The 144,179-nt window shown below is 40.2% G+C and overlaps 3 protein-coding genes and 5 pseudogenes across 3 annotated transcripts; 7 read left to right on the top strand and 1 right to left on the bottom strand.

Annotated features, from left to right (window-relative positions):
* Positions 1-50,878: 50,878 nt before the first annotated feature.
* LOC124968565 (olfactory receptor 7A10-like) lies at positions 50,879-51,808 on the top strand. Its single transcript, XM_047531152.1, has one exon. It carries the CDS (start codon positions 50,879-50,881, stop codon positions 51,806-51,808), a length of 930 nt encoding a protein of 309 aa, XP_047387108.1.
* A 7,875-nt stretch (positions 51,809-59,683) lies between these two features.
* LOC124968629 (olfactory receptor 7A17-like) lies at positions 59,684-60,616 on the top strand (annotated as a pseudogene).
* Positions 60,617-67,428: 6,812 nt separating this feature from the next.
* Positions 67,429-68,506, top strand: LOC124968129 (olfactory receptor 7A10-like; annotated as a pseudogene).
* An 8,940-nt stretch (positions 68,507-77,446) lies between these two features.
* LOC124969212 (olfactory receptor 7A10-like) lies at positions 77,447-78,376 on the top strand. The gene has a single exon (XM_047532062.1). It carries the CDS (start codon positions 77,447-77,449, stop codon positions 78,374-78,376), a length of 930 nt encoding a protein of 309 aa, XP_047388018.1.
* An 11,109-nt stretch (positions 78,377-89,485) lies between these two features.
* LOC124968128 (olfactory receptor 7A5-like) lies at positions 89,486-90,427 on the top strand. The gene has a single exon (XM_047530465.1). It carries the CDS (start codon positions 89,486-89,488, stop codon positions 90,425-90,427), a length of 942 nt encoding a protein of 313 aa, XP_047386421.1.
* A 10,335-nt stretch (positions 90,428-100,762) lies between these two features.
* On the bottom strand, positions 100,763-101,539 carry LOC124968127 (olfactory receptor 7A10-like; annotated as a pseudogene).
* A 22,345-nt stretch (positions 101,540-123,884) lies between these two features.
* LOC124968126 (olfactory receptor 7A10-like) lies at positions 123,885-124,816 on the top strand (annotated as a pseudogene).
* An 8,873-nt stretch (positions 124,817-133,689) lies between these two features.
* On the top strand, positions 133,690-134,693 carry LOC124968124 (olfactory receptor 7A17-like; annotated as a pseudogene).
* Positions 134,694-144,179: the final 9,486 nt, after the last annotated feature.

Genomic DNA, 144,179 nt, shown 5'->3' with positions numbered 1-144,179 from the left:
GATGAGATGGTGGATGGTGAATCTCCTTTTCTTTCCTTCTTGGAGTCTTCAGCCCTTGATATCCACCTGTCTGAACTTCCAGACTTCTTTATTAGGCTTTGTGCTCTGATATCCACCAGGTTTTTGCTTTGTAGTTGTCTGATTCTCCACAGATATTCCAAATATTGTAATAGAAACGTTTGGAAATTACCACTTATGTCACAGACCATCAAGGATATTTTAAGAATAATTACTTCTTCCATGGCATATTTTATTGAGTGATATTTCTTTCATTTTACTGTAAAAATAGTCATGAGTTTTACCATGCCCAGGGAAGAACAGCAGATTTGACAACTGAGGGAATTCATGCAATGTGTAGTTAAGGTAAATGTGAGGTCGGTTTTTCTCTTTTGCATCTATCCTTCCTTTGAACATCATGACATTGACTCCTCTTCTTGATAATGTAGAATTTATCATCCTAGTGATTTTTAAGAACTGGTCACAGGCTTGAGCTGGGGATCAGTGGTAGAGAACTTTCCCTGCAAGTGTGAAACCCATGGTTGGATCATTAGTACCACATTAAAAAAAAAAAATCCAAAACAAAAATCTGGTCATTATGTTTTACAAGAATAATTCATAATGTTTGATTGACACAATACTTTACATATTTATGAGCTGCATATTTGTGCATTATATTTTTTAGTGCATTATAGTTATACATAATATTGAGGATCGTTTTAGTATAATCCTACAGGCATGGGATATAATTTCCTCTACTTTGGTCCCTAGTATTTTCCCTGTCGCTTTCCTCTTTCTTCCTCTGTTCCCCTGGAGGAAATTCTACCGATTATTATTCTATTTATGTATAGACATTTAAAAATTAGCTTAATATGGAATTGACCAAACTATGCTATGTGCTTGTATGAATACACCACAGTGAATTTCACCTTTATGTATATCTATAGCACAATGTGTTTTGATCCATGTATACATGAGGCAAGGATTCACTCAGGAGAGTTGCTATATTCATTGCTTTAAACACCAATCATTTCTTTATGGTGAGTACATTCCAAATCCTCTCCTAAGAATTCTTACTATAATAATACTATGCATTATTCATAGTTGCATTCTCCCCAATGTGCCATAGAACTAGAGAATGTTCCACTCCTGCCCAGCTTCGACATTGCTCTTATATGTAGGGTCCTGCTTCTATGTCAGCTCATTGTCCATGACACCGAGCAAAGTCCTGGGCTAGAAAGGCCCCCAGAGATGTCCGCTCACCATTGTTTCTGCACAGAAAATTTTATACTCTAGATAACAGATTAGAAGTGATAACAATGTCAAAAACATAAATAGATTTTGGTTCTTGGGTTTCAGGCCCCAGGAAAGGAGTAGTGGACTTGCCTGTTAAAGGGTGATACTAGGGATTGTGGGTGATGGAACCACTGTGTATTTTGATGTTATTAGTGTTAATATCATGGTTGTGTTAAATTATTCTACATTTGTGAGATGCTACAATTAGGAAAGTGTGTGTGAGTTTCTCTGTGTCATTTCTTGCATATGCATGCTCATCTGCAATTATCCCTAAGCAAAAGTTTAAAAATGTAAATGAAAAAAACAACAATACAAAAACAAGATTTCCTCTAGGAGAAGGAATTTGAACATCTTTCCTTTAACTCCTTGAGCTCATATTTCTTTCCTAATTCCACCCACATATTTTCCCCCAATCTCATGCTATCATGTGTCTGGAGCTTAAAACTCACCTTAATATATATTCTTACAATAAAGCCATATGAATTAAAAAACAAGTCTTATCCTTCTTGTATGCCATGTCTTTGTCATTCTAGACAATGTGGACCTGTGGGTGTACAGGATCCTGTGATGAAGACTGTTTTTCACATAGTGTAAAGCTGTTGGATAAAGAAATAAACAGCATTGGGACTAAGAGTATTTGACACCTCATACTCTGCCATCATTGCCTTGCCTACTGGTTGGGGGTGAAGGACAATGTGGTGCATGTGGAAACTGGCAGGTAGGTTGCACAGTAAGGGAAGATCTTGGAGCCTCAGTTCAGATGAGACTTCTTTGGAAATTCTCTCATTTTCATCTCTATCAAGACTAAATCTTAGCCCTAGTTGAGTTATTTTATAGCATTAGATAATTTTATCTCCATATGATGTTGACAGAACACTTCCACTATTTTTTATTTTAAAAGTTCTAGAGTTATATTTTATGTTTTTAATAGTGCATTATATTTAAACATAATATTGGGGTCCATTTTGACATAATCATCCAAGAAAAGAATATCCATTGCTTCACTTCAGTCCCTAAAACTTCCCCTTCCCCTACATTCTCCTTCCACTTTACTGGTTTTCCACATTTCTTTATCTATGTCTCTATCTATCTATCTATCTATCTACATTTTAAATGATGTTTTAACTGCTATGCACACCATTGGCACATCATGTTCACTCTTAAAATTTACCAAGTCACATTATGCTATCAATTTGGTGACATTCTGACTTACCATAGGAATTCTTAGGAGCAAGTCATATACACACACTAAAACCTGCACACAATACCACTTAGGCTTCATAACTCTGTGTCTGCCAGATTGTGATGGTTTGATAACATTCAGTTGCTCCTCTCTGGGCTGAAGTCTGCATGGGGGATGATCTAACGCTAACTGTGATAACTATGGAAGTATACCATCTGCAGAGGCCAGACTTAGAGATCATCCAGTGCAAAACCATCATAAGTGAGTCAGAATGAAAGAATTGCTAGGTTTCGTCCTGTTCCTCAGGAGATCTGGCTTCAGTCAGGCCTCTGAAACATCTCCTAGAGTGAGTAATTTCTCATTCTTACAGACATTGAGTAGGAAGTGAAGAGCAACCATCAGATGTGGCAGAAGGTATGGTTGCTTTGGAGTTCAGGCAAGCACTACATGGTGATCCTCAAACCTATGCATGCATCAGAATCTGGGAGGAATTGTGAAAGCACAGATTGCTGGCACCATTCCCAGAGTGCTTGATTCAATAGCTCCCCATAGGTTTGAAAATATGTGTTTCTATTAAATTCCCAGGGGATGCTAATGTTGCTGTACCAGGGAACCATTTTTGAGAACCACTGACCTAGGGACAAGTTTTCTCAATAATGATGGTACTCACGACATGCAGCAAAGAGACGATTACCTAAAGTGAATGAGTTCACCAACTTCCTGGGCTTAGATGAAGCATGAAAATTATACTATAGTGGGGAAAGCATGCTAGGATTGAATTATGTGTTTCTTCCTCCTTCTGGGCAAGTCTAGCAGCCTCGTGGAAATGGGAAGCCAAGTAGGAATGAGAAACTTGCTCTTTCTGGGATTTTCAGAGGATCCAGACAAGCACATCCCCTGTGTTGGGTCCTCTTTGCCCAGGTACCTGGAAACATGCACTGGCACCTGCTCATCATCCTGGCCACCAGCTGGGACTCCCCACTCTGCACACCCAATGGGACCTGTTGGTGCATTGCCAGGTGTTGAGCAGCATCCCTAGCCTCATCCACTGGGTATGGGTTACACTTCACTACATGTGTCATTTTAAGTTTTTAAGACAACTCCAAATGTGTTTTGAGGCAAAATCTTTTCTGGTTGAGGACCACAGGACTATCACATAAGGACTATAAAATCTCAATGGGATTCCACTCAAAACCCATGCATTACCCAAGTTATAAGTCTGGGTAGATCAGTTAAACCTTGAGTTCCATTTTTGCCACTTTAGAATCAGGTTCCTAATAGTACTGACAGATGAATGGACTTTTATAAACATTACATAAGAGAGTCCTTAGGTTTCAGTCAGTGTTTTCACCACTGTGACCAAAAGACCTGACAAGAACCATTTAGGAGCAAAGGTTTATTTTGGGGCTCATGGTTTCAGAGATCTCAGTCTATCAGTTGTCAAACCAATTGTCTGGGTCCTTAGGTGAGGCAGGACATCATGGCAGGAGAGTGTGGTGGAAGACAGTGGCTCAGGCATGATGATCTGGAGGGCAGGATGATGAGGAAGCAGGAGAGAGAGAGAGAGGGAGAAAGAGAGAGCACTGCACTTGACAAAGAAAAAATACATATCCCAAAGGCACACTCCCAAGGACTGACCTCCTCCTGCCTATAGTCACCTCCCAGTTATTCTCTACCAGAGGATAAATTCACTGATTTGGTCAAAACCCCACTGATTTCACCTCTAAAACTTCTTACATTGTTTCACATGTGTACTTTTGGGGACACCTTCTGTCTAATAAGTAACACCTTATAGATCATTAATCTTGGGGAAAGGTGCATAAAAAGAGTTGAATATAACCCTTATAATCAGCAAATATTTTATAAGTGAAGAATTAAATGGCAGCTCGGAACTTGTCTTAGTCTTACAAACATTAAACTCTTAATTGTTTTGTCAAAAGCACCATGAAGCCAAGGAAGGTCATACCCACAGTCTCATTCAAAACAATACAGTTGTTGAAGAGGGAGATTCCAATTTTCTGAGGATATCAGAGACTGTGTCCTTAAAGTGAGTCAGTGCTTTGATGATTTAAGAGACAGTGAAGACAGAATCTTTAGCTTCATAATTTGGAGAAATCCGCAACCTAGGATTGGGAGAATGTCAGACCTCTGGAAACCAACAGTTCTTTGAGAAAGAGTAAGGGACCCTGGTTTCACTTGATCTCTTGAGAACACATAATCTGCAAAAAAAAAACCCATAAAACAAAACAAAAAAATTCTTGGTATACAGAACAGAGTCCCACAGGGATGGAATGTGCTCAGGGACTGAATAACAATAGGGGGACATGCCAGGCATACACCTAAGGAGCTATGAATATCTCCCCCGACTGTTTTCCAGCAGGTGCGACCTTCAGCTGGTCAAGGTTACCCCCAGAAACATTTTGGAGAACTAAGTCTGGCTCAGGGACTGATGCTTCACTCCTTCCTGCTGTCCTGTTTTGAAACACAGCTACCGTCTCCATCATCAACCTTCCAGGGGAGATTCTGTGTTTCCAGAGCCCTTCCTTCCAGAGATGCCATCCAGGTGAGTCCAAAGACTTGATCAGTGTTGCAGGAAGTTCCAGAGATAATAAAAGCTGAAAAAGTTTCCCTGAGAGCAATTCAACCTGATGCAGGGTGTAGTGAAAGTAGGGAAGGCTTGCTTGATTTTTAGGGTGCTTACTTACAGTGCTAAAATAGTAGTAACAGCTGAACTCAGCAATGCAGGGGTATCACTGACATTGAAGTGATTGTGATAGTGATTCCCTCCTAATTAAAGGAGGGAATGGTAGGCATAACATGGTTCCTGTAAAAGTAGAATGTATATCCAAATATTTTTTGAAATTGTTGTGTATTAACTGTGGATATTTCTTGTTTAAGATGGGGTACAATTAAATATGTTTGCATATCCACAAGAAAAGGCCAGATCAATGCAGTGCTGGCAAATCCTACCTTGCAATAGTGTCTCATGAGGCATATGTCTTGCAATTATCTTCCCTCATGCAAGGTAGTCAGATGAAAAAGTAAAAATGAAGCATATCAGCAAGCTTATATCCTTATTCCTGAGTGTGAATAAGCTTTTATTGTGAATTGTGCAAATTCTTTGAGATTGTAGAGTGGGGTTGGAGTGTTCCAATTCCCATTTTTTGTTGTATAGTTTCAAATATAAGAATTGGAGTTTTTATCACATTTGCTATTTAGTTCTTGTATGTATGTGTAGATGTGTTGGGGGGAATTATAAAACTATATGTATTTTGTGTGATCAAGTCTGTGGTTTTATTGTGCTTACCTCATTGCTTTTTAAATGTACAAAGTGCATCTGCATGATATGAAGAAATAAAGAGCCTTTCGTGCATATTTCCAACTTGTTTTCACAAACCTGTGATTTTTCACTATGACTTTAGTCTGTTTTGATAGATCTTTCCACAAGCCACGTTCACGTTGGACATTGTTTGTAAGTCATTATCATTTAATTAAGATTACCTTTATAATTCATATTATGTGTGTGTGTGTGTGTGTGTGTGTGTGTGTGTGTGTGTGACTACTCAGTTGTATTCTCTTATGTCTAGGTCTTTGAATATTCAATTATTAATCCATGTTGAAATCCCTTAAATCACTGCCATTTTGTATCCTGTTTCAGTACATTATCAATATACCTTCTCATTCTGTTGTTTGGAAAACACTCAATTTCACTTGGTTTTAACCCCCTGCCTTCTAAATTTTTAGTTTTCTTTAAATTTGTTTCTATATAATGTACATGTTTTCACATTTTTGTGAAAATAAGAAGATGAACAAAGCCGATGAATTCTCTGTCTTTGGATGTTGAACTATGATGGTGAAGACAGAGAATGAAGAATGTGTATATATGATATAAGGCCCTGAGGGATTAATTATAGGAAGGATGTTTTCAGCATAAACAGGATTGCTGTGGTGCCATGGATGGGATTTTATGCAGTAACATGGAAACCTTTGCATGTTGACAATGATCAGATTGAATATACCCATGGGACTCAAAAATAAATCAAAATATCAGAGCCCCAGAACTAAAATAACAAAGAAGAAGATGCCTCCCTGAGAAAAGGGAGAGAGGGACTTTCCTGATTCACTGTCAGACCACATGAAAGTCAGTGGGTCCAACAGATGTGGACCAGCAGAGGAAATCACACTTTCATTGTTTCAAATGAAATGTTTCAGTTTAGTAGCTCTTTGTCTTTATCTCTTTGGGACTGTTGGTTTATACCCTTTTCTCCTTTCCCTGTTGGGGTGTTCAATCTGCATGTCTCTTGATACTGAAAAGATAGGCTTTTATATCACAGGTAAACTTATTTTTGTTTTTTATTGCTTTTGCTGAGTTTTGAGGGGATATAACAGGAGCTGGACTGTACCTGTAGCTAAGGAGTTTATTTATGATTCCTTGTCTCTCAGGAATAACCTGAGTTCATTAGATCTTTTCTTTCTTTCCATGTTAACCACATGGGCCTGCTTAATTCTGCCCTCAGTGCTCACTGTAAAGATTTTTTATTGTTTGAAGTAAGTTTCTTTAGGTCACCCAGAACTTCTTGACTGATTGACTGTAGTGCTTGGGATGAACTCAGGTCTTGCACATGTTAGGCAAGGACTCTACCACTGAGGCATGACCCCAGGCATTCTGCTTTTACATTTAAGGAGGTTCCACTAAGTGGCCCATGCTGGCCTCAGACTTGCAGTCCTCCTGCCTCAGCCTCCATGGATGTGGGCTGCCATACCAGGCTCATTCACCACCTCTGACACGGTTTCTCTTCATTCACTTGCTCACTCTGCTCACCACACTGGCTTCCTTGTTAGTCTTGAGGAACTGAAACAAGCGTCTTCCTCAGGGACTTTGCCTTGGCTGTTCCTCCTCAGGTGCACCCAGTCCCAGATACCTCCTGGTTCCCGTGTTGTCTTCCTTGAGGTCTCTGTTCAAATATCGACTTGTCTGCTAGTCTTCCCTGAACATGCAGTAAAATAATGTCCCCATCCACTCTCTCCTTTCTTTCTTTTTTTTATTATTATTGTAAACAAATGGGATACATGTTTTTTCTCTGTACATGGCGTAAAGGCATACCATTTGTGTAATCATAAATTTACATAGGGTAATGTTGTTTGATTCATTCTGTTATTTTTTTCCCTTCCCCCCACCCCTCCCACCCCTCTTTTCCCTCTATACAGTCCTTCCTTCCTCCATTCCTGCCCCCCTCCCTAAACCTAACTCTAACCCTAACACTAACCCCTCCCACCCCCCATTATGTGTCATCATCCACTTATTAGTGATATCATTCTTCCTTTGTTTTTTTGAGATTGGCTTATCTCACTTAGCATGATATTCTCTAGTTTCATCCATTTGCCTGCAAATGCCATAATTTTATCATTCTTTATGGCTGAGTAATATTCCATTGTATATATATACCAAATTTTCTTTATTCATTCATCAATTGAAGGACATCTAGGTTGGTTCCACAATCTGGCTATTGTGAACTGAACAGCTATGAACATTGATGTGGCTGTATCTCTGTAATATGCTGCTTTTAAGTCCTTTGGGTATAGGCCAAGAAGTGGGATAGCTGGGTCAAATGGTGGTTCCATTCCAAGTTTTCTAAGGAGTCTCCACACTGCTTTCCAGAGTGGCTGCACTAATTTGCAGCCCCATCAGCAATGTATGAGTGTACCTTTCTCCACACATCCTCGCCAACACCTGTTGTTGCTTGTATTCTTGATAATTGCCATTCTAATTGTGGTGAGATGGAATCTTAGGGTGGTTTTGAATTGCATTTCTCTTATTACTAGAGATGTTGAACATTTTTCCATATGTTTGTTGATTGCTTGTAGATCTTCTTCTGTGAAGTGTCTATTCATTTCCTTAGCCCATTTGTCGATTGGATTATTTGCATTCTTGGTGAAGAGGTTTTGAGTTCTTTATAGATTCTGAAGATTAGTACTCTATCTGAAGTATGATTGGCAAAGATTTTCTCCCACTCTGTATGCACTTTCTTCGCATTGCTGATAGTTTCCTTCGCTGAGAGAAAGCTTTTTAGTTTGAATCTATCCCAGTTATTAATTCTTGCTTTTATTTCTTGTGCTATGGGAGTCCTATTGAGGAAGTCTGGTCCTAAGCCGACAAGTTGAAGTTCTGTACCTACTTTTTCTTCTATAAGATGCAAGGTCTCTGGTCTGATTCCAAGGTCATTAATCCATTTTGAGTTTAGTTTCGTGCATGGTGAGAGATATGGGTTTAGTTTCATTCTGTTGCATATGGATTTCCAATTCTCCCAGCACCATTTGTTGAAGAGGCTATCTTTTCTCCATTGCATATTTTTGGCCCCTTTGTCTAGTATGAGAAAATTGTATTTATTTGGGTTTGTGTCCGTGTCCTCTATTCTGTACCATTGATCCATCTTTCTATTTTGGTACCAATACCATGCCGTTTTTGTTACTATTGCTTTGTAGTAGAGTTGAAGATCTGGTATTGTAATACCCCCTGCTTCGCTCTTGCTACTGAGGATTGCTTTAGCTATTCTGGGTTTTTTATTCTTCCAGATGAATTTCATGATTGCTTGCTCTATTTCTGCAAGGTACATCATTGGGATTTTAATTGGAATTGCATTGAATCTGTATAGCACTTTAGGTAGTATACCCATTTTGACAATATTAATTCTTCCTATCCAAGAACATGGGAGATCTTTCCATCTTCTAAGGTTTAATTTAATTTTTTTCTTTAGTGTTCTGTAGTTCTCATTGTAGAGTTCTTTCACCTCTTTTGTGAGATTGATTCCCAAGTATTTTATTTTTTTCGAAGCTATTGTTAATGGGGTAGTTTTCCTAATTTCTCTTTCTGAAGATTCATCGCTTATGTATAAAAATGCCTTAGATTTATGTGCATTGATCTTATATCCCGCTACTTTACTGAATTCACTTATGAGATCTAAAAGATTTCTGGTGGAATTTCCTGGTTCCTCTAAGTATATAATCATATCATCAGCAAATAGGGATAGTTTGAGTTCTTCTTTTCCTATTCGTATCCCTTTAATTTCTCTGGTCTGTCTAATTGCTCTGGCTAGAGTTTCAAGAATGATATTGAACAGAAGTGGTGAAAGAGGGCATCCCTGCATTGTTCCAGTTTTTAGAGGGAATGCTTTCAGTTTTTCACCATTTAGAATGATATTAGCCATGGGCTTAGCGTAGATGGCCTTTATAATGTTAAGGAATGTTCCCACTATCCCAATTTTTTCTAGTGTTCTGAGCATGAAGCGGTGCTGTATTTTATCAAATGCTTTTTCTGCATCTATCGAAATAATCATGTGATTCTTGACTCTATGTCTATGATATGGTGAATTACATTATTGATTTCCTGATGATGAACCAACCTTGCATCACTGGATGAAACCCACTTGATCATGGTGCACTATCTTTTTAATATATTTTTGTATGCGATTTGCCAAAATTTTGTTGAGAATTTTTGCGTTGATATTCATTAAGGATATTGGTTTGAAATTTTCTTTCCTCGATGTGTCTCCATCTGGTTTAGGTATCAGGGTAACATTGGCTTCATAGAATGAGTTTGGGAGGGTTCCCTCCTCTTCTATTTCATGGAATACTTTGAGGAGGATTGGAATGAGCTCTTCTTTAAAAGTTTTGTAGAACTTGGCTGAGAACCCATTTGGTCCTGGGCTTTTCTTTGTTGGTAGGCTTTTGATGACTTCTTCTATTTCATTACTTGAAATTGGTCTATTTAAATTGTGTATGTCCTCCTCGTTCAGTTTAGGCAATTCATATGTCTCTAGAAATTTGTTGATATCTTCGAAATTTTCTATTTTGTTGGAGTATAGATTTTCAAAATAGCTTCTAATTATGTTTTGTATTTCAGTCGTGTCTGTTGTGATATTTCCTTGTTCAGTCCGAATTTTAGTGATTTGGCTTTTCTCTCGTCTTCTCTTTGTTAGTGTGGCTAAAGGTGTATCAATTTTGTTTATTTCTTCAAAGAACCAACTATTTATTTTGTCAAGTTTTCCAATTGTTTCTTTTGTTTCAATTTCGTTGATTTCAGCTCTGAGTTTAACTATTTCCTGTCTTCTACTACTTTTGTTGTTGGTCTGTCCTTCTTTTTCTAGGGCTTTGAGCTGTAGTGTTAGGTCGTTTATTTTTTGAGTTTTACTTCTTTTATTAAATGCGCTCCATGAAATAAATTTTCCTCTAAGTACTGCTTTCATAGTGTCCCAGAGATTTTGATATGATGTTTCTTTGTTCTCATTTACCTCTAAGAATTTTTTAATTTCCTTCCTAATATCTTCTGTTATCCATTCATCATATAATAGCATATTGTTTAATCTCCAGGTGTTGGAGTAGTTTCTGTTTTTTACTCATTCATTTATTTCTGACTTCAATCCATTATGATCTGATAGAATACAAGGTAGTGTCTCTATCTTCTTGTATTTGCTAACATTAGCTTTGTGGCATAATATATGGTCTATTTTATAGAAGGATCCATGTGCTGGTGAGAAGAAAGTGTATTCGCTCTTGGTTGGATGGTATATTCTATAAATGTGTGTTAAGTCTAAATTATTGATTGTGTTATTGAGATCTATGGTTTCTTTGTTCAATTTTTGTTTGGAAGATCTGTCCAGTGGTGAGAGAGGTGTGTTAAAATCACCTAGTATTATTTTGTTATGGTCTATTTTGTTTCTGAACTTGAGAAGGATTTGTTTGACATACATGGATGAGCCACTGTTTGGGGCATAGATGTTTATGATTGTTATATCTTGCTGATTTATTCTTCCCTTAAGCAGTATGAAATGTCCTTCTTTATCCCTTCTGACTAACATTGGCTTGAAGTCCACATTATCTGAAATGAGGATGGATACTCCAGCTTTTTTGCTGAGTCCATGTGCATGGTATGTTTTTCCCCATTCTTTCACCTTTAGTCTATGGGTATCTTTCTATGAGGTGAGACTCTTGCAGGCAACATATTGTTGGATCTTTCTTTTTAATCCAATCTGCCAGTCTATGTCTTCTGATTGATGAATTCAGGCCATTAACATTCAGGGTTATTATTGAGATATGATTTGTATTCCTGGTCATTTGGTTCATATTTAAAATTTTATTTATTCATTTTTGACACATCTTGGTTCCTCCTTTATTTGACAGTTCCTTTTGGATAATTCCTCCCTTTTCTGATTTGCTTCTTTGTTTTTTATCTCTTCCTCATGAAATATTTTGCTGAGAATGTTCTGTAATGCTGGCTTTCTTTTTGTAAATTCTTTTGGCTTTTGTTTATCATGAAATGATTTTATTTCATCGTCAAATTTGAAGGTAAGTTTTGCTGGGTATAAGATTCTTGGTTGGCATCCATTTTCTTTCAGAGCTTGAAAAATGTTGTTCCAGGCCCTTCTAGCTTTTAGGGTCTGGATTGAAAAATCTGTTGATATCCGTATCGGCTTCCCCCTGAATGTAATTTGGTTCTTTTCTCTCACAGCCTTTAAAATTCTGTCTTTATTTTGTATGTTAGGTATTTTCATTATAATGTGCCTTGGTGTGGGTCTGTTGTAATTTTGTGTATTTGGAGTCCTATAAACCTCTTGGACTTGATTTTCCATTTCATTCTTCAGATTTGGGAAATTTTCTGATATTATTTCATTGAATAGATTGTTCATTCCTTTGGTTTGTTTCTCTAAGACTTCCTCAATTCCAATAATTCTCAAATTTGACCTTTTCATGATATCCCATAGTTCTTGCAGATTCTGTTCATGATTTCTTACCATCTTCGCTGTTTGTTCAACTTTGTTTTCGAGGTTAAATATTTTGTCTTCAATGTCTGAGGCTCTGTCTTCCAGGTGTTCTATCCTATTGGTTATGCTTTCTATGGAGTTCTTAATTTGGTTTATTGTTTCCTTCATTTCAAGGATTTCTGTTTGGTTTTATTTCAATATCTCTAACTCTTTATTGAAATGATCTTTTGCTTCCTGAATTTGCTCTGTTAACTGTCGATTGGTGCGATCATTCAATTCCTTCATTTGCTCTTTCATCTCATCGTTTGGTTCCCTGATCATTTTAATTATGTACATTCTGAACTCCCTTTCTGTCATTTCTTCTGCCATGCTGTCTTTGGATTTTATTGATGTAACATCTAGATTTGTTTGGGACATTTTCTTCCCTTGTTTTCTCATATTGTTCGGGAATCAGTGGGTCATTAAGAAATTGCAGATTTCCTCTATCACCTTATAATGTCCCTGAAGATTGCTAGTATATCCCCTCTTATCCTTCAGTAGCCTGAAGTCTTGGAGGAAGTTGATAATGCGGAGCTCCACGAAGACGCTGCCTCTCTAGGGGTGGTGAACCTCAGGTGGTGTATATTCCCTGCTAGTGGGCAGAGGTGCCTCCTCTTGTTGACCAATGATCATCCAAAGGGGAACTAGGCTGCGGGCTGAGGCAAGGCCTGTTTGTGCCTGTGTCTCTGGTTTTACCGTCCCTGTGGGAAAACCTCACCTGGCAGGGAAGACTCACCCGGTGGGGAGGTCTCGCTGGTCAGTTCCCCTCCTAGAGGTTCCCCTCAGTCTACAACTACCTCCTGGGCTGTGCTGTCTTCCTCTGCAACGTTCCCAGTGGCCCGGACCTACCTCCTGGACCTGGGAGCCTCACCCTTCGCAGGCGAGTCTCCCTAGGCTGCCTCTCCTCAGAGAATCTGCCCACAGTCCTGGAAACTTCGCTCCGCCCCTAGGCGTGTCTCTGTGCAGCACTTCCAGCAAGAAGTCGCCTAGCTCCTGGGACCCTGCTCTGCACCTAATTGCCTGGCTATGCGGCCCCTCCTCTGAGCCACCACCTGGAGCCCCGTACAATAGCTCCAAGACCAGAGACCCACCACACACCTCTTCCTCCGGACAGCCGCCTGGTGTTCTGACACAGTCACTAGGAGTCCAAGCAACTCACTTCGTGTCTCCTCCTCCCGCCAACCGCCCATAGCCCTAGGCAGTCACTCCAAGTCCAAGTGACCCGCCCTGTTCCTCCTCCTCCTCAGGGTAGCCCCCCGGGTGTTCAGTAGCGGTGGCTCCAAGACCAAGTGACCCACCGTGCTCCTCCTCCAGGCAGGCCACCTGTGTTCAGGAGCGGTCACTTTTAGTCCAATCAACTCACCACTGGCCTCCTCCTCTGGCAACCACCTGTGGCTCTGATGCAGTCATTCCTAGACCAAGCGACCAGCTGCACTTCTCCTCTTCCTCCAGGCAACCCCCCGATGTTCAGAAGGAGTTGTTCTGAGTTCAAACAGCTCACCACGCAGCTCCTCCTGTGGCACCCACCTGTGGCTCTGATGCAGTCACTCCTTAGACCAAGCGACCCACCGGGCTCCTCCTCCAGGCAGGCCACCAGTGTTCTGGAGCGGTCGTTCTGAGTTCAAACAGCTCGCCATGCAGCTCCTCCTCAGGCAGTCTCCTGTAAGGTCTGATGCAGTCACTCCTAGACCAAGCGACCCTCCGCGCTTCTCCCCTTTCTCCACGCAGTCCCCCGGTGTTCAGAAGCGATCGTTCTGAGTCCAAACAGCTCGCCACGCAGCTCCTCCTCAGGCAGCCGCCCAGAGCCCCAGTGGTTGCTCCGAGTCCAAGCGCTGTGCTGAGCCACCTCCTCTACGATGATCCCAGTTGTCCATGTTTACCGCTCCACTGCGGGAAGGGGCGTCTCACCGAGCAACTCTACTTCACAAAGTTCCCTGCGTTCCGGGGCTACCGCTCCATGCGGGAAGCCTCCCCAATGGGAGAGACTCACCCGGCAGCTTTGAGTTGGTCCCAAGTCTCTCACTATCTCCTCTTTTGAATCTTGCGTCCTGGAGCAACATGAAATGCAGCCGCCCTCTAGTCCACCATCTTGAAACTCCCACTCTCTCCTTTCTATCTTCTTATTGCACCTGTTGTAGTTTGCATCTTGAATGTTCTCCAAATGCCCAAGTGTTAAAGAGTTGGTCTTCAGAGAGGTGCTTTAAGAGGTGCACCTAGGGGAAATAGGGGAGAATTCCATGAAAATAGAAGAGAGATCAGAGAAGCAGAGGAAGGGGATTGAAGGAGAGGGAGGGGGTTGGGAAAAGGGAGGAATGGTGGAATAAAGCTGACCAAATTATGCTATCACATGAATGCTATGTACATGAATACACCACTGTGAATTTCAGCTTCGTGTATATCTAAAGAGCACTAATTTTAAAATCTATAAGTAAATAGGCGGAAGACCAGTGAAGTTAAGACAACCAGGAGGGAGAAAGGAAGGCAGAAGGAAGTGCTGGGAATTGCATTGGAGCAATTTGTATTCTATTCATGTATGACTATGTCACAGTGAACCACAATGTTATGTATAACTATAATGCACTAATATTATGTATAACTACAATGCACTAATAAAAACTTTAAATACTTCTTGAATACATGATCTTTGAGTAGATGCTGAACATGAGACACAAATTTCTAATCAAACATAAGACAATTAGTACCATAAAGGGGACAAGATTCATGCACAAAAGGCAGATGTTAATTACTTTACTGTAGAAGATTGAGGGTGCTGCATAGCTCAGAGGTACAGCTCTTGCCTAACAGGAGTTTGATGTCCAGCATGTGCATGTACACACACACAGACAAAATAAGTAGCATTGTGACAGGTGTGTAATGCTTTCTTGCGTCCTGTTCTTGTTCTCTATTTTGGTAGTCATATCAGACACATGGAACCAAAAAATGAAACACAACTTTCAGAATTTCTTCTGGGATTTTCAGAGCAAGCAGGAATACAGCCCCTTATCTTTGGGCTAATTCTGTCCATATACCTGGTCACTGTGCTGGGGAACATGCTCATCATCCTGGCCACCATCTCAGACACCCACCTGCATATGCCCATGCACTTCTTCCTCTCCAACCTTTCCTTTGTGGACATCTGCTCCACCTCCACCACCATCCCAAAGATGCTGCTGAACATCCAGACACAGAGCAAGGCCATTACCTATGCAGGCTGCATCACCCAGATGTCCTTCTTATTTCTGTTTTCAGGACTGGATAGCTTTCTGCTGACTGTGATAACCTATGACAGATATGTGACCATCTGTCACCCCCTGCACTATGTGGTCATCATGAACCACCAGCTCTGCAGACTGTTGGTTCTACCATGCTGGATCATGAGCGTCCTGATTTCCTTGTTGCATAATTTCATGGTATTACAATTGTCCTTCTGCACAGAATTGGAAGTCCCTCACTTCTTCTGTGAGCTAAATCTGGTGGTCCACCATGCCTGCTCTGATACCTTTATTAATGACATGATGACATATATCATATCTCTGCTGCTGCTAGGAGGTGGCCCCCTCACCTGCATCCTTTAATCCTACTCCAAGATAGTGTCCTCTATCTGGAAAATATCATCAGCTCAGGGCAGGTACAAACCCTTCTCCACCTGTGCTTCTCACCTCTCCGTGGTCTCCTTATTTTATTGCACAGTCCTCAGAGTTTATCTTTAGATAAGGTGCAATCATGACTTTGTATTCTACTCCCTGATATTTTACTTCCAAGTCTCCAACAGTTTAGTTTTATATTTAATTGCTAGTCACCTGATTTGATCATTACACAATGCATTTTTATATAAAAGCATCACAATATACCCCATAAACCGACACAATTATCACGTGTCCAAAAAATGCAACTTATAAAAAGTTTAAAAACCCAAACACAAGAAGAACCTTGAATTGATTGCACATACACTAAATAATGAAACAATGGTAAGGTAAGTGTTTAAGGAGACAGAAGTGCTAATTGCCCTGATTTGATCATTGCATGTCACATACTTATATTGAATTATCACCTATATAATCAATAAAGAGGCTCAAATATTCTGTGTGAATTGTAAAACATTGAGAAAGAAGCCTGCCTTATGTGCTACCAAACCAGGTAAAAGCCAATAATTCAGGTGAAGTGGAGCAGAAACAGGGAAAGCAGATCTGCTATTTCATATTAAAATTCTCAGCTTTGCAGCATGGGATTTAGATATCTTTTGTTGTGAATTGTTAATTTTTAACCCTCAGAGATATTTTTCTTTTCACATGGATGATCTGTCAGCTGCCTTGACATCAGGAAGGAAAACAGTGGGAGGGAGGAGAGGAGGGAAAGAAGAAGTACTGGAGACCCAAGTGGATCAATTTACTTTCCGTGGCTGTGTGACTGTGTCAAAATGACTGCAATGTTATGTATCACTTCAATGCACCAATGAAAACATTTAACAAGTAACTTAAATAAAGCAAGGTCGCTACTTTGGTCTTGGCCAAATTTGTTTTTGCTGTTTTATGGGTGTTTCCTGCATACCTAGGGAGTGTAAATGTGTTTTGAAATCTGCTGGAACCAAGGAAGTCTTCCTTACTGGAGAAGCAACCAGTGCCTGGGCCTGCTAGGTCCTGTTCCCATCAGCTCCAGCCAGCACCTGGGTCTGCTAGGTCCTGTTCCCCTGAGATCCAGCCAGTGCCTGGGCCTGCTAGGTCCTGTTCCCCTCAGCTCCAGCCAGCTCTCTCTCTGGCTCTACCCTCAGCTCTTCATTTTCTGTCCACCTCGTTGGCCTTCTCTTGCTTATTCTCTCACTTCTCCAATCCTTCTCTGTTTCTCTTTCTCCTGTTTTCTGTACAGCTTCCTCTACTTTTTCTTAAGTACAGGGAAGATGGACCAGGCTGAAGTGGAGCTCTGTTCATTTGTTCATGGAAAGTTCATCAAGCAGAATCTCTAGTTACCATGCCCACATTCTTAAGGGAAAAGCTGATCTCAGCTTGGATTGTCGGCACTTATAGCCTTGTCAGTGTGATTGGGGCTGAGAGGTCTTGGTAGAAATAAGACCACGAGACTGTTGTGTGTATCTATTTATGAGTGTGTGTGTTCCTATTTGTGTGTGTGTGTGTGTGTTTCAGTGTGTGTGTGCATGTGCCTGGTGGAGTGCTCAGAGAAAGGGTACTCGGGCTTATATATTTCAGTGTGACTTTTAGTAGCAAGAGCTTGGAACTTAACCCTCAGGAGGTAGTGAGGAGGGAATCCTTTGCAATTCACAAAATGTCTTTGCAGCAAATTTAAGTGCAAGAGGCCCAGGGTATGGATGAAGGCCTTTGTACCTTATACCTTCAGAGCAATGAGGCCAACTCATTCCTCAACATTCTCTGACACCATTTCTCATCACTCTTATTCCTTCTCTTCACCAACGACTTTCTTTTAAGCTTGGTTTTCTGCAAAAGGCACATTCCTCAGGACCTTTGCATTGACCTTTCCCCAATGAGCACTGAACTGTTGAGGACAAGTTGTCGTTCCTAACCTGTCTTCCTTGTGATCTCAGTTTAGATGGCAGTTTTCTTGCTGATCTTCCATGAATTGTTATAAAAGTAGAATAAGCTATCTACTCTTGTTTTCTTCTGAGACCCATTGCACTATTGAGTCAATTAATAATTTTTGCTTCTGTTCTTTCTGGGTAAGATGAACTATTGTTTTGTGCCTTATACATATTACTGATACAGTGCCTGGAATAGTTGAACTTACAGCTTTATAGGTATAACTTTATGTTTCCATATATGTATAAATTGTGTGATCATTGAATAAAGGTAATTAGCTTAATTACCTATAATATTTCTCATTTCTGTGTGGTGAAACATTCAAAATCCTCCCCTCTGGCTATTTTAAAATATGTAACATGTACTTGTTAACTATAATACCCTACTGTGCAGTACAACACCAGATGTCATTCCTCTTCTCTAATTGTAACTTGCTCCCCTTGAGAAGCTCCTCCTCTTCCCTTTGGCCCCATAATGCTTCTCAGCTGTGATGAACTTCATGCTATGCTGAGTTTCCCTAAGAGCAGGTTTTGCAGAATCTGCATAGGAATGATACCACACAGCTTTAGTGTGCTGTGCCTGGCTTATTTCACTTCACATAATGTTCCCCAGGTTAACCTATGTTGTCCAATGACAAGAGTCCTCATTTTTTTTAATTTATTTATTTTTTTAAATTATTGTATACAAATGGAATACATGTTCTTTCTCTATTTGTACATAGAGTCAAGGCATACCATTTGTGTTACCATATGGTTACATAGGGCAATGATGTTTGATTTTTTTTCCTTCCCCCTCACCCCTCCCACCCCTCTTTTCCCTCTATACAATCCTTCTTTCCTTCATTCTTACTGCTCTCCTTATCCCTAACCCTAAACCTAACCCTAAACCTAATGCTAACCCCTCCCACCCCCCATTATATGTCCTCATCCGCTTATCAGCGAGATCATTCGTCCTTTAGTTTTTTGAGATTGGCTTATCTCACTTAGCATGATATTCTCCAATTTCATCCACTTGCCTGTAAATGCCATAATTTTATCATTCTTCATTGTGGAGTAATATTCCATTGTATATATATATGCCACAGTTTCTTTATCCATTCATCAACTGAAGGGCATCTAGGTTGGTTCCATAATCTGGCTATGGTGAATTGAGCAGCAATGAACATTGATGTGGCTGTATCTCTGTAGTATGCTGATTTTAAGTGCTTTGGGTATAGGCCAAGGAGTGGGATAGCTGGGTCAAATGGTGTTTCCATTCCAAGCATTCTGCAGAATCTCCACACTGCTTTCCAGAGTGGCTGAACTAATTTGCAACCCCACCAGCAATGTATGAGTGTTCCTATTTCACCACATCCTCGCCAACACCTATTGTTGTTTGTATTCTTGATAATCGCCATTCTAATTGGGGTGAGATGAAATCTTAGGGTAGTTTTGATTTGCATTTCCCTTATTACTAGGGATGTTGAACATTTTTTCATATATCTGTTGATTACTTGTACATCTTCTTCTGTGAAGTGTCTGTTCATTTCCTTAGCCCATTTGTTGATGTGACTATTTGTATTCTTCGTGTAGAGTTTTTGAGTTCTTTATAGATTCTGGAAATTAGCACTCTATGTGAAGTATGGTTGGCAAAGATATTCTCCCACTCTGTAGGCCCTCTCTTCACATTGCTGATAGTTTCCTTTACTGAGAGAAAGCTTTTTAGTTTGAATCTATCCCAGTTGTTGATTCTTGCTTTTATTTCTTGTGCTATGGGAGTCCTGTTAAGGAACTCTGATCCTAAGCCAACAAGTTGAAGATTTGCACCTACTTTTTCTTCTATAAGATGCAGGGTCTCTGGTCTAATTCCGAGGTCCTTGATCCATTTTGAGTTGAGTTTTGTGTAGGGTGAGAGATAGGGGTTTAATTTCATTCTATTGCATATGGTTTTCCAGTTTTCTCAGCACCATATGTTGAAGAGGCTATCTTTTCTCCATTGCATATTTTTGGCCCCTTTGTCTAGTATGAGAAAATTGTATTTATTTGGGTTTGTGTCCATGTCCTCTATTCTGTACCATTGATCTACCTGTCTATTTTGGTACCAATACCATACCGTTTTTGTTACTATTGCTTTGTAGTAGAGTTGAAGATCTGGTATTGCAATACCCCCTGCTTCGCTCTTGCTACTGAGCATTGCTTTAGCTATTCTAGGTTTTTTATTCTTCCAGATGAATTTCATAATTGCTTGCTCTATTTAGCAAGGTACATCATTGGGATTTTAATTGGAATTGCATTGAATATGTATAGCACTTTAGGTAGTATACCCATTTTGACAATATTAATTCTTCCTATCCAAGAACATGGGAGATCTTTCCATCTTCTAAGGTTTAATTTAATTTCTTTCTTTAGTGTTCTGTAGTTCTCATTGTAGAGGTCTTTCACCTCTTTTGTGAGATTGATTCCCAAGTATTTTATTATTTTCGATACTATTGTGAATGGGGTTGTTTTCCTAATTTCTCTTTCTGAAGATTCATCACTTATGTATAAAAATGCATTGGATTTATGAGCATTGATCTTGTAAACTGCTACTTTACTGAATTCACTTATGAGTTCTAAAAGTTTTCTGGTGGAATTTCCAGGTTCCTCTAAATATATAATCATGTCATCAGCAAATAGGGATAGTTTGAGTTCTTCTTTTCCAATTCGTATCCCTTTAATTTTTTTGGTTTGTCTAATTGCTCTGGCTAGAGTCTCAAGGACGATGTTGAATAGAAGTGGTGAAAGAGGGCATCCCTGCCTTGTTCCAGTTTTTAGGGGGAACACTTTCAGTTTTTCACCATTTAGAATGATATTAGCCATGGGCTTAGCGTAGATGGCCTTTATAATGTCAAGGAATGTTCCCACTACCTCAGTTTTTTCTAGTGTTTTGAGCTGAATGGATGCTGTATTTTATCGAATGCTTTTTCTGCATCTATTGAAATAATCATGTGATTCTTAACGTTAAGTCTGTTGATATGGTGAATGACATTTATTGATTTCCGAATGTTGAACCAACCTTGCATCCCTGGGATAAAACCCACTTGATCGTGGTGCACTATCTTTTTAATATATATTTGTATGCGATTTGCTAAAATTTTGTTGAGAATTTTTGCATCGATGTTCATTAAGGATATTGGTTTGAAATTTTCTTTCCTCGATGTGTCTCTGTCTGGTTTAGGTATCAGGGTGATATTGGCTTCATAGAACGAGTTTGGGAGGGTTCCCTCCTCTTCTATTTCATGTAATAGTTTGAGGAGTATTGGAATGAGCTCTTCTTTAAAGGTTTTGTAGAACTCGGCTGAGAACCCATCTGGTCCTGGACTTTTCTTTGTTGGTAGGTTTTTGATGACCTCTTCTATTTCATTGCTTGAAATTGGTTTATTTAAGTTGTGTATGTCCTCCTCGTTCAGTTTAGGTAATTCATATGTCTCTAGAAACTTGTTGATGTCTTCGAAATTTTCTATTTTGTTGGAGTATAGATTTTCGAAATAGCTTCTAATTATGTTTTGTATTTCACTCGTGTCTGTTGTGATGTTTCCTTGTTCATTCCGAATTTTAGTAATTTGAGTTTTCTCCCTCTTTCTCTTTGTTAGTGTGGCTAAGGGTTTATCAATTTTATTCATTTTTTTCAAAGAACCAACCATTTATTTTTTTAATTTTTCCAATTGTTTCTTTTGTTTGGATTTCATTGATTTCGGCTCTGATTTTAACTATTTCCTGTCTTCTACTACTTTTGGTATTGGTCTGCTCTTCTTTTTCTAGCGCTTTGAGCTCTAGTGTTAAGTCATTTATTTGATGATTTCTACTTCTTTTTTGGAATGCGACCCATGAAATAAATCTTCCTCTAAGTACTGCTTTCATAGTGTCCCAGAGATTTTGATATGATGTGTCTTTGTTCTCGTTTACTTCTAAGGATTTTTTTATTTCCCTCCTGATGTCTTCTGTTATCCATTCATCATATAATAGTGTATTATTTAATATCCTGGTATTGGAGATGTTTCTGTTTTTTATTCTGTCATTTATTTCTAATTTCAATCCATTATGATCTGATAGACTACAAGGTAGTATCTCTGTCTTCTTGTATTTGCTAACAGTAGGTTTGTGGCATAAAATATTGTCTATTTTAGAGAAGAATCCATGTGCTGCTGAGAAGAAAGTGTATTTGTTCTTTGTTGGATGGTATATTCTATATATGTCCGTTAAGTCTAAATTGTTGATTGTATTGTTGAGATCTATAGTTTCTTTATTCAATTTTTGTTTGGAAGGTCTATCCAGTGGTGAGAGAGTTGTGTTAAAATCGCCTAGTATTATTGTGTTGTGGTCTATTTGATTTCTGGAATTGAGAAGGATTTGTTTGACATACGTGGATGAGCATAATGTTCTGGGCATAGATATTTATGATTGTTATGTCTTGCTGATTTATGCTTCCCTTAAGCAGCATGTAATGTCCTTCTTTATCCCTTCTGACTAACATTGGCTTGAAGTCCACATTATCTGAAATGAGGATGGATACTCCAGCTTTTTTGCTGTGTCCATGTGCATGGTATGTTTTTCCCCATTCTTTCACCTTTAGTCTATGGGTATCTCTTTCTATGAGATGAGTCTCTTGCAGGCAGCATATTGTTGGATTTTTCTTTTTAATCCAATCTGCCAGTCTCTGTCTTTGGATTGATGAGTTCAGGCCATTAACATTCAGGGTTATTACTGTGATATGATTTGTATTCCCAATCAATTGACTCATATTTGTTTTTGACATGATTTAGTTTCTCCTTTATTTGGCTATTCCTTTAGGCTATCGCCTCCTGTTGCTGATTTACATCATTGTTTTTCATCTCTTCCTCATGGAATATTTTGCTGAGAATGTTCTGTAATGCTGGCTTTCTTTTCGTAAATTCCTTTAGCTTTTGTTTATCATGGAAGGATCTTATTTCATTGTCAAATTTGAAGATAAGTTTTGCTGGGTATAAGATTCTTGGTTGGCATCCGTTTTCTTTCAGGGCTTGGTATATCTTGTTCCAGGCCCTTCTAGCTTTTAGGATCTGGATTGAAAAATCTGCTGATATTTTTTTGGTTTCCCTCTGAATGTAATTTGATTCTTTTCTCTCACGGCCTTTAAAATTCTGTCTTTATTTTGTATGTTAGGTATTTTCATAATAATGTGCCTTGGTATGGTTCTGTTGTAATTTTGTATGTTTGGAGTTCTATAAACCTCTTGTACTTGGTTTTCCATTTCATTCTTCATATTTGGTAAATTTTCTGATATAATTTCATTGAATAGATTGTTCATTCCTTTGGTTTGTTTCTCTAAGCCTTCCTCAATCCCAATAATTCTTAAATTTGGCCTTTTCATGATATCCCATAATTCTTGTAGATTCTGTTCATGATTTCTTACCATCTTCTGTGTTTGGCCAACTTTGTTTTCAAGATTAAATAATTTGTCTTCAATGTCTGAGGTTCTGTCTTTCAGGTGTTCTATCCTATTGGTTATGCTTTCTATGGAGTTTTTAACTTGGGTTATTGTTTCCTTCATTTCAAGGATTTCTGTTTTTTTTTTTTTTCAGTATTTGTAACTCTTTATTGAAATGATCTCTTGCTTCCCGTATTTTGTCTTTTAACTGTTGATTGGTGTGATCATTTAATGCCTGCATTTGCTCTTTCATCTCCTACTTCAATGCCTGCATTTGCTCTTTCATCTCCACCTTCAATGCCTGCATTTCCTCTTTCAACTCCTCATTTGCTTCCCTGATTGTTTTAATTATGTACAATCTGAACTCCCTTTGTGACCTTTCTTCTGCTGTGCTGTCATTGGGTTTTATTGATGTGGTATCTAGGTTTGTTTGGGACATTTTCTTCCCTTGTTTTCTCAAATTGGTCAGCTGTCAGTGGGACCCTGAGATATGGCAGATTTCCTCTATTGGCTTATAGTGTCCTGGTAGATTTCCAGTGTTTCACCTCCCAGCCTTCTGTAGCCTGAAGTCTTGGAGGAATGTGATAATGGAGTGCTTCCGAAGAAAAGCTGCCCCTAGCCCCCTACTGGTTCCAGGGCTTGGAGCTGGCTCTATTCAGAAAGGCTATCACTGGGGGCCTGCACCGTGCAGCTGCCCTGTGTGGGAGGGGCCCACCACCGGAGTGCACAGGGCTGCCTGTGGAAGACTCTAGCTGCCCTGCCCTGCTCCAATAAGCCACCTCTATCTGGGCCTGCCACCCAGGCCGAACTTTACCCAGTGGGCAGACTCACCCATGGCTCTATTTTAGTCCGAGTCTCTCAATGCCTCCCCTTCTTCACTCCTGGGTTCTGGAGCGACTGGGGATGCAGTCACCCTCTAGACCGCCATCTTGTATTGCCCCCTGAGTTCTTTATATATTCTGGAAATCATTGCTTTATCTGAAGTATGAGAGGAAAAGATTCTCTTCCACTATGTAGGTTCTCTCTTGACATTGCTGATAGTTTCCTTTGCTGGGAGAAAGTTTTTTAGTTTGAATCTATCCCAGTTGTTGATTCTTGCTTTTATTTCTTAAGCTATGGGAGTCCTGTTAATGAAGTCTGATCCTAAGCCAACAAATTGAACATTTGGACCTACTTTTTCTTCTATAAGATGCAGGGTCTCTGGTCTGATTCCGAGGTCCTTGATCCTTTAGAGTTGAGTTTTGTGCAGGTTGAGAGATAGGGTTTTATTTTCATTCTGTTACATATGGATTTCCAGTTTTCCCAGCACCATTTGTTGAAGAGGCTATTTTTTCTCCATTGCATATTTTGGCCCCTTTGACTAGTATGAGAAAATTGTATTTATTTGGGTTTGTGTCCATGTCCTCTATTCTGTACTATTGATCCACCTGTCTATTTTGGTACCAATACCATGCCGTTTTTGCTACTATTGCTTTGTATGTATAGTTGGAGTTCTGGTATTGCGATACCCCCTGTTTTTCTCTTCTTGTTAAGATTTCCTTTAGTTATTCTGGGTTTCTTATTCTTCCAGATGAATAACAGGATTGCTTGCTCTATTTATGTAAGGTACGCCACTGGGATTTTATTTGGAATTGCATAGAATCTGTATAGCACTTTTGGTAGTATGGCCATTTTGAAAATATTAATTCTGCCTATCCAAGAACATGGGAGTTCTTTCCATCTTCTAAGGTCTTCCTCAATTTCTTTCTTCAATGTTTTGTAGTTTTCATTGTAGGATCTTTTACCTCTTTGGTTAGATTGATTTCCAAGTATTTTAGTTTTTTTGAGGCTATTGCAAATGGAGTTGTTTTCCTCATTTCCCTTTCAGATGTTTCATCGCTTGTGTATAAAAATGCTTGAGATTTATGCATGTTGATTTTATAGTCTGCTATTTTGCTGAATTCATTGATGAGATCTAGATGTTTCTGGAGGAGTTTTTGGTTCCTCTAAATATAGAATCATGTCATCAGCAAATAGTGACACCTTAAGTTCCTCTTTTCCTATTCATATCCCTTTAATTTCTTTAGTCTGCCTAATTGCTCTGGCTTGCATTTCACGGACAATGTTGAATAGAAGTGGTGAAAGAGGACATCCCTGTCTTGCTCCCATTTTTAAAGGGAATGGTTTCATTTTTTCTCCCTTAAGAATGACGTTGGTCATGGGCATAGCATAAATAGCCTTTACAATATTCAGGTATGTTCCTACTATCCCGATTTTTTCTAGTGCTTTGAGCAAGAGGGGATGTTGTATTTTGTCAAATGCTTTTTCTGCATCAATTGAAATAACCATATGATTCTTATCCTTAAGTCTATTGACATGATGGATTACATTTATTGATTTACGGATGTTAAACCATCCTTGCATTCCAGGGATGAATCCCACTTGATCGTGGTGCACAGTTTTCTTAATATGCTTTTGCATACGATTTGCAAATATTTTGTTAAGGATCTTTGCATTTATATTCATCAAGGATATTAGTCTAAAATTTTCTTTCCTTGATATGTCTTTGCCTGGTTTGGATATAAGGGTGATATTAACCTCATAGAATGAGTTTGGTAGGGTATCCTCCTTTTCTATTTCCTGGAATACTTTGAGAAGTATTGGAATGTGTTCTTCTTTGAAAGTATTGTAGAACGTGGCTGAGAATTCGTGTAGTCCTGGGCTTTTCTTGGATGGTAGATTTTTAATGGCTTCTTCTTTTTCATTTATTGATATTGATCTCTTTAAATTCTGTATGTCCTCGTGGTTCAGTTTGAGAGGAGCATATGTCTCTAGAAATTTGTCAATGTCTTCAGTAGTTTCTATTTTGTTGGAACACAGATTTTCAAAGTAGTTTCTCATTATGTTCTGTATCTCAGTGTTGTCTTTCATGAAATTTCCTTTTTCGTCAAGAATTTTAGTAATTTGAGTTTTCTCTTTCCTTCTCTTTGTTAGTGTGGCTAAGGGTTTGTCTATTTTGTTTACTTTTTCAAAGAACCAACTTTTGTTTTGTCAATTTTTGGATTTGTTTCTTTTGTTTCAATTTCATTGATTAGCTCTGATTTTAATTATTTCCTGTCTTCTATTACTTTTGCTGTTATTCGGTTCTTCTTTTTCTAGGGCTTTGAGATGTAATGTTAGGTCATTTAGTTGTTGACTTTTCATTCTTTTCTTGAATGCGCTCCATGCAATGAATTTTCCTCTTAGTAGCACTTTCATAGTGTCCCAGAGATTTTGATATTGATGTATCTTCATTCTTTTTGACGTCTAAGAATGTTTTTATCTCCTCCCTGATGTTTTTTTGTTATCACGTTTCATTCAATAGCATAGTATTTAGTCTCCAGATGTTGGAGTAATTTCTATTTTTTATTTTCTCATTGATTTCTACTCTCAGTCCATTATGATCTCATAGAACACACGGCAGTATCTCTACTTTTTTGCATTTCCTAAGGAATGCTTTGTGGCATAACATATGGTCTATTTTCGAGAAGGTCCCATGTGCTGCTGAGAAGAAAGAGAATTCTCTCATTGATGGATGTAATATTCTATATATGTCAATTACGTCTAGGTTATTGATTCTGTTATTGAGTTCTATGGTTTCTTTGATTGGTTTTTGTTTAGAAGATCTATCTAGTGATGACAGTGGTGTGTTAAAGTCACCCAGACCACTGTGTAGTGGTCTATTTTATTCATGAAATTGAGAAGGATTTGTTTGATGTACAGGGATGCACCATTGTTTGGGACATAAATATTTACTATTGTTATGTCTTCCTGATTTATGGTTCTCTTAAGCAGTATGAAATGTCCTTCTTTATCTCTTCTAACTAACTTTTTCTTGAAGTTCACTTTATCTTATATAAGGATGGAAACATCTGCTTATTTACTGAGACCATGTGCATGGTAGATATTTCCCCATCCTTTCACCTTTAGTCTGTGGATGTCTTTTTCTATGAGATGAATCTGTTGCAGGCATCATATTGTTGAGTCTTTCTTTTTAATCCATTCTGCCAGTCTATGTCTTTTGATTGATGAGTTAAGCCATTAACTTTCAGGGTTATTATTGAGATATGGTTTGTATTCCCAGTCATTTGGGCTTATTTTTGGATTTTAACTTGGTTTGGTTTCTCCTTTGAGTGGGTTTTTCTATAACGTAGTTCCTCCCTTTGCTGACCTACATTGTTGTTTTCCATTTTCTCCTCGTGGAATATTTTGTTGAGAACATTCTGTAGTGCAGGCTTTCTATTTGTAAATTCTTTTAACTTCTGTTTATCATGGAAGGCTTTTATTTCATCTTCAAATCTGAAGGTTAGTTTTCTGGGTATGGAATTCTTGGTTGGCAACCATGTTCTTTCAGACCTTGAAATATGTTGTTCCAGGCCGTCTAGCTTTTAGAGTCTAGGTTGAGAAGTCTGCTGCTATTCGTATTGGTTTCTCCCTATATGTAATCTGATGCTTTTCTCTTGCAGCCTTCAAAATCCTATTTTTATTATAATGTGCCTTGGTGTGGATCTGTTGTTATTTTGTGCATTTGGTGTTCTGTAAGCCACTTGTATTTGATTTTCCATTTCATTCTTAAGGTTCAGGAAATTTTCTGATATTATTTCATTGAATAGTTCGTTCATTCCTTTGGTTTGTATCTCTGTGCCTTCCTCAATCCCAATAATTCTTAAATTTGGTGTCTTCATGATATCCCATAGTACTTGAAGGTTCTGTTCATGATTTCTTACCATCTTCTCTGTTTGGTTAACTTCATTTTCAATATTAAATATTTTGTCTTCATTCTCTGAGGTTATGTCTTCCAAGTGGTCTAATCTGTTGGTGTTGCTTTCCATTGAGTTTTTTATTTGGTTTATTGTCTCCTTCATTTCAAGGATTTCCATTTGGGTTTTTTTTGAGAATCTCTATCTCTTTGTTGAAATGATCTTTTGCTTCCTGCAGTTGCTCTTTCAACTGTCTATTGGTATTATCATTCATTGCCTGCGTTTGCTCTCTTATCTCTTCCTTTGCTTCGTGAATCATCTTAATCATGCATAATCTGAAGTCGTTTTCTGACATTTCTTCTACCATACTGTCATTGGTGTCTATTAATACAGAATCTAGATTTGTTTGGATCATTTCCTTCCCTTGATTTTTCATGTTGTTCATGTATCTTCTCCACTAGCAGTGCAGATCTGGGGTATTGCAGATTCCCTCCTATAGGCTTATATTGGCCCTAGAGGTTTCCCAAACTTTTTCTTTAAGGGAGGATCAATATTAGCAGTGCCCAATTCAGACACTATGCAATCCTAGACCAAATAGCCCCTATGAGAACATTAACAATATTGTAATAATAAACAGAATGAGTTCAAATATTATCTTCAGTATAACAATCAGATTTGCAATAAGGTCTGCAGTTTCTATGAAGGACAAAGAGGATGCAGAGGGATGTAGGATGTAGCTGTTGATGGGATAAGAAAAGAATATACAGAAGTTCTAGATAATAGAAAGTGTGAGAGTGTAATCAAAAGAAATTGGATGTTAGCATGCAAAAAGTGAGAAAGAGTCTCTGAGGGAACAGGTATACAAAAGGAAAATAGAGCAAGAAAAGTAAAGATATAAAAACTTAAAATTGTTCAATAAGGAGGAAAAAGAAAATCTACACTATAGCAGTCATAAAGTATTCAACCTTACAGTCTTCAGTAACCTGATGCATGATAGGTACCCAACAATGAGCTTCAAGTCTCCATCTGGCATCTCAGGATGGGATTTGCCCCACCTAAAGATCAGAGCTACAGCTTCCAGGATTATCCAAGATGGCCGCTCTGGCTTCCGAATATGTTGGCAAATGGGGAGCTACAGCTCGGGGTGTGGATGTGGTCAGATGGAGGTCCTGGAGGCGGAGTGCAGTTGGTCAGGCAGGGGTACTGGAGGTCGGGTGTGTTTTGTGCGGTTGTGAGATCCTGGAGGCTAGGTGCAATCAGTCAGTCTGGGGTCCTGGTGATAGGGCGCAGTCAGTTGTTCTGGTGGTCCTTGCGGCAGGGAGCAGTCAGTCGATGTGAGGGCCCCGGAGGCAGGGAGTGATTAGTTGGGCTGAGGGATCCTGGAGATGGGACTCAGTCAGTATGGCCAGGGGTCCCACGGGGCCTGGCTGTTGTCTCAAAATGGCGGCAGCCATGTGTAATCAAAACTGCAGGTACTGTGACAGTGAAATTCCAGGTAGCAGCAGGCAGCTGGCACTCCATTGGCAGTTGTTGATCAGTTTGTTGACTCTCGTCGGACGATCAGGAGTTGAACTTTGTGCGGTGGGTGATTATATGTGTAAGACAGGCAATGGACAGGTAAGAGGCAAGCAAATGGCGGATGATAGGTGCCTGACAGTGAGCAATCTGCACTCAAAAAAGACATCGATATGCTGGCAGACTGCTGGTGATCACAGTATAAAAATGGGGTAAACAGCAGGGATCAATAAGCAGCAAAAAGTTCCTCACCAAGAAACAAATATCCTCTGCTTGAAACCGGAGTTACGGAGTGTGACAAGCAATGCAGCCTCCCTCTAGTCCGCCTTCTTGGATCTCCTCGGCTAAAATTTTGTTACAAATTTTTGCATCTGTGTTCATTATTGATACTGATCTGAAGTTTTCTTTCCATGATGTGTCTTTGATCTTGATATCAGGGTGATATTAGCTTCATAGAATAAGTTTGGAAGGGTTCAATCCTATTCTGTTTCATGGAATACTTTGAGGAGTATTGGAATGAGTTCAATGGAATTCCAATTAAAATCCCAATGATGTACCTCATAGAAAGAGAGAAAGCAATTCATTTGGAAGAATAAGATACCCAGAATAAGTAAAGCAATCCTTAGCAGGAAGAGCAAAGCAGATAGTATCACAATACCAGAACTTCAGTTGTACTACAGTGCAATAGTAATAAAAATGCCATGGTATTGGCCCCCAAATAGACAGGTATACCAACGGTACAGAATAGAGGACACAGAGATAACCCTTATACATACAGTTACCTCATACTAGACAAAGGTGCCAAAAACATACAATGGAAAAAAGAGCCTGTTCAATAAATGGTGCTGGGAAAACAGGAACTCCATATGCAGCAAAATGAAAATAAACTCCTATCTCTCACGCTGCACGAAACACAACTCAAAATGGGTCAAAGACATAGGAATTAGACCAGAGACCCTGCACCAAACAGAAGAAAAAGTAGATCCAAATCTTCATCATGTCAGCTTAGGGTCAGACTTCCTTAACTTGACTCCCAAAGCATAAGAAATAAAAGCAGGAATCAATAATTGGGATAGATTCAAACTAAAAACTTTTTCTCAACTAAAGAAACAATCAACAATGTGAAAAGACAGCCTACAGAGTCGGAGAAATTCTTTTCCCTACATACTTTGGATGGAAGCAATAATCTCTAGAGTTTCTATAGCATTCAAAAAACTTTACACCAAGAATACAAATAACCCAATCAATAAATGGGTTAAGACATAGAGCAGATACTTCACACAGAAGATCTACAAGCAATCAAAAGATGCATGAAAAACTGTTCAGCATCTCTAGTAATAAGGGAAATGCAAATCAAAACTACCCTAAGATTTCATCTCACCTCAATTAGAATGTCTATTATCAAGAACACAAGCAACAATAGGTATTGGCGAGGATGTGGAGCAAAAGGTACACTCATACATTGCTGGTGGGGTTGCAAATTAGTGCAGCCACTCTGGAAAGCATTGTGGAGATTCCTTAGAAAACTTGAAATGGAGCCTCCATTTGACCCAGCTATCCCACTCCTTGGTCTATACCCGAAGGCTTTAAATCAGCATACTACAGTGAAGCAGCTACATCAATGTTTATAGCAGTTAATTCACAATAGGTAGATTGTGGAACCAACCTAGATGCCCTCACCAGATGAATGGGTAAAGAAGCTGTGGTATACATACACAATGGAATATTACTCAGTCATAAAGAATAATAAAATTATGACATTTGTAGGTAAATGGATGAAGTTGGAGAATATCAGGCTAAGTGTAATAAGCCAATCCCAAAATGCCAAAGGCCAAATGATATCTCTAAGTGGATGATGATACATAATGTGGGGAGAGAGAGGGAGGCAAGAATGCAGGAAGGATGAATTGTACAGAGGAAAATGAGTGGGGGGAATTATAAAATAATAAAATGGGATAAACATCATTACTCTGCATACGGGTATGATTATGCAAATTGTGTGACTCTACTTTGTGTACCCCATTTGTGTACACTGGATAATAAATAATAATGGTATCCTGATGACATACCTTCACCATTACAGTTATATTCTGAAATCTTTTGAGTTTTAAGTGTGATGAGGTGTCTTGGAACTTTTCTGCATATTCTCATGAATGCTATAAATTATTCTAAGTGTCCACTTTGACCATATAATTTTAATTTATAACTCATATCTCTTTTGACCTCATTGTAGTGTTTTGAAATTTCAGATCCTTGCAAGATATGGAATTCTCCTATTTCTTCTTTCTTTCAACAAATAAACCTAGGGTTTTGTCCTGTAATGTGATCCTCATTCTCATCCTAAATTTCTCATGTTACATGTTTTGTTTATTCTTGTAAACATGCATTGTTCTCTCTTACATACTTTAGAAGGGATTTTTTAAAAGGTATCAATAAATTTATAATGGTTTATTATATATTTCAAAAATAATGTAGAATCCATCATTGTGTTCTGAAATAAATTTCAAACATTCTGTGTGGAACAAGAGTCTAAAGCATTTAAGTGCAAAATACACAACAAAATAAATGCAAATTAATACATGGATATAAATAATCTTTGAAAGTAGCTGTACTTTCTGTTTAAATTTTTTGGTATAAATAAAAGAAGAAACCTCAGTAATTAAAAGTATATTCTGAAAACACCTAAAGAAGAAAATATGATGTGCAGAAAATTAAAGTGCAAAAATAATCTATTTGGTTAACCAAAGATAAGAGATTTATTTATTTATTTATTTATACTCAGGGTTGAACCTGGGTTGCTTAACCACTGAGCCACATCACCAACCCCAAAGGAGGCACCTTGAGGGAATGAATGAACATGTGAGTAGAGTGTTATGGATAAAAGAAAAAAGGAGAATCTTTGGTAGAGGAGAGGCAAGGTGCTTGGGGTGACTTCAAAAAACCCCCAACATGGCTGGGTAAAAACTTGCGAGGACTGGGAGTTAAGAGGTGGACAATGTCAGGAGGAAGGTGAGAGATCCTCAGAACTGGGCTCCAGAAGAAAAGGAAACAGGAAGAAATGAAGCTGAGAGGGAGAGACACAGGAGCGGACTGCACTGACTGCTCTAAGGGAGGGGCCCTCCTCACCCCAGTGTCCCCACTGGGCCACCAAGGCTGGTCCTGTGAGCACTGTGCTGCCTCCTACCTGCTCCCACATCAGCAGCCCCTGGGGTGGTGAGCTCCTGCTCTTCCTTCCCAGGGTGATGAGGGTCAGCTCAGCTCTGATGAAGGGCAGGAGGTAATATCAGGCAAGAGTGGTCTCAAGGTCCATGTGCAGCTACTCATTCCTGGAAGAGCTGAGCTGTGTGAGAGGAACAAGGGGCATATTTGCTATTTCCAGGATCTCAGAGGGTGAATTCTCATGAGTGCTCATTAAATTATTTCTTTCCTTGTTGACGTATTCTCTGAGCAATTACATTCCCAAGAGGAAGGAAACCAAACAAGAAAGGTAATTGTGCCTGCAGCTAGTTTTGCATCCCTGGGACCATCTTGTTTGCCAGCTATGTCTGTCCTTCCCCTGGGGTTGTTGCCTCATGATGTCATTTTGTCTCTGGACGTGATATCTACTGATTATTGTACTTCTTCATGAGTATTTCCTCCACCTGAGAGGTGGAGTTCCTTGGTCTCTCCCAGGCATGTGCAGGCAGTATCCAAGCCCATGTGAGTCCTGCACCTTAAGTGGGAGCAGTGCACAGGACCACATCTAATTCTACATGCAGCTCTTCCAATGAACTTGCCCTTCCAATAACCTTGCAAAGCTTCCATGTTCACCTTTCCAAGTTCAGTGCAGAAGAAGTTCCAGGCATTTGTTTAGGGAAGTGCATTGAGGAGGGGGTTGACTTTACTGCAAGGAGTCTGTAGGCACCTAGAGCTTTACATTTCCAAACAAGTTGGCTGCATCTGTCCTCAGAATTCCAGTGCAGAGTATGGACCATCTTTAACAATTCACAAGACATTCACCTTTACATCCCAAATCAAGCATTTTTTTTCAGCATTGGAATATCTTATTTAAGAAAACACAATTACAACCATTGAACTACTTCTTAAAATTTTTTTTATCTTTTGCTCATTCCATGTATGCATGTTTTAAAATAGTATATGATGTATGATGTAAATAATACCCATACAATGCTCTGTCCTGGAATATGCACTTAAAATATAGCAATCATTTTCTTATATTTCTTTTCATTTTTTGGTGTACAAGTTTATTTTCTTTTATATATACTAGATCATCAGTGATTAGGGATTTCTGGAAATAACATGTGGATTTTAAGGAAAAATATGACACCGTTTTGAAGTTGTTAAGTTCATGTACATGGGCGTGTGCAGGTGGGAGTCTGAAATGGTGGCCAAGATGATGAGCAGGTTCCCCAGCACAGTGACCAGGTACATGGAGAGAAGCAGGCCAAAGAGGAGGGACTTCAGGTCAGGGTCATCTGAGAATTCCAGGAGGATGAAGTTTCCAGCTCCTGTTTGGTTTCCTCTTTTCATGCAGTTTCTGGGTTTACTGTGAAAGAGGGACAAGAGGAACTCAAAATTCACTCCCAATAGGCATTCTCTAGGATGGCCTATTGTCTTTTATGTGGACCCAGGAAATCAAGAAATTATGCATTTTGCCTAAGCATCACATTTCTTCGATGGGAAGCTGTAGTTAGCATTGCAATCTGCAACAAAATATAATAAAGAAAGTATAGGTCAGCAGACTCCAAATGGTCTCTCTGGAATTGAAGAACCACATCAGGCTTCATGGGAATTCTCCAGGTATGTGCATTTCCAGGTCTGAACCACCTGAATCTGATGCCCCAGGTGCAGAGCTGCAATCTGCATTTAACATGTCTCTCTGACTAGTGATGAGTTGGCTCTTTTGTGGACCTCAACTCCAGCGCATGCTGCAACCCTCAGCAGTCCTCCCTTCCCCAGCATCCTGGTCTGGTGTGTTCTGCCTAACCGTGTGGAAACATGAAGTCCCTAACTCTAGACAGATTCAGCGACTTTGGGAGACTCTTGGTTTACAACGCTGATTCCTGCAATGTCTGCTCTTCACATCCCCTGCACCATGGGTGCTCCTTGTGCTAAAAAAATATGGGGAAACACTGCTATTATTATTTTCTAGATTTCCTTGTAATTACTACTTTCTCTCTATAAATCCATCCAATGTGGAATTTCTAAATATAGAAATCCTAGAATTTCTAAAATGAAGCATGAATCTTATGAACATTTTGAATCATCAAACATTGCACTATTGGGAAATGGCTTTTAAAACATGCTTGTTTTGTATATTGGCTTTGTTAGTTTCCTTTTGACAAATTTAGTTTTGATTCATTTTCATTTTTAATTTTTCTCTTTTATGATCATTTGTAACTGGCATCTGTCAGTTTAAAATAGTCAGTTATTTACTTTATAACATTCATATAAATAAATGATTATAAAATACCACCTATGTTATAATGGTAAACCATCTCTCAGTTTCCTTTTAATTTTTTTCTTCCCACTTTATTTTTATTGGTGTCATTTAAACTAAAAAATCCCTCCTTATAATAGATTTGAAAGTTGAATAGAGACTCACCTAGTATGATTTCAGTCAAATTTTATTCCTGGTAACAGTCTGTTCTTGTTGATGAGATTTTAATGCATCAGCCATGTTGGAAGAACAGTATTATTGGATATTTACCAAAGATTTCATTAAAGTCATAAATTAATTTGGAAAAAAGTGTCATCTTTACTGTATTCAGATTCTCATTACAGTCACAAATGTTTCCCTCTGGATATTTTAATCATTTCTTGGAGCAACCTTTCCTGGAATTTAGAATATACATGTACAGGTTATAATTATTTCTTATTAAGAGTGTTTTTGTGTGAGAGGGGATTAATGTCATTAAGAATGATGTGCATGGACATTATCTCTCTGCTGTTATTATGGTATTATTAAAGCTTTGAATTTTTCTGTACTAAAGAGGTGCCCGTTTCCTAGGAATTCTTTTTATTTTAATGGTTTTTTAAAATATAACCACATTCTGCAAATGCTACTCTTCAAATAATAATAAATAATAGCAAATATTTCTTTTCTAGTTCTTATATTATTGGTGTGAAATCCCAAAATCTTGTTACAATTTATGGGATGATTTAAAATTTCTGATTTTCTTTCTTTCCTTTTAGAATAAAATCCTAAAAATGGTGGTAATGTGATGTTCATTGGCATATTAAAATTCATCATATCGAATGTATAAATATACAAATGACTACATTGTAAATTTCTGGGTGCTTTGTAGAGAATTTGTAAAGTTACTAAGAAGTGTTTAATGATTAATTTGTTGAAAAATAATGTTAAATCCATCTCCATAGACTCAAAAATTTTTGTATTCTCAAATAAATTCTAAACATTGGATGTGTAACAAGAGACTATACCAGCTATCTGAGGAAACGTAAGTGTATAAGATGAACTTGTCCATGGAGACACCTAACTTTTGAAGTGTTACTTTCTAATCATGAGGCCTATTGTAGATGTTCTATAATCTAAAGATTGTGAATGAGAAAATATGATGCAGAATACTTTAGATACAAGAATAATTTATGGGATAGACCAAAGTTAATATATTTGATCTATAAAGTCTTAACTATAAATCTTGGAAAGATTCATGCTTTACTGAGAAAAGGCCTGACAGTATTTTAGATTTATAAAAGAAAATGTCAAAAGGGTGGTAAGTGCTTGAAATGTTTGATGAAAGAGAATGAAGGAAGTTGTGATGGTTCCAGATTACTGAGTTGGAAGGGTAGGGAACTCTTGACAGACAGTGGCAGTAAGAGAAAGTTGGTTTCTACAAGGAAGGGCAGAGTTCCTCAGAACCAGGCTCCAGCAGATAGAGGAAGCAAGCTGAGAGGGAGAGACGTCTGTCAAGAGGCGCAGGAGCTGGCTGCACAGAATGCTCTAAGTGAGGGGCTCTCTCACTGCAACGTCCCCACCTGGGACACCATGTCTGGTCCTGTGAGTGCTGTGCTGCCTCCTACCTGCACCCACATCAGCACCCCAGGGGTGGGGAGCTCCTGCTCTTCCTTCCCTGGGTGATGAAGGTTAGCTCAGCTCTGAAGAAGGGAGGAGGTGGCGTCAGGGAGGAGGGCTCCTCAAGGTCCAGATGAAGCCACTCATTCCTGCAGAGCTGGTTCAACAATATAGCTATTGTAAATTGAGCTGCTATAAACATGAATATGGCTGTGTTACTGTAGTATACTGATTTTAAGTACTTTGGGTATAAACCGAGGAGTGAGATATAAAATTATCGCTTAAAAATTAACACTTTTCACAAACTTTGATGCTGCCACTTAGTTCCTCTATGCATCTATGCATAGAAATGATTGTGTAAGTAAATGTGTGAAAACTTCTAAATTTTTTATCATCAAGCAAAAAACACATACTTAAAAAATGATATGAAATAACCTAATGTCACATTTCAAGAAACTGGAACAGACTAAAAATTGAAAGACATTATGTTGAATGAAATAAGTTAGGTCCAGAAAGAAAAAAAAATATGATTTCTCTTGTATGTGGAATCTAAATCAAAGTTGAATACACAGAACAAAGCAGGTTCATACGTGGTATGACCTCTTTTGGAGACCCAATATTTTTCCTTCTGCAAAGCCTTTTACAAAATTATGTCAGTTAATGTCACTATAAAACAATTGAAAACAAAATCTATGACATCCTTGAGAGCAATGACTGAAATTTTATTTCCAAGTTGCATGCAAAGATGATTCATGGTACATAAGACCTAAGACCATTCACGTTGCAGATTTTTTTCAATTTTGGGTGCTGGGGTTGGAATTCAGGGACTTGCACATGCTAGGTTAATGCTGAACTACTGAGCTGAACCCTAATTGAAACACAGGATGTAGGATTGCTATCCAGAGTGGCCTATGGACCTGGTCCTCTAACCCTAATACCACCAGGGATGATGTTAGGATGCTGAGCCACTGGACATATAGCAGAAGTATGACCTCAGAATTTACATTTGCACTTGAATCCCTCACAATTCTTATGCATGGTGAAATTGGTCTCAGACATATTTTTCCAATGTTGACATTTGGGGGCAGAATGATTATTTGTATTGGGACTTGTCATGTGCATTGTGAGGGTCAGTACCACTCTTCAGTAATTGCCTAATATTCCCAGGGGAAAAATATCTCTATTTGAGAACCATAGTTTGAGAACTGGAACCATTATTCCAGAATTCAAATCCAGGCCACATCCCTTACTTGACTGACAACATTTTTCTCCTCCATTTGGGCAGTGGAGAATGGAGTTTTTAATAGCCCAGCTATCTCGCACGATAGGATACAAAAAATCAAATTGTGCAACTGCTAGAGTGTGCTAATCTCAGGTTATAGTACTTGAAAAGAATGAAATGCATGTCTTATTAATAAGATGAGCACTTTTTAACTTTTGCAAAAATGATAAAAGTTATTAGGCTTGGGAATCAGACCAGGAAGGCAAGAAGTGTATTGCCCAAGCCTTTCAATCAGAGGACCACAATTCTCCTCCTTGATAAGACAGCATGAAAATTTCCAGGGGTATCTTCTGCTTTGTACCCACTACACATATCTGTGTAAAGGTTAATTGGGGTCTAGATATAAGGGTTTACAAGAGGACTAACAGAGAGGCAAGCACATGGGATTGTGACCAGCAAGAAGTGGCTTCCATGGGAAAGTCAGTTCAGTTTTATTATCTATCCAGGGTCATAGCAAGTTACATTAGTTTACATAGTGCAGTTAGCTTTGTGCATGTGCAGATCATATACCTTGCTTGCTTCTCAGAGTCCAGTGGTACCAAATGTTATAATACAACAATGTCTCCAGGCCTGAAGGACAGAGGGGTTGCAGAGCATTTTTAATTATTCAAATATAAGGCCTATTATTGTGCTGAGTAGTTTTCTTGACTTGAAGGACTTTCACTCCTCTTTACGTTGACTGACCTGAAATCTCTACATATCTGCTCCCAAGATTCATGAGATCTAATCAAGATGAACTCATTAGTGTCAGGCTTTGTGAGGAAGCTGGGCCTCTGGGAGGCAGGTGAATTCATGAGGAGTAATAAAAACTAGTTTTACTGGACTATAAATGGGTCTCTTGTGAACAGAGTATCTGAAGGAAGAAATTCCCATCTTTCCAGGGCAGTGTCCCTCAGGGGAACAAGAGGGAAATGAGTCTACTGAGAAGATATAGGGAGCTGTGACTTTCTGCTCTGACATCCTTCAGTGCACAGCCTTGTGCTGGATGGGACATGGTGGTGTCCTTTGAGGTCTTCAGTCTGCCTATGGACCTGACACTTGACTCCTTCCTGCTGTGTTTTCGGGGATAGAGCTTCAGTCACCATTAAGTCCACCCAGGCAGGACCTTGCATTTCTACAGAGGAACCTTCCTCTCAGTGCTGGTCTCCAGGTGAGTCTGAGAGCTCAGTGGACACGTCAGGAGAGCATCAGAGAGAATGGAACCCAGGACTCTTTAGCTGAGGTCAGTGGAGATCCAGGCCAAACTAGCACAGAGCAGGGCTGCTGTGGCTGCTCGCTGTCCTGATTGAGGATTTACTCACAAGGCTGCAGTGATTCATGACACTTGACTGAGAAGTGGATATTGCACTGATTAACACAGGGTTCACTGGTGAGCATGAACTGTAGCTAACAGAGGTTGAAGAGAAATTGGGAGGGAGGCGTCCAGTGCTCCCAGAGAAAGAGCAGAGGTCTGAGGAGCTTTGCAATTAAGGGAAATAGAGGAATAGGCATTAACTGTTAGAGGGACAATAAGTGAAATTAGGACTTTTTTGTGTTTGTGTTTAAGATGAGATAAAGTTGACCCACTTGATTATGTTTATGTATTGTGGACAAAGATACTGAAGAAGGATCTTGCAAACATTATCTTGCAGTAGAAGTTCAGGGGAACAGGAATTGAAATGTTTATTAAACATTATTTCTCGTGGGAACCCTCATATTAAAGAACATGATTTCATAGTTGAACAGAAATAGTCCCAAGATCCTTACTTTGTGGTGATTTGAATACCTTTGAGGCTGAATGTACCTGTGATTTCATAGCCAGTTACTGCTGTATGGCCAGGTGTCTAAGCAAGTCTTTCCTTTGTGTGCAGAGGTGGAAGATTTGTCCACCTCCCCACTGCCTTTTGCAATGTATTCTTGAAAACAAAGTATTAGATATTTTTTTCTTTCACATATTTCCCGTTTGCCACTTAGTTCTTTCATGCATGTGTTAGAGAGATTTGTGGGGAATGTGTGAGAATTTGTGAACCTTGTGTGGTCCATTCTGTCAATCATATTACATTTTGTGCATTGCTTTTTTCCTGAAAGAATTGAGGTCTTAATATAATATTCTTTACTTGTGGGTCCTTATCTTAAATAAAAAAGATCTTGAAGGTTCTTGTGCACTTTTAGTGCTAATATTTCCAACATCATTTCACATCTCTGTTACTGCTTATTGTGTTTTGAATGTTTCTGATTAGAAACCTTCCTTTGGCAAAAGGTTCAGCCTTCATTGGGAAGGTATTCATGCCTCTTCCTTATTTGATATAAGTTTTTTTCTGTCATTATTAAGTGTATTGAATACAAATATCTTTATATGAGACAAACTGAAACCCTTGGTACTTTTACTTCATGGATTTCAGGACCCTATCATTTCAATATCTAAGGCAATTTAATCTTGAATTAGTAACCCAGGTTGATATCATTAAATAATTCGTATTTTCTATCTTTTATTTCAGATGTTTTATACTTTGCTTTGATTTTGTTTCAGGGCATACTGCATGCAGGCATTGAAATATGACCCTGAACTTCAGTAATAGACACAGAGTTCATGCCAGTAAGTTGGAGAACACTTAAACATTATCATCGAGAGTAGAAGGACAGTCCTAGGAGTTGGGAAGGGAAGGGAAGGAGACAGGGAGGTTGAACAGGGGGTACCAGTACCTGGTTACATATGAGCAGTAAGTCCTGATAATGTGAAAACAGTAGGATAATTATGGTTGACAAACATTCATTACACATTATTATGTCCATAGTTTTTATCATAAAACATAAGATTACTTACTAGATGTCATCTGAGATTTTTAAAGGATTATTAAAATATTATTAATCATTGTTCTCCAGTATTTACAATAATGTAAATAATATACAGTTGGGTAACATTCTGATTCCTACAAAGTTATTTTCCTGGTTTGTATTGAAGAACAAGTAATGTGAATACTGAAAAGATTGAGCCAACATGCAAGAAATGAATTTGGGTAAAGAAAAACATTCAGGTCAATAATTTAGACTCTAGAAATTTCCTCACCCATTGATGTGAGAAGGTTGTAAATTTCCACCATCTCTAGCCATTTGATCAGTTTTTTGTTGTTGTTGTTTTTTCTGGTTTTTTTTTTTTTTTTTTTTTTGTACAGGGATTTGAACTCAGGGGCACTCATCCACTGAGTGGCATCCCCAGCCATAATTTGTATTTTATGTAGAGACAGAGTCTCACTGAGTTGCTTAGTGCCTCACTTTTGCTGAGGCTGAATTGGAACTGACAATTCTCCTGCCTCATTCTCCCAAGTTGCTGGGTTTATAGGCGTGTGCCACTGTGCCTGGCCTGATCAAGTTTTTATTGATTATTTTTATCAAGAATTAGAAGAGAGGATTTTGAAGTTTCTTAACTAAAAGAATTGATAAATGCTTAAGGAGGGGGGAATGATCATTGCCCTGCTTTGAGACTTGCATATTGTGCACATGTATTAAATTATCACTCTACTCCAGTCACACATACAGCTGTTATGTGTCCATTAAAAAAAGAACTGTGCTGAGAATACTTCAGTGGTAGAGTGATTGCTTAGCTAGTGCAAGGCCCTGGATTTGGTCCTCAGCACTGCAAAAGAAGACAAAATGCCAAAACAGAAACCAAACATAAAAAACTAATTAATATGAGGTATTAAATAGAATAAAGAAAATAAAATTCACTCACTCATTAAAGGAAAAAAAAAACCTGCTACTCTTACCTTATTTAATTAATGCTGTCCTCTGTTGTATTATTTGTTTGTTTAACAAATTTTCTTTCTATATTATGCATGCCTACATGCATATACGCCTTTTATACAAATGTCTGAATGAGATTCAATGCACATCATAAATGCTCTGCGTATTTAGTGCAGTTTTCTTTCTAAATTATCCCATCTTATTTTATCACTCAACAATGCCCATCAGCTTTCTGCAAATCATTGAACATGAGGCAAGTCAGACATTTCAAAGGATGCATAGTATTTCAGTATGAGGCTGTTGCTACTCATGTTTATGATGAATTTCCATATTCTTTCTCATTAATGTACTATTATATCAATGCTGCAAATATATGTTGCTATTGTTAAGTTTGAACAAATACTTCTCAACGAGGAGTGTTTCTTGTCCCCCTGGTGGGGCACTGAGCAAGGAACAGAGCCGTTTTTGGCTGTCATCCAAGGGAGAGGTCATGAGATGTCAGGGATGATGCTCACCATCCCACAATGCACAGGACAGCCCCCACCTCAAAGAATAACTTGTCCAGAATGTCGATATTGGAGAGGTGGAGAAACATTGAGTTAAAGATACTTGTACTTTTAATATTTATAGCTGTCTTCAGATTGTTCCCAATGCCTGGCATGAGGGCAAATTGCTGTCACTGAATTAGTGCTCCCTTTTCTTCTGTTTAGAAACCTCAGTCCCAATCAATGTAACAGATCTTCTGTGGAAAAAGGATGTGAAAACTTTTTTTCTTGTTTTCTTGAACTTTAATTGACTTTGAGCAATGTCTTACTACATGACATACTGCATTGATTAATGTTTCTTTTCCTTTATTGAAAACATAGTCAAGTCTCTACGGAAAACCTGCTCTTTCCAACTGAGGTAATTCTTGCAACTTTTAGTAGAATGTCATCTGAGGTCACAGTTTTGCATGATCGTTTGTCTATCGGTACTTGAGAAAGGAGGAATGGTGGAATAAAATTGATCGATTTATGCTATGTGCCTATATGAATAAACGACCATGAATTTCACCTTTATGTATATTATTAGACAACAATTAAAATCTATAAATAATAGGAGGAAAGGGAAATGGGAGAGAGAGGAGGGGAGGGATAAAGGAAAGTACCAGGGAATGTCGTGAGCGAATTCTATCCCATGCATGTGTTATTATCAGAATGATACCTGACATTATGTACAACTGTTGTGCCCTAATAAAAATACTGTGAGAAAGGAAAAAATTCTTCTTGATAATTTCTACTTAATATTTCTACTTTGAAACAGATCACTGGGGTTTGGAAAAATTGTTTTAAGTCACCATATTCAAAAGTTCTATGGATTAGGATCTGAACTTTTTTCAGAGACCATTATTCTGCCTACTGAAATGCCTTCTGCAGAATTTTACCAGTTGTCATTCAATCCCTTGTATAAAATTATTGGCTAGGCATGGTGGTGCACACCTCTAATTCCAGTTATTTGAATCTCAGGTTGAAGTCAGCGGATGGCAATTTTCAACCCAGAAAGGGAAAGTTAGCAAGACTTTCACTCAAAAAAATTTATAAAAGGTCAGGTCATGTGTCCTACTGTTAGGTCAATTTGAATGCAATCCATAGACCACAAGAGAATAATAATAATAGGAAAGACCAAACAGAAATTTCTAGAGTGATAGAATACACTTACACAAAATCCAACTTCGGGAGGAGAGGACGTAAATCTATCTACACCTGACTCTCACAGAGCATCACATCCTTGCTACTCAAAGCATGTTCCACAGACCAGGACTACCTGGATAATGTTAGGATGCAGAGTTCCTGAGACTAGAGTCTACCTATGGTCTCAGAATTTGCATTTGGGTTTTCATCCCTGATGATTCTTCTGCATAATGGAGTTGGTCTAGAATTGGTTTGGGTCACCTCCTCACTGCTGACATTTGGGGGCAGGGATCTGTTCTGTGTAAAGTAGTTGATTGGCACTCCTTACAGACATTGGCAAAGAAAAGTATCTCTATTTGAGAACCATAGGCTCGGAGCTTGAGAAATAGACATATCAAGTCAGAATTCAAATGAAGTTCCCATTTCTACTTTTTCAAAAACCATATGTGTCTTGATACAGGGTCTTCTTGAGTTCCTGAGGCTGGCATAGAAATCATAATCTTCCTGCCTCAGGCTGTCAAGTGGTTGGGATTACAGGTGTGTGCCTCCATGTCTGGCCACTCTCTGCTTGATGTCTAACATTTGTGAGCCCTGTGTCTGCAGTGGCAATGGAGTTCATAATCGTACTAACACATAAAATAGACTTCATAGAGTAGACTTCACTAAGAGTGAGAGTGCCCAGCTCCTTTCAGGTGTTAAACTTAGGCTATGGTGCATAAAAAAAGCCTTATCACCTCATCTTAGTAAATATTTCTAAATGAGAGATAATTGGGAGCACCTCACTAGTGTAAAAACTATAAATTTCTTGATATTGTTGGGATCATGAAGGTTAGAAGTGTAATACCCAAGGCTTTACAGCAGGGGGACACAATTCTCCCCATTGTTAAAGATGGCATGACTATTTTCTGGGGATATCAGGTGTTTTATCGCCAACACATATTAGTGCTCTTAAGATCCATGAGCTCAAATATAGATGAGCTCATCTGGATCAGACTTAGAAAACACTTTCAGTCAAAGGAAGGATGAAGTGTAGGAGGCTGGACTTCTGGAAGGCAGTTGAATTCATGGAGGAACAATGAAGACTAGGTTTACTGGACTACACATGGGTCTTTTGGGATCAGGGGATCAGCAGGAAGAACTTCTTTCCTTTCCAGGCCAGTGTTGCTCAGGGAAAGAAGAGGGAAATAAGCCTAATGAGAAGATATAGGGAGCTAAACTCTGTTCTGATGTGGTCCCTCAGTGCACAGTCTGGTGCTGGATGGGACATGGTGGTGTCCTTTGAGGTCTTCAGTCTGCCTATGGACCTGACACTTGACTCCTTCCTGCTGTGTTTTCGGGGATAGAGCTTCAGTCACCATCAAGTCCACCCAAGCAGGACCTTGCATTTCAACAGAGGGACCTTCCTCTCAGTGCTGGTCTCCAGGTGAGTCTGAGAGCTCAGTGGACACGTCAGGAGAGCATCAGAGAGAATGGAACCCAGGACTCTTTAGCTGAGGTCAGTGGAGAGCCAGGCCAACCTAGCACAGAGCAGGGCTGCTGTGGCTGCTCGCTGTCCTGATTGAGGATTTACTCACAAGGCTGCATTGATTCATCACACCTGACTGAGAAGTGAACATTGCATTGATTAACACAGGGTTCACTGGTGAGCATGAAATGGAGCTAACAGAGGCTGAAGAGAAGATGGGAAGGAGGCGTACAGTGCTCTCAGAGAAAGAACAGAAGTCCAAGGAGGTTTGCAGATTAAGGGAGTAGAGGAATAGGGATTAACTGTGGAGGGACAAGAAGTTAGAGAATTTTTAAATTGTATGTGTGCTCAAGAGGAGAAATAATTGATTATGTTTGTTTATTATTTACAACAATCCTAAGTAAGAATCTTGCAATTACTATCTTACGATAATAGTTCATGGGACACACATTTTTAAAGTATTGTTTGCTCTATAATAATGCTGAAAAATACGATTTCACAGGTGAGTAGAGTTATGCCTGGATCCTTACTGTGGAATGCTTTGCATACCTGCGAGACTGAATATGCCTACAGCTTTTTCAGGTATTTCCTGGTGTGTTGCAAAGGAATGTGCTGGGTTTTCCATGGCTTACTTGAGAGGAGTCCCTGCTGCACTGTTTTCCAATATAGTCTTCTTAAAACGTTTTTGGTATTTTTTTCTTCCATAGACTGTCTGCTTTCACATATATAGAGGTGCTTTGGTTGGGAATGTGTGAACATTTGTGAATTTTGTAAATTCCAGTCTATGAATTGATTGTACCTGTGCATTGCTTTTTCTGAAACTATTAGTGAATAATTTAGTATTGTTTGAGTTCTTGTTTTAAATTAAAAGGGATAGTGAGCATTCTCCTGCATTTCTAGTGCTACATCACCTTAGAGACCCATTTCCAACTGCTTTTCAGAACTCTGCTATTGCTTACTCTTGTGTTTTTGGTCTTTTTCTACTCAGATTGCATTGCTCAGAAAGGTTTCACCTTTAGGAATCATTGAAAGACATTCATACTTATTTCCCTTTCAATCCAAGTTCATTTTATCTTTGTTTAGCATATTTTAACATACACAATTTTCTATGGGAGATATCAAAACTTTACCTATTTTCACCATCCTGCTGTTTAGAGGACTTCCTTCATTTTGTCTTATTTGCAGGTGTTTGGCAATTGAGTCTCAAATTCATAACCCATGTTGATATCATTAACTAATTGCTATTTCACATCATTCCGTTGAATGTTTTAGACTTTTCATTCCATTTCATTTCAATCAATGCATGGTGAATGAATATATTGAAAAGTGACATGGAACGCTGTCAACATGTACGGGGCAATTTAATAGGAATGGGGCATTTAGCATTATAAAGAATAGGAAATTATTTAAGACTCAGTACAGTAGAATGTAAGCTGGTGGTCAGCAGAGGCTGGAAAGGGAGGGGAAAAACCAGGGAGACTGGATAACCACTACAACCCACAGTCACAGGGGAAGGTGCCGGTGTCCCACCACACAGTGGGAAGTTTTCAGTGAAGCCATTCCTTATAGAGTGTTATGTCCAAAAGTTTATAATCCTATGAAGCTAACATAATATTACTTCTAAAACACTATACTAGTTTTTTTTTTTTTACTCTTTCAAGGCACATTTAATTCAACATCAAGAGTGTAATACAAAAGGTCCAAATTCAACAAAGGAACACATTCCCCCATTACCACCAAGGACTTGTTGTTTTAACATGTGACTTTGAATGAGATGGGGTTTAATAAAGTTCACTACTGAAAAAAATAATGTGGTGAGTCTCATCACAGCCAATATCCTTACACAATCTAGTTGTGAAATGTGCGTTTACATTGCTTTAAACAGTTTGAACCTAAGTTCTGCACAACACCTTCATGTTTGTACAGTCCTCAGTTAAGATCAATTACAGTATTTGCAACCATTCAAAGAACAAACCATTGATGAAAACCAAATTGATTTAAGGCTCCGTTATGTGATGTAGATCCCTAAGCTAATGGTTAAATACATGCACGACTTGTACTGACATCTATTATTTGACTTTCTCATGACTATTAAATGTTGGTTCTCAGCAAAAAACAAAATAATACAAAACAAAACTCATTAAAAGCAAAATCACCTCATTTGAACCAGAGGTTCAACAACAATCATGAAGTCTACAGTCTTATTGGCAAAACGAATACAGAGTGTCTCTCAGTCATTAGGCTCAAGGTTAAGAGAGATGCATATTGTGTTTTGTTATTTTACCCGAATTTTACAAGTTCAATTCATGATTAAAAATTTCTAGGTTTTCAACTCTCCAACTGTCTGAAGACACAGTGTGCCATAGACTTAACACTTCTGTTTCTCACTCTATTTTCTGCAAATAGAAATATTTCTCAAGTGTCGGCCTGTTTGAGAAGGGGAATTTTCAGAGATGACCTCTTCTTCAGAATAGTCAGATGACATCAGGGCTCAGAAGTAAGGAGAAGAGGAAGAGAAAAAATTTGAAACACAAGGTTTGCCAGGTAAGTTTTACATAAATCATTACAAGTTGCAGAGTATGAGGATGTGACTTCTTGTCTCTTACCCTTCCTTCTTTCTTTCCTTCCTTTCTTCCTTCCTTTCTTCCTTCCTTCACTCACAATGTCTGAATCTGGGTGTGGAAATGAGCACTTGGGTGTCCCACCCCAGTTTACTCCTAGTGGGACTGTCAGGAAGTCTTGACTAGGGAGTATGATTTGATTAACTATCAGGTCTAAACTTCCAGGCACTAAGTACATTGTGAGTTTGTTCCAGTTTGTCTTTAGTTTGGCCCAGTTTTCCCACTTTCCTTTTTAGGAAAAACAAGTCACTCCCTGGGTCTCCCATTGTTGATCTTGGTGGGCAACCCTGGGCTGCTGACTTGCTTGGGGCACTGACTTTGAGAAGGACACTCTTGCCTCTCTTGTTCCTCCTGTTGCTTCACTCAGTCCAACCTTTTGGGAAGAGGTTCTTCATTGGTCAACTTGAATCCTCTCCAGACTGTGACTGCACAGGAGCTGCCAGTCACAAGGACCAAGGTCATGCTGCTGTCCTCCCACCGCAGCCCCAGAGCCTGCCTTCATACTAGTTTTTGATTACACGTTTTCCATAAAGAATAGGAAAAGTTAGAAATTTCTAACACAAAGAATTGATGAATGTTTAAGGAGAGACAAGTGCTAATGACCCTGATTGGAGCATGTTATATTGCACACACGTGTTCAATGATCACACTAGGCTCTGCTAGTGTGCACAGATATTATGTCTCAGTTAAAAAAATTCAGAGTGAGGCTGAGGTTCGGTCATAGAGCACTTGCTTATCAGGCAAAAGGTCCCAGGTTCACTTGTGGCCTTGCAAGAAGAACCCAAAACACAGCAAAGCAATACAAAATGAAGAAACAAACCAAAAACCACAAAACAAAGTGCAGCTGATACCTTTCTCAAAAGACTGAAATAAATTTTAATCAGTGTGACATATTGCATAAAATGGAAACAAAATGCATAAACTGATTGCTTTAGATGAAAATGATGGTTACACAGTAAACTTACTAACCCTGCCACTCTGTTTTCCTGTAAGTTCTTAGTTTATGTTTGAACTTTTCTTTCTATTCTGCATGCTGACAAGCTCATATGCTCTTCACACAAATGCAGGAATAGGCTCCTGTGCACATTGCACATGCCCTGTGTTTAGTGCTGTGGTCTGTTCTAGCTTGTCCCTTCTTTCCTTCTCTCTCAAAGATGCCTGCAGAATTCCTTCCAATCAACTAACAAAATGCACTTTAGATATTTCAACGGATGCAGGGTATTTCACAGTGAGGCTGTGCCAGCCATACTTTTGGTGGTCTTTCTTACTTTTGTAAACATTGCTTTACTATTATATCAAGGCTGCCAAAATATTCTGGTATTGTTAGTTTCAAAGTGGTTCTCAATGACGAGTGATATCTGTGTCTCCCAGGGGACATTGAGTAGTGTGCAGAGACTTTTCACATCAAGAGAGCTCAGGGATGCTGCTTAATGTACTACAAGGCACAGTACAGCCCAATCCCAAAGTGTAAGCTGACCGGAATGTTGTAGGTGAGAAGATCGAGAAGTTGGGTGAAAGAACATCTTCAGCTTTCCCTTTCATCCCTGTCCCAAGCCTGTCACCAAGACATGGCACCAAGTCCCTTGTCTTCCACCACCTCAGAGAGTTCCTCTTTTCTGTTTGAGAATTCCAATGCCATCAATTCAAGGGTTCCTTAGGGTGTTTTCCAAAGCAGAAGAATATGATGATATCTTGCTGTTTTCTTAACAGCTTGGAGCTAATCTTTGTTCTTATCACCACTGTTTTGATCTCCCTGTTATTGATATCCTCCTATTTTTCCAAAATTATCAGCATTTCAAGTGATGTCACAATTAGTGTTCCTCTACTGACTATTAGGGTGATATTTTGACTATTGAACAATATAAAATTGTATTTAGTGATCTGTGCTTATCTTCTTATTCTGAGTTTCTTGTCTTACAACGTAGTAGTTCACTGTAGATTTCATATATAATGTCTAGATATTCTTCTCAAATGTGTTTTGCATTTTTCCATTGAGGTCTTTAAACTGTTTGATTATTAGTAAATGTGTGAGCTAGGAGATCAACTTCATCTTCTCCCAGAGAGATGGCACTTTTATAAGGATGTATTCTACCATCTAATTTTTCCTATCAGTTGGATATCTTACTGTGTGTTATGTGAAATGTCAACCTACACTCGTAGTCTTCATTCCTGATTCATTCCTAAGAGATAACTGAGCATTCATCACCTGCCACAATGTCATAGGAACATTACCTGTATATGTGTGTACACAAAGACTTTGTGAAATTAATCATTTTTGGATGTTGACATATATATTTTTATTATTGTCCTGTTGATATTTTAACAAGCCGTATACCATTTTTTGGTTCTTTCAGGCTTTTTTGGTGTTCCTTTTTGTTTGGAAATACCACAAAAATAGCATCTCCAGGTCTCCGGGTGTTGGTCAGTGTAGAGTGTCCACAATCAGCCCTGAGTTCCACACTCAGCATGTGCACAAACACACACATTAAATACAACCTCTTATCTACTGTCTCCACTCAACCTGATTTTGTTTTTCTCATATCTGATTCATCATCAGCCATGTGACATGATTATTCTTTTTAAAACAGTTTTATTGAGTGGTAATGGATGTTCAAAGGACCACATGTATTTGATGTGCATAATTCAGTGAGTTCCCACATATGTCAATGCATGTGATATATCCTTAGCACAAAAACGTAATGGGTCTGTGATTTGACCCATGCACGTGTTCCTTGTCCACCATTGGGACGTAGGAGCTTTTGTGGTCAAGCCCTCGGCAGTGCCTGCAATTTGGCCAGCACGCTGCATGTGTTCCTCAGTGGTAAGAAAGAATTTCTCATTAAAAGTGTGCAATGGCTTCAGGTACAACCAGCAAAATGAGAAGTTATCCTCCACTTATATATGATGTGTCAAAATACATTCTACTGTCATGTATAAGTAATTAGAGCAAATAAAACATATTTAAGAAAGTGTACAGTGTGTGAACTGCAGAATAAAGTCTGCAGTTAGACAGAAATTCCTACTCAGTAATGGCATGAGTGATGCCCTAGGATGACCAGAACCAGAAAAAACAAAACAGAACAAAACAGAGGTCAGTTTCTTTCTTTTCTTATTTTTGTTGTTTTTGTTTTGCAAGCCATCCTAACGTTATTTTTACTCTTGTAATAGAGTGTAATGACTTTAATTAAAAAAAGCACAAGAACCATATTTTATAATATAATTACTCAGTGTAATTCGATATGAAGCAAAATGCTACACTCTTCTCAAGAGTCCACATACGGAAACTGGTTTATGATGGAAAGTATAAATTGTCTCATTTCTGTTGTTTGGTACTGGGAATTGAATCCAGGGTTGCATTTCCTCTGATCCACACTGCAGGCATTTTTATTTAGATACAGAGTCACAGGAAGTGACTTAAGGCCTTACTAAATGACTGAGGCCGGCCTTGAATTTGCAATGCACTACCTCAGCATCCACAGTCAATGGGGTACGGTAACGTGCCATCAGGTCCAACTGAATTTTCCCATTTCAACTAAAGCAGTGGTGACCATATATGTAAAGAGGAGTCATGATATTTTTCTTTTTATTTTGGTAGTCACATCCACCACATGGAACCAGGAAACAGCACAAGAGTTTCAGAGTTTCTTCTGCAGGGATTCTCGGAGGACCCAGAACTGCAGCCCCTCATCTTTGGGCTTTTCCTCTCCATGTACCTGGTCACTGTGCTGGGGAACCTGCTCATCATCCTGGCCACCATCTCAGACTCCCACCTGCACACGCCCATGTACTTCTTCCTCTCCAACCTGTCCTTTGTGGACATCTGCTTCACCTCCACCACCATCCCAAAGATGTTGGTGAACATCCAGACACAGAGGAAGACCATTACCTACACAAGCTGCATCACGCAGATGTGCTTTTTCTTCATTTTTGTAGAGTTGGACAATTTCCTCCTGGCTGTGATGGCCTATGACAGGTTTCTAGCCATCTGCCACCCCCTGCATTACATGGTCATCATGAATCCCTGGATCTGTGGTTTGCTGGTTCTGGTGTGCTGGATCCTGAGTGCCCTGCATGCCCTGCTACAAAGCTTAATGATGTTGCAACTGTCCTTCTGCAGAAACTTGGAAATCCCACACTTTTTCTGTGAACGTAACCAGGTGGTCCAACTTGCCTGTTCTGACACCTTCCTTAATGACATGGTGATGTATTTTGCATCTGTGTTGCTGGGAGGTGGCCCCCTTGCCGGCATCCTTTACTCCTACTGCAAGATAGTGTCCTCCATCCGTGCAATCTCATCAGCTCAGGGCAGGTACAAAGCCTTCTCCACCTGTGCTTCTCACCTGTCCATTGTCTCCTTATTTTATGGCACAGGACTTGGTGTGTACATTAGTTCTTCTGCAACCCGCAACTCACACTCCAGTGCCACAGCCTCGGTGATGTACACTGTGGTCACCCCCATGCTGAACCCCTTCATCTACAGTCTGAGGAATAATGATGTAAAGAGGGCCCTGAGAAGGCTCTTTGGTGGGCAACTGTAGCAGGTTCAGAAGCCCATGCCCCTGACTGCAGGCAGCAAGCCTCAGAGCCAGAGTTGGGATTCTAATGAGATTGGGCATGTGAAGCTTCCTCCTCCTATTGATTTCCTGCAATTTCACTCCTCTGAGTTCAACCTCTCTCTACTATTAACAACCCACTTCATTCAGTCTCCTGCTTTCTATGATGCTCAGTAGTTTTTTACTTTGAGTTTCTAAATTCTTTATAACGTTGAACCAATAAACCTTTGATAATTCCCATTCATGTCATGGGACAGAAAGGATGTCTCAGGAATCATTTCTTCCCTCTTGAAATACATCATATCAATGAATGTTTCTTTGGTTTTACTGAAAAAATATTCCTGAGTTTGGCTATGTGTATGCAGAAGCTGGGCACTGGGACCCTGAGGTGGATTTTGTAGTTTGTAGTAGAGGGAAATGTGTCACTGAAGTGCTTCTCCTTTGCTTTATCAATTCTGTGTATGTCTATACTTTAACTGCTCCTCTTGATAACTTGGACTTTAGTGTAATGGTGTTGATTGTTGTAGGTTACTGGGGTCACAAATTAAAAATTTAGGCCAAGATATTCAAAAGTTCTGTGGATTAGGATTGAGCTAATTGAGATATCCTTGAGAGATCATTATTCTGCCTACTACAAGTTCTTTTTAGCAGTGATACTAGTAGTGTTTCGAGAGCCCTTGTATGCAACTATTGACTGGACACAGTGGAGCACACCTTTAAACCAAGAGCTTGGAGGCTGAAGCTGGAGGATGGTCATTGTGAAGCCAGCCTTGCAAGTTAGGGAGACCCAAGCAAACAAACAAATAAATAAATAGGGCATTTAGCTCAGGGGTGGGCCACATCTGGGGTCAATCTGCAGTATGATGAAATGATAATAACAATAACACAGCAACAATAATACACAGAAATCATTACAATCTTTAGAGTGAGTGACCACACTTCCTTTCAAAAAATACACAAAAATAATAATATAAAGAGAATTTTGGCAGGAGAAGACCTAAAACTACCTACACCAGACTTTCACAGAACTTCACAGCCTTGCTCCTCAGAGAGAGGTCCACAGATCAGGACCTCCAGTAACAGGACCACCTTTGTCAAGGAAGAATGCAGAGGTCCTGCAACCACAGTAGACCTATGGTCTCAGCATTTGCATCACAACTTGCATCCTTGATGATTCTTCTGCATATTGAAGTTTGTGTAGAATTGGTTTTGATGAACTCTTCACTGCTGACATTTGGAAGCAGGGAAATTATTTGTGTTGGGAGCTGTTGTGGATGATGTAGATGTTTAGTACCAGCATTGAGACTTCATCATATATTTCCAGTGGAAAATATCTCAAGCTGAAAATATCAGGCTCAGATCTTAGGAACTGGAAATATTATACCAGCATTCAAATGAGAGTCTTTTCTCTACTTAAGTTAATAGCATTGGTCAGCCCAGTTTCTGTAGAGGATGGAGTTCATAATAGTATCAATACATAAGACAGACTTCATAGAAGAGACTTCCATAAAAATGAAGATGCCCATTACCTATCAGATATTAAGCTCAGGTTATGATGCATAAAAAGAACAAATCACATCTCTTCCTAGTAAGCATTTGGAAGTGAGGGACTGAGTGGGACCTCTTAATACATGTTAAAACTGTAATTTAATGACAGTTTGAGAAAGAACCTCAAAGGCAAGTGGTGTAATGCTCAAGGCTTTAGACAAAGGGAACACAGTGATCACTCTTGTTAATGAGGACATGGCACTTTTCAGGGGTATCGGTGCTTTTCTCCCAGCACAGGTTCAGGCTTTGAAGACACATAAGCTCCAGTCAAGATGAGCTCATCAGTGTCAGACTTAGAAAACACTTTCAGTCAAAGTGGGGATGAAGTGCCAGGATGCTGGACCTCTGGAAGGCAGGTGGATCCATGGAGAGATAATAAAACATAGGTGTACTGGACTATAAACGTGTCTCCTAGGAATAGAGAAACAGCAGGCAGAATTTCGTGTCTTTCCAGGCCAGCGTCCCTCCAGGGGACAAGGGGGAAATGAGCCTAATGAGCAGATATACGGAGCTGTGACTCTCTGCTCTGATGTGGTCCCTCAGTACACATCCTTGTGCTGGACGGGATGTGCTGGTGTCCTTTGAGGTCTTCAGTCTGCCTAGGAGCCCAGCACTTGACTCCTTCCTGCTGTGTTTTCTGGGGCCAGAGCTTCAGTCACCATCAAGCCCACCCAGGCAGGACATTGCACTTCCAGAGAGACCATCCTCTCAGAGCTGGTCTCCAGGAGAGTCTGACAGCTCAGTGGATGCTGCAGGAAAGCTTCAGAGAATGGACACCAGTACTCTTTAGCTGAGGTCAGTGGAGAGCCAGGCCAACCTAGCACAGAGCAGGGCTGCTGTGGCTGCTCGCTGTCCTGATTGAGGATTTACTCACAAGGCTGCATTGATTCATGACACTTGGCTGAGAAGTGAACATTGCACTGATTAACACAGGGTTCACTGCTGGCCATGAAATGGAGCTAATGGAGGCTGAAGAGAAGAAGGAGGGAGGTGTCCAGTGCTCCCAGAGAAAGAGCAGAGGTCCAAGGAGCTTTGCATTTAAGGGAGTAGAGGAATAGTAATTAACTGTGCAGGAACAAGAAGTTTGGTTAGTGCATTTTAAAATTGTGTATGTGCTCAATATGGGAAATAATTGATTATGCTTATTTATTATTTACAAAGATCCTGAGTATGAATCTTGCATGTTATCTTAGGTAAAAAGTTCATGGGACACACATTTTTAAAGTATTATTTTCTCTATAGTAACATTGAAAATATAATTTCATAGGTGAATAGAGTTATGCCTGGATCCTTACTGTGGAATGCTTTGCATACTTGTGAGACTTAATATACCTGTGTTTTTTCAGCTATTTCCTGGTGTGTTGCAAAGGGCTGTGCTGGTTTCTCTAAGTGATAGGAGTTCCCCCCACACTGTTTTCCAATATAGTCATTTTAAGATATTATTGGTATTTTTTCTACCACAGACTGTCTATTTTCATGTATATAGAAATGCATTAGTTGGGAATGTGTGAAAATTTGTGAATTTTGTAAATTCCAGTCTATGAATTGGTTGTATCCGCACATTACTTTTTCAGAAAATGTGAGTGATTAATTTAATATTCTTTGAATTCTTGCTTTAAATAAAAATAAAGATAGTTGACGGTCTTGTGCATTCCTAGTTCTATGTCACCATAGATACACATTTCCATCTGCTTTTTACACCTCTGCTATGACTTACTGTGTATTTGTGATTTTCTGCTCAGATGCATTGCTCAGAAAGGCATCCACTGTAGGCATCATTGAAAGGCATTCATGCTTATTTCCCTCTTGATCCAAGCTTATTTTATCCTTGTTTAACATATTTCAACATAAACAATTTTGTATGGAGATATCAAAACTTTACCTATTTTCACCATCCTGCTGTTTAGAGGACTTCCTTCATTTTGTCTTATTTGCAGGTGTTTGGCAATTGAGTCTCAAATTCATAACCCATGTTGATATCATTAACTAATTCCTATTTCACATCTTTCCATTGGATGTTTTAGATTTTTCATTTCATTTGTTTCAAACAGTGCATGGTGAATGAATTTATTGAAAAGTGACATGGAACCCTGTCAACAAGTACAGGGGGCATTTTTAATAAAGAATAGCAAAATATTTAAGATCAGTATAGTAGAATGTAAGCTGGTGGTCAGCAGAGGCTGGAAAGGGTGGGGAGGAGGCAGGGAGACTGTATAACCACTGCAACCCACAGTCACAGGGGAAGGGGTCCGTGTCCCACCACAGAGTGGGAAGTTTTCAGTGAAGCCATTCCTTATACAGTGTTATGTCCAAAAGTTTATAATCTTTTGATGCAAACATAATATTACTTCCAAAGCACTCTACTTGTTTTTCTTTCTTTTTTTTTTTACTATTTCAAGGCACATTTAATTCAACATCAAGAGTGTAATACAAAAGACGCAAATTCAACAAAGGATCACATTCCCCCATGCATGCATGACTTGTACTGACATCTATTATTTGACTTTCTCATGACTATTAAAGGTTCTTTCTCAGAAAAAAAACAAAAAACAAAAAATAACCCAAACAAAGAAACAAACAAAAACAATTAAATACAAAATCACCTCTTTGACCCAGAGATTCAACAACAATCATGAAGTCCACAGTCTTATTGGCAAAACTGATACACAGTGTCTTTAGGTCATTATGCTCAAGGTTAAGTGTGAAGCATTTTCCATTTCTTCATTTTACTGGAATTTTACATGTTCAAGTCTTGATTGAAAATCTCTGTTTGCAGCTCTCCAACCTGTCTCTAGACAGAGGGTGCCACAGACACTTCTGTTTTTCACACTATTTTCTGCAAACAGAAACATTGCTCAAGTGTCTGCATTTCCTAGAAGGGGAAGTTTTTGGAGATGGCCTCTTCTTCAGAATAATCTGACAGAATCGGGTCTCAGAAGCAAGGACAAAGGGAAGAGAAAAAAGCTGAAACACAAATTTCACCTGGTAAGTTTTACACAATTCATTACAAGCTGCACAGTGTAAGAATGTGGCTTTTTCTTTCTTTCTTGGCTCAAAAAGTCTGAGTATCAGTGTGGAAATGAGCACTTGGGTGTCCCACCCCAGCTTTCTCTTAATGGGACTGTCAGGAAGTCTTGTCTGGGGAGTATGATTTGTTTACCTATCAGGCCTAATCTTCCAGGCACTCAGTCCATTTTGGGCTAGATGCCAGTTAGTCTGACCCAGTTTTCCCACTTTCCTTTTTAGGAAAAACAAGTCACTCCCTGGGTCTCCCATTGTTGATCTTGGTGGGCAACCCTGGGCTGCTGACTTGCTTGGGGCACTGACTTTGAGAAGGACACTCTTGCCTCTCTTGTTCCTCTGTTGCTTCACTCAGTCCAGCCTTTTTGGGAAGAGGTTCTTCATTGGTCATCTTGAATCCTCTCTAGGCTGTGACTGCACAGGAGCTGCCAGTCACAAGGACCAAGGCCATGCTGCTGTCCTCCCACCGCAGCCCCAGAGCCTGCCTTCATACTAGTTTTTGATTACACGTTTTCCATAAAGAATAAGAAAAGTTAGAAATTTCTAACACAGAGAATTGATGAATGTTTAAGGAGAGACAAGTGCTAATGACCCTGATTGGAGCATGTTATATTGCACACACGTGTTCAATGATCACACTAGGCCCTGCTAGTGTGCACAGATATTATGTCTCAGTTAAAAAAATTCAGAGTGAGGCTGAGGTTCGGCCATAGAGCACTTGCTTATCAGGCAAAAGGTCCCAGGTTCACTTGTGGCCTTGCAAGAAGAACCCAAAACACAGCAAAGCAACACAAAATGAAGAAACAAACCAAAACCACAAAACAAAGTGCAACAGATACCTTTCTGAAAAGACTGAAATAAATTTTAATCAGTGTGACATATTGCAAAAAATGGAAACAAAATGCATACACTGATTGCTTTAGATGAAAATAATAATTACACAGTAAACTTACTAGCACTGCCATTCTGTTTTCCTGTAAGTTCTTAGTTTATGTTTGAACTTTTCTTCCTATTCTGCATTCTGACAAGCTCATGTGCTCTTCATACAAATGCAGGAATAGGCTCCTGTGCACATTGCACATGCCCTGTGTTTAGTGCTGTGGTCTGTTCTAGCTTGTCCCTTCTTTCCTTCTCTCTCAAAGATGACTGCAGAGTTCCTTCCAATCAACTAACAGAATGCACTTTAGATATTTCAAAGGATGCAGGGTATTTCATGGTGAGGTTGTGCCACCCATACTTTTGGTGGTCTTTCTTACTTTTGTAAACATTGCTTTACTATTATATCAAGGCTGCCAAAATATTCTGGTATTGTTAGTTTCAAAGTGGTTCTCAATGACGAGTGATATCTGTGTCTCCCAGGGGACATTGAGTAGTGTGCAGAGACTTTTCACATCAAGAGAGCACAGGGATGCTGCTTAATGTACTACAAGGTACAGGACAGCCCAATCCCAAAGTGTAAGCTGACTGGAATGTTGTAGGTGAGAAGATTGAGATGTTGGGAGAAAGAACATCTTCAGCTTTGCCGTTCATCTCTGTCCCCAGCCTGTCACCAAGATATGGCACCAAGTCCCTTGTCCTCCACCACCTCAGAGAGTTCCTCTTTTCTCTTTGAGAATTCCAATGCCATCAATTCAAGGGCTCCTTAGGGTGTTTTCCAAAGCAGAAGAATGTGATGATATCTTGCTGTTTTCTTAACAGCTTGGAGCTAATCTTCATTCTTATCACCACTGGTTTGATCTCTGTTATTGATATCCCCCTATTCTTCTAAAATTATCAGCATTTCAAGTGATGTCATAAGTAATGTTTCTCTACTGACTATTGGAGTGATTTTTTTGACTGTTAACAATTTAAAATTGTATTTAATGATCTGTGCTTATCTTCTTATACTGAGTTTTTTGCCTTGCAATATAGCAGATCATGGTAGATTTCATATACAATGTCTTGATGTTCATCTCAAATGTGTTTTGCATTTTTACACTGCAGTCTTTAACCTGTCTGATTATTAGTAAAGGTGTGAGCTAGGAGATCAACTTCCTCTTTTCCCATTTTATAAGCATGTATTGTACCATCAATTGTTTCCCTATCAGATGGATACTTAACTTTGTGTTATAGAAATGTCCACATACACTCGTCTTCATTCCTGATTCATTCCTAAGAGATAACTGAGAATTTACCACCTGCCTCAATGTTATAGGAAAAACATTACCTGTATATTCTAGTGTGTCAAAGTCTTTGTCAATTTAATCATTTTTTGATGTTGATTTTATTTATTATTTTCCTGTTGATATTTTAACATGCTGTATACCATCTTTGTTGGTTCTTTCAGTTCTTTTGCAGTATCTTTTTGTTTGGAAACACAAAAAATAGCTTCCCCAGCATTTGGGATGTTGGTCAGTGTAGAGTGTCCACAATCACAGAGAAAGCCCTGAGTTCCACGCTCAGTGCACGTGCACACGCGCACATACACACACACACAAACAAATACAACCTCTTATTTACTGTCTCCACTCAACCTGATTTTGTTTTTCTCATATCTGCTTCATCTTCAGTCATGTTACATGATTATTCTTTTTAAAACAATTTTATAGAGTGGTAATGAATATTCAAAGTGTCACACGTATTTGATATGTATAATTCAGTGAGTTCCCACATATGTCAACACATGTGATATACCCTTAGCACAAAAATGTAATAGACCTGTGATTTGCTCCATGTATATGTTCTTTGTCCAGCAATGGGATGTAGGACCTTCTGTTTCTGAGGCCTGGATGCCTGGAATATGGCCAGCACTCTGTTTGTGCTACTCAATGGTAAGAGGTCATTTCTCATTAACAGTGCACAATGCATGAGTTCTGGAAAACAAGCTTAGAGTTAGAGAGAAAGTCATACTCATACTCAGTAATGGCATTAGGGATGCTATAGAATGACCAGACCCAGAGGACAAAAGAGAAATCAGATTCTTTACTGGAAAATATAAATTGACACATTTCAGTTTTTTTTTTGTTTTTTGTTTTTGGTACTGGGATTTGAACACTGGGATACTTTACCACTGGACCACAGTGCAGTCCTTTTTAGGGTGAGACAAGGTCTTGCTAAGTTGCTTAGGGCCTCACTAAATTGTTGAGGCTAGCCTTGAACTTGAAATCCATCATCCTCAACCTGGATGATGGGATTGCAGGTATGTATCATCGGGTCTGGATGAATTGTCCCATTTCAATCAAATCAGTGGTGTCCATATGTGTGAAGAGAAGTCATGTTATTTATTAATTTTTAGGGAGTAATATCCACCACATGGAACAAGGAAATAAAACAAAAGTTTCAGAGTTTCTTCTGCTGGGATTTTCAGAGGACCCAGAACTACAGTCCCCTCATCTTTGGGCTTTTCCTCTCCATGTACCTGGTCACTGTGCTGGGGAATCTGCTCATCATCCTGGCCAGCATCTCAGACTCTCACCTGCACATGCCCATGTACTTCTTCCTCTCCAACCTGTCCTTTGTGGACATCTGCTTCACCTCTATGAGAATCCCAAAGATGCTGGTGAACATCCAGACACAGAGCAAGGCCATTACCTACACAGGCTGCATCAACCAGATGTGCTTCTTCATGGTTTTTATAGAGTTGGACAACTTCCTCCTGACTGTGATGGCATATGACAGGTATGTGGCCATCTGTCACCCTCTGCACTACACTGCCATCATGAATTCTCAGCTCTGTGGTTTGCTGGTTCTAGTGTCCTGGATTCTGAGTCTCCTGCATGCCTTGTTAGAAAGCTTAATGGTCTTGCGACTGTCCTTCTGCACAAACCTAGAAATCCTCCCCACTTTTTCTGTGAGCTCAACCAGGTGGTCCAACTTGCCTGTTCTGACACCTTCCTTAATGACATGGTGATGTATATTGCATCTGTGTTGCTGGCAGGTGGCCCCATCGCTGGCATTCTTTACTCCTACTCCAAGATAGTGTCCTCCATCCATAAAATCTCATCAACTCAGGGCAAATACAAAGCTTTCTCCACCTGTGCATCTCACCTCTCCGTGGTCTCCTTATTTTATTGCACAGGACTTGGTGTGTACCTCAGTTCTGGTGTAACCCACAGCTCACACTCCAGTGCCACAGCCTCTGTGATGTACACTGTGGTCACCCCCATGCTGAACCCCTTCATCTACAGTCTGAGGAATAAGGATGTAAAGAGAGCCCTGAGAAGGCTCTTTGGAGGGCAACTGTAGCAGGTTCAGAAGCCCATGCCTCTGACTGTGGGTAGCAAGCCTCAGAGCCAGAGTTGGGATTTCTGATGAGATTGGGCATGTGAAGCTTCCTCCTCCTATTGATTTCCTGCAGATTCACTCCTCTGAGTTCAATCTCTCTGTACCACTAACAACCCACTTCATTCAGTCTCCTGCTTTCTATGATGCTCAGCAGTTTTTCACATCGTCTGAGTTTCTAAATTCTTCCAAACTTAGGAAAAAAAAAAACTTTGGAAATTCCCATGTGTGTCATGGGATGGGAAGGATTTCCTACAAATCATTTCTTCCCTCTTGAAGTGTATTGTATAGATATGTTTTTTATGTTTTACTGAAATATATTCATTTGGTTTGCTATGTGTATGCAGAAGCACAGCACTGGGTCCCTGAGTTGGATTTTGTAATTTGCAGTAGAGGGAAATGTGTCACTGAAGTGCTTCTCCTTTGCTTTATCATTTCTGTATGTCTATGCTTTAACTGCTCCGCTTGGTAATTTGGACTTTAGTATAATGGTGTTGATTGTGATAGGTTACTGGGGTCATAAAATTAAATTTAAAAATGTAAAGTAATCATATTCAAACTCTTTTTGAAATAGAATCTAGACATCCTTTAGAGAACATTATCCTGCCTACTACAAGTTCTTTTCACAGTGATATTGGTTGTATTTCGAGAGCTCTTGTATGGAATAATTGGCTGGATGTGGTGGAGCACATCATTAAACCAAGAGCTTGGAGGCTGAAGCTGGAGGATGGTCATTGTGAAACCAGTCTTGCAAGTTAGGAAAACCCAGGTAAATAATAAATAAATAAATAAATAAATAAATAAATAAATAAATGGTCAGGGCATGTTGCCCAGTGGTGGGTCACTTCTGGGATCGGTTTGCAGTATGATGAAATGATAATCACCATAGCAACAACAGCAACAATAATACACAGACATCATTACCTACTTTAGAGTGAGTGAACACCTAGCCTTTCAAAAATACACAAAAATAATAACTTACAAAGACAGTTTGCAGAGGAGAAGAGCTACAACTACCTACACCAGACTCTCACAGAATTTCACAGCCTTGCTCCTCAGAGAGAGTTTCCCAGACCAGGACCTGCAGTACCAGGACCACCTTTATCAAATAAGAATGCAGCGTTTCTGGAACCTTAGTAGTCCTATGGTCTCAGCATTTGCTTCTGTACTGGCCTTTTGATGATTCTTCTGCATAAATGTGCATAAATGTGGTCTAGAATAGGTTTTGATCACCTCTTCACTGTTGACATTTAGGGCTAGTGTAATTATTTGTGTTTGTAGCTGTTGTGGGTGTGGTAGATGGCTAGTACCAATGTTAAGACATTGTTAAATATCCTCTGGAGGAAAATATATGTAGTTGAAAACCAAAGGCCCATATATATGAAGTGGAAGCATTGTGCCAGAAGTCAAATGAAGATCTCATCGCTCCTTACAGTATAGCATTTGTCACCCCATTTTTCTGCCATGGAGATGGAGGTCATAGGAGTATCACTATGTAAAATCAACTTCACAGAATAGAAGTCAATAAAAATGAAGTTTCCCAGTTCCTCTCAGGTATTAGATCAGGTTATGATGCATGAAGTGAACCAATCACATCTCGTTCTAATAAACATTTTTAAGTTAAGGGTTGAATGGGAACTCTTAACTGGTCTTAAAACTATAACTTAATGACAATTTGAGAAAGGATCACATAGGCAAGAAGTGTAATGCCCAAGATTTAGACAAAGGGAACACAGTGCTCACCCTTGTTAAAGAGGCATGTCTTTTCTGGAGTATTGGTGCTCTTTGCCCAGCACAGGTTCATGCCTAGAGACACATGAGCTCCAGTCAAGATGAGCTCATCAGTGTCAGACTTAGAAAACACTTACGTCCAAATGGGGGAAGATGTGCCAGGAGGCTGGACCGCTGGAAGGTAGGTGGATCCATGGGGGAATAATAAAATCTAGGTTTACTGGACTATCAACATTTCTCTTGGTAATAGAGAATCAGCCAGAAGAATTTCTTGTCTTTCCAGGCCAGTGTCCCGAAGGGGAAGAAGAGGAAATTGAGCCTAATGAGCAGATATGGGGAGCTGTGACTGTCTGCTCTGATGTGGCTCCTCAGTGCACAGACTTGTGCTGGACTGGATGTGGTGGTGTCCTTTGAGGTCTTTAGTCTGCCTAGGAAACCAGCACTTGACTCCTTCCTGCTGTGTTTTCTGGGGACAGAACTTCATTCACCATCTAGTCCATCCCGGCAGGACCTTGCATTTCCACAGAGAAACCTTCCTCTCAGTGCTGGTCTCCAGGTGAGTCTGAGAGCTCAGTGGACACTGCAGGAGAGCATCAGAAAGAATGGAACCCAGGACTCTTTAGCTGAGGTCAGTGGAGAGCCAGGCCAACCTTGCACAGAGCAGGGCTGCTGTGGCTGCTCGCTGTCCTGATTGAGGATTTACTCACAAGGCTGCATTGATTCATGACACTTGGCTGAGAAGTGAACATTGCACTGATTAACACAGGGTTCACTGCTGGCCATGAAATGGAGTTAATGGAGGCTGAAGAGAAGATGGGAGGGAGGCATTCAGTGCTCCCAGAGAGAGAGCAGAGTTCCAAGGAGCTTTGCAATTAAGGGAGTAGAGGAACAGGGATTAACTGTGGATGGAAAAACAGTGAAATTAGGTTGTATTTTGATGTGTGTGTACTTAAGATGAAAAATATTTGATTACATTTATGTACTATCTACAAGATCCTGAGTAAGGGTCTTGCAACTTTATATTACTATAAATGTCCATGGGACACATATGTTTTAAAATTTTTTCAAGTGTTCTAATTAGTTGTACATGACAGTAGAATGGATTTATACATTGTGATAGATCATACATAATGGATTATAATCTCTCAGTTTTCTGATTATACATATTGTAGGATCACATCATTCAGGCAGTCATATAAGTACATGATGTATTAATATCTGTCTCACTCTACTATCATTCCTTCCCCCACACCACTTTCCCTGCCTTCACCCCCTCTACCTAATGTAATGTAACTGCTCTTCCTTATCCCCCACCCTCATTGTGAATTAGCAGCAGCATATCGGAGAAAACATTGATTTTTGTTTTGTTTTTGGTTTGGCTTCAGAATTAATAAAGTATTGAACTAACCTAGATGCCCTTAAACAGGTGAATGGATAAGGAAAGTTTGATCTATGTACACACACACACACACACACACACACACACACACACGAAGGAATGTATATTTTAACCTGTTATTTCTGTTGTCTCATTAAAAGCAATTTAACAGTTGAGTAGAGATGCACTTAGGAGACTTACTTTGGAATGGTTTATATATCTGAGCCTGTGTCTGTGAGTTTATTGAGCACTTACTTCTTATTACACAGGATCTATGCCAGTTTCTCTATTGTATACTGGGAGGTTTTATCCCCAACTCATTTTCCAATGCATGTATTTAAAAGATTGGTGAAGTTTCATTTTCTTTTACAGACTGCCTATTTTCTTGTATGTAGAAATATTTTTGTGAGGAATATTGAAAAATTATGACTGTTGTAAGTCCAAGCCTATCAATTGACTGTATTGGTTTGCACTTTTTGGGAATGTATTGAGTGACTAATGTAATATTTTCTTTTTTGAACACTTGCGTTAAAAACGGTACTGAATATTCTCACACAGCCCTCATGCTACATCACCTTAGATACACATTTCCAACTGCTTTTCACGTCTCTGCTTTTGCTTATGATTGTGTTTTGTCTTTTTCTGCTCAGGTGCATTGCTCAGAAAGGCATCACCTTTAGGCATCATTGAAAGGCATTCATGCTTATTTCCCTCTTGATCAAAGCACATTTTATCTTTACTTAGCATATTTTAACATACATATTTTTGCATGACCGATACTAAAACTTTACATATTTTCACTGTCATGCAGTTTATAGGTCTTCCTTCATTTTGTGCTATTTCCATTTGTTTGGCAATTTAGTCTTGAATTTGTAACCCATGCTGATATCATTAAATAGCTCCTATTTCCCATCTTTCCATTGGATGTTTAGAGTTTTCATTCCATTTTGTTTCAATCAGTGTGTGGTGAATGAATGTATTGAAAAGTGACATGGAACCCCATGAACATGTACAGAGGGCATTTTTAATAAAGAACAGGAGAACATTGAAGACTCAGTGTAGTAGAACGTGGGCTGGTGGTCAGAAGAGGCAGGAAAGGCAGGGGAGGAGCCAGGGAGGCCTGATAACCACAGCAGTCCACAGGCACAGGAGGAAGGGTTCCTGTGTCCCACCACATGCTGGGAAGGTTTCAGTAAAGTCTTTTCTTATACATTTTTACCTCTAAAATTTTGTAATCCTATGAAAAAAAACTGAAATTACTCCAAAATACTATAACAGCTTTATAACACATATTTATAAAAAAATAAGAAAAATGAAGTTATGTAGTTCCTAACACAAAGAATTGACAAAATGTTTAAGAGAGGGAACTGCTAATGACCCTGATTTGAGCATTTCATATTTCACATGTGAATTGAATTATAACACTCCACCCTGATGTATGTACACTTATTATTTGTCTGTTAAAAAAAAACAATTTGTGGTGAAGTTCAGTAAGAGCACTTGGTTATAATGCACAAGGCCCTGTGTTTGAGTCCCCTCAATGCAAATGAAAACAAACAAAAAACCAAAAAAGCAGGGCCCACAAAAATAGAAAACTATAATAAAATAGCAATGTGAAATATTAGATAAAAATTGGAAACAATAATAAAATCCATAAACTGATTGCATTAAATAAAAAACTATACTTATACCAAACTTACTAGCACTGCCATTCTGTTTTCCTGTAAGTTCTCAGTTTATGCTTGAACTTTTCTTCCTATTCTGCATAATGACAAGCTCATACACTCTTCATACAAATGCAGGCATAGGTTCCTATGCACACTAGACGTGCCCTCTCTTTGGATTGTGGTCTGTTCTAGCTTGTGCCCTCTTTCCTTCTCTCTGAAAGATGTTTGCTGAGTTCCTTCAAATCAACTAACACAACACCCTTTGGTGTTTCAAAGGATGTATGGTATTTCACAATGGAACTATGCTATCCATACTTCTCTTTGGGTTCTTTCTTAGTTTTTAAATCATTGCTTTACTATTATGTCAACGCTTCAAAAGTATTTTGCTATTGTTAATTTCAGAGTGGTTCTCAATCACTAGTGATATTTGCGCCCTAGGGTATATTGAACAGTGTCCAGAGAGATTTTTTGCTGTCAAAAAGGAAGGGGTCACAACTGTGTATTTGAAATGTCCATGTACACTAGACTTCATTCCTGGTATATTCAACAAGTGATAGCTGAGCATTTATCATCTGCCATAATGTCATAGAAACATTGTCTGCTCTATAATAGTGTATCAAAGTCTTGGTCAATTTCATTACTTTTCATGTTGATATTCTCAGCATGCTGTATAATATGCTTTTCAGTTCTCTAAGTTTCTTTTTAATTACTGTTTGTTAAACCATGAAAATAGAAGCCTCAGGGACTGGATGAGGGTCGATTAGTGTAGAGTGCTTACAAGCACAGAAATCACCTGGAGTTACACCTAGCCTAACACACACACACACACACACACACACACACACACACAAAGCACCTTCTCTTTATTCTCTTCATTTGTGTGTTCTTTTGTTTTTTGGGCCACCTTCAACTTGTGACGTGATATATCATGATTTCTTTTTTTGAAGAGCTTTGTTTAGGTATAATTAATATCCAAAGGACAACATGTGTTTAAAGTGTACAATATGAGTTATACATATGGAAATGCTAATATCCATATGGAAATGAAAATATGCATATGCAAATATAGGCCAGATCCTGGGCACAAAGAGGAAAGAGACTTATGATTTGTCTATATACATATGCCCTTTGCCCTATCATTGGGATGTAGGAGCTTTGGTTGTTGAGGCCTGCAGAGCGCCAGGAAAGTGGCCAGCACTCCACATATGCTCCTTCATGGTAAGACACAATTTATCCTTAAAAGATTACAGTGCATGAGCTCTTGGGAAAGGCTTAGATTGAGACAGGAATTCCTAAAGAGTAATGGCTTTAGGGATGTCCTAGGATGAACAGACCCAGAAACAAAACAAATTAATTTCTTTACTGGAAAATATGAATTGTAACATTTAACTATATCCATTTTGTCCATTTGTGTGAAGAGTAGTATATGAATCATGGTTCTCTAGAGGAACAGAATCAATAGGAAGTATGATATAAAAGGGGATTTATTAGATTGGCTTACACAGGCAGAAGCTAGATAGTCCACAATGGCCATCTGCAGCTGGTGAGCTGGAAGAACCAGCAGCTGAAAAGTATAAGACACAGAAGGCCCAGAACAAGAAATATCAATAGTGCTCCCCTGGTCTGAGACCAAGGCTTCAGAAACTACCTGGAGAATCACTGGCAGAGTCTACTTTAGAAGACTGAAAAACGAGAGTCTGATATCCTCAGAGGATTGAAGCAGCAATCAAGAAAACATTCAAGAGCCAAGATTCCATCTGCATCTGCTTCCTGGTTCTTCTGGCTTTTATTCCTTTCTATTGGGTGGTGCTGCTCATGCTTGGGGAGAGATTCCACTTCAGTTCCTCTCCCACATTCCAATCATTCCTAGACACACCATCATGGACACACCCAGAAGCTCTTAATCATCAACATCTCTTAATCCAATCAAGTTGACAATTCAAATTAACCATTGAAAGTAGTCATATATTTTTTCTCTTTCCAGTAGTCACATCCACTACATGGAACCAGAAAACAATACAAGAATTTCAGAATTCCTCCTTCTGGGATTTTCAGAGGATCCAGAACTAAAGCCCCTCATCTTTGGGGTTTTCTTGGTCACTGTGCTGGGGAAACTGCTCATCGTCCTGGCCACCACCTCAGACTCCCACTTGCACATGCCCATGTACTTCTTCCTCTCCAATCTGTCCTTTGTGGTCATCTGCTTCACCTCCACCACAATCCAAAAGATGCTGCTGAACATCCAGACACAGAGCAAGGCCATTACCTACACAGTTTGCATCACCCAGATGTGCTTTTTAAAAAAATTTTTGTAGATATAGACAACCTCCTCCTGACTGTCATGGCCTACGACAGGTATGTGGCCATCTGTCACCCCCTGCACTATACTGCCATCATGAATCTCCAGCTTTATGTTTTGCTGGTTATGTTGTGCTGGGTCCTGAGTCTCCTACATGCCTTGATACAAAACTTCATGGTGTTGAGCCTGTCCTTCTCTACACACTTAGAAATCCCACACTTTTCCTGTGAACTTAACCAGGTGGTACAACTTGCCTGTTCTGACACCTTGATTAGTGATTTGGTCAGGTATTTTGTAACTGTGTTGCTGGGAGGTGGCCCCCTCCCTGGCATCCTTTACTCCTACTCCAAGATAGTGTCCTCCATCTGTACAATCTCATCAGCTCAGGGCAGGTACAAAGCCTTCTCCACCTGTGCATCTCACCTCTCCATTGTCTTCTTCTTTATGGCACAGGCCTAGGTGTGTACCTTAGCTCTGCCTCAACCCACAGCCCACACTCCAGTGCAACAGCCTCAGTGATGTACACTGTGGTCACCCCCATGCTGAACCCCTTCATCTACAGTCTGAGGAATAAGGATGTAAAGAGGAACCCTGAGAAGGCTCTTTGGAAGGAAATGATGAAAGACTCTTGCCCTGGGGTTCAGGGGCACCTGCCCATGACTGCGGGCAGCACAGCCTCAGAGATAGAGTTGTGTTTTTTTAATCTGATTGTGAAAGTGACACCTCTTCATTCTGTTAACCCTGGAGTTGACATGATTCTGGTTTCACCCTCTATATAATGTAACCAGCTCTCTTTATCTGCCTTTGGTTTCTCTGACAGTCAACTGTCTGTGCACATTGTCCGTGAACTTTTCTTTGAAAGAGGAAAACTTTATGTTACAGAGAGCAAATATTTCTTACAAAAAATTCTTCCCACCTGAAATATGTTGCATTGATGAAGGTTTTTATCTTTCACAGATAAAACAGTCATGTATTTTACTGTGTTTATGGAAACAGCAGCACTGGGCACATGAGGTAATTTTTGAAATTTACTTGAGTGAAATCTGAGGCCATGTTTTTCCATGTTGCATTATTATTATTCCCATGTATGTCAGCAATATAACTGCTTTTCATGAAAATTCATCTTTATTATGCTAGTCTACTTTACCACAGGTTATTATGGTCTAAAAAATTCAACAGTAAGATATATAAAGAAAATATGGTATATACGCACAATGGGGTTTTACTCAGATATAAGGAAAAATAAAATTATGACCTTGTTGAAAATGATGGTCCTAGAGAACATTGTGCTAAATGAAACAAGCCAGGCTCAGAACATCGAGAGTCAAATTTTCTAGAGAGCAATGAGGCATATGAAAGTCTATCTTATGAAACTAGACGGGAGAATAATGGTGTCAAGGAATGGGACAGAGGAGGTTGGAGGAGCGACGGGGAAAGGGAGGGCATCTACCCACATATGTCATATCTACACATGAACACACTGCGGTGAATTCCACCTTCTTGTCTGTCTATAAAGCACCAAATAAATACAGTAAATAAATAGAGGGAAGACCAGGAGAGTGAAGGAGGGGAAATAGGAGAGGGAGCAGAGCAGAGAGAGGAAGTCCTGGGGTCTGAAATGGAGCAAATACTATTCCATGCAAGTGTGAGTATGTCACAATGAGCACCCCTGTTATATATAACCACAACACGATAATAAATCATTAAAAAGAGAAAGGAATGATTATTATTTTTAATCCAGCATATTCCAACTGTCTTTGAATTAGGTTCCAGACATCCTTAGGAGATCATTATTCTGCCTACTAAAATGACTTTTTCAGAATTACATTAGTTGCCATGTAAGAGCTTCCATGTAGAATTATTGACAGGCAATGGTTGTGCACACCTTTCATCCTAGTGACTTGGAGGTTGAGGATAGCAGGTGACAATTTTGAGGCCAATCTGGGCAAGTTAGGGAGACCCTGGCTCTAAATTAATAAATAAATAAATATTAAAAAGATCCAGTTGTGTATCTCACTGGTAGGTCACTTCTGGCTTCACTCCCCTATAATATAAAAGGCTATATAATAATAACTGGACAGGAAATATTACTGTCTCTAGACTGAGTAGATGCACTTCCTTCAGGAATAACATACAATGATGATTTAGGAGGAGAAGACCTAAAACTACCTACACCAGACTCCACAGAGCATCACAGCCTGCTACTCAAAGTGAGATCCACAGACCAGGACCTACAGTACCAGGACCACTTTGGACCTTACTAAATTACAGAGTTTCAGGAGACCCATGTCCTCACAATTTGCATTGGAACTTGCATCCCTGGTAAGTCTTCTGAATGATGAAGTTGGTCTAGAATTGGTTCGGATCACCTCCTCAAGGCTGACATGTGGGGGCAGGATAATTTTTTTGTGTTGGGAGCTGCTGTGGGTGTTTAGTACCATGCTGCAGACATTGCCAAATATTCCCAGGGGAAAAACATATGTAGTTGAGAACCAGAGGCCCTTATTTGAGAAGAGTAAATGTCATGCCAGAATTCAAATGAAGGTCCCATCTCTCCTTAATGTAATAGCATTGGTCAGCACAAGTTCTGCAGTGGATGGAGTTCACAATAGTATCATTACACAGAAGAGACTGCATAGAATAGACCTTAGTAAACATGAAATGGCAGAATTCTTGTCAGGTGCTAATCTCAGATTATAGTACACAATAAGAAGTACATCCTTTCTTAATAAATATTTCAAAATGAGGGACTGAATGGGAGCTCTTAACATGTTTTAATTTAAAACTATAAATTTCCTATTCTTGTGGTTGTGCGTGATGTGGAGTTACCCTTGTCATATATTCAAACACAAGGATAGGAAAGTATGTCCAATTAATCATACTGTCCTTCCTGCTCCCCTCTCCTCCCTTCCCTCATTCCCCTTTGTCTAATCCAATGGACTTCTCTTCTTCCCCTCCCTGCTCCAACCACAAGAATAGGATCCTAATTAGAATAAGTTATACTCCATGTATGTGTAATATGTAAATCTCATGTGTATCTAAAAAGACAAGTAACATAAAAGCAAAAATATGAAATATCCTGATAGTGTTGGGAAAGGACCATGAAGACATGACGTGAAGTGCCCAAGGCTTTAGACCATGTTCTCACCCTTGTTGAAGAGGAATGACTATTTTCTGTATATCAGTGCTTTTTGCCCAACACAGGTCCATGCTTTGAAGACACATGAGCAGCAGTCAAGAGGAGCTCATCAGTGTCAGACTTGGAAAACACTTTCAGTCAAAGGGGATGAAGTGCCAGGAAGCTGGACCTCTGGAAGGCAGGTGGATCCATGGAGGAACAATAAAAACTGAATTTACTTGGTTTTAATCATGTCTCTTGAGAACAGAGAATCAGCAGGAAGACTCTACTGTCTTTCCAGGCCAGTGTGCCCTCAGGGGAATAAGAGGGAAATGAGCCTAATGAGCAGAAATATGGAGTTGTGAGTCTCTGCTCTGATGTGGTCCCTCAGTACACAGCCTTGTGCTGGACGGGACATGGTGGTGTCCTTTGAGGTCTTCGGTCTGCCTAGGAGCCCAGCACTTGACTCCTTCCTGCTGTGTTTTCTGGGGACAGAGCTTCAGTCACCATCAAGCCCACCCAGGCAGGACCTTGCACATTCTGAGGGAAACCTTCCTCTCAGAGCTTGTCTCCAGGTGAGTCTGACAGCTCAGTGGACACTGCAGGAGGGCATCAGAGAGAATGGAACCCAGGACTCTTTAGCTGAGGTCAGTGGAGAGCCAGGCCAACCTTGCACAGAGCAGGGCTGCTGTGGCTGCTCCCTGTCCTGATTGAGGATTTACTCACAAGGCTGCAGTGATTCGTGACACTTGGCTGAGAAGTGAACATTGCACTGATTAACACAGGGTTCACTGCAGTCCATGAAATGGAGCTAATGGAGGCTGAAGAGAAGTTGGGAGAGAGGCGTCCAGTGCTCAAGAGAAAGAGCAGAGATCCAAGAAGCTTTGCAATTAAGGGAGTAGGGAAAAACAGCCATGTTATGGTGTATTTTGATATGTGTTTACTTAGATGGGAAATATTTGATTATGTTTGTGTATTGTTGGCAAGAATCCACATCAAGGATCTTGCAAATATCATGCAACAGAACTTCATGGATGCACTTCTGATAGTATCATTTCTCCCTTTGGTATTCACCTGGAAAGCATTATGTCACAGCTGAGTACAAGTATGCCTAAGAGCCTTACTGGGCTATGATTTGCACATCTCTGAGGCTGAACATGCAGGTGGGGTTGCTTGCCAGTTACCTCTGTATTGCAGAGTCTCTCCCTCGAGACTTTTGCATAGACACTGCAGGGCATTTCCCTCATTTTCCAATGTATTCTTACAAAGTATTGGAGTTTTCCCCCACACAAATTACCTGTTTGCCTTTTAGTTTAGTTGTTTCATGTATGCAGAGAGATATTTTGGGGAGTGTGTAAAAATGTATAAACTTGGTGTAGTCTAATCTCTCAGTTGATTACGTTCCCACACTTTTTTTTCTGAAAGAATCCAGGAATTGATGTTCTTTACTTGTGAGTTCTTACTTTAAAGTCCTTGTGCTTCTCTGTTTCTAGTATTCGTGTTCTATGTGTATTTCCATCTCATTTCCACCTTTCTGTGGTTGCTTACTCTTTCCCTTTACTTCTTGTGATTAGGTACATTTCCCAGAGAGGCATTAGCTTCGAGCCTCCCTGGGAAGGTATTCCTGCTTCTTTCCTATTTGTTTAAAGCTCGTTTCATCTGTATCAAGTATATTAGAATACACTTATCTTTACATAATCTCACTAAGACTTTAAACATTGTTACTAGCATGGAATTTAGAGGATTTCCTTCATACTCCAATATTCGTGAGGTTTTGGCAATTTAATCTTGAGTTAGGAACCAAGTTGATATTAAATAATTAAGAGTTTATAACTTTTCTTTTAGATGTTTTAGATTTTCATTTAATTTTGTTTCAGTCAGTGCAGACTGTATGCTTGTATTGAAATGTCACATGAGTACGATAAATATACGCAATGAATATATCCAAATAAAAATGAAAAATTAAAAATAGTGAAAATTAGAATGAGTGATCAGTAGAGGGGAGGAAGTGTGGAGGAGAGACAGCAGGGGTTGTTGGTGGATACCAACACACACTTAGAGAGGAGCCATAAATCCTGAGTTCCTGCAGCAAAGGGCAATGGTTATAGCACATTTTATTCTGTGTTATATGGTTATGATTTTCATATACATAAGAAAAAGCATAAAATTACTTAAAAACCATAGAGCAATTTTTAATTATATATTCTCATAAGGAATCAGAAGAAGAAAATTAGAAACTTCCCACAAGAGAATTGATAAATGTTTAAGTAGAAGGAAATGTTCATTAATCTGATTTGAGCATTGCATATTGAATACATGTGCTGAGTTATCACATTGTACCCTATTAACATGTACAGGTATTATGTATCAATTTAAAAAATTGGTCAGAATTTGTAGCACAGTTATAGGGAGCTTGCTTAGCATACACAAGGTCTTGGGTTTGAGAATCAACTCTGCCAAAGTAAACAAAAAACACACCATATGAATAAATTGATTATTAAATGAAATTTTAAGACAAAAATAAAATCCATAAACTCATTGTATTAAAGAAAAACTCAGTATACTTATACTAATTTAATCAATGCTGTCATTCTCTATTCTGTAAGTTATCAGTCTCTTTTAAAGCTTTTCTTTCTGTAGGATGTGTACATACATGCTCCCATACTTTCTATGCAAATGCATGAGAAAATTCCCGTGCACTCCTCACTGTTCTCTCATTTGGTACACTGTTCTTTCCTTGCTGGTCACCCACTATCTTCTCACTCTGTAATTCCTGTTAACTTCCTGCAGATGACAATGCAGTTTAGGTATTTCTAAGGATGCACAGCATTTCATAATGGGGCTGTGCTACTCGTACTTTCCATGCCTTTCATATTGGTTCTCACTAATTCACTGCTATATCAATGTTACAAAAAATACATTGCTATTGTTAAGTTAAAACTAGTGATTCTCAACCAGAAGGGATGCCCCTCGCTGACACAGAGCAAGTTTCACAGACACTTTCATCCGTCACTCAGGGGAGGGGTCATGAGAGCTCAGGGGTGTTGCTGACCCTCCCACAATGCACAGGCCAGCACCCGCCTCAGAGAATTAACTTGTCCCAGAATGTCAATATTCAGGAGATCAAGAGAACTTGAGTTAAGGAGTTTCTATCCTTTTGGTATTTGTAGCTGACTTCAGATTATCTCCCTCTATGTGGTCCAGAGTCACATCTGTTCTACCTAATTTTGAGAGCTCTCTTTTTTCTGTTTAAAAATTCTAACCACAACTGACAGAATAGCTCTTCAGGAGCTTTTCCTAAGGATGAAGGTTGTGGATAAAATAGTTCTTGCTATTTTCTTAAATTATTACTGAGCTTAAGCAAATATTTTGGTGTCCCTTTACTCTTATTTATTCATTTTCTACCAGGATCAGTATTTTGATTGATTTTTACAATATATTATTTCTCCATTGACTTCTCAGGTGATACTTTAGACCATTAAAAATCATTCAAAATTTTTTTTTACTGGTACATTTCTGTCTTCTTACACCTGAGTTTCTTGCCTTACTAGGTTCTTGCTGACTGTAGAATTTTATATAATTTGTAGAGGTTCTCCTAAAGTCAATGGTGTGTTTTTACACTTAGGTCTTATCTTCTCTGGTTACTGTTAACTTAAGTGAGGTAGGGGCCAACTTCATTTTCTTCCAGGCAGACATTTATGTGAGCATTTATTCCACAACCTAATCTTCTACTAAATTAAAATGAAAGTTTGTCATATATGAAATGTTCACATATACTCAGGCTAAGTTCTTTATTCATTCAACATGAGACAGCTGGGAGTTTATTAACGTCAGGATATTATAGGAACATTACATGTTATATTCAGATATGCCAACTTTTGTTGGTTTAATTACTAATTCATGTTGGTATCATGGATTTGCTCCTGTTAGTCTTGTTCCAGTTAGTTTTGGTCTTTGCATTGCAAAGTATGGAACCAGAGCCTTGGTCATGCTGACCAGTGCTCTACCACTGAGCCACACTGCCACCTGGTTTCTACTAGCTTTTGAGGCTCCATTCAGCTTGTTGAACACAGTTGTTTGGAAGTAGTCCCATGGAATCTAGTTGCATTCTCCTTGCAGTTTTGAATTACATATTTTACTACTTTCTTACATTTTTCTCTAGTAATCACAGATAGACTTCAGTACCTTTGTGAAGATAGGAAGGTGAACAGAGCCCATGAAGTCTTTGCTTACCTGGATCTGGTTTTATAAGGTCATAGACTGAGTACTGTAAAATGCATGTGTAATAACAGAAGGCCCCAGTCATAGGAAGGAAGCAAAGGGACAGGACTCTCATGACGTGTGGTTTTGCAAGGAATGACTGGAGAGACCTCTGCTTGTTGGATGAAGACCAGAAACAGGGCCAGAGTGCACCCGGGGGCTTTGGTAAGAAAAACAATAGACAATTAAAATCCAAAGCCCAAGCATAGCAAAGAACAGATGCCACAGGAGAGAAGTGAGGAAGAGGAATCCTCAGCCATCATAGCAAAACCCATTGGTCAAGGAGGTCTGGAAGAGGCACAGGAAAAGCAAGAGTTTCTGCCTCATATAGAAACAAGACAAGATTTTGTTGTACATTGCGGATTCTTTTGTGAATTGTTAATTTATTCTCCTTAATCATTTTATCTTTGTGTCCTTTCTGTATCACATTGAAATCATAAAGACATTGCTATTTTTGACTTTGGATGTGTTTATTTCTGCCCCTTTCTTATTTTTGCAGGGTGCCCAGGAGACAGACCCTGGGCTGGAACATACCCAGAACCAAGGGAGTGGTTTCTTCCTCTTGGTCTCTCAGGGACCATCTGGGCTTATTACCTCACTCCCCCACCATGTCCATTTCATTCCACTATTTTTGCTTATTGATATCTTTCCCTGTGTGTTTCTTTAAATGCAGAGTGTAATCTAGCAAAATGTAACAGTATTGGCTGCATGTTTATTTGTTCATGAGAGGCTTACAAAATGGTCATTCTGGATGCCATTTTTGCATCAGGGGTAAGACAATTTGATCTGGCCAGCTTGCATTGTATACACTAGGAGCATAACAGTGCGGTGTGAAGGTCAGAGGCCACAGTGTTGACAGTGTGGTGTGTGTGCACGTGTGCTCTCCTCAGGGCAGGGCTCTGGCACTCAGATAGTCCAAGGTGATGGTCATAGTACATAGATCAACTTAACAATAAAGGTAACATGTAGCATGTCCATTTCCATTCAATGATGCTGAGAAGGAAGTTAATAATATGTGAAGGTGTAGTGGGGAGGAAGGCCTTCCTGTCTCAGGCAGATTCAGCTCCAGCAGGGAGGCCGTCTCTTTCCTCAGCATCCTCTGACACCATCTCTGATCTCTCTCCCTCTTTCTCATTGACCTCTTCACACTGGCTGCTTGATGCCTTTGGGTTCCCTAAACATGCTCCTGCCTCAGGGCCTTTGCACTGGGAATTCCTTCTGCCAGGTAGAAATGCCTGTTGGCCTGCTGGCTTCTGCTGGATCTCCTGAGATCTCTGTTCTCTACTGAGCTTCTGGTCACCTATTAAAAACAGTCCTGGAGCTGGGGGTGTGAGTCAGTGTGAGAGCCCTAGAGCACCTGCTTAGCATATACAAGGCCCTGGGTGAAATCCCTAGCAACACACACAAACACACACACACACACACACACACACACACACACACACACACTTAAATACAACCTCTTATCTGCTCTCTGCATTATAACTGCTTTTGTTTTTATCGTACATGCTTCATCATAAGGCGTGCTATATGATTATTTCTTTTTAAAGTAGCTTTATTAAGTTAGAATTAATTTTCAAAGGACCACACATTTTTTTCCTGTAGTATTTTTTTATTGTAAACAAATGAGATACTTGTTGTTTTTCTGTTTGTACATGGAGTAAAGGCATACCTTTTGTGTAATCATAAATTTACATAGGGTGATGTTGTTTGATTTATTCTGTTTCTTTTTTCCTTCCCCCAACCCTCCTAACCCTCTTTTGCCTCTAAACAGTACTTCCTTCCTCCATTTTGCCCCCTGCCCTAACCCTATCCCTAACCATAACCTTAACCCTAACCCCTCCCACCCCCCATTCTGTGTCATCAATTGCTTATCCAGCGAGATCATTCAGGACCACACATATTTAATGTGTATTATTCAGTAACTTGTCACATAGGACAATATATATGACAAATCATTTGCACAAAAATGTAACATACCTATAATTTACCCCTGTGCATGTGTTCTTTGCCCATCACTGGGATGTAGGAGCTGTGGTTAAGGTCTGGATGGTGCCTGGAATGAGGTCAGCAACCCACAAGTACTCCTCAATGGTAAGAAGTATTTTCTCATTAATTCTGTACAATGCATGGACACTTGGGGAAAGGCTTAGAGTAAGACAGGAATTTCTCATCAATATTGGCACTAGGGATGCCCTAGGATGACCAGACCCATGATACCACAGAAGTTAATTTATTTATTGGAAAATATAAATTGTGATATTTCAACCATATTGGGAGTGTCCATGTGTGCAAAAAGCAGTAATAATATTTTTCTCTTTTCTGTAGTCACATCCATCTCATGGAATCAGGAAACAATACAAGCGTTTCAGAATTCCTCCTTCTGGGATTTTCAGAGGACCCAGAACTGCAGCCCCTCATCTTTGGACTTTTCCTGTCCATGTACCTGGTCACTGTGCTGGGGAACCTGCTCATCAACCTGGGCACCATCTCAGACTCCCACCTGCACACGCCCATGTACTTCTTCCTCTCCAACCTGTCCTTTGTGGACATCTGCTTCACCTCCACCACCATCCCAAAGATGCTGGTGAATATCCAGACACAGACCAAGGCCATTACCCATGCAGGCTGCATCACCCAGATGTGCTTTTTCTTGGTTTTTGTAGAGTTGGACAACTTCCTCCTGTCTGTGATGGCCTATGACAGGTTTGTGGCCATCTGTCACCCACTGCACTACACTGTCATCATGAATCCTCAGCTCTGTGGTTTGCTGGTTCTGGTGTGCTGGATTCTGAGTGTCCTGCATGCCCTGCTACAAAGCTTAATGGTGTTGCGTCTGTCCTTCTGCACACATTTGGAAATCCCCCACTTTTTCTGTGAACTCAACCAGGTGGTCCAACTTGCCTGTTCTGACACCTTCCTTAATGACGTGGTGATGTATTTTGCACTTGTGCTGTTGGCTACTTGTCCCCTCGCTGGCATCCTTTACTCCTACTCCAAGATAGTGTCCTCCATCCGTGCAATCTCTTCTGCTCAAGGAAAGTACAAAGCCTTCTCCACCTGTGTGTCTCACCTCTCCGTGGTCTCCTTATTTTACTGCACGGGCCTAGGTGTGTACCTTAGCTCTGCTGCAACCCACAGCTCACACTCCACTTCAACAGCTTCGGTGATGTACACTGTGGTCACCCCCATGCTGAACCCCTTTATCTACAGTCTGAGAAATAATGATGTAAAGAGAGCCCTGAAAAGTCTCTTTGGAGGGAAAATATAAAATGATCCATTGTCTGCAGAAGCCCATGCCCAGGCTTCAGAGCCCCAGGCCACAGTGGGGATCTTTGATGAGATGGTGGACATGCAACTTTCTCCTCCTGTTTGGCTCCTGGGGTTTTCATCCCTTGATGTCCACCTGTCTGCACCTCCAATCTTCTGCATTAAGGTTTGTGCTCTGGTTAAGGTTAGCTCTATGATTGTGTGATTCTCCACAATTATTCCAAATAATGTTTGGAAATGTTTGGAAATTACCGTTATGTCATATACCATCAAGGATTTTAAAAGAACAATTAATTCATCCATGGCATATTTTATTGAGTAATATTTCTTTCATATTACTGTAAAACTAGTCATGATTTTTAACATTCCCAGGAAAGAAAAGCAGATGTGATGACTGAGACAATTAATGAAATTCATAGTGATGACTGAGACAATGCAATTAGTAGTTGAGGTAAATGTGAGGTCACTTTTTCTCTTTGAACATCACGACCTTGACTCCTCTTCTTGATCATGTAGAACTTAGCACACTAGTGCTTTTAAGAACTGGTCACAGGCTGGGATGTTAGCTCAGTGGTAGAGCACTTGCCCTGCAAGTGTGAGGACTGTGTTCCACCCTCAGCACCACATTAAAAAACAATCAAACCCAAAAACTGGTGACTGTGGTTTACAAGATTAATTCATTTAATTTTTGATTGACACAATATTTTACATATTTATGAGCTGCATATTTTATGCATTATAGTTTTTAGTGTATTTTAGTCATACATAATATTGGGGGTAATTTTTGCATAATTGTAGAGCTATGGAATATAATTCGCTTCACTTTGGTCTCTAGTATTTCCCTTTTCCCTCTCATCCTCCCTCCCCTTTTCCCCTGGAAGATGATTCTACTGGTTTTCTTTCTATTTATTTGTAGATGTTTAAAAATTAGCTTAATATGAAATTGACAAAACTATGCTCTGGATATACTACAGTGAATTTCACCTTTATATATATCTATTGTGCAATGTATTTTGATCCATGTTTACATGAGGCAAGGATCCACTCAGGATAGTTGGTATATTCTTGCCTTAACCACCAATCATTTCTTTATGGAGACTACATTCCAAATCCTCTCTTCTAAGAATTCTGAGATATACTATGCATTATTATTAGCTGCATCCACCCCACTGTGCCATAGAACCACAGGACATTCTGTTCCTGTAGCAATGTCCAGCTTCGACATTGCTCTCATATGTAGGGTCCTGCTTCTATGGCAGCTCAGTGTCCATGACACCTATCAAAGTCTTGGGCTAGACAGGTCCCCCAGAGGTGTCTACTCACCATTTTTTCTGGGTGGATACTTTTGTACGCCAGATAACATATTAAAGTGATAACAGTGTATAAATGATAAATAGATCATTGTTCTTAGGTTTCAGGCAGGAGAGAGGAGGAGTGGATCTGCCTATTAAAGGGAGATAGTAGGGACCTGGCTAATGGAACCCTTTCTGCCTTTTGATGTTATCAGTGTTAATATCACAGATGTGATAAAGCACTGTATTTTCGTGAGATGCTACAATTTGGGAAAATGAGGAAAGGGTGCGTGGGTCGCTCTGTGTCATTTCTGGCATATGCATGCTCATCTGCAATTATCCCCATTCAAAAATTTAATTAAAAGTTGTAAATGAAAAAAAGTGAACAATACAGGAATAAGTATTTCTCTAGGACCAGAATTGCAGACATCTTTCTTTTTTCTCCTTCAGTTCATATTTCTTTCCTACTTCCCCCCACATATTTTCCACAATCTTGTGTCGCAAGCTTAAAAATCACCTTATTATATGTTCTTACAATAAAACCATAAAAATTATAAAATAAGTATTATCATTCTTAAACACTGTGTCTTTGTCATTCTGGACCATGTGGACTGGTGTGTATAAAGGATCCTGTGATGGAGAGCCTTTTTCACATAGTGTAAAGCTGTTGGATAAGGAAATAAACAGCATTGGGACTAAGAGTATTTGACACCTAATACTCTGCCATCATTGTCTTGTGTGCTTCAGGGGGTGAAGGGCAACATAGTGCATGTGGGAACTGGTAGGTAGGCTGCAGAGTAAGGGAAGCTCTCCTAGTCCTCCCAGCAGGACCACCCACTCACTCTCCAGGTCTGATGGAAACTGAAATTCTCTCCTTTGCATTTCTAAGAAGACTAAGCCAGAGTTGAGTTATTTTATAGCACTGGATATTTTTATTTCCATATGTTTACAGAGTACTTCCACTATATTTTTTTTAATTTAAACATTCTAGAGTTATATTTTATGTTTTTATTAGTACATTATATTTAAACATAATACTGGGGTCCATTTAGACATAATCGTACAAACAAAGAATATCCATTGTTTGACTTCAGTTCCCCCAAATTCCCCTTTGCTACCCCCAATTTCCCTTCATCTCTACAGGATTTCCGTTTATCTATATCTATATTTATATCTATATCTATCTCTATGTGTGTATCTATCTATCTAATCTTTAAAATGATATTTTGACTGCAATGCATACCATTGGCACATCATCTTCACTCTTAAAATTTACCAAGTCACATTCTGATATCAATTTGGTGACATTCTGACTGAATATAGGAATTCTAAGAGCAAGTCACATACAAGTCACATACACACACACACGCACACTACCACTTAAGCTTCAGGTCTCTGTGTCTGCCAGACTTGTGATGGTTGATAACATCCAGTTGTTCCTCTCTGGGCAAAATCTGCAAGGGGAATTATCTAGCGCTAACTGTGCTAACTATGGAAGTTAAACATCTGCAGAGGCCAGACTTAGAGATCATCCAGTGCAAAACCATCATAAGTGAGTCAGAATGGAAGAATTGCTAGGTTCTGTCCTGTTCCTCAGGAGATCTGGCTTTAGTCAGGCCCCTGAAACATCTGCCTACCATCAGTAATTTCTCATTCTTACAGACACTGAGTAGGAAGTGAGGAGCAGCCATCAGACTGGGCAGAAGGTATGGTTGCTTTGGGGTGCAGGCAAGCACTACATGGTGATCCTCAAACCTATGCATGCATCATAATCCTGGGAGGGCTTTGAAAGCACAGATTGCTGGCACCATTCCCAGAGTGCTTGATCAATAGGTTCACGTAGGTTTGAAAAAAATTTGTGTTTCTATTAAGTTCCCAGGTGATGCTAATGTTGCTGTACCAGGGAACCATGTTTGAGAACCACTGACCTAGAGACAAATTTTGTCAATAGCGATGGTAATCACAACATGCAGTAAAGAGATGATCACCCAAAGTGAATGAGTTCATGAACTCCGTGGCTTGGATGAAGGATGAAAATTATACTATAGTGGGGAAAGCATGCTAGGATTGAATTATGTGTTTCTTTCACCATCTGGACAAGCCTAGCAGCCTCATGGAAATGGGAAGCCAAGTTGGAATGAGAAACTTGCTCTTTCTGGGACTTTCAGAGGATCCAGACTAGCAGATGAAGGGCCCTGTGTTGGGCCCTCTCTGTCCAGGTGCCTGGCAACATGCACTGGGACATGCTCATCATCCTGGCCACCAGCTGGGACTCCCAACTCTGCACACCCAGTGGGACCTGTTGGTGCATTGCCAGGTGTTGAGCAGCATCCGTAGCCTCACCCACTTGGTACCTGTTACACTTTCCTAGAGGTGTCAATCTAAGTTTCTACAGACACTTCCAAATGTGTTTTGGAGGTGAAATCATCTCTGGTTGAGGACCATGGGACTATGGCATAAGAGCTATAAAATCTTAATGGGATTACACTCAAAACCCAGGCATTACTTAGGTTATAAATCTGGGCAGATCAGTTAAACCTTGAGTTCCATATCTGTCAATTTAGAATCAGGTTCCTAATAGTACTGACAGCTGAATGGACTTTTATAATTATTGCATAAGAGTGTCCTTAGGTTTCAGTCAGTGTTTTCACCACTGTGACCAAACAACCTGAAAATAGAAATTTGAGAGCAAAGTTTATTTTGGGACTCATGGTTTCAGAGATCTCAGTCTGTAGGTTGTCAAACCATTGTCTGGGTCCCTAGGTGAGGTAGGACATCATGGCGGGAGAGTGTGGTGGAAGACAGTGTCTCAGGCATGAGGATCTGGAGGGCAGGATGATGAGGAAGCAGCAGAGAGAGAGAGAGAGAGAGAGAGAGAGAGAGAGAGAGAGAGAGAGAGTGCTGCACTTGACAAAGACAAAATAACTATCCCAAAGGCACAATCCCAAGGACTGACCTCCTCCAGCCACGCCCCACCAACCTACAGTCACCTCCCAGTTAATCACTACCAGAGGATAAATTCAATGGTTGGGTTAAGGTTCTCATAACCCCATTGATTTCACCTCTAAAACTTCTTACATTGTTTCTCATGTGCACTTTTATGGGACACTTCCTAACTAATGAGTAACACGTTACAGGTCAATAATTTGAGGCAAGGTGCATAAAAAGATCTGAATATAACTCTTATAATTTGCAAACATTTTATAAGTGAAGAACTAAATGGAACCCTCTGAACTTGTCTTCATCTTACAAGCATTAAACTTTCAATTGTTTTTTGAAAAGTACCATGAAGCCAAGGAAGGTCATACCCACAGTCTCATTCAAAAGAATGCAGTTTTTCCATTGTTGAAGAGGGAAATTACAATTTTCTGAGGATATCAGGTACTGTGTCCTTGAAGTGAGTCAGTGCTTTGACGATTTAAGAGACAGTGAAGACAGACTCTTATTTTCATAATTTGGAGAAATCCTCAACTTTGGATTGGGAGAAGGTCAGACATCTGGAAACCAAGACTTCTTGAGAAGGAGTAATGAACACTGGTTTCACCTGGTCTCTTGAGAATAGAGAATCTATAAAAGAATTTTTACTTGCTGTGTAGAGCAGATGCCCACAGGTACATGATATGCTCAGGGGTTGAATAATGGGAGGGCGACATGCGGGGCATATACCTAAGGGAGAATCTACCAGGAGCTCTGAATATCTCCCCACCACTGTACTTCAGCAGGTGCGACCTCAACTGGACAAGGCTCCCCCGCTCCATGACAGTTTGGAGACCATAATCTGGCTAAGGGACTGATGCTTCACTCCTTCCTGCTGTCCTGTTTTGAACAGAACTTCAGTCCCATCATCAACCATCCAGGGGAGATTCTGTGTTCCCAAACAGAGCCCTTCCTTCCAGAGATGCCACCTAGGTGAGTCCAAAAGCTTGATCAGTGTTGCAGGAAGTTCCAGAGATAATAAAAGCTGAAGAAGTTTCCCTGCGAGCAATTTCAGCCTGACTCAGGGTGCAGAGGAAGCAGGAGAGGCTTGCTTGATTTTTAGGGTGCTTACTTACAGTGCTAAAATAATAGTAACAGCTGAACTCAGCAATGCAGGGGTGATCATTGACATTTAAGTGAGAGTGATGAAACCCTAATTAAAGGAGGGAATGGTAGGCATAAACTGGTTCCAGTCAAAGTAGAATGTATGTCCAAAGATTTTTTTGAAATTGTGTGGAGTATTCACTGTGGATATTTCTTTTTTAAGATGGGGTGCAATTAAATATGTTTCATATCCACAAGAAAAGACCAGATCAATGCAGTGCTGGTAAATCCTACCTTGCAAGAGTGTCTCATGGGGCATATGTCTTGCAATTATCTTCCCTCACACAAGGTACATGCATAAAGGAATTTATTCAGTGACTGAAGGATTCAGCACCAAGTTCTTACTATTCAGGACATAATCTCACGCTTCTAGCTTTATAATCCTTGGTGCTAAAGAAACACATGACTCCTTTTGACATTGTTAACAAAATATCTCACCCATTACAATTTTTTGTTGTAAACCTTAATGTTTACAGGTGAGTGAACTATGTGTACATTGACACTAACTTTATTTTCATTTCATCTTTTATGTTCAAACTCTCTTCGGTGCTCACAAGCAATGGGTGTCTTTCATAATAACTTGAATCCTGCCCTGCCATGCCTTGTTGAGGAGGTTGTGCATGGCTCACACAGTGTCCCCCACACACACACTTCCCACTTCCCCTGGTTACCTGTAATGGAAACTCGACAATGGTTACTTTGCAATGTACCACAGTGAACCACAGATATTTGATGTTCTATATATACACACACTACAGATGGAGCAGGAGGATGGCCAGCTGATGAGAATGAGGCAGAAACTGGAAGGCCGATATCACCCCCTCCCTGTCCCACACAGAAACCCAAACATGGAGGAGCTAGAGTGGAAGTGTTGCTGGGACGGTGCTGTGTCCTCTGGGGAGGGAGGGAGAGTGGAGTGGAGGTGGACATGACCACTGCCCCCTGCAGGCATGGTGTGCAGGTCACTGTGAATCCCATCATCTGCACCAGATGTGGGTCAATAATGATGACAAGTTAAGACTAAAATAATAAAGAAAATTAAGTGTGAGCAACCTCTCTGGCCTCCACTGACTCCCCAGTGAGCAAAGAGGAGGACCGTTATCTGAAGATATCAGAGAAGCTGACCAAGAGTTTGTGCTTTAGAGATGCTGGGACCTTAGTGAACATGGCTCCCTAAATTTCATGAGCTGTGCCTTGCCATGGTGCTGGCCCTGAATTCCTGAGCTGAAGTGAACCTCTCACCACAGCCTCCTGAGTAGCTGGGTTTATAGGTGGGTGACAGGAAACCTCCTAGAAGGGACTTTTGTAAAAAATTAATGGGATTATAAGGTAAATATCTCGGAGCAGTTTGCATCAAAAGATCTAAATATCATCACTTTACCAGCAAAGTCTTTGTCACCAAAGGACTAAATGACAACTCTGAACATGTTTTTAATGAATGTTCTAATTGGTCTGGGGACCATGTCATAAAGCCAAGAATGTAGACCCATGGTTTATAAGCTTGGTTGAAAAGGGGGATAGAAAGCCCCTTGAGGAATCAGGGGCCATGTCCCCAACACGACCCAAGTCTGTGGGGATCCAAGAGCCCTAGTCAAGATGGGTACCTCGTGTCAGACCTGGTAGAGAACTTCAGCTCAGGATGTCTCCAGGTTAAATCTCTGGAAGGAAGAAGAGGGCGTGAGATGGAGTAATAGACTGAATTCTCCTGACTGTAAACCATGTCTCTTGGGAATAGAGACTCTCCTGGAAAGAGAAACGTCCTTGGTGCAGAACACTGTCCAGCAGGGGAATTAATCATGTGCCCAGTGTTGCCACAGTGAGGACATGCCTAATGAAAGTCTGGGGAGCTGTGTATGTCTCCTCTCTGCCTTTCCTCAGAATGCTCCACCTTGGACTGGACAGGATGTGGTGGTTTCTTGCTCTCAGAGTGCTCACCCAGGTCAGTGAGACCCAAGAAATCCTGCAGGAGATGTTCAGAGAATGGACACCAAGATCATTAGCCTGAGGTCCTCCCAGAGCCAAACCAGAACTGCCTGACCTGGGAGATTGTGGTTACCAGGCTGTTGGATGGTTTGCTTTCCTGCTTAATTCATTGATTCATTTGTTTATGATACTGAAAAGGGAAGTGGCAATTTAACAACCTTTTCTCAAAAAAAGAGATCAGTCCTAGAAGTCGAGGAGCTGTGGCTACCAGAGGTGAGAGGATGTGCAAGGAACTGAGGGGACGGCCAGGGACACAGGGTGGAGCTCACAGGAGGAAAGACTCTAGTGCTCTCTAGCTCAGTGGGTAATGTGGTCACAGCTGCTGGTTGTGGATTTGAAATAGCTGGTCGAGAAGATTCCGATTATTCCCAACACCCAGGAGTGATCAACGTTGAGGTGATGGAGTTGTTAATTCACTGGCTGATTATCACACATGGCTCACATGCATTCAAGGATCTCACTGTGCCCCAAACATACACACAACTATCATTGTTGTTTAAACTTTAAAAATATTTTTAAAAGAGATCAACACCATGGCCTAAGTATTACATAGCAAAACCCACTGAGAAAAATAAGATAGAGTCCTGCTTCACCCAGTGACCAACCCTGTGAAGACAATGGCCAGAGAGGTGCAGTAGCCTCCAGGAGGCCATCCTCCTGCTCTCCCAGGAACAGTGGGGAGAGCATTTGTTTTTCTCAAAGTTTACTTCCTTTCACAGATTGTTGGCTTGTGACATTCATCTTTCCCACTAAAAATATATCCTTTTTGTTTTGATGCCTTATACTTTTGTGCGCCACCCAGGGGATACATGGAAGGTGGAATCAAGGAAGCTTCTCTTTCCTTCCATTGTCCCAGGGACAGTCCCCCCATCAGATCCATTTAGCAACCCCTTCTGTTCATTGAGAATTTTTTTTTTTTGTTTCTTTAAACACAGGGAAGATAATGGCCATACAAAAATGGATCACCAAGGTTACCTGTGATGGGAGATTGACAGACTGCAGTTCCTGACTACCATTGTTTTATTCTTTAGAGGAAAATTGACATGCTAACCACAGTTTCCCTGTGTATGCACTGCCTTCTCATTGTGTGGTGAGAGCCCAGGATGGCACATGATGCTCTGTGTGTGTGTGTGTGTGTGTGTGTATGTGTGTGTGTGTGTGTGTGTGTGTGTGTGCAGGCACACATTCCCACACATACAGGTTTCGGAGCAAGGGGCCTGGGCTCAATGCGTAGACTGTCCAAAACTTCAATGCCTTCACCTAATGACCATTGTTGACTTTACGATAGTGTAAAAGCAATATGCATGTCATAGAAGCAGAGGTTTGAATCTTGAGTTTAGGTCTTTCCCCAGGCTGGTGGTGCGTAATGCAATTCTGTCTCACGATGCTGTACACTGATGGCCCAGAGCTGGACTCCAGGTCAGCCATACCCTCCTCAGGTGAACACCTAGACTCCAGGACTGCTGTGCTGCTCAGCTGGGAGGCTGGTGGGTGGGGTGTGTCAGTGCATTGCTGACCTGTGGGGTCCCAGCCCTTCTGATGGCTTCATCAGGACATAGTCCACCTTCATCCCTGAGCTTCCAGGGCTACATGGAAGTCCAGGGCTTCCAGGACTCAGAAAAACAGGTGAAACTAAGTGACAGTGCACTTCAGTCCAAAGGAAAGTTCTGCAGCTGATTTATAGTGTGAATGCAAAAGTTTTGGGCAGAATCATTTGTCTTAATGTTTCAGTGGCACAAGACAACTGCACCCTTCAACGTGGTAAATATGATTTTAAATGTATTTTAATGGACACATAACATTCCTACCTATTTGCATGGTACAGGATAGTAATTTGGAAGATGAATTCAGTGTGAAATGAGCAAGTCAGAGTGGTCAACATTGCTTCTCCTCCACATTAGTCACTCCTACATGCTGAGAATCTTCAGGCTCCTGTAGTTACTGTGAAGTGTGTGGAAGGTTGCTGTGGTCACAGTTCCCCTACTGTGCTGCAGATCCCAGAGCTGGCTCCTCCTGGCTCTCAGAGTTTGGGAGCTATTGTCTCCCCTTCTTCTGTCCCCTTTCATGTACACTTCCAGTCTCCAGTGACCACGATTCCCCTCTCTTCCTGTGTAAGGCCAGGATTTTAGCTTCCACACATGAATGACAACAGGCTTTGTTTCCATGCACACAGCTGCAAATGGCAGGATTCATTGTTTCTTAACTAAATACGATTCTGTAGTGTTCTGTTTCTGTCCTCCCATTGACGGAAACATTTTCTTTTCTTTCTCTATTCATCCCATGATGGACATCCTGGTGGATTCCACATCTTGGCTCTTGTGAATAGGCTGTGATGAGTCCAGCCGGCAGATGTCTCTCATGGATTCATAGACTTTGCATCTGCACAGAGTGGTTTTCATTGTCTTCAGTCCACATCCCTCTACACTCTTCTCCTATTGTAAGTTAAATTAGATTTTTTTCAGGTTACCTCATTTGCTTTCCACCAGAGCCTTATGCACTGGGTGACATTAGTGCAACATTTTACAACTAAAGTGATGGAGTTTCAGAGTGCCTTTCTATGTTCATCAGTGCTAACAAACAAAACACTGGGGCTGAAACTGTGAACACAGCATGCTGCTGTCAGCTCTGAGATCTGAGGAGCCACACACAGCAGCTCTCCTCAGGTGTAATCATACCTTGTGAAGCACGCCACCAAGGAACTGTCCTACAAAAGACATTACAGGGAGAATTGCCTTTTAAATTGATTTCCCTGTTTAATTCATACATAACAATTGCATCTATTCATGGTGGACCGTGTGACACTTTGCTATGTGTGTCAATGTTTAATGACCAATTCGGTGTGATCATCCCATTCATGTCTTTCAGCATTTGTCATTGTGAGTGACAGGAAAACTCAGACTCCTGTTTTCTAACTATTTTGAAATAAATGAAACATATGGGAACTCAAGTCCCCTGCTGTGCTGTGGAACACTCAGACTTCATGCCCTCTCTGTGGCTTTTACCGTTAAATAGCCCACCCATGTCCTCCCCTCCCTGCTCCACTTCCCAGCCTCTGGTCACTGCTCTGCTCTCACCTCTGAGCCGTCCCTTTCCCTCTTACTCTTTCCTGTTGCCACTCTGGCTTCCTCCCTGGCCTTGGACGTCTGAAAAAGGATCTCCCTCAGGGCCTTGGCATGGTCTTTGCCTCCTGCCAGATACTCTTCCCTGACAGCCTGTGGCACTTCCTCTGTCTTCATTCAGATTTGTTGTTGTTGTTGTTCAAATCTGATTTGTCAACTTCTTTGATTTTTGCCAAAAGTGCAGTTTTAGAAAAACACTTCCATCTATTCTCTTCTTTTTTATCTTATTTTCTTTTTTTGCAATTATCTCCTCATCTGGCATGTTATATAATTTTCAAAACTTGCTTATAATTTTCTCCATCTTTAGATTGTAGGGACATCGGTTTTGTGTACTGTTCTCACATTTTCTAGATTATTCCCAGGACATTGTAAATATTCAACTTTTTTTCTTTAAGTACACTAGAAATTTCTCAGTATAATTCTAGAGTATATGACCTCTTGAGGAAATGCTGAGAGATGGGAAGAAACTTGTTTTAAAATGTGTAGGTGACACCTTGACAGGTGACCAGATTCAGATGAAATATAAAAATGATGACTTTACTGTGAATAAAAATGAGAGAAAAATAGAAATTAAACAGTAGAAATGCATCTCCTTTCCCTCTCTCTTTCTCATTCTCTCATAGTCACACCAAGCACATGAAACCAATGAATGACACAGAGATTTCAGAATTCCTCCTTTTGGGATTTGCAGAGGACCCAGAACTTCAGCCCCTCATCTTTGGGCTTTTCCTCTCCATGTACCTGGTCACTTTGCTGGGGAACCTACTCATCATCATGGCCACCATCTCAGACTCCCACCTGCACACACCCATGTACTTCTTCCTCTCCAACCTGTCCTTTGTGGACATCTGCTTCACCTCCACCACCATCCCAAAGATGCTGGTGAACATCCAGACACAGAGCAAGGCCATCACATATGCAGGCTGCATCACCCAGATTCATTTCTTTGTACTCCTTATAGAGTTGGACATTCTTCTGTTGACTGTGATGGCCTATGACAGGTATGTGGCCATCTGTTGCCCACTGCACTACATGGTCATCATGAAACCCCATCTCTGTGGATTGCTAATTCTGGTGTCCTGGGTTGTGAGTGTTTTATATGCATTGTTGCAAAGTTTAATGGTGTTGCGTCTGTCTTTCTGCATGAACTTGGAAATCCCTCACTACTTCTGTGAGCTCAACCAGGTGGTCCAACTTGCCTGCTCTGACACCTTTCTCAATGAGGTGGTGATTTATGTTGCTGCCATCTTGCTGGGTGGGGGCCCCCTCACTGGCATTCTTTACTCTTATTCCAAGATCGTTTCCTCCATCCGTGCAATCTCATCAGCTCAGGGGAGGTACAAAGCCTTCTCCACCTGTGCTTCACACATATCCGTGGTCTCCTTATTTTACTGCACGAGCCTAGGTGTGTACCTCAGTTCTGCAGTGACCCAAAACTCACGTTCAACTTCAACAGCCTCTGTGATGTACACTGTGGTCACCCCCATGCTGAACCCCTTCATCTACAGTCTGAGGAATCAGGACCTGAAGAGCGCACTGAGGAGACTCTTTGAAAGAGAAAGATTAAATGTCAATTGACCAAAACTGGAGAAAAGCCCATGATTGCAGGACTCAGAGCCTCTGAGCCAGAAACTGGATTCTTTTCAGAAAGTGGAAGCAGAACTTGCTCCTCCTACTTTATTCTTGAGTTTCTGTTCCTTTGATTTCCACCTCTGCATGCAGTTCGACTGCATCATTCACTTTATGACACTTTCTGATGTCTCCCAAATCCAATTTTCTCCATTTGTACTTCTTCAACTTTCCCCAAATCATTCCCATTTTTGGAAAAGTAAGACTTGCAAATTCTCATTTATCACATAAGATATATTTCTAGAAATAATTTAAGCTCAAATGACATATATCATGCTAAGTAATTGTTTATTTCACTGAAAATAGTCATAATATCTATTCAGTTGTAAAATATATTTAACAAGGAAAGTCAGTTTTATAATTTTATTGTGGTGGAAAATCTGAGAACAAAAATTTGGTACCACAGATTGAACTGAGGGATATTTACCCATCCAGATCTCTGTTGTCTGTCTGAGATGGAGTCTTGCTAAGTGGCTTACAGAGTAGCTGGGTGCTGAGGCTGACCTTGAACTTGCAATCTTTATGCATCAGCCACCTGAGTCACTGGGGTAGCAGGTATGCAGCACCATGCCTGGCTGACAATAGGTTTTCAAGTGTGTGTTCCTTGCTGTATCACTTACATAAATTACATTCCTGACATGGTAGTCTTAAAAATACCAGGGTGTTAGCTGGTCATCAGGTTTTATCCTCATCTTTTGGATCCTCTATACATTTCAGTGTGGTGTCCACAGTACTGACCATAGTCATGGAGAAACCTGTCCTCACAAGTATCTACTCTACCATTTTCCCCATGTGCACAATTTTATGTGCTTCACAACTTTTTTGAGATGTCAGCAATAAATAAATCATTCCTAGATTAATGGTCTTGAGTGGACAGTCACTGGAGAGGGAGGGAGGTGGATGTGGCTGTAATGGGGCAACACTCAGAATCCTTAACTGATGAGAAACGTTCTGTATTTTATTTTGATGAGCATGTATTATTTGTAAACCTTTGCGAGGTTCAGCCTGGTAATTCCACACGTCTACAGTGTACATTCATCAAATCCAGCCCCATAATTCACTCTCTCCAACCTCATAACAACATCTAGTAATCTCTATTCTATATTCAGGTTGGCATTTTTTTTTATTTTTTAACTTCCTCATATGAGATAGACAACACAGTGCTTGCCTTTGTGTATCTGCCTTATTCACTCAGCACAATGTCCTCTGGCTCCATCCACATTGCCACAGTGACAGGATTTCATTCTTCCATGCAGGTGAATGATGTTCCAAGTTGTGTATGTGACACATTTTTCTCCTCCAATCATCTGGTGATGGGCACTTAGGTTGACTCCATACTTAACTGCTTTGAATGAATCTGCAGAAACATGGATGTGGATGCTTCTCTTTGCTGTGCAATTTCATTTCCTTGTCATCAGTGTAAATACCCAGCTGTGATATTTTGCCCAGTCTTTTGTGGAAGCTGACTAAAGTGTACTTGGATTTTTTGGCCTCATTTCTTAACAAGAACATGTCAATCTACAATTTTCTCCAAATAAAGTTGATTCAAATTATAAATGAAAAAATGAGTGTTGTCTGAGCACGCCATTTGTTCATAGTTAAAATTTCGAAGACTTTTCCTTTTCCTCAAGGACTCATAGTTGCTTTTCACTTTCTCCCATGCAGTTGTAGCTGCCATGGTCTATCCTGTGTTTAGAGTGACCCTTATGAGATCAGGTAGATGAGAGAGAACACTGTTTGCTGATAATGTAATGGGGCTTTATGTCAATCAAGACGTGACATGTGCAGCAGACTATGGTGAAGTTTGCTTTGCAGATTGGTGTGAAAATGTTGGATATTGAAATAAGCAGATTTGGGATGATAAGAATTGCTGGCACCTGACCTTTCATTGTTCTTGCTCTTTCTGCTATGTAGACACTAAGGGAGACAGTACAGATGAACATTTGATTGTAACATGGCTTTTTCTTAAGTGAACATCCTTGACTGCCTCTCTTCTGCACAACCATTGGAAGCCCACACTGTTCTGTGATCTTGCCAGAGTTCTGCCACCTCATCAATAACATAGCAGTGTATTTAGTTTCTGTCATTCTAGGTCTTTCTCTCTTACTGAAATCCTCTTTCTTTTTTAGAAATTCTTTCTTCACTCAGAATTAAATCAGCCAGGGGCTAGTCCACAGCCTTTCACTTGGTGGTGACCTTGCTTCATGCACTGACTGTTTTAGTCAGTATTCTGTTACTATAACAAAATACCTGAGATTTATGTGGAGAGAAGTTTTATTTCAGCTCATGGTTTGCAAGGTTCCAATCTGAGGGAATGGCCCTGTGGCAGTGAGCACATGATGGGGGTGCCAGGCATGTGGCAGAGTAAAGCTGCTCACCTCATGGCCAGGAAATGAAAAATGAAGAGGAGGAGACTTGGGTTCGCACCCCTTTCAAGTGTGATCCCCCCGTGAAGTAAAACTTCCTACAAGAGCCCCTCTTAGCATTTCCATCACCTTCCAATAGCACCAAGCAGGGGACCTGCCTTACCCCAGTGCCTTTGAGGGACACTTAAGATTGAAACCTGAGCACTGGTCTTGAGATCTACCTCAGTTCTTCAGGCATCTGCTGTGTAGGATAACCTTGAGTGACCTTGGTGAATATCACTCACATACTGAGCCCATTGGTCCACAGTCTGAAGAGCAGGGAGATAAAGGGGCCAAGGGCATGGGACCCCTCAGTGAAGGCCATCACAGTATCTGCTGAGTAGCAGCTTGCATGACACTGAGGACCAGAGAGCCTCTCCTCCTTCATCCAGGCCTTGATGTCTTCTGCTTTTACAAGTTTTAATGCAGTTCTCTCCTTGGGTCTTCCTTCATGGTCTTTCTTGTCCTTGGTACAATTCATAAATTCTCAAGTTTGATGATTACAACGTGGCATTTTCCCAGTTATCTACAATAATGGTTTGTATTTTATGTTGAAGAAACAACATCTTTTACCTTTAATACAGACTTTCAGAAGTGACCCTTGTTTTTCTTTTTGCCCTGGACACTCACTTGCAGAGATGTGTTCTGTGGTGATGCAAATGAGACCGACTGGAATGTTTCCTGCCTTTGTATGATTCTCTTTCCTTTCGGTCTCACTGAACATACTGAATTTTACTACTCATATGCAGTATCGTCTCTTGAATTTCAGAAATGTAGCTCTTCTGTGCTTGCAAACGTGATGCCTAGTACAGTTCTGGTAAGGAGTTTGTCCCCTGTCAATTCTTGTTGAATAGAAGGAAATTCAGGGGATGGTTGAAGAGAGAGGAGATAACTGGGCCAGTAACATACCCATAGGTATTTGTCCTAAGAGGTTTTGAGATAGAAAAATACTCCAGACTCATGGAGGTAGATCTTGATAAGACAGACAACACAGAGGGAAAGAAACCAGCATTCAAAAGAGGCACCTGCTTGTCCCCACTTTCCCTGGGAAGTAGCACAACCGTCAAGGCAGGGAACCAGCCTAGCTTCCCATGGCAGAGGCATGGAAAAGGGAGATGCAGTGTATCCATAATGAGTACTCTTCAGCCTTCAGGAAGAAAGAAAACCTATGATTCATAACAAAATAAAGGGGGTGGGACAGGTTGCCACATGAAAGAAGCCAGACAGCCAGCCCCACATATGCTCTGTCCTATGTGGAAGCAAAGGAGCCTCAGTCTGAATACAGAACAGTGACCCCAGTGACTGGCAAGGAGGCAGTGCGAGGAGGGAGGGAGGGAAGCTGGAAAATGGGTAGCAGAACACAGTTCAGTAGAAAGAGGAAGTCCTGGAGTTCCACAGCAGAGTGGGGGAGGAGAGGCTGCAGAGCACAACGTGTTGTCCTGTGTTTTATGAGGATCTAGAAGTGAGGAGGTCAAACCTGGGATCACAAAGAAATGACATGGAGAGGGAAAGATTCCTTATGCTGTTTTGTTCACTGAACATAGTGTGCATGGGCTAAAGTACCACCCTGACCCCTGTTCACATGCACATTCACATGTCAGTAAAAATTAAATGAAGATTTAAAACTATACTTGGCATTTGCCAGTTTGTTGGACCATGTTATACACACTGTGTCTGGATGTTCCTGGTCACTGCTTGACTAAGAAGCAAGAGCTTATGGTCACCAGGCAACGAACTTGAGGTCACAGAGGGAAGGAAGAGGCTCCAGCCCAGGTCACAGAGGGGATGAAGAGGCCCCTGCCCAGTCTGTGTGGACCAGGCCAGGCTTCCAGACCTGAGGTTTAGTTGGCTCTAGAGAAGCTTTGCTGATGTAAAATTAAAGGTGGAACAAAACAGAAGCTTCTGATTAAATTTCTGCTTCTGGGATTCTCCCCAATAAGGAAGACTCTGTTTTTGGGTGAGCAGTCTTAGGAAGAAATCCAACACCAAGGTAAGGCACTTGAAGTCCCTTGATTATTTTAATGTGATTGTACTGTGTATTCATGAAATCAACACCTTTTCATGTTTCTGAGCCATTTGTATGTATTCTTTTAGGTTAGTGGTTTTGGTGGTTCAAGGATCAAATCAATTTTTCCTTGGGATTTTAAAATTCTAATTGTTTTGAAGTAAGTTTATATGTGTATTTTGCTTCTTTAAATTTCATTTAATTTTATTTCATTGTTAAGATACATTTTATTGTCCATATTTGAGGTTTACAACTTGATGTTTTGCAGTAAATATAGGTAAATGATTGTAATAACGAGGCAGATTTCCACATTATATAAGATATCATGTATTTTCCCCTAGTTTTTTAAATTTAAAAATATTATCAAAGTTTTTGACATGCACGTTTTAAAATATTGTACAATTTTGTACAATATTTTGCACAATTATTTGTACAAATATTTTGTATAATTTTGTACAATATTGTATAATTTGTAATTGTACAAATTTATAGGGCATGGTGTAATAGTTCAAATCAAGTGTACGGTGTGGAATGATCAAATCAGGATAGTCAACAAATCCATTTTCTTAAACCATTTCAGAAAATCTTATAATTAACACATATGTAGAGTGCTCAGTGTAATAATTCAATATGTGTAAGTAGGATATAGTGATAAATGAAGATAATTAATGTTTCTATCCACTCCTTACTACCTTTGGTCTGGAAACTTTAAGCTCCTTCCAAGTTATTCTTAAAACATATAATGTGAATTACTGTGCTGGGTAATTTGACTGAACTCATTCCTCCTCTATAACTGTTTTTAGGTACCAGTTCTCCAACCTCCCACCTGCCTCCTCCTTCCCCACCCACCCATCCCAGCCTCTGGTAGCCATTACTACACATTCTGATAGACTGTAAAAAATGCACATGTGAGACAGGATGTGAGACTGTTCTTTCTCCATGTGTTCTGTTTACTTAATAGAATATTGTTGGAGACATGCATGTTTTCATACTTGAATCCACCCATCATGTTCTCAATTCTACCTGTTTTAGTTCTTCCATCATTTTTAATTCTCAGTGTACTAATCTATCATTTGTTGTAGAAATCCTATCCTCTTTTACCTCTTGCCTGAAAATTCAAATTACAAATGGTTATTCATGTTAAGAATACAAGTTTACTTCCAAAGAATAATCATTCACGCACCAGGCACTTCAAAAACCTTTTTGTCATGGATTTGGATATTTATAATAGCATTGCTTTAATTTGATTGGATTTGTTTAGGATAATTCTCTCTATATATATGTATAGACTGAAGTCATTTCGAAAGTTTTGATAAACACAACTTTATGATATACTGTAATGAAAGCCAAATTAAATTTTACCTTGTTACTCCATTAAAAGTCAGCTTGTTCAGGTTTTCATGGTGGAAAACATCGCCAGGTTTCCTTAACCATTTCTCTCCATTCTTGGCTTTTCCCTCAACATCAGAACATGGATTTGGTTTGAGCTCTCCATCCACTCTGTCAATCACTTCAGTCAGAGCATTGCCATATCTATTGGTTTCTGTTTGTGCTGTAACCAACAGTCACCAATCAGTGGAATTTTAAAAGGATACAAATGTAAAACCTTCCATTAAGTTTAGAAATCCAATATGTTTTTAATTGGGATAAATATTCAGTTGTCTGCAGGGCTGTTTCTTCAAGTGGTTGTGAAGCAGAATCCTTTCTCTGCTCCTGGAGGCTGCCCACATTCCTTGTCTCATGGCCACCTCCACCCTCTTTAAGACCAGCTGTGGCAGGTGAGTCTTCCTCACATTGCATTACAGCAACATTGACTCTTCTATTTTTCTCTTCCACATATGAAGACCTTTGTGACAACTCTAACATCCTCAGATATCCTAGGGTAATATCCCTCTCTGTGGTCACTTGTCAGAAGCCTAAATCTCTTCTACTCTTGACTAACATATTCAGAGTTCAGGGAAGTGGGATGTGGACATAGCTCCAGGAATTATTCTACCCACCATCTCTCATGCCCCAGTTGTGGCCAAAGAGCTGTAAACTGAAGTCTGTTAGGTGGAGTTTTATGGAAAACACACATAACATCATCCCAATGGACAAAACGCATACCAGACAATATTGAGCAGAATAAGGCAGCACAAAAGTGCACAATTCTGTTTTTAAGAAGTTTACTTCAGTCAACAGGTAATCTTTGCTCTTATGATTCCAGAGAGTAGATACCACAGGAGCAGAAGTAGTACCTGGAATTGATACCACAGAAGCTTCTGTGGGGCTGTTAGATTCTATTTCTTTTATGAATTCTGGCTACTTGAGGATATTCACTATGTGAAAACTCATTGAGCTGTTGACATGGCACTTTTCCCATCTGTGTTTTATACTTTATCTGAGATGTTTCTTTTGTTGGTCTGTATTTTGCAAAGACCTCCCTGCAACTCCCTTTACACTTCATTCTTGACTCTTATTCCAGTCTTCCTGGCTGGAATATAGATTTGATATCTGGTAGTATAGAAGCTATTCTGTGACCATGAGATTAGAAACACACATTGGGGATAATGTTGCAGAAAAACACCAGAAGACTATGTCCTCAATTACATCCAAAAGTTGCGAGAGTAGCCTTGAGTTCCTAGGTTGAAACCTGTGATATATAAATAAATACAGAATTTGTTTCAGTAACTGGCTTGGCAATCTCTGTTACTTGTAACCAAGTATCCTCTATAATGAAATATAGACATTTGAGAAGATTTGTAACAGGTCATATACACAAAACAGTTGCAGAAAGATCACAAATGACATATGCAGATCCATAAATCCATATGTGCAAATGAACATTCCATATAATGACTATCAAATGATAGGATTTCATTCCTTTTTAATGGCCAAATATTATTCCATCATGAATGCAGGCCACATTTCCTGTGTGTATTGAATCAGGGCTGCTACTTGTTTCATAAACTCTTCATGGCACACACTCATGCTCATTCAGTACATTTTGCTCTCAGCCTCTTTCCTGGTTCAGAGGCAGATTTGTGTATCTCTGAAGGTCGTAGAACCATTTCCCCATGAACATGGAGGGATGACCCTATTTTTACTTTTATCCTTTTCACTAAGATTATCAGCTCCTGAGGATGAACTTGGAAGGAGTCATCCTCCAAGACTTAAGATGATCAAGATAAGTTTAGGGTCTTTATTTTGCTTTGGCAATAAAATATGATGAGCTTGTTTGTGAGTCCCAAGGGACTTTCAAGGGCATTTCTGCTGTTCTGTGTTGGAAATATGCCTCTGCTGCTGACAAATCCAGGCTAGACAGCTGGAGGAGAAGAAATCTGCAGAAGAAGCCAGTTCCTGTCAAGCCACCCTAGATCAGCCAACACTCAGCTCTGAGTCCCAAGAAAGCCCAGCTGAGTATGGAAGAGGGACCCAGGGGACACACAACTCTCCACAGATTCAAAAGGGGACCAGTGAGCCCAGAATAACTCATCACCATGCACTTCTATTTGACGGTAAGACATTATATGAAACCAATTTGAAACACAGCAATAGTTAACACTTACAGTAAGTAAAAGGAAGGGAACTGAAAGCAATTAGAATAATCTGCTACTTTTTCTTTTGGAATTGCTCTGATATTTAAAGACACCATTCACAATCACTCTCTTGTTCAAATTTATTCAATACAAATGTATTTTAAAATGATAAATGATGATTATTTTCCAGGGAAAAGAACATGCATGTTTGTGTGGGAAAGAGCATGCATGTTTAGGATCTGAAATTGCATGTCTGGGCAGGAATTCAATTCTCTTGTGAGTCATCCATTGAACATGAAGACTGAAATGATCCCTGCACATGAAGGAGACATAGAATGGATAATATTGATTTTGTTTATTCAATACCACTGTAGTGTTATGGCAACTTTTAGAAAAGGTAGGTGTGTCAGTCAGATGTTTATCATTGTGACCGAAATCCCTGACAAGGCAATTTCCATGACAAGAGTTTATTTTGGGATCATGGTTTCAGAGGATCAGTCCATGATTGGCTTACGCCATTGCTCTGGACTTGAAATGATGCCAAACAGGACAGAAAGGCATGGAGGAGGAAAGGTGCTCAGCTCATGGCAAGGACGGAGAGAGAATGAGGAGCCAGAGATAAGATAGAATCCCAAGGGCCTCCCCCCAACCATGATCTACTTCCTCCAGCCTCACTCACTTGTCTACAGTTATCACCAAGTAGTCCATTCAAATAATCAATCCATTGAGTGGATTAATCCACTGAATAAATTACAGCTTTCCTCATCTAATCCTTTCATATCTGACATTCCTGCATTGCCTAATACTGAAATTTGGGGGGATAACTCATAACCAAACCATAAGTGACTTCATGCAGAACATGTAAGGGTTCATAATTCTAGACAGCCCTGGAAATTTTCAGGCAAAACAGCTCAATAATGCCACCAAACAATGCCAAACAATTTTTGATGAGCAAACCCCCTTGTACATGGGATCCAATCTTCCATTCCACAGTAATTGTATTTCCAGTATGAAAAAGATATGTTTTAGGTAGTAATGCAATATAAAGTATAGTTTATCTTTTCCTATTTAGAGTCCTGTTTAATGTTGAGGCAAATTGATCTACCTATCATTTCAAATTTGTCTTTCCATACAGACATGACTTGGAAATGTGTATTTACTAAATATATATCTGATAAATGTCTGATGTGATTGCGGCAGAGACCATGCAAATGGAATGGAAATGACAACCCCAAATACAGCAGCCTGGGAAGAGGGAGGAAGAAGGTGAAATATTGATAACACTGGTCCTTTCCCAATACATCCCTTCCCAGTGACAAGACAATCCCTGTGAAGAAGTTGTCCATCAAACCTAAAAATGACATTCTCTGGGGGGAAGACAAAATATTGATCCTTCCCCAAGTAAATACTTCTCCAGTGACAGTACAATAGACCCTGGAGGGAAGGAGATAAGCACTGAATGCTGAACCCTGGACCCTCCATCCTTGTACAGAAAATGCAAATTCAAACTCTCACAAACTGTTTCCTGAATGCCCAAACTGATCTGTTCTGACGAAGTCTTCAGTGGTTCAGTCATCTCCCAGCATGTAACCTATAGAGACCCAGACCTCCCGTGTAATGGGGGCTGCTTTCTATCCAGAAAGTGAGCCTTCTGATGCCCGACTCCACCACTGAATCAACGCTCTGTGAGTTGGTGAGGTCTGCACCAACCCGGTCACTCTGGTGTTCACACCATGGACACCAAGCTGAGTAAGTAAACAGAACTCTGACATGAGAAAGAAGCTGTGCTGGGTCTTGACTCACGCTGGTCTGTTAGAGTCCACATCACCAGGAAGAGCCGTTGAGAGGCTGAAGCCAGAGGCACGAGGCACCCACAGGGCAGAACTGTGGTCCTGGAATTCCCTCTAGTGCAAAATGACACACGAGGCTTGGTTGTCAAGTGTGCTTTCTTCCTAGGAGGAGTTCAGCACACGACTGCTTTTGAATAACAAAAAGAAAAAAGAAAGAAAAGAAAAGAAAAATTTATCGTGTGTGTTCTGGTATTTGAGAAGAAGTTATTCTTTAAGAAAATGCAAGTTGTCCAATGAGACAAATGGGAATTTCCAATATTTCTAATCCACGATTGAAAATATCTTTGAGAAAGTATGAAAGTGACCAAGGTGAACACTGTTCAGATGTCAAAGAGGAGAAAGCTTCACAAGGTGAGTGCTCATCTTTTATAGAGGAGTTGAAATCAAAGAAATGGAAACTTGAGACAATAAATAGAAGGAACAAGTCCTACTTCCATAATCTGAACAAACTTGCAATTACTTGCTCTGAGACTTCACACTCTGCAATCAATGGCAGCTTCTTAGTCTCAGAACAGTGAATGCTTGTGTAGTTTCTCAGAGAAACTTCTCAGAGCGCTCTTGATATCCTTATTCCTGAGACTGTAGACAAAGGGGTTCAGCATGGGGGTGACCATGCTGTACATCACTGAGGCTCTTGTACTTGGTTATGAGTTTTGGGTCACAGCAGAGTTAAGGTACACACTTAGAACAGTACAATAAACAAGGAAACCACAGAGAGGTGAGACACACAGGTGGAGAAGGCTTTGTACTTGCCCTGAGCTGATGAGATTGCACAGATGGAGGACACTATCTTGGAGTAGGAGTAAAGGATTCCAGTGAGGGGGCCACCTCCCAGCACCACACATGTAACATACATCAACATGTCATTAAGAAGAGTGTCAGAGCAGGCAAGGTGGACCACCTGATTAGGTTCACAGAAAAAGGGGGGATATCCAAGTCTGTGCAGAAGGACAGTCACAACATCATTAGGCTTTGCAACCAGGAATTCAGGGCACTTTTGATCCAGGACACCAAAACCAGCAATCCACAGAGTCTCTGGTTCATGATGACCATGTAGTGCAGGGGTGGCAGATGGTCACATATCAGTCATAGGCCATCACAGCTAGAAGGAAGTTGTCCAACAGTACAAATAATTCAAAAAAATAAATCTGTATGATGCAGCCTTCATAGGTAATTGCCTTGCTCTCTGTCTGGATGTTCACCAGCATCTTTGGGATGGTGGTGGAGGTGAAGCAGATGTCCACAAATGACAGATTGGAGAAGAAAAAGTACATGGGCATGTGCAGGTGGGAGTCTGAGATGGTGGCCAGGATGATGAGCAGGTTCCCCAGCACAGTGACCAGGTACATAGAGTGGAAAAACCCAAAGATGAGGGGCTGCTAGTTCTGGGTCTTCTGAAAGTCCCAGTAGGAGGAATTCTGAAACTTGGGTATAATTCCGTGGTTCCATTTCTTGGGTCTACCAGGAAAGAGAAAAACAACAGCACTGAGCTTTATGCCTGGCCGCCTTTAGCTGTCCCCTTCCCACCTCTAATGAAGAATTCCCGTCCTTCTCTTCCTTTCTCTCAGCGAGCTGTACTATTCTACTGCTTTCATGAGCAATTCTTTCATCAATTGAAGTTCAATTCTATGAACACATTCATTTCAGCAATGTAAACTGAGTTCCAACCATGTACCTGTAAATGCCTCACCAAGGAACCGAGAAATAAGTCACTAGAATTCAATTACAGAAAAAGACTGTGTAGAGGAAATTGTAAAAGAAGAGCTAGAGGAAGATTTTGAATGTTTTCACCACACAGGGGAGATAGATGGATTTCTACATTACATAATGTAAACATGTATTAAAACATCTCATGGCATCCAAAATCATGTGCAATTGTCATGTATTAGTTACAAAAGAAAAGAAAGGATAATAGGCTACATCAGATGATAATCATTGCTATGGAGAAAAGGTGGCAGGTCGAAAGGAGAGTAGATGGAGGAGCTAATTTGTTGTAGGCCAAGAAAAATGATATGAACAAGGTGACATTTGAACAGAGACCTCCAGGATGAGGGAGGCCACACAGCAGAGGTGTGTCTAGCAGGAGTGAGCGGCCCAATAACCCCTCTGACGGTGCTTGTTTCATGCTTCAAATTTCAAAAGGAAGCCAGAATCGGGTAGAGAGAGATGGGAGAGACGAGGTGCCTGAGAATGTTGAGGAAGGAGGCGGCCTCTGAAGCTGCTGACATGTTAGGTTTCTCCAGAGGCTGAGGGTTCTGTCTCACAAGTTGTCCCTTGTACTTGAGTTTAAAGCAGATTTACTGAGATCTAGTTATGTCCGAAGGTCTGCACTATGCAATGTGCATGATCTGGTGAGTTCAGACTCGTAGGAAGCCTGGTGCCCTCACCCAATCAATGCCATGGACACGTCCATCCCCTCCCAGAGTGTCCTTGTGTGCACCCCACCTTTTTATTGCTTGTTTTTGTCTGTAGTGGGAACAATTAACATCAGGTCTGTCCTCCTGGGACATTTTCAATATCATTTGTTAGTTCCAGGAACTATGTTGTCATCAGTTGTCTGGAAATACAATGTCTTATATAACTAACTTAATAAAACAGAGCAAATGTTCCCTCCTACAATCCCATGACACTCTTCTGCTCTGGAATCTATGAGTTTGGTTACTTAATACTTCTCATGAATGTGGAATCACGTGGTATTTGATTTCAATGTGGTCCCTGGATCCAAGTGGATGGTTATGTTTGCTTTAGATATCTAATGATCTGGACAGATAAGGACTATATGATCTGCACAGATAAGGACTAAATGATCTGCACAGATAAGACTATACAAAGGAAGAAAAATTATAGGCTGATGTTCTTCACTAATGTAAATGAAAATATTCTCAGCACAATACTCACAAGATGAATTCAACAGCAGGTTTAAAGGATGATTCACAGTTGAGAATACCTGAGCTCACGGACTGAAGCTCTGATGGCCACTCTCTATAACCCGCACTGAGTCCCACTGCCTTCTCTCCTCTTTCTCCATGTGATTTTTCCCCGTGGATGTCATATCACAGACACACTTCATTCATTATCTTCCACCTTTGACATTATCATGTAAGATTCAAATGAGCGGAGACCTTATCTGCTTTCTTCATTTATGTATTTTTACACAGGCGAATACATTTTAGAAAATACAGAAAAAATCGAAGCAAGTTAGAGTTTATGCACTAAAAATATACTTGAATATTGAAAGGGATCATAAATAACTGCATTGATGAAATTGAATAAAAGGTCAAGATAAATACTTAACAAAAGACCCAAAATAATAATTCTATATCATCCACATGAGCAGCTAACTCAGGAATGAATTGGCAAAGACCTGGAAATACAATAATACAAACGGATACTTGGGAGCAGAGAAAGAATCCCCCACAGTTATCATTTCATCCTATAAACATAAATGGGTTCAAGGGAGCTTATGGCTCTGGACACGATGGCAGGAGTGATGAGATGAATTCACGGCCATGATGAAAAGACTGCTCGCTTTGCGGGTTCTTACCAAGTGTGGGAGCTAGAAGCACTGTGTGCATCTTCTCATTGCTCCTCCCAGGAATCCTACCACACCAGTTGTTTACACCCATGGTGCAGACAGGGAGTCTCCATAAACACAAAGAGGCTTCTATATGTAAAAGTGTGCTCCTGAGAATGATGTGGGCGGTCTTTTGTGGAATGCAAATGTGTGTGTTCCTCCATGTGAAAGGAGATGTTTGCTATTTACAGAAATAGAATCAATCCCAAAAGGCAAAAAGAAAGCAACAAGGAAACACATGTGCAATAATGTAGCAAAAGTCACAAGAGGCAATTGATGACCTCTAACTGTGCCTAGGAGCTTTCTAGATTTAAAAAGCAGCCGAGAGGATGGGTCTGCAATATGACTGACATAGGTTTGATCACACAAAGTTCACCAACTTTCACATGCCCCTTCACCCAAATATATCTGTAATATACAAAATAATGAACTTGTAAATGGCAAAGTGTGTAAAACTCTAATTATTCCTTTGAAAGAACCAAATCAAAACATATAACTCCCGGTCCCCTGTGAGTCCCCAAGAGCAAACAAAAATCTTGCACAAACAATTTGGAATTGCAAAGAGAAAGAAATTGGCTTACACACCGAAAGTATATCCAGTCTCAGCAGGTGTTGTGTTGTAAAGCAATGTAGTTTTCCCCCTGACCTCTGGAATCAGTTACTTGACTCACGTGAAAACCTAGCATGACAGAAGATCCCGTGCAGCCACCGTCTCAGGAGCTGTTGTCCAAGGTGACATCTGTTAGCAGTTCCATGGTCCCATCTTTATAATGCAAAACACCATTGGATGTGTTCTAATTTTATGGAAAATACTTTATACTACTTCTTCACTCAGTGTGAAACAATTAGATTTCCAGTCCCAATATGGAATTGTAAACAATGATCTATACATTATAGATTCTAAAAAACAGTCCAGTTTTTAACACATTAAATAAATAGCTAAGGTGTCAAGCACACAATCTCAGGGATCTTGGCTGAACTGGCTTGGTTCAGGTGAGCTCGGGTAAACTTTGTCAACTTTCATGCTTGCTGAATCTTTCCTGCTTGCATTATCTACTGGGGTCCCAACTCACCTGGGTGGGTTCTCTGAGAAGAAGGCCTGTGTGTGGGAGTCTGGGATCCAGCCTGGATTGTTGAAGTTGGAGATTGAAACTCTGTTCCCAGACAAGCAAGGAGGAGGAGAGCACTGGACCCCTAGCTTGATTTAGGACTCCAGTACCAACCACAATATCTTGTCCAGCCCAAGATGAACCTTCTGAGGGACAGCATCAGAGGCTCTATTTACAGTTCTGTCTCCTGCTCATTAGGCGCACCTCCTCTTGATACTTCAGTTCCTGGGCTTTCGTGTCCCAGTGGGATGTTGTTCTGAGCAGAAAGGAATATTTCCTGCTCTTTCCCTGTTCCCAAGAGACCAGGTTAGAAATCAGGTGGAGTCAGCCTCTATTTCTCCTTGTCCATGAAGACTCCTGCCTTCCAGAAGTCTCACCTTCATAACACTGTTGCCCAACAGTTACTGACCAGGTGTCCGGAAGTCTCAGAACAACTGCTGGGCTTGGTCAAAGAAATGGGAGACAAACTGGGAAGAGGGAAATGAGGGAGTCAGAGAGCTGGACACAGGGGCCTTGGGGCAGAGAGTGGACAGAGATGAGGGTGATGAGTGTCCTTTTCTGTCCTGGTCTTCTTCTCTGCATTTCACTGTTGTCTTCAGAAGGTGGTGTCCACTTAAGAGTAGGAACCTCCATGGAGAAAAGTGGCAGAAGCACACATTGGTGTGTGTGTGTGTGTGTGTGTGTGTGTGTGTGCACTCATGCATGCATGAACTTGCCTTTATGCACCTGTGCATGTGTGTACATGTTTTCTTACATGCAAGTGTGCATGCACGTATATCCACATGCACAGTGTGTGTGTACATATGTGTATTTATCAACACACACATGCTTGTGTGTCAGGGTCATACACCTTCAGACATGGACATTAGACAATCAGGGGTCTGGTCTTGGTCACCTATCCATTACAAAGGTGGCATCTCCCACTGTGCTTCACATTGACACATTGGGTGGCGTTGTGACCCCGGTGTTGCATGGAGCTGCACTCCTCCACAGCTGGGGTACATGAAGGACTGGGTCGCCCCATCCTGGCTCTGTTCAAGCCTTGTCTCAGTCATCCTCCCAGCCTTACCACCCTCCCCACCTTCCTCAAGGTCACACACGCAGGGGACCACCGGATCTGAAACGGCTCTGTGATGGCACACTCTACTCTTCCGCACCTTGGAGGAGGAGCTGGAAAGTCAAGGTCCATGGGTCACCCCCTTTCCCTCCTGCTTCAAAATGAGCGACAATGCTTGTTATGTCTTTTACATAGAAAATCAAAGGGAGAGCAGTAATTGTGACCCTTGAATATTGTAAGGGACTCGAATTGTTTATTAAATTCTTTTTACTGTGGTTAAGGCACAAAACATGAAATTTGCCATTTTAACTCATTGTAGTGGAACAGAATACATCTACAATTACTGTTGTTTCTACAATTTATCGTCACTCCAAAGAGACCCTTGACCTTGAAAAATCACCCTCCACCTTCCCTCCTGCCCTCCTGACCTCCCATCTACTTCCTCTCGCTACACATTGCTTGTTTCAGCTATTTCATATGAGGAGCCATGCTAGATTCTTCCTTCTGTTTAGTTTATTATTTAGTTTAAAGCTTTCAACGTTTTCCCTTGTAGCAAGTGTCACAACGTAGATCCTTCCCCTGGCTGAGGGACCTTGCTTTACGAACACCTGCCATGTCTCTGCCTCTCTCTGTTGGTGGGCATGGTTGTCCCCACTTTTTGGCCACTATAAATATAGCTGCGATGGACATGGATGTACAAGTGTCTATTTGAGTCTCTGTTTTCCATTATTTGAGGTGGTGCAGTTGCTAGGCATTTGATAATTCTGTGTTGACTTTGGGGACTCCGAAGTGTTTTCCACAATAGCAGAACCATTTGACTTTCCTGATAGGCATGTGTGAGGATTTCAGATTCTCCTCTTTCTCATCACCATTATTACCTTTTTAAAAAAATTATGTTACTTTTGAATGTTCTCTGTCTAATTTTCATTGATAATAATTTTATGTATTTGTGAGATATAAAATGATATTTTATGTATACATTATTTAAAGGTTAATTCAATGTTATTGGCATAGCTTTCACCTTAAATGGGTATTCTATAATTATGCTGAGATCATCCCAAATCCACTCATCTAACTTTTTTTTTAAAAAATACATTGTTTTATTGTTTGCTTTGGTCACCTTCCTATGCAATAGAACACCAGAGTGCACTCCTCCTATCTACCTGCATCTTTGTGCCTATTGACCAACCTGTCTCCATTACCCTTTTCTATTCCCCTGTCCAGACATTGTTAACAGTTGCTGTGCTCTCCATTTCCATGACATCATCTATTTTACGTTCATTTTAAGGCATGTTAATGGTATCTCATTGTGGTTTTGCATCAAATTCAAGTTTTGGCCTCCAGAAGTGAAGTTTTACTGGGAGACAACACACCTGCTCCTTTTTTGTCCACAGTGGTTTCCACACTAATGACAGAGCTGAGTCACTGTGAGAGACCATGTGACCTGTGAAGTCTGAGATATTTACTATCTGCCCCTGCACAGAAGTTTGCTGGGTGATCTATTCAAGCCAGGAGGCAAAGTGAGAACCTTGTTAGTGAAAGGGAGTGTGTGTGTGTGTGTGTGTGTGTGTGTGTGTGTGTGTATGCATATTCACATGAACTCTCTTGGGTCAGAGCTGCTTGGTTGGTGGTACATGTGATGGACAGAAGGACAGTCCCCACAGGTTTCTGAGCCCTCATCCCTCCATCCTGTGACTGTTTTACCCCACTTTTGAATCCCACTGAGAATATTGTCTTTAAAATCAAAACAAATATCAAAAATACATACTGTCAGATTATTTCAATTGCCCTCAGTCCTGCTTCCTTTTATTATTGCAAGGTCTAGCTATTTCTTCAGAACAAGCAGTCCTCAATGCAAATTTTTAAAAAGACTTTAATCAAAGGAGAGTAACTGGTGAGGGGTTCTCTGTGCCTGGCCATGACAACCTACACCAGACTCTCACAGAATTTCACAGACTTCCTCCTCAGAGAGAGGTCCCCAGACCAGGCCCTGCAGTACCAAGACCACCTATATCAAATAAGAATGCAGAATTCCTGGAACCTTAGTAGACCTATAGTCTCAGCATTTGCTTCTGTACTTGCCTTTTGGTGATTCTCCTGCATAAATATGCAGAAATGTGGTCTAGAATTGGTTTTGATCACCTCTTCACTGTTGACATTTAGAACGAGGGTAATTATTTGTGTTGGGAACTGTTGTGGGTGTGGTAGATGGCTAGTACCAATGTTCAAACATTGTTAAATATCCTCTGGGGGAAAATATATGTAGGTGTAAACCAAAAGCTCATATATATGAACTGGAAGCATCCTGCCAGAAGTCAAATGAAGGTCTCATCGCTCCTTACAGTATAGCATTTGTCACCCCATTTTTCTGCCATGGAGATGGAGGTCATAGGAGTATCACTATGTAAAATCGACTTCACAGAATAGAAGTCAATAAAATGAAGTTTCCCAGTTCCTATCAGGTATTAGGCTCAGGTTATGATGCATGAAGTGAACCAATCACATCTCATTCTAATAAACATTTTTAAGTTAAGGGTTGAATGGGAGCTCATAACTGGTCTTAAAACTATAACTTAATGACAATTTGAGAAAGGATCCAGGTAGGCAAGAAGAGTAATGCCCAAGATTTAGACAAAGGGAACACAGTGCTCACCCTTGTTAAAGAGGAGTGACTTTTCTGGGGTATTGTTGCTTTTTGCCCAGCACAGGTTCATGCCTAGAGACACATGAGCTCCAGTCAAGATGAGCTCATCAGTGTCAGACTTAGAAAACACTTTCGGCCAAATGGGGAAAGATGTGCCAGGAAGCTGGACCACTGGAAGACAGGTGGATCCATGGAGGAACAATAAAAACTAAGTTTACTGGACGATAAACAGTTCTCTTGGTAATAGAGAATCAGCAGGAAGAGTTTCCTGTCTGTCCAGGCCAGTGTCCCTCCAGGGGACAAGGGGAAAATGAGCCTAATGAGCAGATATAGGGAGCTGTGACTCTCTGCTCCGATGTGGTCTTGCAGTACATAGCCTTGTGCTGGACGGGATGTGCTGGTGTCCTTTGAGGTCGTTGGTCTTCCTAGGAGCCAGCACTTGACTCCTTCCTTCTGTGTTTTCTGGGGACAGAGCTTCAGTCACCATCAAGCCCACCCAGGCAGGACCTTGCACCTCCAGAGAGACCTTCCTCTCACAGCTGGTCTCCAGGTGAGTCTGAGAGCTCAGTGGACGCTGCAGGAGAGCTTCAGAGAATTGAACCCAGGACTCTTTAGCTGAGGTCAGTGGAGAGCCAGGCCAACCTAGCACAGAGCAGGGCTTCTGTGACTGCTCACTATTCTGATTGAGGATTTACTCACAAGGTTGCATTGATTCATGACACTTGGCTGAGAAGTGAACATTGCACTGATTAACACAGGGTACACTGCTGGCCATGAAATGGAGCGAATGGAGGCTGAAGAGAGGATGGGAGGGAGGCATCCAGTGCTCCCAGAGAAAGAGCAGAGGTCTGAGGATCTCTGCAGTTAAAGGACTAGAGGAATAGGGATTAACTGTAAAGGGAAAACCAGTGAAATTAGGGTGTATTTTTATGTGTGTGTAATTTAGATGAAAAATATTTGATTACATTTATGTACTCTGTACAAGATTCTGAGGAAGGATCTTGCAAATTTATATTACTATAAATGGCCATGGGACACAGATTGTTTAAAATTTTTTATTTGTTGTATTTAGTTGTACATGACAGTAGAATGGATTTATACATTTTGATAGATCATACATAATGGATTATAATCTCTCAGTTTTCTGATTGTATATATTGTAAGGATCACATTGTTCAGGCAGTCATATATGTACATGATGTGTTAATATCTGTTTCACTCTGCTATCATTCCTTCCCCCTCACCACTTTTCCTGCCTTCACCCACTCTACCTAATATAATGTAACTGCTCTTCCCTATTCCCCACCCTCATTATGAATTAGCATCAACATATCGGAGAAAATATTATTTTTTTATTTGGCTTCAGAATTAATAAACTATCAAACTAAACTAGATGCCCTTAAACAGGTGAATGGATAAGGAAAGTTTGATCTATGTATGCACACACACACACACACACACACACACACACACAGACACACACACATATGAAGGGATGTATATTTTAACATGTTATTTCTGTTGTCTCATTAAAAAGCAATTTAACAGTTGAATAGAGATACACCTAGGAGACTTACTTTGGAAGGGTTTATATATCTGAGCCTGTGAGTTTGTTGAGCACTTACTTCTAATTGCTGAGGATCTATGCCAGTTTCTCTATTGTATACTGGGAGATTTTATCCCCAACTCGTTTTCCAATGCATTTATTTAAAAGATTGGTGAAGTTTCATTTTCTTTTACAGACTGCCTATTTTCATGTATGTAGAAATATTTTTGTGAGGAATATTGAAAAATTATGACTTTTGTAAGTCCAAGCCTATAAATTGACTGTATTTGTTTGCACTTTTTTGGAATGTATTGAGTGACTAATGTAATATTTTCTTTTTTGAACACTTGCTTTAAAAAAGTTAGTGTATATTCTCATGCAGCCCTCATGCTACATCACCTTAGATACACATTTCCAACTGCTTTTCACGTCTCTGCTTTTGCTTATGATTGTGTTTTGTCTTTTTCTGCTCAGGTGCATTGCTCAGAAAGGCATCACCTTTAGGCATCATTGAAAGGCATTCATGCTTATTTCCCTCTCGATGAAAGCTCATTTTATCTTTACTTAGCATATTTTAACATACATATTTTTGCATGACCAATATTAAAACTTTACATATTTTCCCTGTCATGCAGTTTATAGGTCTTCCTTCATTTTGTGCTATTTCCATTTGTTTGGCAATTTAGTCTTGAATTTGTAACCCATGTTGATATCATTAAATAACTCCTATTTCCCATCTTTCCATTGGATGTTTAGAGTTTTCATTCCATTTTGTTTCAATCAGTGTGCGATGAATGAATGTATTGAAAAGTGACATGGAACCCCATGAACATGTACAGAGGGCATTTTTAATAAAGAATAGGAGAACATTGAAGACTCAGTGTGGTAGAACATAGGCTGGTGGTCAGCAGAGGCAGGAAAGGCAGGGGAGGAGCCAGGGAGGCCTGATGACCATAGCAGTCCACAGGCACAGGAGGAAGGGCTCCTGTGTCCCACCACATGCTGGAAAGTTTTCAGTAAAATCTTTTCTTGTACATTTTATCTCTAAAATTTTACAATCCTAAGAAGCAAACTGAAAATTACTCCAAAATACTCTAACAGATTTATAAGATATACTTACAAAAAAATAAGAACAATGAAGTTAGGTAGTTCCCAACAAAAGAATTGACAAAATGTTTAAGGAGAGGGAGATGCTAATGACCCTAATTTGAGCATTTCATATTTCACGCATGAATTGAATTATAACACTCCACCCTGTTGTATGTACACTTATTATTTGTCTGTTAAAAAAATTGCGGTGAAGTTCAGTGAGAGCACTTGGTTATTATTCACAAAGCTCTGTGTTTGTGTTCCCTCAATGCAAATGAAAATAAACAAAAAACCAAAAAAGCAGGGCCCACAAAAATAGAAAACTATAATAAATAATCAATGTGAAATATTAGATAAAAATTGGAAACAAAAAAAATCCATAAACTGCATTAAATAAAGAACTATAGTTATACCAAACTTACTAGCACTGCCATTCTGTTTTCCTGTAAGTTCTCAGTTTATGTTTGAACTTTTCTTCCTATTCTGCATAATGACAAGCTCATACACTCTTCATACAAATGCAGGCATAGGCTCCTATGCACACTGGACATGCCCTCTCTTTGGTTGAGGTCTGTTCTAGCTTGTGCCCTCTTTCCTTCTCTCTGAAAGATGTCTGCTGAGTTCCTTCAAATCAACTAACAACACCCTTTAGATGTTTCAAAGGATGTATGGTATTTCACAATGGAAATATGCTATCCATACTTCTCTTTGTGTTCTTTCTTAGTTTTTAAATCGTTGCTTTACTATTATATCAATGCTGCCAAAGTATTTCGCTATTGTTAATTTCATAGTGGTTCTCAATCACTACTGATATTTCTGCCCTAGGGGATATTGAGCAGTGTCTGGAGAGATTTCTTGCTGTCAAAAAGAAGGGGTCATATCTCTGTATTTGAAACATCCATGTACACTAGACTACATTCCTGGTTCATTTGACAAGTGATAGCTTAGCATTTATCATCTGCCATAATGTCATAGAAACATTGTCTGCTCTGTAATAGTGTGCCAAATTCTTGGTCAACTTCATTACTCTTCATGTTGATGTTTTAAGCATGCTGTATAATATGCTTTTCATTTCTCTAAGTTTCTTTTTAATTACTGTATGGAAAACCATGAAAATAGAAACCTCAGAGACTGAGGGCAGGTCGGTTAGTGTAGAGTGCCTACAAGCACAGAAGTCACCTGGAGTTACACTTAGCCTAACACACACACACACACACACACACACACACACACACACACACACACACACACATGAAACAGCTCTTCTATCTACTCTCTCCATTTGTGCGTTCTTTTGTTTTTTGGAGCACTTTCAACTCTTCACATGATATATCATGATTTCTTTTTTGAACAGCTTTGTTGAAGTGTAAGTAATACCCAAAGGACCACATGTGTTTAAAGTGTACAATATGAGTTGTACATATGGAAATGCTAATATGCATATGGAAATGCAAATATAGGCCAGATCCTGGGCACAAAGAGGAAGGCTATATTCATATGCTCTTTGCTCATCAATGGGATGTAGGAGCTTTGGTTGTTGAGGCCTGCAGAGTGCCTGGAACGTGGCCAGCACTCCACATATACTCTTTCATGGTAAATAGCAATTTCTCCTTAAAGGATTAAGGAGAAAGCTCTTGGAAAGGCTTAGAGTGAGGCAGGAATTCCTAACAAGTAATGGCTTTAGGGGTATCCTAGGGTGACCAGACCCAGAAACAAAACAGAAATTAATTTCTTTACTGGAAAATATGAAATCTAACATTTATATCCATTTTGTCCATGTGTGTGAAGAGCAGTGTATGAGTCAGGGTTCTCTAGAGGAACAGAATCAATCAGAATTATGATATAAAAAGGGGATCTATTAGATTGTCTGACACAGGCAGAAGGTGGATAGTCCACAATGGCCATTTAAAGCTGGAAGAAACAGCAGCTGCAAAGTCCAAGACACAGAAGACCCAGAACAAGAAAGATCAACAGTGCTTCACTGGTCTGAGACCAAGGCTTTGAAATTTACCTGGAGAATCACTGGAAGAGTTTACTTTAGAAGATTGAAAAACCAGAGGCTGATATCCTCAGAGGATTGAAGTAGCAATCAAGAAACCATTCAAGAGTCAAGTTTGCATCTGCATCTGCTTCCTGGTTCTTCCAGTTTCTATTCCTTCCTATTGGGTGGTGCTGACCATGCTTAGGGAGGGACTCCACTTCAGTTCCTGTCTCACATTCCAATCATTCCTAGACACACCATGATGGACACACCCAGAAGCTCTTAATCATCAACATCTCTTAATCCAATCAAGTTGACAATTCAAATTAACCATTGAAAGTAGTCATATATTCTTTCTCTTTTCAGTAGTCACATCCACTTCATGGAACCAGGAAACAATACAAGATTTTCAGAATTCCTCCTTCTGGGATTTCAGAGGTCCCAGAACTATAGCCTCTCATCGTTGAACTTTTCCTCTCCATGTACCTGGTCACCATGTTGGGGAACCTGATCATCATCCTGGCCACCATCTCAGACTCATACCTGCATACACCCATGTACTTCTTCCTCTCCAACCTGTTCTTTGTCGACATCTGCTTCACCTCCACCACTGTCCCAAAGATGCTGGTGAACATCCAGACACAAAGCAACGCCATTACCTATGAAGGATGCATCACCCAGATGTGCTTTTTCTTGATTTTTGTAGAGGTGGACAACTTCCTCCTGACCATCATGGCCTGTGACAGATATGAGGTCATCTGTCACCCCTTTCACTACACTGTCATCATGAATCTCCAGCTCTGTGGTTTGGTGGTTCTGGTGTGCTTGATCCTGAGTCTCCTACATGCCTTGATACAAAGCTTAATGGTGTTGAGCCTGTCTTTCTCCACACACTTAGAAATTCCACACTTTTTCTGTGAACTTAACAAGGTGGTCCAACTTGCCTGTTCTGACACCTTGATTAGTGATTTGGTCAGGTATTTTGTAACTGTTGCTGGGAGTTGGCCCCCTCGCTGGCATCCTTTACTCCTACTCCAAGATAGTGTCCTTCATTTGTAAAATCTCATCAGCTCAGGGGAGGTACAAAGCCTTCTCCACCTGTGCGTCTCACCTCTCCATGGTCTCCTTATTTTACTGCACAGGCCTAAGTTGTACCTTAGTTCTGGTGCAACCCACAGCCCACACTCCAGTGCAACAGTCTCGGTGATGTACACTGTGGTCATCCCCATGCTGAGCCCCTTCATCTACAGTCTGAGGAATAAGGATGTAAAGAGAGCCCTGAGAAGGCTCTTTGGAAGGAAATGATGAAAGACTCTTGCCCTGGGGTTCAGGGGCACCTGCCCATGACTGCAGGCAGCTCAGACTCAGATATAGAGTTGTGTTGTTTTAATCTGATTGTGAATGTGACAAATCTGCATTGTGTTAACCCTGGAGTTGACATGATTCTGGTTTGAACCTCTATGCAATGTAACCAGCTCTCTTTATCTAGCCTTTGGTTTCTCTGACACTCAACTGTTCGTCTACATATTCTACTGATTTTTTCTTTGAAAGAGGAAAACTTTATGTTACAGACAGCAAATATTTCTTACAAAAACATTCTTCCCACATGAAATATGTCATATTGATGAAGGTTTTTCTCTTTCACTGATAAAACAGTCATGTTTTTTACTGTGTTTATGGAAACAGCAGCACTAGGCACATGAGGTAACTTTTGAAATTTACTGGAGTGAAATTTGAGGCCACCATTTTTCTGTGTTGCATTATTATTCCTGTGTATGTCAGCAATATAACTGCTTTTCATGAAAAGTAATCTTTATTATGCTAGTGTACTCTACTACAGGTTATTATGGTCTAAAAAATTCAACAGTAAGATATATAAAGAAAATATGGTATATATGCCCAATGGGGTTTTACTCAGTCATAAAGAAAAATGAAATTATGGCCTTGTTGAAAATGATGGTCCTGGAGAACATTGTGCTAAATGAAATAAGCCAGGCTCAGAACATCGAGGGTCAAATTTCTCTCTCACCTGTTGAACCTAGAGAGAAATGAGGCATAAAAAAGGGTATCACATGACACTAGAAGGGAGAATAATGGAGTCAAGGAATGGGACAGTGGAGTGGGTATGAGGGACAAGGAAAGGGAGATCATCGTCCCACCTATGCCATAACTACACAGGAACACACTGCTGTGAATTCAACCTTCATGTCTGTCTATAAAGCACCAACTAAATACAGTGAATAAATAGCGGGAAGACCAGGAAAGCGCAGGAGGGGAAATAGGAGAGGGAGCAGAGCAGAGAGAGGAAGTCCTGGGGCCTGAAATGGAGCAAATACTATTCCATGCAAGTATGAGTATGTCACAATGAGCACCCCTGTTATATATAACCACAAAATGATAATAAATCATTAAAAAGGGAAAGGAATGATTATAGTTTTTAATTCAGCATATTCAAACTGTCTTTGAAGTAGGTTCCAGACATCCTTAGGAGATCATTATTCTGCCTACTAAAGTGTCTTTTACAGAATTATCTTAGTTGCCATGTAAGAGCTCCACGTAGAATTATTGACTGGGAATGGTTGTGCACACCTTTAATCCTAGTGACTTGGAGGATGAGGATAGAAGGTGACAATTTTGAGGGCAACCTGGACAAGATAGGGACACCCTGGCTGAAAATAAATAAATAAATAAATAAATATTAAAAAGATCCAGTTTTGTAACTCACTGGTAGGTCCCTTCTGGTTTCACTCCCCTGTAATATAAAAGACTATATAATAATAACTGAACAGGGAATTATTACTGTCTCTACAGTGAGTAGATGCACTTCCTTCAGGAATAACACACAATGATGATTTGGGAGGAGAAGACCTAAAACTACCTACACCAGACTCCATAGAGCATCACAGCCTGCTACTCACAGTGAGATTCACAGACCAGGACCTATAGTACCTGGACCACTTTGGACCTTGTTAAATTACAGAGTTTCAGGAGACCTATGACCTCACATTTTGCATTGGAACTTGTATCCCTGGTAAGTCTTCTGAATGATGAAGTTGGTCTAGAATTGGTTCAGAGAACCTCCTCAAGGCTGACATGTGGGGGCAGGGTAATTTTTTGTGTTGGGAGTTGTTGTGGGTGTTTAGTACCATGCTGCAGACATTGCCAATTATCCCCAGGGGAAAAACATATGTAGTTGAGAACCAGAGCCCTTATTTGAGAAGAGTAACTGCCATGCCAGAATTCAAATGAAGGTCCCATCTCCCCTTAATGTAATAGCATTGGTCAGCCGAAGTTCTGCAGTGGATGGAGTTCACAATGGTACCACTACACAGAAGAGACTGCATAGAATAGACCTTAGTAAACATGAAATTGCACAATTCTTGTCAGGTGATAATCTCAGATTATGGTGCACACTAAGAACTAAGTACATCGTTTCTTAATAAATATTTCAAAATGAGGGACTGAATGGGAGCTCTTAACGTGTTAAAACTATAAATTTCCTATTCTTGTGGTTGTGCGTGATGGGGAGTTACCCTTGATGTGTATTCAAACACAAAGATAGGAAAGTGTGTCCAATTAATCTTACTGTCCTTCCTGTTCCCCTTCTCCTCCCTTCCCTCATTCCCCTTTGTCTAATCCAATGGACTTGACTTCTTCCCCTCCCTGCCCCAAACACAAGAATAGGATCCTAATTAGAGTAAGTTATACTCCATGTATGGGTGATATTTCTATATATATCTAATATATCTAAAAGGAACAAGTAACATAAAATTAAAATAATGAAATTTCCTGATAGTGTTGGGAGAGGACCATGAAGACATGACATGAAACGCCCAAGGCTTTAGACCATGTTCTCACCCTTGTTAAAGAGGAATGGCTATTTTCTGGTATATCAGAGCTTTTTGCCCAACACAGGTCCATGCTTTGAAGACATGTGAACAGCAGTCAAGATGAGCTCATCAGTATCAGAATTAGAAAACACTTTTAGTCAAAGGGGAGATGAAGATCCAGGAGGCTGGACCTCTGGAAGGCAGGTGGATGCATGGGGAAAAATAAAAACTAGGTTTACTTGGTTATGATCATGTCTCTTGAGAACAGAGAATCAGCAGGAAGAATTCCCTGTCTTTCCAGTCCAGTGTCCCTCAGGGGAATAAGAGGGAAATGAGCTTAATGAGCAGAAATACGGAGCTGTGACTCTCCTCTGATGTGGTCGCTCAGTGCACAGCCTTGTACAGGACAGGACATGGTGGTGTCCTTTGAGGTCTTCAGTCTGCCTAGAAGCCCAGCACTGGACTCCTTCCCGCTGTGTTTTCTGGGGACAGAGCTTCAGTTACCATCAAGCATACCTAGGCAGGACCTTGTACTTTCAGAGAGGGACCTTCCTCTCAGAGCTGGTCTCCAGGTGAGTCTGAGAGCTCAGTGGACATTGGAGGAGAGCATCTGTGAGAATGGAATCCAGGACTCTTTAGCTGAGGTCAGTGGAGAGCCAGGCCTACCTAGCACAGAGCAGGGCTGCTGTGGCTGCTCGCTGTCCTGATTGAGGATTTACTCACAAGGCTGCATTGATTCATCACACTTGGCTGAGAAGTGAACATTGCACTGATTAATACAGGGTTCACTGCTGACCATGAAATGGAACTAACAGGGTGAAGAGAAGATGAGAGGGAGGCATCCAGTGCTCCCAGAGAAAGAACAAAGTTCCAAGAAGCTTTGCAATTAAGGGAGTAGGGAAAAACAGCCATGTTATGTTGTATTTTGATGTGTGTTTACTTAGATGGGAAATATTTGATTATGTTTGTATTGTTGCCAAGAATCCACATCAAGGATCTTGCAAATATCATGCAACAGAACTTCATGGATGCACTTCTGATAGTATCATTTCTCCCTTTGGTGTTCACCTGGAAAGCATTATGTCACAGCTGAGTACAAGTATGTCTAAGAGCCTTACTGTGCAATGATTTGCACATCTCTGAGGCTGAACATGCATGTGAGGTTGCTCACCAGTTACCTCTGTATTGCAGAGTCTCTCCCTCGAGACTTTTGCATAGACACTGCAGGGCTTTACCCTCATATTCCAATGTATTCGTACAAAGTATTAGAGTTTTTCCCCCACACAGATGACCTGTTTGCCGTTTAGTTTTGTTGTTTTGTGTATATCTAGAAATATTTTGGGGAGTGTGTGAAAATTTATGATCTTGGTGTAGTTAAATCTATCTGTTGATTATGTTCCCACACTTTTTTTTTTCTGAAGGAATCCAGGAATTGATGTTCTTTACTTGTGAGTTCTTACTTAAGGACCTTGTGCTTCTCTGTTGCTAGTATTCGTGTTATATGTGTATTTCCAACTCATTTTCACCTTTCTGTGATTGCTTACTCTTTCCCTATACTTTTTGGGATTAGGTACATTTCCCAGAGAGGCATTAGCTTCAAGCCTACCTGGGAAGGTATTCCTCCTTCTTTCCTATTTGTTTAAAGCTTGTTTCATCTGTATCAAGTATATTAGAGTACACTTCTCTTTACATAATCTCACTAAGACTTTAAACATTGTTACTAGCATGGAATTTAGAGGATTTCCTTCATATTCCAATATTTGTGGGGTTTTGACAATTTAATCTTGAGTTAGGAACCAAGTTGATATTGTTAAATAATTAAGAGTTTATAACTTTTATTTTAGATGTTTTAGATTTTCATTTAATTTTGTTTCAGTCAGTGCAGTCTGTATGCTTGTATTGAAATGTCACATGAGTACAATAACTATACACAGAGAATATATATAATAAAAATGAAAAATTTAAAAATAGTGAAAATTAGAATGAGTGATCACTAGAGGGGAGGAAGCATGGAGGAGAGACAGCTGGGGTTGTTGGTGGATACCAACACACACTTAGATAAGAACCATAAATCCTGAGTTCCTACAGCAATCCTGAGTTCCTACAGCATAGGGCAATGGTTGTAGCACATTTTATTCTGTGTTTTATGGTTATGATTTTCATATTCATAAGAAAAAGCATTAAATTACTTAAAAAACTTAGACCAACTTTTAATTATATATTCTCATAAAGAATTAGAAGAAGAAAATTAGAAGCTTCCCACCAGAAAATTTATAAAATGGTTAAGGAGAAGGAAAGGTTCATTAATCTGATTTGAGCATTGCATATTGAATAAATGTGCTGAATTGTCACATTGTACCCCATTAACATGTACAGGTATTATGTATCAATTTAATAAATTGGAAAGAGATCATAGCACAGTTGTAGGGAGCTTGCTTAGCATACACAAGGTCTTGGGTTTGAGACTCAGCCCTGCCAAAGTAAACAAAAAACACACCATATGAATAAATTGATTGTCAAAGATATTTTAAGACAAAAATAAATTCCATAAACTCATTGCAGTAAGGAAAAAAGCAGTATACTTATACTAATTTAATCAATGCTGTCATTGTCTATTTCTCGGGGTCTTAAGTCCCTTTGCTCTTCTCGACCAGCGACAAGGGAAGGGGACACTTCCCAAAAAGGTCAGACCGGGATAGGTAGGGCCCACTGACCGCCTGCTCCCAGCCCTCCGGTCGGAGGACAATCAGACACCTCAGGGAGACCCGTCACAGCAGGAACTCGTTTATTGAGGAAATCGCACACCTTTTATGTAGGGTGGGGGCGAGGCGGGAACCAATCAGTTTAAAGGTCAGCAAGGCAGGGGGGTTCACGCAGGCGAGCGTCCCATTGGACTATATGGCAAACACGAACTGATCACGTTTGCGGAACTGTTGTTAACCAATCCCTGTGGTTGGTTCGATTTATTGTCCTGAACCTTTGAAACCGCCTTTGAGGCCTTGATCTTGCTCACTTGCCAGGGAGTAAGGAATCAGCCTGAGTTAGTTAACATGTCATTAATTCCAACATCTATTCTGTAAGTTATCAGTCTCTTTTAAAGCTCTTCTTTCTGTAGTATGCATACATACATGTTCCTATACTTTCTATGCAAATGCATGAGAAAAATCACATGCACTCCTCACTGTTCTCTCATTTGGTGCACTGTTCTCTCCTCAAGGTCCCCCACCTTCTCACTCTAATTCCTGTGGACTTCCTGCAGATGACCAGCTCACTGCAGTTTAGGTATTTCTAAGGATGCACAGCATTTCATAATGGGACTATGTTACTCCTACTTTCCATGCCTTTCATATTGGTTCTCCCTAATTCACTGCTAAATCAATGTTACCAAAAATACGTTGCTATTGTTAAGTTCAAACTAGTGATTCTCAACCAGAAGGGATGCTCCTCCCTGACACAGTGTAAGTTTCACAGACATTTTCAGCCGTCACTCAGGGGCGGGGTCATGAGAGCTCAGGGGTGTTGCTGACCCTCCCACAATGCACAGGCCAGCACCCACCTCAGAGAATTAACTTGTCCCAGAATGTCAATATTCAGGAGATCAAGAGACCTTGAGTTAAGGAATTTCTATCCTTTTGGTATTTGTAGCTGACTTCAGATTATCTCCCTCATATGTGGTCCAGAGTCACATCTGTTCTACCTAATTTTGAGAGCACTATTTTTGTATCTGTTTAAAAATTCTAACCACAACCGATGAAACAGCCCTTCAGGAGCTTTTCCTAAGGATGGGGGCTGTGGATAAAATATTTCTTGCTGTTTTCTTAAACTATTACTGAGCTTAAGCAAATATTTTGATGTCCCTTTACTGTTATTTGTCATTTTTCTACCAGGATCAGTATTTTGAGTGATTTTTACAAGTTATTGTGTCTCCATTGGCTTCTCAGGTGGTACTTTTGACCATGGAAATCATTCATATATTTTTTTACTGGTACATATCTGTCTTTCTTACACCTGAGTTTCTTGACTTACTAGGTTCTTGCTGACTGTAGATTTTTATATAATTTCTAGATGTTCCCCTAAAATCAGTGGTGTGTTTTTATACTTAGGTCTTATCTTTTCTGTTTACTGTTAACTTAAGTGAGGTAGGGGGCCAACTTCATTTTCTTCCAGGCAGACATTTATGTGAGCATTTTTTCCACAATCTATTCTTCTACTAAATTGAAAGGGAACTTTGTCATATATGAAATGTCCTCATATACTCAGGCTCAATTCTTTATTCATTCAACAAGTGATAGTTTGGAGTTTATTAACATCAGGATATTATAGGAACATTACATGTTATATTCTGATATGCTGAAGCTTTTGTTGATTTATTTACTAATTCACATTGATACTTGGATTTGCTCTTGTTAGTCTTGTTCCAGTTAGTTTTGAGTTTTGCATTGCAAAGGATGGAACCAGAGCCTTGGTCATGCTGACAAGTGCTGTACCACTGAGCAACACTGCCACCTGGTTTTTGCTAGTTTTGAGGCTTCATTCAGCTTGTTGAACACAGTTGTTTGGAAGCAGTTCCATGGAATGTGGTTGCATTCTCCTTGCAGTTTTTGAATTACATAACTTACTACCTTCCTACATTTTTCTCTAGTAACTTCAGACAGACTTCTGTATCTTTATGAGGATAGGAAGGTGAACAGAGCAGGTGAAATCTTTGCTCACCTGGATCTGGTTTTATAAGGTCATAGACTATGTATGGTGAAATGCATGTGTTATAACACAGTGTTCCCAGTCATAGGAAGGAAACAAAGGGACAGGACTGTCATTACATGTGTGGTTTTACAAAGAATGAGTGGGGGGACCTCTGCTTGTTGGATGAAGACCAGAACCAGGGCCAGAGTGCACCCGGGGTCTTTGTTAAGAAAAAAATAATAGACAATTAAAATCCAAAACCCAAGAATAAAAAGAACAGATGCCACAGGAGAGAAGTGAGGAAGAGGACTCCTCAGCCATCGTAGCAAAACCCATTGGTCCAGGAGGTCTGGAAGAGGCACAGAGAAAACAAGAGTTTCTGCTTCATATAGCAACAAGACAAGATCTTGTTGTACTTTATGGATCCTTTTGTGAATTGTTAATTTATTCTCCTTAATCACTTTATCTTTGTGTCCTTTCTGTATCACTTTGAAATCATAAAGTCATTGCTATTTTTGACTTTGTATGTGTTTATTTCTGCCCCTTTCTTATTTTTTCAGGGTGCCCAGGAGACAGAACCTGGGCTGGAACACACCAGAAGCAAGGAAGCGGTTTCTTCCTCTTGGTCTCTCAGGGACCCTCTGGGCTTATTACCTCACTCCCTTAGCAACATGTCCATTTCATTCCACTATTTTTCTGTTTATTGACATTTCCCCCTGTATGTGTTTCTTTAAATGCAGAGTGTAATCTAGCATTTACCATAGCGGTATTGGCTACATGCTTATGTGTCCATGAGAGGCTTACAAAATGGGGGTTCTGGCTGCCATTTCTGCATTAGGGGAAAGATAATTTGATCTGGCCAGCTTGCATTGTATACACTTGAAACCTAACAGTGTGGTGTGAAGGTCAGAGGCCACGTGGTGACAGTGTGGTGTGTGTGCATGTGTGCCGTCCTCAGGGCAGGACTCGGGGACTCAGATATTCTAAGGTGATGGTCAGTATGTAGATCAACTCAACAATACAGGGTAGTTTGTAGCATGTCCATTTCCATTAAATGGTTGCTAGGAAGGAAGTTAATAATATGCGAAGGTGTAGTTGGGAGGAAGGCCTTCCTGTCTCAGGCAGATTCAGCTCCAGCAAGGAGACCACCTCTTTCCTCAGCATCCTCTGACACCATTTCTGATCACTCTCCCTCTTTCTCATTGACCTCTTCACACTGGCTGCTTGATGCCTTTGGATTTCCTAAACATGCTTCTGCCTCAGGGCCTTTGCACTGGGAATTCCTTCTGCCAGGTAGAAATACCTGCTGGCCTGCTGGCTTCTGCTGGATCTCCTGAGAACTCTGTTCAATTGTCACATTCTCTACTGAGCTTCTGGTCACCTATTAAAAACAGTCCTGGAGCTGGGGGTGTGAGTCAGTGCGAGAGCGCTAGAGCACCTGCTTAGCATATACAAGGCCCTGGGTGAAATCCCCAGCAACACACACACACATACACACACACAAACAGACACACACACTCACACACACTTAAATACAACTGCTTACCTGCTGTCTGCATTAAAATTGCTTTTGTTTTTATCATAAGTGCTTCATCATCAGGCATACTACATGATTATTTTGTTTTAAAGCAGGTTTATTAAGTTACGAGTAATATTCAAAGGACCACACATATTTGATTGATTTGATGTATTATTCAGTGAGTTGGCACATATGCCAATACATGTGATACATCGTTTTCACAAAAATATACTAGACCTGTGATTTGCCCTTGTGCACATGTTCTTTGCCCATCATTGGGATATAGGAGCTTTGGTTTTTGAGGCCTGGACAGTACCTGGAATGAGGCCAGCAATGCACGTGTACTCTTCCACGGTAAGAAGAAATTTCTCCTTAAAACAGTAAAATGCATAAACTCTTGGGGAAAGGCTTAGAGAGAGACGGGATTCCTCCTCAATATTGGCAATAGGGATGCCCCAGGATGACCAGACCCATGATATCACAGAAGTTAATTATTTACTGGAAAATATAAATTGTAACACTTCAACCATATCAGTAATGTCCATATGTGTGAAATGCTGTAACAGTTTTCTCTTTCCAGTAGTCACATCCACCACATGGAACCAGGAAACAATACAGGATTTCCAGAATTCCTCCTTCTGGGATTTTCAGAGGACCCAGAACTGCAGCCCCTCATCTTTGGGCTTTTCCTCTCCATGTACCTGGTCACTGTGCTGGGGAACCTGCTCATCATCCTGGCCACCATCTCAGACTCCCACCTGCACACGCCCATGTACTTCTTTCCTCTCCAACCTGTCCTTTGTGGACATCTGCTTCACCTCCACCACTGTCCCAAAGATGCTGGTGAACATCCAGACACAGAGCAAGGCCATCACCTATGCAGGATGCATCACCCAAATGTACTTTTTTTTGTTTTTTTTTAGAGTTGGACAATTTCCTCCTGACTGTCATGGCCTATGACAGATATGTGGCCATATGTCACCCCCTGCACTACACTGCCATCATGACTCCCCAACTCTGTGGTTTGCTGGTTCTGGTGTGCTGGATCCTGAGTGTCGTGCATGCCCTGCTACAAAGCTTAATGGTGTTGTGACTGTCCTTCTGCACACACTTAGAAATCCCCCACTTTTTCTGTGAACTCAACCAGGTGGTTCAACTTGCCTGTTCTGACACCTTCCTTAATGACCTGGTAGTGTATTTTGCACTTGTGCTCTTGGTTACTTGTCCCCTTGCTGGCATCCTTTACTCCTACTCCAAGATAGTGTCCTCCATCCGTGCAATCTCATCAGCTCAGGGAAAGTACAAAGCCTTCTCCACCTGTGCGTCTCACCTCTCTGTGGTCTCCTTATTTTACTGCACAGGCCTAGGTGTGTACCTTAGTTCTGTGGCAACCCACAGCTCACAGTCCACTTCAACAGCCTCAGTGATATACACTGTGGTCACCCCCATGCTGAACCCCTTCATCTTCAGTCTGAGGAATAAAGATGTAAAGAGGGCCCTGAAAAGTCTCTTTAGAGGGAAAACCTAAAGGGATTCATTGTCTGGGGCTGCAGAAACACATGCCAGTGACTACAGGCCGCAGAGCCCCAGAGCCAGTGTTGAGGTTCTTTGATGAGATAGTGGATGGTGGATCTCCTTCTATTTGCTTCCTGTAGTTTTCATCCCTTGATGTCCACCTGTCTGAACTTCCAGACTTCTTTATTAAGCTTTGTGCTCTGATATCCACCAGGTTTTAGTTTCGTGGTTGTCTGATTTTCCACAGTTATTCCAAATATTGAAATAGAAATGTTTGGAAATTACCACTTATGTCACAGACCATCAAGGATTTTTTAAGAATAATTACTTCTTCCATGGCATATTTTATTGAGTGATATTTCTTTCATTTTACTGTAAAGATAGTCATGAGTTTTACCATGCCCAGGGAAGAAAAGTAGATTTGATAACTGACAGTTCCAGATGAGTAGTCCAGATAAATGTGAGGTCGATTTTTCTCTTTTGCTTCTATCATTCCTTTGAACATCATGACATTGACTCCTCTTCTTCATAATGTAGAATTTATCATCCTAGTTCTTTTAAGGACTGGTCACAGGCTGGGGCTGGGGCTCAGTGGTATAGCACTTGCCCAGCAAGAGTGTGGCCCTTGGTGGATCATCAGCACCAATTTAAAAAATAAAATCCAAAACAAAAATCTGGTCATTGCAGTTTACAAGAATAATCCATTTAATTTTTGATTGACCCATTATTTTACATATTTATGAGCTGTATATTTATGCATTATATTTTTTAGTACATTTTAGTTATACATAATATTGGGGGTCATTTTAGTATAATCCTACAGGCATGGGATATAATTTCCTCTACTTTGGTCCCTACTATTTTCCCTGTCCCTTTCCTCTTTCCTCCTCTGTTCCCCTGGAAGAAATTCTACCAATTTTCATTCTATTTATTTATAGATATTTAAAAATTAGCTTAACACGAAATTGACCAAACTATGCTGTGTGCATGTATGAATACACCACAGTGAATTTCACCTTTATGTAAATCTATAGTGCAATGTGGTTTGATCCATGTATACATGAGGCAAGGATCCACTCAGGAAGGTTGGTATATTCATTACCTTAAACACCAATCATTTCTTTATGGTGAGTACATTCCAAATCCTCTCCTAAGAATTCTGAGGTATAGTATGCATTAATAGTAATGCTGCAGAACCACAGAACATTCTGTTCCTGCCCAGCTTCGACATTGCTCTTATGTAGGGTCCTGCTTCTTTGTCAGCTCATTGTCCATGACACCTACCAAAGACCTGGGCTAGAAAGTCCCCCAGAGTTGTTCACTCACAATTGTTTCTGCACAGATAATGTTATACTCTAGATAACAGATTAGAAGTGATAACAATGTAAAAAGCATAAATAGATTATGATTCTTGGGTTTCAGGCCCCTGGAAAGGAGGAAAGGGCTTGCCTGTTTAAGTGTGATACTAGGGATCATAGGTGATGGAACCACTGTGTATTTTGATGTTATTAGTGTTAATATCATAGTTGTGTTAAAATATTCTACATGTGTGAGATGCTACAATGAAGAAAGTGTGTGTGTCTCTCTGTGTCATTCCTTGCATGTGCAAGGTCATCTGCAATTATCCCTAAGCAAAAGTTTAAAAATGTAAGTGAAAAAAACAATACAAAAACAAGATTTTCTCTAGGAGAAGGAATGTAAACATCTTTCCTTTTACTCCTTGAGTTCATATTTCTTTCCTAATTTCCCCCACATATTTTTCCACAATCTCATGCTATCATGTGTCTCAAGCTTAAAACTCACCTTAATATATGTTCTTACAATAAAACCATATGAATTAAAAAATGAGTCTTATCATTCTTGTATGCTGTGTCTTTATAATTCTAGACAATGTGGACCAGTGGGTGTACAGGATCCTGTGATGAAGACTGTTTTCCACATAGTGTAAAGCTGTTGGATAAAGAAACAAACAGCATTGGGACTAAGAGTATTTGACACCTAATACTCTGCCATCATTGCCTTGCCTGTTTGGGGGGTGAAGGGCAACGTGGTGCATGTGGAAACCGGTAGGTAGGCTGCACAGTAAGGGAAGCTCTCAGAGCCTCAGTGCAGAAGAGACTTCTTTGAATTTCTCTCCTTTTCATCTCTATCAAGACTAAATCTTAGCCCTAGTTGAGTTATTTCACAGCATTGGATAGTTTTCTTTCCACATGATGTTGACAGAGCACTTCCACTATTTTTTTATTTCAAAAGTTCTAGAGTTATATTTTATCATTTTATTAGTACATTATATATAAACATAATATTGGGGTCCATTTTGACATAATCATACAAGAGCAGAATATATCCATTGCTTCACTTCAGTCCCTAAAACTTCCCCTTCCCCCACATTCCCCTTCCACTCTACTGGTTTTCCATATATCTATATCAATGTCTCTATCTATCTATCTATCTATCTATCTATCTATCTATCTATCTATATTTAAATGATGTACTGACTGCAATGCATACCATTGGCACATCGTCTTCACTCTTAAAATTTACCAGATCACATTGTGCTATCAATTTGGTGACATTCTGACTGACCATAGGAATCCTTAGGAGCAAGTCACATACACACATGGACACTAGCACACAATACCACTTAAGCTTCAGAACTCTGTGTCTGCCAGACTTGTGATGCTTGATAACATCCACTTGTTCCTCTCTGGGCTGAAATCCAAAAGGGGGATGATCTAATGCTAACTGTGCTAACTATGTAAGTAAGACATCTGCAAAGGTCAGACTTAGACATCATCCAGAGTAAAACCATCATAAGTGAGTCAGAATGAAAGAATTGCTAGGTTCCTTCCTGTTCCTCAGGAAATCTGGCTTCAGTCAGGCCTCTGAAACATCTCCCAGAGTTAGTAATTTCTCATTCTTACAGGCATTGAGTAGGAAGTGAAGAGCAACCATCAGACTGGGCAGAAGATATGGTTGTTTTAGAGTGCAGACAAGCATTACATGGTGATCCTCAAACCTATGCATGCATCAGAATCTGGGAGGGATTTTGAAAGCACAGATTGTTGGCACCATTTCCAGAGTGCTTGATTCAATAGGTCCACATAGGTTTGAAAGTATGTGTTTCTATTAAGTTCCCAGGGGATGCTAATGTTGCTGTACCAGGGAACCATGTTTGAGAACCACTGACCTAGAGACAAATTTTCTTGATAGTGATGGTAATCACGACATGCACTAAAGAGATGATCACCCAAAGTGAATGAGTTCATGAACTCCCTGGGCTTGGATGAATGATGAAAATTATACTATAGTGGGGAAAGCATGCTAGGATTGAATTATGTGTATCTTCCTCCTTCTTGGAAATCTTAGCAGCCTCATGGAAATGGAAAGCCAAGTAGGAATGAGAAACACTTGCTCTTTCTGGAATTTTCAGAGGATCCAGACAAGCACATTCCCTGTGCTGGGCCCTCTCTTCCCAGGTACCTGGAAACTTGCACTGGGATCCTGCTCATATCCTGGCCACTGCCTGGGACTCTCCACTCTGCACACCCAATGGGAGCTGTTGGTGCATTGCCAGGTGTTGAGCAGCGTCCCTAGCCTCACCCACTGGATAAGGGTTACACTTCCCTACATGTGTCAATCTAAGTTTTTAAGACAACTCCAAATGTGTTTGGGAGGCAAAATTATCTCTCATTGAGGACCATGGGACTATGGCATAAGAACTACAAAAAGCTTAATGGGGTTCCTCTCAAAACCCATGCATTACTCAGGTTATAAGTCTGGGCAGATCAGTTAAACCTGGAGTTCCATTTCTGCCACATTAGAATCAGGTTCCTAATAGTACTGACAGCAGAATGGACTTTTATAAACATTACATAAGAGAGTCCTTAGGTTTCAGTCAGTGTTTTCACCACTGTGACCAAAAGACTTGACAAGAACAGTTTGGGAGCAAAAGTTTATTTTGGGGCTCATGGCTTCAGAGATCTCAGTCTATAGGTTGTCAGTCCCATTGTCTGGGTCCCTAGGTGAGGCAGGACATCATAGCAGGACAGTGTGGTGGAAGACAGTGACTCAGGCATGATGATCTGGAGGGCAGGATGATGAGGAAGCAGCAGAGAGAGAGAGAGAGAGAGAGAGAGAGAGAGAGAGAGAGAGAGAGAGCTGCACTCGACAAAGACAAAATACAGATCCCAAAGTCACACTCCCAAGGACTGACCTGTTCCAGCCACGCCCCACCTACCTACAGTCACCACCCAGTTAATCCCTATCAGGATAAACTCACTGACTGGTTTAAGGCTCTCATAACCCCACTGATTTCACCTCTAAAACTTCTTACATTGTTTCACATGTGAACCTTTGGGGGACACCTTCTATCTAATAAGTAACACCTTATAGATCATTAATCTTGGGGAGAGGTGCATAAAAAGATCTGAATATAACCGTTATAATTAGCAAACATTTTATAAGTGAAGAATTAAATGGCAGCTGGGAACTTGTCTTAGTCTTACAAACATTAAACTCTTATTTGTTTTGTCAAAAGCACCATGAAGTCAACGAAGGTCATACCCACAGTCTCATTCAGAAGAACACAGTTGTTGAAGAGGGAAATTACAAATTTCTGAGGATATCAGGGACAGTGTCCTTAAAGTGAATCAGTGCTTTGATCATTTAAGAGACAGTGAAAACAGACTCTTTAGTTTCAAAATTTGGAGAAATTCTCAACTCAGGATTGAGAAAAGGTCAGACATCTGGAAACCAAGAGTTCTTTGAGAAAGAGTAATAAACACTGGTTTCACTTGATCTCTTGAGAACACAGAATCTGAAAAAAAAAAACAAAAAAGTCTTGCTTTACAGAACAGAGTCCGACAGGGACATGATGTGCTCAGGGATTGAATAACAAGAGGGGGACATGCAGGGCGTATACATAAGGGAGAATCTACCTGGAGCTATGAATATCTCCCCACCACTGTACTTCAGCAGGTGCGACCTTCAACTGGACAAGGCTTCCCCCCCCGCAACATTTTGGAGACCTAAGTCTGGCTCACTGATGCTTCACTCCTTCCTGCTGTCCTGTTTTGAAACACAGCTTCAGTCTCCATCATCAATCATCCAGGGGAGATTCTGTTTTACCATACGGAGACCTTCCTTCCAGAGATGCCATCCAGGTGAGTCCAAAGGGTGGTCAGTGCTGCAGGAAGGTCCAGAGAACTTCCTGAAAAGCTGAGGAAGTTTCTCTCAGAGCAATTCAGCCTGGCCCAGGGTGTAGAGAAAGCAGGGAAGGCTTGCTTGATTTTTAGGGTGCTTACTTACAGTGCTAAAATAATAGTAACAGCTGAACTCAGCAATGCAGGGGTATCACTGACATTTAAGTGATTGTGATAGTGATTCCGTCCTAAATAAAGGAGGGACTGGTAGGTATAGTATGGTTCCTGTAAAGTAGAATATATGTCCAAATATTTTTTGAAATTGTTGGAGTATTAACTTTGGATATTTCTTTTTTAAGACGGGGTGCAATTAAATATGTTTGCATATCCCCAAGAAAAGGCCAGATCAATTCAGTGCTAACAAGTCCTACCTTGTAATAGTGTCTCATGAGGCATATGTCTTGCAATTATCTTCCCTCATGCAATGTAGTCAGATAAAAAAGTAAAAATGAAGTGTATCACCAAGCTTATATCCTTACCCCTGAGTGTGAATAACCTGTTATCATAAATTGTGCAAATTCTTTGAGTTTGTATAGTGGGGTTGGAGTATTCCAATTCCCACTTTTTGTTGTACACTTTCAAATATAAGAATTGGAGTTTTCATCAACTTTGCTATTTAGTTGTTGTATATATGTGTAGATGTGTTGGGAGAAATTATAAAACTATATGTATTTTGTGTGATGAATTCTGTGGTTTTATTGTGCTTACCTCATTGCTTTTTAAATGCACAAAGTGCATCTGCATGATATGAAGAAATAAATAGCCTTTTATGCATATTTCCATCTTGTTTTCACAAGCGTGTTATTCTTCACTATGACTTTAGTCTGTTTTGATAGATCTCCTTCCATAAGCCACGTTCATGTAGGACATTATTTGGAAGTCATTATCTTTTAATTAAGATTACCTTTATCTTTCATATTATATATATATATATATATATATATATACACACACACACACATACATGTGTGTGTGTGAATACTCAGTTGTATTCTCTTATGTCTAGGTCTTTGAGTATTCAATTACTAATCCATGTTGAAATCACTTAAATCACTGCCATTTTGTACCTTGTTTCAGTACATTATCAATATACCTTCTCATTCTGTTGTTTGGAAACCACTCAATTTCAATTGATTTTAAATCGCTGCCATCTAAATATTCACAGCTCTGTAAATTTGTTTCTATATACTGTACATGTTTTCACACTTTTGTGAAAATGTGAAGATAAGCAAAGTCGATGAACTCTGTCTTTGGATCTTGAACTATGATTTTGAAGACAGAGAATGATAAATGTGTATGTATGAAATAAGGCCTGGAGGGATTAATTATAGGAAGGAAGTTTTCAACACAAACAGGATTGTTGTGGTGCCATGGATGGGATTTTATACAGTATCATTGGGGAAACCTTTGCATGTTGATGACGATCAGATTGAATATACCCATGGGACTCAAAAATAAATCAAAATATCAAAGCCCCACATCTAAAATAACAAAGAAGAAGATGTCCCCTGAGAAAAGGGAGAGAGGGGCTTTCCTGATCCACTGTCAACCACATGAAAGTCAGTGGGTCCACCAGATGTGGACCAGCACAGGAAAAGAACCTTTCATTGTTTCAAATGAAATGTTTCAGTTCAGTAGCTCTTTGTCTCTTTCTCTTTGGGACTGTTGCTTTATTCTCTTTGCTCCTTTCCCTGTTGGGGTGTTCAATTTGCAAGTCTCTTGACACTGAAAAGCCTTTGTATCACGGGTAAATTTATTTTTGCTGTTTCTTGGTTTTGCTGAGTTTTGAGGAGATATAACAGGAGCTGGACTGTACCTTTAGCTAAGGAGTTTATTTATTTTTCCTCATCTCTCAGGAATAACCTGATTTCATTAGATCTTTTCTTTGTTTCCATTTTTACCCCATGGGCCTGCTTAATTCTGCCCTCAGTTCTCACTGTAAATATTTTTTATGGTTTGAAGTAAGTTTCTTGAGGTCACCCAGAACTTCTTGACTGATTGACTGTAGTGCTGGGGATAAACTCAGGTCTTGCACGCATTAGGCAAGTACTCTACCACTGAGGCATGCCCCCGGCCATGCTGCTTTTACATTTAAGGTGATTCCACTAAGTGGCCCATGCTGGCCTCAGACTTGCAATCCTCCTGCCTCAGCCTCCATGGGTGTGGGCTGCCATACCAGGCTCATCCACCACCTCTCACACGGTTTCTCTTCATTCACTTGCTCACTCCACTCACCACACTGGCTTCCTTGTTAGTCTTGAGGAACTGAAACAAGCAACTTCCTCAGGGACTTTGCCTTGGCTATTCGTCATCCAGGTGCACCCAGTCCCAGATACCTCCTGGTTCCCGTGTTGTCTTCCTTGAGGTCTCTATTCAGATGTCACCTCGTCTGCTTGTCTTCCCTGAATTCGTAGTAAAATAATGCACCCATCTACTCTCTCCTTTCTATCTTCTTATTGCACGAGTTCTGGTTTGGATCTTGAATGTTCTCCAAATGCCCAAGTGTTAAAGAGTTGGTCCTCAGAGAGGTGCTTTAAGAGTTGCGCCTAGGGGGATGTCCTTAGGTCAATGGGGGTGTGGCCTCCTCCTTGCTCTCTTTTGCTTCCTGATCATGGAGGAGTGGACTTGCTCTGCACAGGATTTCCTCCATGGGGTCCTGCCTCGCCACAGGCCCAAAGCCACGGGGTCAATTGGAAATTTCATAACTATGAGCCAGAGTACAACTCACTCAGTCAATTTTCCCAAGTATTTGTTACAGTGATGGGAAGGTGACTCACACACTGTTCCTTCTCCTTCACATACTGTGTGGACTTTTTTTTCTTTACACATGGTTTCAACAGTGCCTCCTTCTATTTATATTTCTTAAGTTACTAGAAGAATTTCTCATAAAAAGTAGATGAAACTGGAGAATATCATGCTAAATGGAATAATCCAGACTCAGAAATTCAAGGGTTGAATGCTCTCTCTCATATGCAGAAGCTAGACCAAAGTGATGGGGACCGAGGGGAGAATCCCGTGAAAATAGAAGAGAGATCAGTGAAGCAGAGGAAGGGGATTGAGGGAGAGGCAGGGGGATGGGAAAAGGGAGGAATGGTGGAATAAAGCTGACCAAATTATGCTATCACATACATGAATACACCACTGTGAATTTCGCCTTTGTGTATATCTATAGAACACTAATTTTAAGAACTATAAATAAATAGAAGGAAGACCAGTGAGGTTAAGACAACCAGAGGGAGAAGGGGAGGCAGAAGGAAGTGCTGGGGATTGCACTGGAGCAAATTGTATTACCTGCATGAATGATTAGTTCACAGTGAACCAAATGTTATGGATAATGATAGTGCATTAATAATATGTATAACTACAGTGCACATTAAACACTATTTGAATACATGATCTTTGAATACATGCTGAACATGAGGCCGAAATTCCTAATCAAACATAAGACAATTAATACCATAAAGGGAACAAGATTCATGCACAAAAAGCAGATGTTAATTGCTTTGCTGCAGAAGATTGAGGGTGGTGCATAGCTCAGTGGTACAGTTGTTGCCTAACAGGAGTTTGATGTCCAACATGTGCACATACACAAACACAGTCAGAATAAGTACCATTGTGACAGGTGTGTAATGCTTTCTTGTGTCCTGTTCTTATTCTCTATTTTGGTAGTCATATCAAACAAATGGAACCAGAAAATGAAACACAACATTCAAAATTTCTTCTGGGATTTTCAGAACAAGCAGAAATTCAGCCCCTCATCTTTTGGCTTTTCCTCTCCATTTACCTGGTCACTGTGCTGGGGAACCTACTCATCATCCTGGCCACCATCTCAGACTCCCACCTGCACATGCCCATGTACTTCTTCCTCGCCAACCTGTCCTTTGTGGACATCTGCTCCACCTCCAGCACCATCCCAGAGATTCTGGTGAACATGCAAACACAGAGCAAGGCCATTACCTATGCAGGTTGCATTACCCAGATGTACTTCTTATTGCTTTTTTCAGGACTGGACAGCTTTCTGCTGACTGTGATGGCCTATGACCGATATGTGGCCATCTGTCTCCCCCTGCACTACATAGTCATCATGAACCACCAACTCTGTAGACTGTTGGTCTGGCATTCTGGATCATGAGCATCCTGAATTCCTTGTTGCATAGCTTCATGGTCTTACGACTGTCCTTCTGCACAGACTTCAATGTCCCCCACTTTTTCTGTGAGGTAAATCAGGTGGTCCACCTTGCCTGCTCTGATACCATTATTAATGACATGATGATATATATCACAGCTCTGCTGCTAGGAGGTGGCCCCCTTGCTGCCATCCTTTACTCCTACTCCAAGATAGTGTCCTCCATCCATGCAATCTCATCAACTCGGGGTAGGTACAAAGCCTTCTCCACCTGTGCTTCTCACCTTTCTGTGGTCTCCTTATTTTATTGTACAGTCCTGGGAGTTTACCTTAGTTCTGCTGTGACCCAAAACTCACTCTCTACTGCCACAGACTCAGTGATGTACAGCATGGTCACCCCCATGCTGAACCCCTTCATCTACAGTCTGAGGAATAAAGAGCTCAAGAGTGCTCTGAGGAGACTCTTGGGAGCACACCTGGGAAAGAATCAGTTGATCCACCTCAGTAGACTTGCCTGTGCTTTCAAGATTCTGTCTCTGAGTCTGAAACTAATTCTTTGATGAGATTGTAGAATGAAAACTTGATCCTCTAATGGCCCATATTTTCTGTTTTTTTTAAATCAGTTCTCCCATTCAGTGAAAGTAACCAGCTTGACCAGGCTTTCTGTGCTTTGTGGTCTCTAATGAAATGTCTTCCTTTCTCATTTCCTGTTTTCCCAAACTCATTCCCACCCTCGTGTCAGAAGTATTTAGAAATTTCCACACATGTCATGGAATAACATGGACTTTTTAAGAATAATTTCTTCCTGAATAACAAGTATCTTTCTGTATTTTACTAAAGAAATTGTCATGAGTTTTACTGTTCCTGAAGAAAAGACTACACATGCAATCTGAGGCAATTAAAGTCGCAACATAAAAAATCTGAAATTGTTTTTTCACATGTGCTACTCTGATTTTTCTCACCTATTCTTTTTCTTCCGTCCCTCTCCTCTCTCTTACTCTTTCCTTCTTTCTTCTTTTTTAAGCTGGAGATAGAACCCGAGGCCTGTACAGGCTAAGCAAGTTCTCCACTACTGAGCTACTACTTCTATCATTATTTTCTACCTCATGACCTTAAATATTCCTCCTGGTAATGTAGACTTGAACACTCTGGTTTGTTTTGTAACTAATCATTGCATTTTATTCTCTCATAAGATCCTGTTCTCTTTTTCAATTCAGTGGAGAGAGAGTAACATAGTTATTGGCACAAATTATCAAGTGTGTTTTTCTAAGTGGAGACTAACTGGAAAGACAAATTTGAATAAAAAGCGTGACTCCATAAGGCCAGTCAGGGATGACCTTAAATATGATAAAACAAAATTTTAAATTGTGTAGTTGTATTGCTATGGACAAACATTTGCTTATATATTCTGTTTCTACTCAAGTGGGGAAAGTTGTTGTCCATGGGTGGGAGGGTTTTTGCATTGGGTTTCAGGAGTGGTTGGTGGACGTCATGTTGTTTCATTGATTATCTCCCTGTTTCTCCTTGGATATGTCTAGTGCTGTCTGCAAACATGACTCTTCTTATTGCTCCCAATGAATTATCTCTCCATTTGTAAATTTTTTCATAACCGCTTCGAAGGATGTGAATGAACAATATCATTCCACATTATCCCCTTTGCCTTCAGGAATCAATTCAACCATTATGATCTTTCAGTGACTCAAAAGAGAGCCTGAACTCCAGCCCACTCATGTGATTCAGAGTCAACAGTTTTCCAACTCACAGGTGCATGTCCTTCCACATCTCCTGGTCAACTGGAACCCCAATGGAATCACCTTTTAATTCAATTATGTGAAATTAACTTGAACAACAGAATAATTATGAATGCTATCATCAAACATTGGAACAAATGTCAAAATCAAAAGTAGCAGATTATTCAAATTTCATGCAGTTCTTTTCTCCTTCAATTAATGTATCATTAGCTATTTCTGTGTACAAAGTCTTCCTAAAGTCAAATGGTTTAATATAGCATTTTATCATCAAGTGAAAGTGGTCTCATGAGTCTGTACTCAGCTGTGAGCATCTGTGTTCTGTTTTTCAAGACTCACCCGTGGTGTGGAGGGTGAATGCAGTGCTGTTCTGTCTGGAGATCATTTATGGTCAGCTTACTCCATTTTTACATCAAGGTTAACCTCCTAGTTTACAGGAATGAACTACCTTCATGTAATTCCACTGTTCCTATATCTGTATGTGACCCCTTGCTTCCCTCCCAGGTAGAAACAACAGTACCACCTTGTTAAGTGTGACCAGCCTTAGGTGCTCTCTATTGTACCCTGAGATGTGCACCACCTGATTTTCCTTTTAATTAATTCATTAGATTATAATGATATTCATCAACCCACACATATTTAAAGTGCTTGATTTGTTGAATTACAGGAATCCCACACAATGAAAATTATGCACACCATGATTCCATTTTTGTGCAATTCAACAAGATGCTCAAGAAGGTTTAATTGCTTGGTTATACAATTGTTATAAAATTGTCATCCTTGATCCATGCTATGGATAGAACTGTAGGTCATCCTGTGAAGTGAAATAAGCAGGGCACAGAAGGAAATATACAGTAGGATCTCACTCAGGTGTAGAATCTGCGGAAGTCATTCTCACAGGAGCACAAAGAAGACTGCTGGTTACCAGAGGCTGGAAAGGGTAAGTGACCAGGAGAGAAAGAAGGTTTGCCAAAGGGACCACGTTGTAGTTAGATAGGAGAAGGGAGTTCTGATGTTCTGTACCTAAGTAGGGTCATGAGGATGCCCTGTTTATTTCAGAAAAGATGGAAGCAAATATCTTTTTTGAAATTAGTGCATTAAAATTATACACAATATTCATAATATTGGGGTTCATTTTGACATGATCATACAAGCATGGAGCACAATTTTCTCCAATTTAGTCCCCATTACTCCTCCTCAACCCCTCCCCTCCCCCTGCCATTTTTATTTCCTTTTTTTCTACCCATCTTGAGTGTTTTCCCCACAAAGAAATGATGAATCTTGAGGAGGTAAATATGCTTACCCTGATCTAGACATTACCTGATGTATACATGTATGGAAACATCACATGGCACCCTAAAAGGATTTGACACTCATACGACTCCATTAAAACTTTAATATTAAGAACGTTAATCCCCCAGAGCCCTTTTTCTGAAGGTAAACTGGGGAAATAAGCAGAACTTCCACCAATGTTGTAAGGAATAATGGAATAGATGAAATGTGTGCAAGTATTTTGTGGACTCCACAGAAAGTGGTCATGGTGCAGGATGTGAATACAACATGTGTGCTTATGGATTTGTAATGCATTTTTCCTAAAAGTGGAGTCCTCCACCCACATGGATCTACATGTATCTAAAAAATTGTGTTTAATTCCTTCTTTCTTGTTGAGATTCAAGAGAAGAGATATGAAAAGTGCCAACTTTGAATGAACAGAAATGAGAAGGGAGATCCGGTTATGGTGCCTGCAGGGACCTCTACTGATCTCTTCAAACTTGTACTCACATCCTAATTTAAGAGCCATCATTTGTTCCCTCATTATAAGTATGTGCTTTTTGTTACAGGCGTGAAATTCCTGGGATTGTCGGCAAAGTGCAATGAATACAGGAGGTGTAGTCTTATGGTTTCATGTTTTAAAAAAATACAGCTCTGTCCTCTGTTAAAGACAGAAATAGAAAACTTCTGGAGACACAGAAGCTGTGTCCCCTATGTGAGTCAGAGTTTGAAGACACAGGACACCTAACCATGGCGGGGTTCTTAGTTTTAGACATGAAGAAAATTGTGACTCAAAGGCGGGAAATTGTGTCAGGCAGGAGGTTTTGGAAGGTGGGGAGCTCAGAGAGTGGTAGCAATAAGGGGTGGAGTTGCCTGCCTTCACTCTGATCTCGGGGGAATCTATGCAAACTCCCCGTTACCTGTCTAGATCAGAGTCCTGTAGGGAAATCAGGTGGTTAGTGGCTGGAGTTAAAGAAGGACATGCACCTAATTAGTAGATAGAGAAAGTCGTAGACTGCAGTTGCTCCTGCTCTCCCTGAGTGCATGTCCTTGGGACATACTTGGTTCTTCAGGAGCTTTAAATGTGACTTGTGGACCAAAGTTGGACCCATTCTTGTTCACTTTTCTGGGGTCAGAGCCTCACTGTGCACCATCAACATCCTGGGAAGAACTGACACATGTGCATGTAGACCCTTTGGTCAGAGATGCCACCCAGGTGAGCCTGAGAATCCAGTAGACACTGCAGAGAGGATTAAAGAGAATGGAATCCAGGAGCTTATGCCCAAGGTTCCCAGAGAATCCAAGTAGTGTGGCATACAGCCCAGAGATGGTGGTGTCTGCTTGCTAGTTTATTAGTGACTGTATAAAATACTAAAAAGGGAAGTGACCAAGAAATCAGCAGCACAGGGTCATTGTTGACCATGAACCACAGGCTCTGAGGATTTCCAGTTCTGGTGTCCTGGGTTGTAAGTGTCTTACATGCACTGTTGCAAAGCTTAATGGTGTTGTGTGTGTCCTTTTGCAAAGACCTAGAAATTCCCACTTTTTCTGTGAACTGAATCACCTGCTCCACCGTACCTGCTCAGACCCCATTCTCATTGAGGTGATGATGCATTTTGCTGCTGTATTCCTGGTAGCCCCTCACTGGCATCCTTTAGTCCTAATCCAAGATAGTGTCCTCCATCAGTGCAATCTTATCAGCTCAGGGGAAGTACAAAGCCTTCTCCACCTGCGCATCTCACCTCTCCATGGTCTCCTTATTTTATTGCATGAGCCTAGGTGTGTACATCAGTTCTGCTGTGACCCCAAACTCACACTCTACTGCAACAGCTTCGGTGATGTACAGCGTGGTCACCCCCATGCTGAACCCCTTCATCTATAGTCTGAGGAATAATGACATCAAGAGTGCTCTGAGAAGACATTTTTAGAGAGAAAGATAAAAGTGTGAAACTGAAGAAGTGCCCATGATTGCGGGCTCGGAGACTCAGAGACAGAATCTGGGATTCTTTTACAGAAAATGGAAGCAGAACTTCCTCCTCCTACCTTATTCCTAAGTTTCCACTTCTTTGATTTCAACCTCTACATAGAGTTCCACTGCATCATTCACTTTATTACACTTTGTTTTAAAAAAATTTGATTGATTCTAATTAGTTGTGAATGACAATAGAATGAATTTTTACATTTTGAGAAATCATACATCAATGGAGTGTAATTTCTCAGTTTTCTCATTGTACACATTGTAGGATCACATCAATCATGCAACCATATATGTACATGAGGAAATAATGTCTGTTTCACACTTCTATCCTTTTTTCCCATACCTCTTCTCCTCCTTTCACTCCCCTCTACCTAATATAAAGTAACTCTATTCTTCTCTAACCCTGCCTCCTTATTGAGAATTAGCATTTGCATATTAGAGGAAACATTCAACCTTTTCTTTTTTGGTGTGGCTTATTTTGCTTAGCATGATATTCTCCAACTACATCCATTTAGCAGCAAATGCCATAATTTCATTTTTCTTTAGACATGAGTAATATTCCATTTTAATTGATATTTTGAAGGGCACCTAGGTTGGTTCCATGGTTTAGCTATGGTGAGTTGAGCCACTGTAAACATTTATATGGCTGAATTGCTGCAGCATGCTGATACTACACCTCATGCTGATAAATGCACCTGAAATCTACAGGAATATAAAGAACTCAAAAAATTTAACAACAAAGCACCAAATAACCCAATCAACGATTGGACTTAGAAACCGAAGATACATTTCACTGAAGAAAAAATACAATTGATCAACAAATGCATGAAAAAATGTTCAATGTCTTTAGCAATTAGAGGAATGAAATATAAAAACTACTCTAATATTTTATCTCACTCCAGTCAGATTGCAATAGCCAAGAATACAAACAACAATACATGTTCAGGAGAATGTGGGCAAAAAGGTTCACTCATACATTGCTTGTGGGACTGCAAATTAGTGCAACCATAATGGAAAGCAAAATGGAGGAGATTCCTCAGAAATCTTGGAATGAACTCACAATTTGACCCAGCTATTCAACTCCTTAATTTATACCATAGTAGGTATAAGAAGCACACTACAATGATGGAGCCACATCGATTTTAATAGCAGCTCAATTCACAGTAGCTAAACTACGGAACCAACCTAGGTGACCTTCAAGAGATGGATGGTCATTGTGTTTAACCCTCATCTCTTGGATCCTGTTTCTATTCCAGCATGGTGTCCACAGAGCCTACCATTCTCATGGGCAAAACAGGTCCCACAGGCATCTACTCCACCATTTTCCCAGGTGCTCATTTTTATGTGCTCCACAACATATTTGAATGATGGCAATATATAAATGGTGAACAGAGTAATGGTTCTGAGGGGCCAGGCACTGGGAAGGAGCGGCGTGGATGTGGTTGTAAATGGGCAGCACTCGGGATCCCTGAAAGATGGGAACCATTCCGTATTTTACTTTGATGAGCATATGTTAATTGTAAACCTTAACGAGGTTCAGCCTGATATTTCCACACATGCCTACAGTGTACACTCATCAGATCCAACCCCCTTCTCCCTCTCTGCAACATATTCCTACATTTGTAATAATCTCATTCTATATTCAGGTTGGCATTTTGTTTTATTTTTTAACTTCCTCGAATGAGAGATACCACACAGCACTTGCCTTTGTGTATCTGCCTTATTCACTCAGCACAATGTCCTCAGGCTCCATCCACGTTGTCACAATGACAGGATTTCATCCTTCCATGCAGCTGAATGATGTTTCATGTTGTGTATGTGACACATTTTTCCCCTCCAATCATCTGGTGATGGGCACTTAGGTTGACTCCACAGCTCAGCTGTTTGGACTGAAGTTGCGGAAACATGGGTGTGGATGCTTCTCTTTGCTGTTCGATTTCATTTCCTTGTGATCGGTGTAAATACCCATCTGTGATATTTTGTTCAGTATTTTGTGAAGCTGACTAAAGCGTCCTTGGATCTCTTGACCTCATTACTTAACTGAAACATAGTTTTCAGTTTTCCCCAAACAAAAAGTTGAATTAAAAAATTATAAATAAAAAGTGGAAGTTGTCTGAGCACGCCATTGGTTCACTGTTCAAACTGTGATGTGTTTCCCCTTTCCTCTTGAACTCAAGATTGCTTTTTACTTTCTCCCACATAATTGTAGCTGCCATGGTCTCTCCTGTCTTTAGAGTGACCCTTAAGAGAGCAGGTAGATGAGAGAGAACACGGTTTGCTGATAATGTACTGTGGCTTTATACAGACGTGATGTGTGCAGCGAAACGTGGTGAAGTTTGCTTTGCAGACTGGTGTGAAAGTGTTGGATTTTGAATTAAGCAGAGTTGGGACCATAAGAAATGTTGGCTCTGACCTTTCATTGCTGAGGGGGGATGAGGTGGGGTCTGCAGAGCACAACATCTTGTGCTGTGTTTTATGAGGTTCTAGAAGTGAGGAGCCCAAACCCGGAAACATAAAGAAATGACCTGGAGAGGGAAAGGTTCCTTATGCTGTTTTGTTCACTGGACACTGTGTGCATGGGTTAAAATACCACCCAGACCCCTGTTCACATGCATAATCACATGCCATTGAAAATTAAATTAAGATCTAAAAGCTGTACTCAGCCTTTGCCTATGTGTTGCACCATGTTATACACACTGTCCTGATTTTCCTGGTCACTGCTTCACAAGGAGGCAGGAGCTTATGGTCACCAGGCAACAAACTTGAGGTCACTGAGAGGATGATGAGGAGGCCCCTGGCCAGGCTGCAGGGACCAGGCCACATTCCAGACCTGAGGTGCAGTTGGCTCTAGAGAAGCTTTGCTGATGTGAAATTCAAGGTCAAGGAAACAGAAGCTCTGACACTAACTCCTGCTTCTGGGATTCTCCCCAACACAGTGACGCTCTGTCTCTGGGTGAGCAGTCTTAGGAAGAAAGCAGACACCAAGGCATGGCATTCGAAGTTTCCTAGGTTATTTTATTGTGATTTTCTCTCTGCATTCATGAAATTAAGCACAATTTCATGTTTCTAAGATGTTTGTATTTATTCTTTTAGGTCACTGGTTCAGACACTTTGATAATTTTTTCTGCTGCTTTTAAAATACTAATTGTTTTGAAATAATTTGCATTGTCTCTTTTGCTAGGGATTTTTAAAAATTTATATTTAATTTATTTTTTAATTTTTCATTTGTTCTAAGTAGTTGTGCATGACAGTAGAATGCATTTATAAATCATTGTGATAAATCATATATAAGTGGAGTGTAACTTCTCATTCTACTGATTGTACATATCGTAGGATCGCATTGTTCATGCAGACATGTATACACGAGGTATAATATGTTTCCCTCTACTACCTCTTCTACCCATGTACCCCGTCCCCTCCCTTCACCCCTCTACATAATATAATTATTCTTCCATTACCCCCTCCCTTATTGTGAATTAGCATACACATATTGGAGAAAATATTTGGCCTTTTGTTTTTCGGTTTGGCTTATTTTGCTTAGAATAATATTTTCAAAGTATATATTTTTGTCCATATTTGAGGTTTATGACCCGATGCCATGGGTAAATAGAGGGAGTTAAATGATTACAGTAGTGAAGCAAATTTCCACAATATACAGCATATGTTTACCCCTACTTTTAAGATTTTCTTATCAATATTTTGACATGCACATTTTAAAATATTTTATTTTAAAAATTATTTTTAATTACATGTTTATGGGGCATAGTATAATAAGTTAATATATGTATTTTAGAAAAATATGTAATTAGCTTGTAATAATTGTATGTAGTTTGAATACAGTGTAACATTTCAATATGTGTACACAGTAAGTACTGATTAAATGGACATGACAAATGTCCCCATCTACTCCTTACTACTTTTGCTCGGAGACTTTGAGTTCCCCTTTCCTAGTTATCCATAAAATATGTAATGTGTTGCTATGAACAGTTCACCTCCTGTGCTGGAGTACTTGACAGAACTTATTCATTTCTTCTAACTGTGTTTAGGTCCAGTTCTCCAACCTCCACTTGCCTCCTTCTCCCCACCCAACCTTCCCAGGCTCTGGTATCCATTCATACACATTCCAATAGACTTTGTAAAAAATCCACATATGAGACAGGAGAAAGGACCTGAAAACTGGTTACAAGTACCCAACAGAAGAAATAACATGTTTGAGAGGATGGCTATGCTAGTTAATTAATTGGAACATTACACTTTGGAATCCTGCCTCACTGCTGACAAATCCAGGCTAGAGAGCTGGAGGAGAAGATATCTGGAAGAGAAGCCTGTTCCAGTCAAACCACCCTAGATTAGCCAACCATCAACTGTGTCCCCAGTGCACCAGAAAGCCCAGCGGAGATTGTCAGAGGGTCCCAGGGGATGCACAACTGTCTACAGGTTCATAAGGAGACTGGTGAGCTCAGAATTACTCATCACTGTGCACTTCGATTAGATAGTAAGATATTATAGTAACCACATTTGCTTTTAGAAATGCTTCTTATGGAGTAACAGTTAACCCTTACAATAAGTGAAAGGAAGGGAAGTGAAAGCAATTAGAATAATCTGCTACTTTCTGGTTTGGAAATTGCTCTGATGGTTAAAGACAGCATTCACAACTACTGTCTTATTCAACTTTATTTGATACAACTGCATTTTAAATGATACACGGAGGGCTGCATCATGCAGATTTACTTTATAACAATAGTTGCAGTTCTGGACAATTTCCTTCTAATTGTGATGGCCTATGATTGATTTGTAGCTACCTATCCCCCTCTGTACTACAAGGTTATCATGAAGCGTTGACCCTGTGTGTTGGTGGTACTGGCTTCCTGTATCACAAGTGCCCTAAGTTCCCTGTTTCACAGTGGATGTGCTTCTGCACCCATTTGGAACTGCCCCACTTTTTCTGTGAACTAAATCAGGTGGTCCTGCTTGCCTGTTCTGCCACTTTTCCTAAAGACAGGGTGATGTATATATTCTGCAGCAGGATTGCTGTTCTGTGGCCCCTT

This window comes from Sciurus carolinensis, chromosome 17, assembly GCF_902686445.1.
Source record: "Sciurus carolinensis chromosome 17, mSciCar1.2, whole genome shotgun sequence".
NCBI classification, from domain to species: Eukaryota; Metazoa; Chordata; class Mammalia; order Rodentia; family Sciuridae; genus Sciurus; species Sciurus carolinensis.
This window is presented reverse-complemented; position numbering and strand designations above follow the sequence as displayed.

What these genes read in the sequence shown, in the direction of transcription:
- LOC124968565 (XM_047531152.1), top strand. Translation starts at nt 50,879, where the DNA reads ATGGAACCAGGAAACAGCACAAGAGTTTCAGAGTTTCTTCTGCAGGGA.
- LOC124969212 (XM_047532062.1), top strand. Translation starts at nt 77,447, where the DNA reads ATGGAATCAGGAAACAATACAAGCGTTTCAGAATTCCTCCTTCTGGGA.
- LOC124968128 (XM_047530465.1), top strand. Translation starts at nt 89,486, where the DNA reads ATGAAACCAATGAATGACACAGAGATTTCAGAATTCCTCCTTTTGGGA.